Source organism: Castor canadensis, chromosome 1, assembly GCF_047511655.1.
Source record: "Castor canadensis chromosome 1, mCasCan1.hap1v2, whole genome shotgun sequence".
NCBI classification, from domain to species: Eukaryota; Metazoa; Chordata; class Mammalia; order Rodentia; family Castoridae; genus Castor; species Castor canadensis.
In genome coordinates, this window is record NC_133386.1 from 156,516,455 (window position 1) to 156,640,510 (window position 124,056).

The 124,056-nt window shown below is 37.6% G+C and overlaps 3 protein-coding genes across 7 annotated transcripts; 1 reads left to right on the forward strand and 2 right to left on the reverse strand.

The window, feature by feature from the left end:
* Nucleotides 1-11,865: 11,865 nt before the first annotated feature.
* Nucleotides 11,866-48,177, reverse strand: Tsg101 (tumor susceptibility 101). The gene is made up of 10 exons (XM_020180181.2): nucleotides 47,997-48,177; nucleotides 41,978-42,062; nucleotides 38,608-38,673; nucleotides 36,628-36,791; nucleotides 28,560-28,686; nucleotides 24,826-24,892; nucleotides 22,274-22,365; nucleotides 15,426-15,628; nucleotides 13,865-14,104; nucleotides 11,866-12,205 (listed from the first exon to the last, which is right to left on the reverse strand). The coding sequence occupies exons 1-10, from the start codon at nucleotides 48,036-48,038 to the stop codon at nucleotides 12,116-12,118; spliced, it is 1,176 nt and encodes a 391-aa protein (XP_020035770.1). The 5' UTR covers nucleotides 48,039-48,177; the 3' UTR covers nucleotides 11,866-12,115.
* A 1,380-nt stretch (nucleotides 48,178-49,557) lies between these two features.
* Uevld (UEV and lactate/malate dehyrogenase domains) lies at nucleotides 49,558-115,131 on the reverse strand. 5 transcript variants are annotated; one of them, XM_074042759.1, is made up of 13 exons: nucleotides 114,982-115,131; nucleotides 106,570-106,654; nucleotides 95,558-95,623; nucleotides 86,634-86,797; nucleotides 81,638-81,773; nucleotides 80,812-80,930; nucleotides 77,283-77,385; nucleotides 66,266-66,375; nucleotides 65,448-65,592; nucleotides 64,898-65,071; nucleotides 55,426-55,489; nucleotides 53,453-53,576; nucleotides 49,558-52,571 (listed from the first exon to the last, which is right to left on the reverse strand). In XM_074042759.1, the coding sequence occupies exons 1-13, from the start codon at nucleotides 115,021-115,023 to the stop codon at nucleotides 52,404-52,406; spliced, it is 1,500 nt and encodes a 499-aa protein (XP_073898860.1). In that variant the 5' UTR covers nucleotides 115,024-115,131; the 3' UTR covers nucleotides 49,558-52,403. The 5 variants fall into 5 exon arrangements, 3 of the variants coding, with proteins under 3 accessions (XP_073898860.1, XP_020035771.1, XP_073898869.1); XM_020180182.2 differs by lacking the exon at nucleotides 66,266-66,375 and having other exon boundaries at nucleotides 65,448-65,618; XM_074042768.1 differs by lacking the exon at nucleotides 64,898-65,071.
* A 4,934-nt stretch (nucleotides 115,132-120,065) lies between these two features.
* On the forward strand, nucleotides 120,066-121,008 carry Misfa (mitochondrial sheath formation associated). Its single transcript, XM_074042784.1, has 3 exons — nucleotides 120,066-120,134; nucleotides 120,686-120,774; nucleotides 121,002-121,008. Exons 1-3 carry the CDS (start codon nucleotides 120,066-120,068, stop codon nucleotides 121,006-121,008), a joined length of 165 nt encoding a protein of 54 aa, XP_073898885.1.
* Nucleotides 121,009-124,056: the final 3,048 nt, after the last annotated feature.

Sequence of the window (124,056 nt, forward strand, 5' to 3'; positions counted from 1 at the left end):
AAATTCCATTGTGTATAAATAACACATTTTCTTAATACATTCATCAGTAGTGGAGCATCTTGGCTGTTTCCATAACTTGGCTATTGTGAATAGTGCTGCAATAAACATGGGAGTGCAGGTGCCTCTGGAGTAACCTGAGTTGCATTCCTTTGGGTATATCCCTAGGAGTGGGATTGCTGGATCAGATGGCAGGTCTATGTTTAGTTTTTTAAGAAGCCTCCGTATTGTTTTCCAGAGTGGTTGCACTAGCTTGCATTCCTACCAGCAGTGTATGAGGGTTCCTTTTTCCCCACCTTCTTGCCAACACCTGGTGGTGGTGTTTTTGATGATAGCTATTTTTACAGGGCTGAGGTGGAATCTTAGTGTGGTTTTGATTTGCATTTCCTTTTTTGGCAGAGATGGTGAGAATTTTTTCATGTGTTTTTTGGCCATTTGAATTTCTTCTTTTGAGAAAGCTCTGTTTAATTCACTTTCCCATTTCTTTATTGATTTTGGGAGAGTTTAGTTTTTTGAGTTCCCTGTATATTCTGTTTATCAGTCCTTTGTCTGATGTGTAGCTGGCAAATATTTTCTCCCACTCTGTGGGTGATCTCTTTAGTTTAGAGACCATTTCTTTTGTTGTGCAGAAGCTTTTTAATTTTACGTAGTCCCATTTGTCCATTCTTTCTCTTAGTTGCTGAGCTGCTGGGATTCTATTGAGGAAGTAATTGCCTGTACCTATTACTTCCAGAGTATTCCCTGCTCTTTCCTGTACTAACTTCAGAGTTTCAGGTCTGATATTAAGGTCCTTGATCCATTTTGAGTTGATACTAGTACGGGGTGATAAACATGGATTTGCAGGTAGATAACCACTTTTCCCAGCAACATTTGTTGAAGAGGCTGTCTTTTCTCCATTGTATGTTTTTGGCACCTTTGTCAAAAATAAGGTGGGCATAGCTTATTCTTATCCAGGTCCTCTGTTCTGTTCCACTGGCCTTCATGTCTGTTTTTGTGCGAGTACCATGCTGTTTTTATTGCTATTGCTTTGTAATATAGTTTGAAGTCAGGTATTGTGATATCTTCAGCATTGCTCTTTTTACTGAGTATTGCCTTGGCTATTTGCGGTCTCTTGTGTTTCCAAATGAACTTTAGGGTAGATTTTTCAATCTCTGTGATGAATGTCATTGGGATTTTGATGGGAATTGCATTAAACATGTAGGTTGCTTTTGGTAGTATAGCCATTTTTACTATGTTGATTCTACCAATCCATGAGCATGGGAGATCTCTCCACTTTCTATAGTCTTCCTCAATCTCTTTCTTCAGAAGTGTATAGTTTTCCTTGTAGAGGTCTTTCACATCTTTTATTAGGTTTACACCTAGGTATTTGTTTTTTTTTTGAGGCTATTGTAAATGGAATTGTTTTCATATATTCTTTTTCACTTTGCTCATTGTTAGTGTATAGAAATGCTAATGATTTTTCTATGTTGATTTTATATCCTGCAACCTTGCTGTAGCTATTGATGATGTCTAGAAGCTTCTGAGTAGAGTTTTTTGGGTCTTTAAGGTATAGGATCATGTCATCTGCAAATAGGGATATTTTGACAGTTTCTCCACCTATTTGTATTCCTTTTATTCCTTCTTGCCTAATTGCTCTGGCGAGGAATTCCAGGACTATGTTGAATATGAGTGGGGATAGTGGGCACCCTTGTCTCATTCCTGATTTTAGGGTAAATGGTTTCAGTTTTTCTCCATTAAGTGTGATGTTGGCTATAGGTTTGTCATATATAGCCTTTACAATGTTGAGGTATGTTCCTTCTATTCCTAGTTTTCTTAGAGCTTTTATCATGAAGTGGTATGGGATCTTACTGAAGGATTTTTCTGCATCTATTGAGATGATCAAGTGGTTTTTGTCTTTGCTGCTATTAATGTGCTGTATTACATTTATAGATTTGTGTATGTTGAACCACCCCTGCATCCCTGGGATGAAGCCAACTTGGTTGTGGTGAATAATCTTTCTGATATGTTGTTGGATTTGGTTTGCCATTATTTTGAGGATTTTTGTATTGATGTTCAGTAAGATTAGCCTGTATGTAGTACTGCTTTTTGGAGGTGTCTTTGTCTGGTTTTGGGATGAGTGTAATACTGGGTTCATAAAATGAGTTAGGCAGTGTTCCTTCCCTTTTTATTTCGTGGAACAGTTTAAGGAGGGTTGGTATCAGTTCTTCTTTAAAGGTCTGATAGAATTCAGCAGAGAATCCATCAGGTCCTGGACTTTTCTTTTTGGGGAGACTCTTGATTGCTGCTTCAATTTCATTTTGTGTTATAGATCTATTCAGGTGATTAATATCCTCTTCGTTCAATTTTGGATGGTCATAAGTATCTAGAAATTTGTCCATTTCTTCAGGATTTTCAAATTTATTAGAATATAGGTTTTCAAAGAAGTCTCTGATGATTTCCTTTATTTCCGTGGTGTTTGTTGTTATCTCCCCTTTTGCATTTGTGATTTTACTGATTTGGGTTTTTTTCTTTCCTCATTTTAGTCAGGTTTTCCAGGGGTCTGTCAATCTTCTTTATTTTTTACAAAGAACCAGCTTTTTGTTTTGTTGATTCTTTCTGTGGTTTTTGTTTGTTTCTGTTTCATTAATTTTGGCCCTTACTTTTTATTATTTTTCTCCTTCTGCTTGTTTTGGGATTTGCCTGTTCTTGTTGTTCTAGGAGTTTGAGATGTAGCATTAGGTCATTCATTTGAGATAGTTCTGTCTTTTTAATATATACACTCATGGCTATAAACTTCCCTCTTAGGACTGCCTTTGCTTTGTCCCATAGGTTCCGGTAGGTCGTGTTTTCATTTTCATTAACTTCCAGGAATCTTTTAATTCCTTCTTTTATTTCATCAATTACCCATTGATCATTGAGCAATGTGTTGTTCAGTTTACAATTGTTTGCATGTTTTCTACTGTTGTTTTTGTTGTTGAGCTCTAGTTTTAATAAATTGTGATCAGATAGAATGCATGGTATTATTTTTGTTTTCTTATATTTGCTAAGGCTTGCTTTGTGCCCTAAGATATGATCAGTTTTGGAGAAGGTTCCATGGGCTGCTGAGAAGAATGTATATTATGCAGAAGTTGGATGAAATATTCTGTAGACATCAGCTAGGTTCATTTGTTCTAAGGTATATTTTAGGTCTAGGATTTCTTTATTGATTTTTTGTTTGGATGATCTATCTATTGGTGATAGGGTTGTATTAAAGTCTCCCATGACCACTGTGTTGGAGTTAATATATGCTTTTAGGTCCCCGAGTATGTTTGATGAAATTAGGTGTACTGACATTGGGTGCATATAGGTTAATAATTGTTTCCTTTTAGGTCTATTTCACCTTTTATTTGTATGGAGTGTCCTTCTTTATCTCGTTTGAACAATGTAACTTTGAAACCTACTTTGTCTAAGTATTGTCACTCCTGCCTGTTTTCAGGGGCCATTGGCTTGGTAAATCTTCTTTAAGCCTTTTACCTTAAGCCAATACTTATTTCTGTCAATTAGATGGGTCTCCTGTAAACAACAAATTGTTTGATCTTCCTTTTTAATCCATTTTGCCAAACGGTATCTTTTGATGGGGGAGTTAAGTCCGTTAACTTTCAGTGTTAGTATTGATTGTGTGCAGCTGAATCAATGTTACTCTCTGATTCCTTGTCTTTTCATCTCCTGTGGTTTGCTACTGCCTTTCCTCTCGTGGTTTTTGCTTTCATTTTGTGTGCAGAATTCCTTGAAGAATCTTTTGTAGTGGTGGCTTGGTGGTCATATATTGTTTTAGTTTCTGCTTATCACAGAAGACTTTTATTGCTCCATCTATTTTGAATGATAGTTTTGCTGGGTAGAGTATCTTAGGGTTGAAGTTATTTTCATTCAGTGCCCAGTATACCTCATTCCATGCCCTTGTTGCTTTTAAGGTTTCTGTTGAGAAATCTGCTGTGATTTTGATGGATTTACCTTTGTATGTTATTTGTTTTTTTTCTCTTACAGACTTCAGTATTCTCTATTCTCTGTGCTTGTTTTAATGATAATATGTCATGGGGTAGTTCTATTTTCATTAAGTCTGTTTGTCCTGGGGGCTTCCTTTACCTGAATGGGCATAGCTTTCTCTAGGTTTGGGAAATTTTGTTATTATTTTTTTGAATATATTACAACTCCCTTTTGTTTACCCATGATTCTCAGGTTTGGTCTTTTGATGAAGTCAGTGAGTTCTTGCATATTCCTTTCACAGGTCTTGAGTTGTTTGACTAACAGTTCTTCAGAGTTTTCCTTAATTTTTATTTTATCTTCATGTTCTGAGATTCTGTCTTCTGCTTGTTCTAGTCTGCTGGAGTGGCCTTCCACTGTGTTTTGTATTTTTGTTTCATTCTTTTTTTTGAGGTTTTCCATATCATGGGTCACTTCCTCTTTAATATTGTCAATTTTCATCTTTAATTTATTTACCTATTTATAGTGTTCTCTGTTTCACTTTGGTGTTTATTTAGGACTCCTGTGAGCTCATTTATTTGTTTCTGTGTCTTCTCATGTTGTTTTGTCTTGAATTTCTTTTCTGACTCTTGTATGTTTGGTTGACCATGTCTAGTAACATCTCCATGAAATTCTGTGATTACTTGCACGATTTCTTCTTTGAGGATGTTCTTTTAGGCCTCATTGGGTTTCTTTGCATCATTTATCTTTGTTTTGTTGGATTCTGGAACTGGGTATCTGTTTTTTTCATTTCTCTCTGAATCCTGTATTAAATTATTTTTGGAAGAGAATGGTTTCCATCCCTTTTTCGTCTTCCCGTCAGTCCACTTGGTACTGTGTAACTATGTTCTTGATAGGCTGTTGGTGGTTTCAGTCACCTGTTTTCTTTTTCTTGGTTAAACTTTGTTTTGTGGGTGTGTTGGGTTTTTAGCTTAGTATATGTATGCTGTTTCTGTCCTTGGTCTGGGTTGTAATTTAGTATTAACTAACTCACAATAGTAAAACTAACAAAACAAAACAGGAAAAAACAAAGAAATCAATAGGGAGAGATGAACAAACAAACAAACACACACACAAAAAAATCTCCAGGTTCAGGAACAATAGAATTTCTTAGTTTGGTGTTACTCCTTCAGCATCCAGTCCTAGTGTTGGTATTTAAGCAGAGGCTCTGTCTTAGTCTTGCCAGGTGGTTGGGGAGTCTCGCCAGTTTTTTTTTTTTTTTTCCCTGTCTTTCAGTGGCAGCTGCTTAGTCAGCTCCTCCCTCAGTGAGGTTTGGCAGTTTAAGTTTGCATGTTGTCCTCAGGTTCTGGAGATGAGCTCTGTAGCCCACCAGCCATCCTGCTTTGGAGTTGGATTTCCACTGTGTTGGTTTACTGGGGGTTTGTTTCTTTGCCTTGCCCCCTTTCTCTGGGGCAAGGTGAGTGATCCATCAGCCAGCCCCTGTTGTCAGTGTGTTATGATGGTTTGCTGATTGTTTTTCAATTTTGCAGTGTTGTTTGACTTTGGGTGTTGCTCACTGGCTCGGTAGATGAGCTTTGTGGACTGCTACCTGCCCTGTTTCAGGCAGTGGCTTATCACTGGCCCACTGTAGGCCCTTCTGAGTTCTTGTTCTTTTTGCTAGGCTTTCTCCTCAGACTTCTTCCATTGCTTTTTGTTGTTGTTGTTTTGGGGATCTGAGGGCTCCAACAAGCTCCAACAAGCAGGAAGTATAGTGCATTGCCTGAAATGGCATGGCTAACATTTACCTCAAAGTCATCCCCCAACAATTCTTTCCCATTGCGGCCTTTGCTTCTTTCTGCTCTGATTCTGGTGCTCTAAAAATCTTCTAAGTGAAGTATTTCTTGTCCTCTTCCTCATCCATCACAAGCAAAGCCATTTCAACCTTTTGTCTTTCAATTTCAGTTTTTTCTCCTGGATATGTCTGTATTTTGCAGATATCATTAATGTTTTTCTTTCTTCTCTAATCATTGTTCCCAAGGGATCAGTTTATCCTTTCCTTCCTATTTATTTTTAGCCATCTCCACACTTTCCTTAACACCTGGAACCCCCTTAATCTTCATTTCATTAATTTCTCTGCCTTTCTTTTTCTTGAATAATCTGCAAGAGCTGCCTGTAATTAGCAGTTAATCTTCTGATTTTTGTTTTCCCATCTTCTTCTACATTACCCCATCATCACTTGTAGCTTCTTTTCTATGTCTTCTTCATTGTTACTAGAGGAAGTTATGTAGTTTGAAGATGCATGTCCAGAGTTCTTTCTTTTAAAGCTCTGGTGAGCACTGTGGTTCTTTTGTGACCAGTCTCATGCCAGATGATCTCCAACGTTGCTGTTAAAATTGCAGCTGATGTGAAATATTTTGGTTTATAGGCTGTTAAAACCACTACTGAGGCTATATCCTTGACTCATCATCAAAAGTAGTATCATCTGGTATGTACCTTACATCTGTTATTCTTAACAACTTATATCTATGAAAGAACATCTCCCTCCTGAATAGCTGGGATCACAGATGTGAGCCACTGTGTAAAATCTAAAACTTTTTGAGCATCATGTTGGTGCTTTTCAGATTTTATTTTTTTGCATTGGGGGCACTCAGCCTATATTAATTTCCCTTCCAGCACTGCATATGCTACATCCCATAAATTGTGATGTCCTGTGTTCTATAGCTATACTACCTTTGGTTGAAAGTATTGTGGAGGTTTTTTTATATTCTTGCTGATTACAGTGATATGTCACTTAATGATGGGATATGCTTTAAGAAATGCATTGTTAGATGATTTCATCATTGTGCAAACATCAAAGGTATACTCACATCTTAAAGCCAAACTTTAAGATGGCTCCCACATCACAAGGTTTATAATCTATGTTATGGGATCACTGTTGTATATGGTGGTTTGATTGAAACATTGACATGTGCACATTATTCTATTTATTTGGCAGCAATAAAACAGAGTTAAGACAGTTTTCATTGCCAAATGCATTATATCTCTTTATCTTACAGGCACTGAAATTAAATTTTGTTTTATTCAGTTTTTTTGGGGGGTGGGGGGCTCAAACCCAGGACCTTCAGTGTGCAAAACATGTGCTGTAACCAATGAGTTACATCAGCAGCTCTCAGGCATGTTTGTATGTGTTAAATTACTTTTTAGTTGCTACCTTTTACCTGTGCTATTTGTTTATTCTCAACTTGAATTATTGTCTGATATCACTTCTTTTCAGCTTAAAGAATTTCCTTTAGTATTTCTTTAAGACAGGTCTAATGCTAGCAATAAACTCTTTTAGACTATATTTTGTGTTCAATTTTGAAATATAGAGTTGCTGGATGGAGGACTGTTGGTTGAGGTTTTCAACCAGCACTTTTAATATAACCCAGCTGTCTTTCGGCCTCCATTTTGTTTCAGATTAGCTGTATGTAGCAAGTATTTTTTCTGTTTCCTATAATTTCTCTTTGGATTTTAACAGTTTGACTATGATATATGTTAATTTTAGTCTATCCTGTTGGAGTTCACTGAGTTCCTGGATGTATAGATTAATATTTTTCATATTTGGGAAGTTTCAGCCATTACTTCAGAAAATTTTCTCTCTCCTCTCCTGGTTCTACCACAATGCATATTTCAGGGTGCTTAATGGTGAGGATTTTTTCTTCCATTTTTATTAGGATATATTCATTGCACAGGGGAGATTCATTGCAACAATTCTGAAAAGCCTTACATTGTACATTGGTTACATTGCTCCTACCATCTCCCCCTCCCAACTCTCATCCCTGCCCCCTTAAAGCAATTGCAGGAGGTTTCATTGTTCTATTACATATAGGTATATGAAGCCTATCAACTACATTCCCTCACCTTCATCTCCTCCATTCACCCCCTCCCACACAAGTACCCCTCACTGTATCTATTTTACAGTCCTTTCATTAATTCCAAGTCATTGTTCAAAAGGGTTTCAAAGTATCCCTGCTGTGAAGGCTTTTTGTTTTTAATTTCAGTAGCTTATAGATTATAAATAAATTTTATTGTCATCTTGAAATAAAGATTTCTATTTTTGATTCCCCATGCCTGCCCCCCTCCCCCTTCCCCGGTCCTACTGCATTATCTAGGAAGATCTCCAGTACAATGTTAAACAGAAACAGTGATGGTTGATGATCTTTGCATTTCTAGGGTAAAGCCTGTGTGGCCACAAAGTGTTTTTAATACTTGTAGGTCTATTAAGTAAGCAACATCAAGTTTATTATTTCATGCAATCTTTGCTCAGTTTTGGTATTACCAAAATCTTTTTCCTGTTTTCTGTAACAGGTTGCATTAGGTAAGAATTCGTTCCTAAGAAGTCCTGATAAAACTTGTCTATAAGACAATTTGAAGTAGTGAGTAGATGATTAATGTGTCTGTTTAGTCAAATTTTCCATTTTTCTTTGGTCATTCCAGAAGCTTAAGAAGCTGTTTTGTCAAGACTTCTAAATTCACTGCCATGTGTTTTGTGATTTTAAAACTTCTACTCTTTTCATGGCTGTCTCATTTCCTGTTGAGATATTGCCCTTTCCCCCTTACTTTTGCTAGATTTTTATTACTCTCCTTCCTAAAGGATGGCTAGTTTATTGATGCCATTTTAAAATTTTTACTGCTTTCTGTTCATGATTGACTTAAAAATTTTTTCTTCTTGTAAAAATACATGAAAAGAATAAAGATTTACTACATATTTCCACTTCATTTTTTAAAAACATTGTTCTATGGTACCTTCATCATTCAGTTCTAAACATTCTGCAATTTCTAATTTTATCTTCCCTTGAGCTCAGCTTTGCACCATTTAAAAGTAGCTTACTGTGATTGATTTTCTCATAACTGGTATCAGAAAGATGTGGGTTGACATCAATTCCATAAAACTTGTTAAGGCTGAGTTTGTGACCCAGCTAATACCTAGTGTTTGTGATAGTGTTCTTTATGTATCTGAGGAATAATGAACTTTACTGGGCATTGTGATCTTTCCATATGTGGTTGATTTACTTATTAATTTTACTTAGTTTTATGAAATGATTACTAATTAAATATTTCTGATTTCAGTTTCTGGTAAAGGCACATTAAAATTACCTACTATGCTTATGAATTAAAACCATCCTACAATTCCCAAAATTTTCCTTAATATACTTTGAAGTTATATTATTAGGTAGTCTGAGTTCACAGTTGCTACATACTATTTTATGTATTTTTATTTAGTGTCTCAATTCCTATCATTGTGGAAAATTCTGTTTTATCATACTTTCTTTTGGATGATAGTTACTATTAAAAACTAACTTTCAGAAAAGAATTCTGATAATCTTTAAAATAATTTGCACAAACATTAGGCTGTATCTTCCTGTGCTTACTGAGATTAAGACCTGATTATATTTCCATGATAATTATTTGTTCCTCTCTATAACAAAGCTTTCGGTTCAAAATAGGATATTATCTGAGCAGCATTATTTTACAAGACTCAGTAAGTGTTCATTTATTCATGTTCTTCAAATTTTTCTATGGAGTGAATTTACTGAGTTTCGACATACCAAGTTATACAAGGTACAAGAAGAAAGGTTTTTCATAATTTCAGTTAGGTACTTATCATTGGAGTTGTGGTAGAACTGGAATTAGATACAGAATCATACCCCTCCTCCAATCAGATTTATCATTTTTATTTAGATAAACCTAAAATATGAGTCACTTTTTAGATTACAACTTTTTCTCACTTGAACTTTTTCTTCTCTGTGGGTCTCTTACATAGCCTGGAAATGAGTGCTTTTCCCCAAAACTGTGTTATTAGAAGTGGTTGTAATCTGGACTCTGCCTGTTTCTGTTACTTTATTGGGCAAAGGGTTGGAATTCACATTGAAAGCTGTCATGGAATGGTAAGTCTAAGCACCATTGAGCCCTGCACACCTCTGAAATATTTTAATCATACTGACCATATAGAGATTTAAACATAAAAACAGCTTCTTGTTGGGGAAAAAGTCTACTTTAAGCTCTTTCAGCACTTTTTTCAGTCCATTTATTTAATATAAAAGAATCCACCAGAAAGTCACAAATCCGAAAAATGTGAGATTACTATTAACCCTACATAGGAATGACTAAGATGGTTTTAATATAGAACTAAGTAACATGATGTAGTTTGTACTTAGCACACTCTAGTTTAGAAATGTCAGCACTGTAACTTAAGTAACATGAACTTTTCACATTAAGGGATGGGCATAACCAGGGAGTGAGGGAACAGGAGGTTGCTGTGGGGATGGCACCCCTTGGCTTCTGGCTCACAATCCTTGAATCTGTCTGGCCATAGTGATGAACTTAAAGAAGAAGAGTTAAAACTATTTATATTGACAATGCAGAACTGTAGTTTCTTCTTTGGACAACCTCTGCCAAGATGAATGGTAGATCCCCCATCTATGGAGATTTTGATTAAGAAGATCTGGGGTGGGCTCAGACATCTGAATTTTTTAATAGTTCTGTTGAAGATTCCTAATTGTGTGTGGTGATGGCACCAACCTGTAATCCCAACTACTTTGGAGCTGAGGCAGGATGACCACTTGAGTCAAGTTCAAGACCAGTAGATCTTTTCTCTCAAAAAAAAAAAAAAAATCCCTCCTGTGTTTTCTCATACATACAAGAAGGGAATTTTTTGTCCTTTCTTGTCTCCTGTGGAGTGGGATAATATTGCTGGTATCCCACTGAAGACTGCAGACCCAGATACGGGAAGTGATTGATAAAGAGTCTGAGCAATGGGAAAATGTCCTCAAAAAAAGTTATTTATAGGTAATGCTACACATTTTCCATACCTTGCAAGTTACTTATGACACTGAATTCTGCTGAGACATGCCATTAGTCCCTCAAGTACGTGTTGTGTTTCCTACACTTTATTTACAGCACTTCTACTGTGTGTGATCATAATCACCAGATAAGTACTTAAACAGTCAAGAACTAATTATTTTGCTATTATTGAGCTCAACCTAGTGTCTAGAACATTGTAGGGATTCACCTGTTAACTGATAACATATAATTTTTTAGACAGTTGTCATATAATCTTCACTGTCAGGATGGAACTGATTTTGTGTTAATCACTGAACTTACCTTCATAATCCTACTGTTTACCTTAAATACCCACTACAAGGAATTTCTAGGAGCAGTTATCAATGACAGCATTTCAGTTTGTGTCACTATCAGATACATTGCTACAAAATGGTGTTCTGCATATATTTCTTCCAAATTCTTGTTCATGATTTTTCAATGCAAAAATAATGTAAATTTTTCTAAGATTTTAAGTTTCAAAGAAAATATTTGAACTGTATAAACTCTTCAGTGATGTCTAAGTTGATCATTCTTCTCTTGGGAGAGGTATAGAGTGAGATATCTGCCCTCCTGAATACTTAAAAAAAAAAATCAAGAATACAGGCAAGGCTTTAATGGAAACTTCAAACTTGAGGATGACGACACAGAATCACCTTTTTGTTTTTTAGATAGAGTATCGTAGGCCAGCTTTCCCTAAGCCTGCCTCAAACCTGATCCCCCTACCTCTGACTCCTGAGTAACTGGGATTACAGATGTGTATCACCACATCCAATCTGCTTATTTCTTCTTGATGCAAACAGTTTTGATTCAATAGGGTCTAGAAAGGAAACATCTAGCAGAGATTGGTGGCAGGGTACCACCAAAGACCTTTCACAGCAAAGTCACTCAGATCCCTCAATTTCCAATATTTCAACATTTAGATTTCCATGTGGTATGTCCTGTATTAAATAAAATTCTCATTTTTTCTAGAATAATATTAAGTTGGAACTTCACATGGATATTATCTTTAGCTTGCTAAATGAAAAGCCAGGCTTTTCATTATTAAAGTTTCATGTGTCTTTCCTTAAGAAGTCCACTAAAGAAGAGAAAAATTATGCAACAAATTTTATTTAGCATAGTCAGTCCCAACATTCAGCACAAAAAGTTTACAGAGGATAGAAAGTGCATTAATAAAAGCCAGTCTTTACCCAAAGGAAACAGAAAATATATTATTGATTCAAAATATTTTACAATTGAATGATAAACTGCAATAACTTATTCTGGGCACCTAATGATAAGAGAAAGGAAGAGAAGAAAAGAATGTTTTAAGAAGAGGTCAATCTCCAGCTGATACCAGCAGTCAGTAGAGGTCACTAAGACCGGCAGTCTTTCTTGCTTTTTGCATTAGTGCCCTCAGCTGGAACTGTTTCCGCGACAGTAGACGTACATGCTGGGAGTGGGGGAAAGTATCAGTAGTTTAGAATGGATGAAGCATCAAACAACTTATAACCTAGAAGGGAATCCTGAACACATTACCCACATCAATCCTTGGAACTATTACCTCATTACATGTGGCCTTTTTTTTTTTTGGTGGGACTAGGATTTGAACTCAGGTCTTCACACTTGCAAAGCATATACTCTACTGCTTGAGCCATACCTCTAGTACTTATTTTTTTGCTAAGGTTATTTTGGAGATGGGGTCTTGGGGCCTGGGCTGTCCTCAAATCATAATCCTCCTGATCTCAGCCTCACAAGTAGCTGGGTTTACAGGTGTGAGCTGCTGCCACATGACTTTTTTTTTTTTTTTTGACTCCACTGCATTGATGCTGGCAGACTATGTTAGGGCAAGTTGTCTTTGAGCCTTTGAAGTCTTAAAGGGAAAGCACCACTTTGCAGGATCTGGCTCCAGATTCTGAGCTACAGCTTTTTTGTTTTGTTTTGTGGTGCTTCTGATGAACTCTGGGTCTTGTGCATGTTAGGTTAAGTGCTGTACCACTGAACTGTCTAATAAACTATACCTCCAACTCTGAACTACATCTTGAGACAACCAAGATGTCAGGGAAACCTGTACTGTGATTCTAATAAAAGTTACTAAATTGTTCTCCCTTGGCTAACATGGGGAAAAGCAGGGACTACTAACACAGAGCTAGCTTTTCCCCCTAGTCCAATGCCTAGTGAATAGCAACTTCTCTTGCCTCTCCATGTGCATCTTTCCCTGTCTATGCCACTCAAGCAGGAGACAGTGTATACAAAGGGACTCTTCTCTTGGATCTGTGATTTATAACCAGCCATCCATGTGCATATCAGATTAGAGGCACAAGGTTTGGCCACTTACCCACAGTGAGACAGACAGTACAAGCAAGATCAGTAAGTGACCTCACCCGCCTCACGTGTACACTGAGACACTAGCAGCAACCAGATCAAATATCCCAAGGGTTAGCTATTATTCCTAAGACTATATTATGTTCACCAGGAGCCAACAGCAGTAACCAAATTTGGTTTACTAGATTTTCATGCATGTACAACAGCATTAAGCTGAGACAACCTTCATTCAAAGGACAGCCCAGTACTGGAGGGTGTGGCTCAAGAGCACTTGTCTAGTACATGCAAGGCTCTAGGTTCAATCATCAGTACCAAAAAAAAAAAAAAAAAAGCAGCAGCTAGCCCACTTCCTTGGAGAGCTATGTGATTTTGGAAAAATGGTCTAAAATTATGCAACTCTAAAAATATTAACAGATAAAAAATGGGAGTAGGCACTCAGTGATCTCAATTTAATTGTATGATCTGAAAGAATTTAAAAAAATCTGCTGTGCCTCCAGATCATCCAGCCAGGCACAGTAGTATGACAGAGTTAGAGTCATCTCAATTCTGCCTGGCAGGTGGGAAAATGCAGCACTAGTCCACTTTTCTTCCCTTATTCAGACTGATCCACAGATCCTCAGCACTCTAGGTAAGAAGACTACTCATGGCCATATATCTCACTTGCTGTCTTTTGGGAAAATAATCTTAACCCATCTAAGACAGAAACTCTCTTGGTTTGTGGTTTTCAAGGCCAATAACCCACAGCCCAAGCTTCAAAATCCTGGAAAGCAGAATGAGGAAGACATACCTTCAGGAAGACATCCAGGTCTATCACTCCTCGCCTCAAGGCTTCTCCCAAGTAAAAGATAGTGTCTTCAATAGCATTTTCCTCTGCATACAGATTTAGGATCTGTTTATATAATGGGGCTGTGGGAATGATAACTTCATCAATATCATTGTTTTCAGATTGATTTTCCATTTTCTCCAGAGCAGAACTTAGTTCTTCATCCTTCTTTTTCAAAAGTTCTATGTTTTTATCAACTTCAGCCTGAAAACAGAATAGTGCATGCATGATGAAGTTATATTCATTTGTACATAATTAACTGCTTGTCAGACATCTCCTACTCAACGTCACAGGAAGATCCTGACTAATAAACAGTATTTAAAAAACTCGGGATGAGATTAATGCTTCCGTTAACACATCAGTCAAAGGCAGAGGAAAAGGTGTGTTCTAAGATGCTGAGGGCAACAGGAAAGAGCCTGAACAGTGACAAACTAGGCATGCTAAGATGCGTGCATTCCAATACCAAGTTCCTTTACACAGAAAATCATAAAAGAGGTTTTCTTCCAAGTGGGCATCTACCACAGAAAAGTAACGTCTATGCAGAGGATTCAATGTACAAAGCCTGAACACTTCCTCTGGGTTTCAAGGTATTGTAAGTGGTGGTTGTAGGCTCTAAATTATATTGGTTATCACTTTCTGGAACTCCTGAAAGTAGCTGACTACTGTGACACTTTATACATACACTAGAGCCATTTCCAAACTAATGTGTAAGAATCACTTTCTCCAAACCCTTCAAACTTTGATAGCTCTACTCTATTATCAAAACTGAACATTTCCTGGACTAAATCCCTTGTGGTTATGAAAAACGAAGCATTAACTGGTGCTCAATTATTCTTGTGCCTTTCATCATCATCACTAAATACAGTCACAGATCTGATAAACACAGAACTCTCCACAGCATAAACATGAGAAAGCCTAAAGTGCTAACGGGTACTCACACTATGTGTATAGAAAGCTCTTAAGGCAACCCTAAATATCTCTAGATTATTGTGATGAATTCGCTAAAGATACTTTTTTTAAATGTCTCAAACATTTGGAATAGAACCAATCAGGGCCTGCAGATCTTCATTGTGACTTAGAACTCTAAAATTCAGCTTTCCTGGCAACATCAAGTACTCAAAAGAGTCATCCTTTGGGTCAAATGTTATCTTCTAGGGCACAGGAGCAAGCAGAATGCTCTAAATATCATTTACCTCCCAAAGACCAAATACCAGACATGGGCTCCATTTTTAACAAAGCAATATACGACACATACACACACACATATACAATACTATTTAATTCCTTCATTCAGACAAGGTCCTGCTATACAGCTTAGATTGACCTCAAACTTGAGAACCTCCTGCCTCCATTTCCCAAATATGAGGACTGCAGGCATGTCTACCCGGCTTTAAGAAGCTATATTCAGATGTCTGAAGACACCTATAATTTTATGGACATTTACTATACACACATCCAAGATACAACCAGAATGGTTTGTCATGGCTACAATCCAGAAAGTGTAAGTCTTCGATGAATTACTTACTACTTCTTGATCTAAACGGGTGACCATCTCTTCCAGTTTTTGGTGACCTTTTTTCAGGTCTTCCTCTGTTCGTTTCAAGGCATTGAGCTCTGCCTGGGCACGATCCATCTCCTCCTTCATCCGCCATCTCAGTTTGTCACTGACTGCTGAGATGAGAGAGGCTCGGATAGTATCCTCGCTGATTGTGCCATCCCTGCTGGGACCTGGAGGATGAAGCAAAAAATATTTGCTCATTTTTCAAGCTCTTTGTATTCTAAATATGGGCTACAGAGTGAGACTGTCTCAAAAAATTCTGATGGGAGAGAACAGATGCTTTATATTATGTTCTATTCTGCAATCTAAATACTAAACTTATGAGTAGCAAACTGTTGCTGAATGATTTCCTGAAAAAACCAGAATGAGTTATCTTCTGGGGGTCCCACATAAAAGCAATCTCAATACCCCAGAATCTTAGAAGTCCTTAAGATGTGTTTTTGGAATCTTCCTTTCTTTTACCTTCTACTGGAACACAGAAGACACTTACTCAAATTGTTCATAAACAAATAAAAATTCTAAATACAAAGTAATATTGATTAGTATGAGGCCTAATCAACATCTCTACAATCTGAAAATCAGAAAACTCAAATTCATCTTTTTTTTTTTTTTTTTTTTAGGTGGTACTGGGGTTTGAACTTGGCTTCATGCTTTCTAGACAGACATTCTACTGCTTGAATGAAAAACTGACCTTTGAAAACTCTGTTGCTTTGGGAGGGTATGACTGGAAAGGGTGATGAAAAGTGAGTAATATAGCAAAATATTTAACAGTGGATTTCAACAATATCACTGCTTCACTCTATTCAAATAATTCGGCCTGAACACACACTACAATTTAGTGTGTTGCCTCTTCAGGAGTCAAACTCTGTAAAGATACTGTTTTTATCTCCAAGAGGACATCTAAATTGTTAATCAGGGAATATTATGACATTTCAGTCTCTGACTTGCCATTTTTGGCAGGGAGGTAAAAATTCATTTATAATCTTGGTTTCCCAAAACAAATCCAAAAAGATAAGAAAAATGACAGAGATAATGCAAACACTGTATCTTTTAACAACCTTTTTTTTTTTTTTTTCCTGTTTTGGTGTTAATGGGGGTTAAACTCAGAGCCTTGCCATGAGTAGTCATGCCCCTAGCTCTTTTTGCTTTAGTTATTTTTGGGACAGGGTGTCAAGCTCTGCCTAGATGAATGTGGACCGCAATCCTCCTTACGCCTGTTGTGTAGCTGGGATTACAAACGTGAGCCACCCACACCTGGCACTCACTCACTCTTGACACACAAACCAGAGCTGAGGTGCTAATCTACAGTCTACTGGGGGACCACACCCCAAAACCCTCAGAATAGGAATGCTCCATAATTCCTGTTTTGTATGGAAGGTGGCCCAACCATACTTAGACAAGCATATACTCTCCTTTGTTTCTGGGTAGGCACTCAGGGCCTGTGTGCAGGCCCTCTACCCCACAGCCCTTTTTACTTCAGTTGTGTTTTAGACAGGGTCTTCGATTTTTGCCTAGAGCCAGTTTTGGACTACAGTCTTCCTGCCTACGCCTCCCACACAGCTGAAAGGACAAGTGTTGTGCCATGCTGAGCTTATTGGTTGATACGGGGCCTAACTTTTTGCTTGGGTTGGCCTTGAACTGTGACCCTCCAGATCTCTGCCTCCCAAGCAGCTGGGATTATAAGTGTGAGTCACGGTGCCTGGCCTTTTTTTTGGGGGGGGGTAACTAGGAATCGAGCCTGAGCCTAATACATGCTAGGTACCCTGCTTTTCCATGTATGTTTCCTTTTCATCTTAAAATTACAGCGTATCAGGCAGGAAGCTTTTGACAGATCATCTTCTTTACAAAAAGCCTGAGATACTGTTGGATAGTCTTAAAAGTTCAAACAAAATAAAGTATTTTACAGGTTAGTTCTGTGTAGTAAAGAATTAACTTTATGCAGTCGGACACAGTGGCTTACGACCAGTTACTCAGGAGGTGGAGATTAGAAGGGTTGAGGTTTGAGGTCAGCCTGGCAAAAAGTTAACCAGATCCCCATCTCAACAAATATGTCAACAAGTAAGCTGGATATAGGGGTGAACAGCTGTAATACCAGCTACTCAGGAGACATATGTAGGAGGATGGCTGTGTGAAGGCAGGTCTGGGCAAAAGTGAGACCCTATCTGAAAACAACCTATAAGTAAAAAGGGCTAGATGTGTGGTTCAAGTGGTAGAGCACTTGCTTAGCAAGTGTAAGGCTATGAATTCAAACCCCAGACTGCCAATTAAAAAAAAAAAGAAGCTCTTGGGGAAGGCTGTAAATCCTTAAATGTCCTACTTGATATGTCTTTGTTTACTTGGGGGCCCTGGGCCACACCACATAGTCTAAACAACTGATTTGTGGTAGGGGACTTTAGGCTGGAAACTAAAGGCCAGTCACATGGGCACTTAAGCATGTGCCAAGCCCCAATAGACCTCTGGACACCAAGTCCCAGGTAAGCTTCCACAGTTGGTGATTCAGTCACATGCTGCTGCTGGGAAAGGTCAGCACCGTCCATGACTCCACTGAAGAAGACAACCAGAAGCCAAGTTCAGCCTGGAACTTTCTGGATTGCCCCACACATCTCTTTCCTCAGCTGATTTTAGTCTTTTTTTTTTTTTTGCTGTAGGAAGCTGTAACTTGGTGTAAACAGCTTTCAGTGTTGGTCTTAGAAACTCTTGAACTTGAAACTGGTGTCAGAAGTGAGGATGGTTTTGAGTTTTTTTTTTTTGTGGTCATGGGGTTTAAACCCAGGGCCTTGGTGCTTGCCAGGCAGTTGCTCTACCACTTAAGCCATACCTTCAGTCCTGGACTTCCAAAGTTACTTAATCAAGAATTTGTCACTCATGCCTGGCACAGAAGTGCACACCTGCAATCCAAGCACTCAGGAGGCTAGGGCACAAGGATCAAGAGTTCTATGCCACCTTGGGCTACATATTGGGTTCCAGACTAGCCTGGGATACACAGTGAGACCCTTTTTTTTTTTTTTTAAAGCTATTGATGCTAAATTTTCCTAAATCCCTAGTAATTCACATTTAAGATTTATATAGTTCCTCTTTAAAAAACATACTAATGATATTCTTCACAGAAGTAGAAAAGCAATCCTAAAATTCATAGGAGAGCACGAAAGACCCTGAGTCAGAACAATTCCAAAGGGGAAAATGCCAGAGGTATCACAATACCTGATTCCAAATTATATTATACAGCCATAGTAACAAAACAGCACGGCACTGGCATGTAGACAAATGGAACAGAATACAGAACCCAGAAATAAACCCAAGCATCTATAGCCACCTGACTGTCAACAAAGGTGCTAAAAACATACGTTGGAAAAAGGCAGTCTCTTTAACAACTGGTGCTAGGAAAACTGGATACCTAGAAGACTGAAACTAGACCTCCCTCTCTCACCCTGCATAAAAATCAACTCAAAATGGATTGAAGGCCTTAATGCAAGACCTGAAACTGAAATTACTATAAGAAAACACTTCAAGATCTAGGCACAGGCAATGACTTTCTGTCACTGACAGACTCAATAGCTCAGGAAATAATTCTAAGAACTGACAAATGGGATTGCATCAAATTAAAAAGCTTCAGCTCAGCAAAGAAAACAATTACCAAAGTAAACAGACAGCCTACAGGATGGGAGAAAATTTTTGCAAGCTATTCATCCAACAGTGGATTAATAACCAGAATACATAAAGAACTTAAAACACCAGATGAACAAGTAATTCAATTAATAAACAGGCAAATTGAGCAGAAACTTCAAAAGAAATACAAATGGCCACTACAGACATGAAAAATGTTCAATATCTTTATCCTTCAGTAAAATGAAAATCAGTATTACATTGAGATTCCATCTCTCCTTCTCCCCAGTCAGAATGGCTATAATGAGAAAACAAAAAAGAATAAATGCTGGTAAGGATGAGGGGTGGGAATAGGCAAAGCTCATACACTGTTGGTGGGAATGTAAATTAGTGCAGCCACTGTGGAAATCAGTGTGGAAATCAAAAATCTAAAACCAGAACTGCCACACGATCCTGCTACATCACTCCTGGGTACATACACCCACAGGCACACAAGTCAGCATACAATAGAGACACCTGCGCTCCATGTTTATCACAACACTATTCACAACAGCCACAGAGGTGCCTGCCAATGGATGAATGGATAAAGAAAATATGGAATATATGTACCATGGAGTATTATTCAGCCACAAAGAATAAAATCACACCACCTGCAGGAAAATGGATGAGGTGGAGATCATCACATTAAGCAAAATAAGCCAAACACAGGTAGACAAATATCACGTTTTCTCTCATATGTGAAACTAGGGGGAAAAAATATAAAGAAGGGGCATTACCAGGGGAGAGGAAGCAGACCTCGGGGAGGAGAAATAGCTGGGGGCCTTGGGGGTGAATATGATCTAAGTATGTTACAGACACATGCAAGAAAATGTCAATGAAGCTCACTATTTTGTACAATTAATACATGCTAATAAAAAATAGATACATTAAGGCAAATACTTACAGCACCAAATAAGTCCTTCCCAAGACTCTGGCCAAAGCCATTAACACTCAAAATGGGAATCAAGCTGAGGCTGCAAACTGCCTGGCCTGTAAAGGTTACAGTTCACCTGAGGTGGCTACAAATGCCAGGATCATACCGAATCAATTCCTGTCACACATGGACCTCACTGTAAAGTGTACTTAAGCTTACTTGAAGTCCAGTTACTTTCATAAAAGACAAATTGTAATCCAAATCTGAAATATACAAGTTAAAACTGCCAACTCATGAATTTTTAAAAGTCAAAAATATAAAAAACCCCATTAAAGTTTAAAATTCAGTGGGCTGTTTGCCACTTTAGAAACTTTATGTAAACAAAAAATATTTGATGGAAGATTCTCATATACTTCTTAGTCACTTTTCAAACAAAAATTTTTCAAATGTCTTAAGAGAAATTCTAGTATTCTCCATACTTGTAACAAGCGCTGGATTAAGAAGTTTGTGATAAACTGTCATACCTCATGTCCCCACATATTGACCTTTACCCAAGTAGAGTCAGGTTTCAGAAGTGCCCGTCTATAATTCCAAAGGAGCATTTAAAATGGTAACACAGACTTTGAGAAGAAAAACACTCAATAAAATTTCATTTAAATCTCAGGTAGCAGCCTATCACCAAACTGTTAGGCTATAAGATGTAATTTTGGGGCCTGGCATGGTAGTTCACCCCTGTAATATCGGCTACTTGGGAGGTGGAGATCAGGATTGTGAAGTCTGGAAAAAAAGTGAGGCTGAGGCAGGCTAGGAGTAGGAAAAGTTTGGGGCTCATGGAGGTTGACCAGGGATGGCCCAGACCTCCCACACCTGGCGGGAAACCAGCCATGCCCCTCCCCACGCACTGATTACTGGATGGGAATCTCTTGGGTCTGCCCTTCCCATATGTTAGTGTAGGTTTTAAAAGCACCTCAAAATGAAAAGTAGAAAAAGGCTGGGGGCATGGAACCAGTGGTATAGCGCCTGCTTAGCAAGCTTGACGCCCTCAGTTCAAAATCCAGTACTTCCAAAAAGATTAAAATAATAATTTTTTTTAGTACCAGGAAAGCAACACTGTACCAAACAGACCTGATAATTCAATGAAGAATTCAGACTAAGATCTTTAAAGTACACCAGTACACACTGCCTGATCTAAAGCCATACATCTAAACACGTAATCAGTTTTATCTTATCTCCTAGCAGTGCTTAGAGAAGATCACTACTTCTGAAGGAATAGTGCAGGGAAACTGGAATTGAGAGGAAGATTTTGGGGAAGGAGGCTGGGGGGTAGTACTGGGGTTTGAACTTAGGGCCTTGAGCTTACTAGGCAGGAACTCTACCAGTGGAGCTATGCCCCCAGCCCTTTTTGCTTGGGCCAGACTCATAAGGTGATCCTCCTATGTATGCCTCCTGCATGGCTGGGATTATAGTGTACACCACCACACCCAGCTTGTTTGCTAAGATGGGGTCTTGCTAACTTTTTGCAGGGTGCAATGATCTTCCCAATCTTTACCTCCTGAGTAGGTGGGATTACAGATTTAAGTCCCTTTACCGAGGGGAAGGTTGTTAAAGGTTATTTTAGGGTATGTTTTTGTGTGAGATGCAAGCAATCCAGCACAGAACAAAAACTGCTAATGAGGGGAAAATTGCTAAAGTGACAGACACCCTGAGCAAGTGAGAAGAGGTTAAGATTTAGTGGAGAAAAAGGTTTAGACAGAAGCAAAGATAACTGAGCTAGGATAACAGGGAAAGAAAAATGTGGAGGTGGTACATATAGGGGTGATAGTTTGCAGAAGTTCTCTTAGCACATTAGTTTTCTCAGGTGAAGAAAATATTTCAGGCAACTTAACATGCAAACAAAAAAGCAAACACTACTGGTCTGCAATAAATGTCTTATTTGAGTCGTTCCTATTAACCCATGTTAATATGGGAATGTACTAAAGATGCTCCTCTGCCTCTACATCTAACTAGGCATCGGCTAAAAGTTCAACATGTGTAAGGCTCACCAATAAAATCTGTGACAAACAGGAAAGTGAGGAAAATTCATCAATTACATTTTTATGCTCTGGTAGAAGGCTCATTTCTATGATGATAAATCACTTACTTCAAGTTTTAGATTAAAGGACACTGACTATTAAAGATTTTCTCCTAAGAAAAGAAAGAATATTCTAAAATTTTACATGTAAAAGCTCAATGTACTTTTCACAGCAGGAGACCCTGACCTTACTTATGTGGGGCAATGAAAGTGTTCAAAAGCGCTTACCAACAGTGGTCACAGGAGGCTGGGAAGGGTACTGGGAACTTGTTGTAGCAGGGTATGGACCACCAGGTGGGTAAGGACAGCCTGGGTAACCACTAGAGAAAAGAACAAGAAACATTAAATGTTAAGATGACACAACACTAAAGTATTTTTAAGAACCTCATGCAGGAAGTTAAGCTTGACCTATCACCTTACTAGTTAATAAATTTAGTTTTAGATCTAAAATGAGTTTAGTTTTGAAGCTAAAGGTGTTTATTCAAGGATTCTATGGAAATTCCATCATATGACACTAGATTTAAGTGGTCACATGTTCTTGCTTAGCTCTGATATCTGAGGTTCACCTTCACAACAGCAAAACCAGAGTATTTCTAAGGGCAAAATCCAACAGTAACAGAAGCAACAAAACTTTTGAGAGAACTTTTCTGTTCTGACTTCCTAGCCTATAAAGAATTGACAATATTCAATCCAAAAATACTCCTCTTTAAATAGTTTGTAAAAAACATTTCTTCTGACTTTATGGATAGTCTGTGTCATCCATGTATTCATATCAAAGTCAGAAGGAACTTTCTGTAGAGATGTTCTCCTTAAATCTGGCCACAAACTATCATCTGAAAATAACATTTACAGTATTTCTGACAAATGCTCATCTTCCGCTATAACACCAGACATTGCTGTTACATAATTTTCAATTAAAGGTCCTAAACTTGCATTCTGGAAGAATACTTGAACATTTGAAGACTGCTGATATTCAAAATACTTGAAAAATAACATTCCTCCCTCAAGTCTTCTCTTCTTTAGGTTAAAGTCTTTTTTCTTCTTGTTTTAGCAGTCTAGGGTTTGAAATCAGGATCTCATCCTTTCTAGGCAGGTGATCTAGCACTTCAGCCATGCCTGCGGTCCTTTTGTACTTCAGTCTCGTTTTTGCCTGGGGATGGCCTCAGACTCTGATCTTGCAAAATAGTCCAACTTTAGCAACAATACTTGTATTTACTGTTTGAGTCACTGATTTATTCTCTTTAGGACAAAAGGAGAAAAGAATGGTTCTGACACTCTTCTGCCAAGAGCTTTTTATATACAGGAAAATACAGGTGACAATAGAAATGTAACTGCATTGGTAACTCACTAGCAGAGCATGTTATGCTTTAAAGGTTGTATTTCACAGGGGAGAAGCAAGCATTAAATATTTGAAAAATAGCTGCCTCAAAGAGGGATTTCTTACAAATAATTTCTTACAAATAATCTCACAGGATTTTACCTAAGACAGCAATAAGATTTACATTTTTGTCAGTATTTTCAGTTTTATTTACAAGTTTCTTTTAAGTCGCTTTATTGTTCAGGAGTCCATTTCCTTATTATACTTTCAACAACTGTTTCCTCTAGGTCCAAAGTTCCTTTTGTATTACCATCTGCTTACTGTAAACACCTGTAATTTTAAGTCTTCAAACAGGATTCCATTTACACAACTTAATCAGAAAATACAGGGCTTTGAGAAGTCTAAAACTTATAACTTGTACATATATCACTATCATAGGAATTTTTCCCTTTTGTCCCTGGTAAGTGTTCTTCTAGTCTCTGCTTATGTATTTAAAGTAACAGAATGCTTATTACAAAATGCCCCCAAAATTAAGAAAGGCCCAAAAATGATCAAAGTTTGCTGACTTCAACTTTCAAGATCCTGTATGTATGTATGTACATGTATCTCTACACATAGATATGTATCTATGAGAGGTGTTCAGGAAATCTAGCTATATTTGTCTATGAAGATTATGTTTGGTTATATAAAACTAGGGATAGTGCTTACATTTTATTGTTAATTATTAGAATAGCTGAAAATCTCATCTAGGCATCAGAATGTGCCAGTCTTGCATTTTAAATTACGAAGATCACCTTTGGCAAATACTCCTAGATTAAAACTATAACAAGAACACATTTAAAACACATGGTAATAATTACTTCTCTTTGACTTTCTCCAGTGTCACCTATAGATTATTTCACTATTAATTCAATTTACCCATGTTATGTTATTACCAAATAGATAATAAAGGTTAATAAATACAATCTATATACTAAATGAAATTATTACGGGACATGTCTGGCCCCATCAGATGTATCATTAATTGATTCTCTGTAAGGAATAGAAAAGCTTTCCTTTTTCTTTAAAAAGGGAGGAGGTATTACATACTAAAATATTTTTCTCCTTGGCTGAATTCACTATAACCAGCATTTCACTAACCTTCAACTAACTACACTGGATATGCAAAGTTCTTTAAAGGAATTAGCAAGGATTTCAAAGTCTAAAATCAATCAAGATAATTGTCAGTACTAACCTACCACTTTCCTTTCCATAAATAAAATGCAGTTGCATTTCTCCATAATAGAAAAAATTCCTTCCAAACTATGTACACATTCTGTAAAATCCTATCAATAAATAAAGCTTTATCTTCCACTGAATTTCAATTATATTTATTTAATGCCCTAATTAGTAACCATTATTCTGATTCAAAATCAAATGCAAAAAATTTGATACAATTATTCAAAAGATAAATTTTCAGTACCTGGGATTGGGAGGGTATCCAGATGGGTACGCAGAGATTCCACTTGGCATGCCTGGGATGTAGGAGGCTAAACACAATGTTTAACATTTTAAGATAATATGCAACAGGCAATTATGAAGGCTACTGAGTAAGGTAGGTATCACTGTCAAACCACAGCAAAATGTCACAAAGAGGATTCAAATCCCAGCCTCAAAACAAAACAAACATCTGGATATTAGTTCTTTATTTCAGGCAGGTAATATTTTGAAATCAAGTAATTCTCAAATCATTAGACATGAGTTACAACACTCATGAAAGCCTCAACAAGAAATAACTGGCAAACAGGTCAACCTGGTCAGCTCCATAAGCTCTCAAGTCTAAAACTTGAGACAAGAGGTGGTTCAATCTGTAAGTTAGAAAAAGGTGATTTTGGCCCCATTTAGTCCAAGATCAGCTTCTTAGAAAGTGACCTCTATTGTATCTTAAAAATAATTTTGTTATTTTTTTAAGACTGTTGCCCGATTAGCACAGCTGGTTTTGTTGGCTTGTTTGAGAAGTTTGAAAGATTTCAAATTACTATGAGAAGTGCTACACAGAACTTACATTCATATTCCTCTAGCCAGGTTAAAAATGAAACAAAAGTTTGAAAGTACTAGGGAAAAAAAGGTTAAAATCCAGCAATCTTAAAGAATGTGTTATACATTCTTCAATGAGGGCACTAGTGTCACAGAACTAAGATAGTGCCAAGAGGCTAACAGGAAAAAAAGAAGATATTTTGCTTTTAGCTGGAAAAGGTGTGTTCCCAGAATCAATTTTTCCTCAGTAAAACCTTTTTCATTGAAGGCAGTGGTGAATTAACCCTTAAGTAAATAAATAAATAGTTTAGTGCCTTCTATGTGATAGGAATGAGGGATCTGATGAAGGGAGGGGAGGGAAGTGGGAAGGGGAAGAAGAAGTGAAAGGAAAAGAGAAGAAGGTGAATTCCTGGTGTTAAGTTGCTTACATTCTAGTTGAGGTGATTAAACTAGTCAAAAGTAATAAAGAGTGATCATGTTCTGTGTATATGTTAAATATGATGACAGGAGAAGTACAAAGTGCTGTATATGGGATCATCTAGATAAGAGTGCTAATCCAAACCTAGGAGATGGGGTAAACAAAAGTGATGTAGTAGAGAAATGATACATAAAGCTTGAGGTGGAGAAACATGGCGCCTTCAAAGAACCAACTTCAAGAGCACAGAATGCAAGTGGGAGGGAGAAGTATAGCAGGCTCCTAGCAAGGGCCTTCCAATCCTTTACCAGAATTGCTGAACATACATCTCCAAGTACCAGTGTTCACAGTCTTCTTGTTAGGATCTATAAGTAAACTTCTACTGTCAAAAGTAAATTTTTTAAAGTATAATGAAATAAGAATGATGTTCAATATTTTACAAAGGGAAAAGAATTTCTCAAGTGTCCCAATTGTTAGATTCCATAAGAATATTTTTTCTTTCCAGGCATAAAGCACAGTTGACTTTTATGAACATCCATGTGACAAGGGCAATATTAAGCATTTGGAACACACATAGTCAATTACCCCCTACTCTTATGTTAGTTTTTCTCTCATCTATACAAACCACCATCTCATAATGAGCAATTTCTTCATAATTATAAGCAATTTTCCTTTTCTAAAATTCTAGAAAGCTAATAATTTCACCAAAGCCTTCAAGTTACAATTTTTGGGAAACAATGAATATCATTTAGATCCAAGCAGCAAGAAAGCAGATAGTAAGGCAAAGTTATTTTAGAGCCACAATAAAATGGGACATCAGTCTACATGGGGTAATTGTGAGGATTAAATGAAAGTGATGTATGAAGGACTTAGCTATGACTCAACTGCCACAATAAATGTGGATTACTACTGTTGCCAAAAAATGAGGTTTAACTATAATGCTGTTTTACAGGTTTTGGTGCTATATGCCTAACTATAATGCTGTTTTTAATGTGACTAACTCATAGCAGCTCAAAAGTCATCTTAAGAGATTTTAAAATGTTCTAAGCAATGATAATAATAAATGTATAATTTCTCAGCTATAAGATAATATTTACTTAAATATGTTTACAAATTTCTTGGCTATTCCTTGTTATATGTGTGTGGAGGGATAGAATTCAGACCTTTATTTCTTTATAGTCAAAAATAAATATTTATTTATGTAATTATGTATACACATAAGTATGTATGTATACATATATTACATAAATGTATAAAAACTTCATTAAAGATGGAATGGATGGAGAATAAATTGGTCTCTTTTAGTAGTTTACTTAAATTAGCTCTAGAGTGTTTAATAGCTTACAGTGAGTACCAAACTGAACAGCAGCAGTGACCAGAGCGTGGTTTCTTTCTAGAATATTGCATTTCTATGGTCAATGAAAACTGAAATAAATTTATCAAAAAGAAAGTGTTGCTTATGATGGGCGCATGGGTCACACCTGTAATCCTAGCTACTCAGGAGGCAGAAATCAGGAGGATCGCAGTTTGAAGCCAGTCAGGGCAAACAGTTCATGAAACCCTATCTCAAAAATACCCAGCACAAAAAGGGCTGATGGAATGGCACAAGGTGTAGGCCTTGAGTTCAAGCCCTGGTACTGCAAAAAGAAAAAAAAAGTGTTGCTTAGAAGACTAAATTTCTGAAAAGCTTACCTTTGTAACTTAAGTGGTAACTGCCTATGTCATCTGAGCAAATAAACAAGAATGATGAGAATGGGAAATATTTGGTATTTCAAACTCAAATAAGCAATATTCTCTACTTATGGGTACTATTTCCATTCTGCTCCTCAAGAAAGAATGTGTTAAAAAGGAAGAGGATGATTTTCAGCAGGAGAAAAATGAAAGCTCACATAATTTATGTAAAAATAACTAAGGCCAGGGGTGATGGCACATGCCTATAATACCAGTACATGAGAGGCAGAGGTAGGAGGATTGGGAGTTTAAGGCCAGCCTGGGCTACATTGTTAAGACTCTTGTCTCAAAAACCAAAATGACAAAAAAAGATAAATAAGCTTGGTTAATTTACTCATAAGTAAAATTTACCAGAAAAATCATAGCTCAAAACACAAAGAAATCAATACAAATTTAGTAAAGTCAAAACAAGTAAGTACAATCAATTCCCAATTTTTCAGGGTGGTTTTATAAACTAACAGTAAGAATTACTTACATAAATAGGTAACAGGGATAGTATATAACAATCAGAGAAGAACTGGTACATTTCCATGCACCCACCCTTCCACACAAGGTAAAAGCATGAACTGACTGTACTAAAGAGAAGAAAGCTGAGAGCTAGATGTCCAACTGTGCATACCCAGAATAGCTGAATGTGAATGACTTAGTCCACCTTACAATTAATTTTTATCTGATCCTGAAGCTACAAAGAGAAAAGAGAGGTCAGACTACCTTTCAAGTTATACTGCTTCCCAGTTGCTCAAACAAGGCTATTCTATGATATGCATAATTTAAAAAATTCTAGCTCTAGTCCAGCATTTTCTCCTCCATTTTGGAATTTAGTACATCCACACTTAGATTTCTACCCACAAATGGAATCCCCAATGGCAGTCTTTGGTAGGAATCTGTACATACAAATGTGGGGCCTCAGAATACCTCCAAAAGTTCCACTAACTTGACAAGCTAAAAGCAAAGTGAAGTTATTAAAATATTTTATAAATCTTTGTTTTATTTTGTTTATGTAAGTTTAAAAATCAAATTTTAATTCTACTTACTATTTGGTGGCCCTGTTGCTTGGTATGGTGGATATGATGCTGAAATAGTAGGACGAGAGAAGACTGGAGGTTCCTCACCAAATACCACAATCATGACCTGAATAAGTCCCAACAAATCTGACTGCGGCTAAAAAGAGAACAAATTAATGTCAGTGACGGTCACTTTTCAGCAAAAAAAGAGAAGTTTGGCTATTTCCCAACTCAGTTTGACAATTTTGTTTAAGACTCCAACAAAAAAATTCCATTTAATTAATCAATTTAACAAAAATGTTTTAAAATCACTTTTTGTGTATTTGTGACAGGGCTCTTGCTTCATGTATATAAAAATACAAAAAACACTAGCCAAAGCAGTATTTTCAAAGTTAAGATAGTATTCTTCTTCATCTGATTCCAAGAGCTAACCAAAGCTTTTATCGTCAATGGGCAATTCAAATATACTGGGGCAAACTCAGGAATGAATATAAGCAGTAGTCACAATATCATTCAAAGCCAATAAAGGATAGCAATGTTACCTTGGAAACACTTTTTTTTTCAGACAAGGTCTTACTATGTAGCCCAGACTGGTCTTGAACTTGCAATCCTCCTACCTTAGCCTCCAAAGTGCTAGAATGGAATTATAGGCATGAGTCATTATGCCTAACTGAAACACATTTTTAAAAATTTTTATTAAAGGTAGTATTATGAAATCTGAATTACATATACACTCTAGCTTAAAACTTACTGTACTGGGCCAAGTGCCAGTGGCTTACAACTGTGATCCTAGCTAAACAGGAGGCAAAGCTCAGGAGGTTCGAGGTTCAAAGCCAGCTTGGACAAATAGTTTGAGAGACCTTCTCTTAAAAATACTCAACCCAAAGAAGGGCTTGGCAGTGTGGCTGAAGTGGTAAAGTGCCTGCCTAGTAAGCATGAGGCCCTGTATTCAAACCCAATACCATAAAAAAAAAAAAATTACTGGACTATAGCACAAAACAGAAATTGTTAAAAGGATCTTTCTTTCCAGTAAAGGTTGCAGAGAGAGTGGTTGTTTTCCATAAGGGTGACTAAGATTTTTCTTCAAATATTTACTGACCACTAATTTAAGACAAACTATGTCAGGCAAAGTTGTTCAAACTGGCTTATTTGATGGTTCTACTTTTACTCTTTAATCTATTTTTGCCCATTTCTCATTTCATATAGTTCTTCCATGATCTCATCAGTTTTTGAAGTTAATCATCTTAGTCAGCTAACCACCTCTGTAACTTTATTTTTTACTTCTCCTCATAAAAGAACCTTTCCAAAGAACCAAACTCATCTCATTTGTTTGATTCTGACCCACCTTCTGGATGATGACAATAACAATTCCCAAAGCTTTCCTGTTAAAACTTGCTGATTCCCACTATTCTAACACCCTTTTTTGTGTCTGTCTGAATGAATATGCTGAGACTGAGGATAAACTCGTGCAGTATCTGTGCAGCACTCAAGGGTGTGCACTAGGGAAAGCAGGTGGTATGAGGTATAGCCATTGATACCACACGTGCCTATTTCTTTTCCCTTTTTGGAGGGTGCGGGGACAGGGGATACATCGGGTCTAACTATGTAGCCCAGGCTGGTGGAATTCACTATATATCCCAGGTTGGTCTTGAATGTATGATCCTCCTACCTCTACCTCCCAAAACTGGATTATAGGCATATGTCACCATGCCTGGTTTTTCCAATTTTTTAATTCAACAGAACTCTCAATATAACATTGTATGCACATATAAATAAAAGAAAAAAAACTAAAGAAAAAACTCTCAATATAAATCCTAGCCTTATGCAAGCTTTTTAAAAATGAGATATAATTCACATACCATACAATTTAGTCTTTTAGAGCATGCAGCTCAGTGCTTTCATTTTGCTCATAAAGCTGTGCAACCATCACCACCACTGAAGCACAGAACATTTTCATCATCCCAAAAATAAACCCTGTAATCATAAGCAGTCATTTCTTATTTTCCTCTCTCTACAGCCCTTGGCCACCACCAATCTTTTTGTCTCTACAGATTTGCCTCTTCTAGATGTTTCATTGGATGATTCTGGATGAATCATACAGTAAATCACCTTTTTGTATCTGGCTTCTTTTACTTAGCATAGTATTTTCAGTGTTCATCCATATTATAGTATGACTCAGTTCTCCATTCATGCATTCTTATAATCACAGCTTTGTCTAGTTTTAATTATCATACCATTCCTTTCACATTAAATTCTCTAAAAGAAGGTAAATAAACCCAATCTTTAATATCTACATGTAGGCCTATTATAAAGCAACAGGTTATAAAATTCAAACTAATTCTAAATAACTTACTAAGTGGATACAGAATATGAAAAAACATAGCAAGAATATTATAGCAATTTATTTTAACTTAAACACCTAAGGAGCAATTAATAAAAGGACAATAGCATTATAAAATTTCTTTCTCATTAAAAAATCCCATAAGCTAAAAGAACAAAATTTCTCTCTATTCTGTTTTAACTTGTTTCCATTTCCAGTAAGCAATTAAAAAAAGTAATATTTTACATCTTAAGCAGTATATGATATTTAGGATTTGGACTAAAAAACAATTTAACTAGTAAGATCAAGATGAATGACAGCAGTCATAGTTTATGTTCTGACTCATGTGAGACTATTATGAGGCTTCCATTTTACTTACTTGTTATGATTGACACAGTTTTCTGCAATAGTTCATGCTCCTCCCTCCTTTCATACCAGAGAATTGTTGCTTAGAGTAAGCTGACTACACTTTCCAGTCCTACTTGCAAGTAGTATTTACCAAAAGGATATAGCAGAAGTGATTTAACTTCTAAGGGCTTAACTTCTAAGACAGGTGGATACAAAAGGATACATTTTTCTTTTGAGTGGTACTGGGGTTTGAACTCAGGGCCTCAAGCTTGCTAGGTAGGCACTCTAATAAATGAGCCACTCCGCCAGCCCAAGGATACGTTCTTTACTACTCCCTCTTTGCTCTTCCTGTATGCAGAGGACTCTAGAGTCTTGAGAGATGATAGCATCACAAATTGGAAAGAGCCTGAGTCCCTGAAGCATTAAGTGGAGAAAAGCTGCCTGCCAACGAAGGTACATACCCAGTGGACTATGATGTAGGCAAGAAATTCCTGCGATGTTAAACCTCTAATATTTTGAGATAGGGATTACTAATTAGGTTGCTAACTAATATATGTATCTACGAGGATCCTCCATGGTTTCACCTCCTCTATTATACCAAAGTTAGCGTAATTTCTTACCAGATTTGTGAAATACTTCATACATACAAAAAATGCATACGTATTACATATGTAAAGTTACATATGTAACTTTAATGAGTAAGTACCTGTGTAGCCATTGTCTAAGTTAAGAAACAGAAGACTGAACTGGGGGTGTAGCTCAAGTGACAGACTAGGCTTTCAGTTTAATCCTCAGTATCACCACCCCACACACACAAAAGAAAAATAAAAGATTATCAATAATAAGCTCCTCCTGTTTCCATTCCTTACTAAATTCTTCTCTATCTACCCTACAGGTAAGCACTTCTCTGACTTACTGGACATTCTTTTGCATTACTTTAAGTACATCGCTACGATTTCCTAAACTATGTAAGACTTAATTTTACCTGTTCTTTTCATAAGAATTAAATAAAGGTATATATTCTACTGAGACTTGGTTTTTTATAAGATTCATTCCTGTTAAAGAGCATACATGTAGTTAATTCATTTTCACTACTTATAATGTTAAACTGAATGAATACATTATTACTTCACTTATTCCTTTTTTTTTTGCGGTACTGGGATTTGAACTCAGGGCCTACACCTTGAGCCACTCCACCAGCCCTATTTTTGTGAAGGGTTTTTCGAGACAGGGTCTTGTGAACTATTTGCTCAGGCTGGCTTTGAACCGCGATCCTCCTGGTCTCTGCCTCCTGAGTACTAGGATTACAGGCATGAGCACCACCAACACCAGCTTCCTCATTGTTGATAGTCACTTGATTTATATCTAATCTCGACTACTAATGACACTGGTATCAATATCCATACTTATTAACCAGTACTTGGTTGTAAGGATTACTTTTGTGCAGTGTTCTCAACTGAGGATAGCATATTTGCCTTCCAGGAGATATTTTTAAATGTTGGGAAGATGAGTGTGGTGGCACACACCTGTAAACACAGCTACTTGGGAGGCAGAGATGGGAGGATTGAGAGTTTGAGGACAGATCAGGCAAATGTAGTAAGACCTTATCTGAAAAAAAACTAAAAAGGGCTGGGGGTATAACATGCATGAGGCTCTGGGTTCAATCCCCAGTACTGCAAAAAGAAAATATCTGGAGATATTTTTGGTTGTTGTGACTGAATGTTTATGCTACCAGCAGCATGTGGGCAAAGGCCACAGATCCTAAATAGTGAACAGGATAGCCTTCCCATAACAATGAATTATCCAACCCACAACATCAATATTGCTGAGGTTAGGAAACCCTCATGTTTATACAAAGCAGCGGAACTGCTACGTGTGTGTACTTACAACTTCACTGAGTAATGCGAGACTGGTTTTCAGAGTTTTGCCAAATTTACTGCCACCAGCAGTGTTTATAAGTTCCCTTTACTTCACATACTTACCTACCCTTGGTCCTATCAACTGCTGGTACAAATCTGATGGGTATGTAGCAGTACCTTATTATACTTTAAATTTACATTTCTCCAACTACTATACAAGGTTAAACACCTTTTCATGTTTACTGCCCATAAGCATTTCTCTTTTGTGAAGTGCTAGTTCACAAAGTCTTTCCTAAACTTTTCTATAGGTTTCTTTCTCTTAACAATTCACGAGTTATTTATATATTCTGGATATTACTATGTGGGCTATAAGCATTACAAATATATCCTTCCAATGTGTGGTTAGTCTTTTAACACTTTTTAACATATCATTTATGAATAGTTCTTAATTAGTATAAACTCAAGGTAAATATTAGTCTTGTCTTTTATATAATATACTGTGGCTGTCTTTTTTTTTTTTTCTTTAATTGTGATAGGGGTACATTGTGGCATTTACAAAAGTTCTTACAATATATCAAATATATCATACTTGAATTCACCCCTCTATCATTCTCCTTTATCCCCTCTCCCCATTCCTGGAGCAGTTTCAACAGGTCTCATTTTTCCATTACATACATGTGCACACAGAATTTGTACCATATTCGCCAACCTACTCCCTTCCCCCACACACCCTGGTGCCCCCCAGACAGGATCTCAGGATCTGTTCCATCCTTCTGCTCTCCAATTTTATAAAAGAAAAGAAAAATGACATTCTTGTTTGTTTAAGATAGCTCTACAGGGAGTTTCCTTATTACATTTCCATGTATATATGTATTATAACCTGAATTGGTTCATCTCCTCTATTTTTCTCTTTCTATCATAGTCCCCCTTTTTATGGTGATTTCAGCAGATTTAAAAATTCTATATTCATTCTTGTATAGGAAGTACCTCAACCATAATCACCTTCTTAATTTCCTTTTATCTCCCTCTCTTGGAGTGACCTCCCCTTAGCATGACCTGTTTTTCATAATATTATTTGTATTAGGCCTGTATTCCACATATGAGAGAAAACATGCAGACTTTGGTTTTCTGAATCTGGCTAACTTCACTTATGATAATGTTCTACAATTTCATCCATTTCATTCTTCTTTGTGGGTGAATAAAATTCCATTGTATATTAATACCACATTTTCTTAATCCATTCACCAGTTGTGGGGCATCTTAGCTGTTTCCATAGCTTAGCTATTGTGAATAATGCTGCAATAAATGACTGTGCAGGTGCATGGCTGTCTTGTTAAAAAGAAAATCTTCTACCAGGTGCCAATGGCTCACACCTGTAATGCTGGCTACTTGAGAAGCTGAGATCAGGAGAATTGAAGTTCGAGGCTAGCCCAGGCAAAGAGTTCCTGAGGTGAATAGTTCCTGAGACCCCATCTCCAAAATAACCATATCAAAATGGACTAGTGTGACTCAAAGGGTAGAGTACCTGCTTTGCAAGTGCAAAGCCCAGAGTTCAAACCCAGCCCTACCAAAAGAAAATCCTGCAAAATCATAAACAGTCTTCTATATTATCTCTTAAAAGACTTATCCTTTTACCTTTCAATCTACCTAAAATCAAACTGTCCGAGCAGGAATCAAACTGTCCCAACTCCATTATTGAAAAGTTCATTCTGTCCTCACTGATCTACTGTAGTAAGTGTTCACATACAGTGAATTCTTTTGTAGGTTCTTTATTGTGTTCTAGCTATCCATTTGTTTATTCTTGTCACAATTCCATACCACATTAAATTACTAGTTTTCTACTATTTTTTTAATCTATAGGGCATCTTCTTAGATAATACTTTGGCTAATCTCAATTTTTTACATTTCCATATAAACTTTAGTTTTATCTCAGAAGTTCTTAAAATCAACAATTGTAGAGAACCTACTTTTTTTTTTTTTTGGGTGGTACTGGGTTTTGAACTCAGGGCCTTGTGTTTCCTAGGTAGGTGCTCTACACTTGGGCTGTAGCCACACCTTCAGCCCAAGAACCAACATTTTAATAATACTGAGTCTTCCAATCTATGAGTAAGGATCTCTCTCCTTTGATGTCTTTAAAGTTTAAAATCTTCTCCATGAAAGACTTATACATTTTTTGTTAGTTCTACTACATCAATAACATTAAAAATATTTATCTACCAGTTTACTAATCTTCTATTCTACTAAGCCCATCTATTGAGTCCTTAATTTCTATCATTCTGTTTTCAGTTCTACAACTTCCACTTGGTTCCTTTTTAATACAATTCTCTATCTTGTAATCTATTTTCTAGAACATAATCATTTCCTAATCTGTCTGATAAGCGGGTTATCTGAGAGCAGGACCATGTCCTCTTTCTATTACCTTTATTCCTTCCTGGTTCTTTTTCTTTTAGTACTTGATAATTTAAAACCAAATGCTGGGCATTGTTCATCAAAAATTACTGAGGGTGTGTACATTATCTTCTTCCAGCAAGACTTCACCCTATCCTGAAGCAGTAAGGATACAGTAAGGATCACTTTAATAAAATTAGGGACTGAGCTGGTTCAAGGCTGATCTCTCTGTCTCAAGATATGTTTCTTCGGTGGAGTCAACTAAGAGCCTACTTGTACCCCTTCTTCTTCTTTTAATCTTGATAAGGTTCTGAACTTAACTTTCTATTCAACCTGAGACTGATGAAAAGCTATTTTTCAAAGGCCTTCTGCTTAGCTTTTTAGCATCATCTTTGAAGCTTAGGAATTCATCATCTTTCTTTAAAGGGGGAAAACTCAGAGAATCTGACTTACTTCTTTTTGGCTTCCTTTTCTTCCAAATCTTGGATCCCATTTCCTGGCTGCTCTTAAAAAAGTTGCTGCTGAACAGCAACTTTGATCTTTTCAGCCATTCTAGGTTGCTTGAAACTCTACAGGCTTCTCTGCCTTTTAGCTAAGGTTTTCTGCCTAGATTCTCAACCTCTCACTCTGTACAAGAATAAGTAAATATCATTACTGGGAAAGTTACTGGCAAAATGCTGGCTCTTCTCTTTATAGTTCCCTTCTCTATAGAATCTTGCCCCTTCAAGACTTAATTACCTGAACAGCTTTCCAAAGACTTCCAACAGATGTGTTTCGTCTGGCTTTTCTACTTAATTTTGATAGGAACACTGGTTGGCTAGTTAGTTATACCACTGGATGTAGAAACAGTTGTTAACTACCATCCTTGACAGGAATGCTCTGAATAATGAAATTTGACTTCCACAAATATAAATGAATTTTCTACAGTATACACCCTGTCTATTTTTACAAGTTCGAGTCAAACAAATAAAATAGCGAATAAGAGTATTTTGTAAACTATAAAACTTTAAATATTTAAAAGACATCTTTCTTTTAAATAGACTTTTCTAATTATCTAGTTCAATGATTATCTGAAGTGATCTATCTACCCTGTAAACTATTTTGAGTACTAACAGAAAGCAGATGGCCGGGTTAAAAAAAATAAATAAATAAAACTAGTTCACCAAACCCTATTAATACTTACATGTTTCCATTCATGTAGATAAGGAAGATATATTTTTCCATTTGCATCAACATGTTTTCCTGTTTTAATAGTCATTGAACTAGTAGGCTTAACAAAACAGATAGGGGGATTATAAGGGTATGTGTCCAGGAGCCATAGGCATATTGGGATATTATATGTATTACCTGAGAGAGAAAGAAAAACTTCAGTTATTCTATTTTTATTATTTTTCAATAGTTTGGTGCAAGGTAGAGAAGAATAATACACATACACACAAACAAAAATTTTGTTTGCAAGTTCTATTTGAGATCAATTTCTCAAATTTTCAATTTGTGAAATACACCAGCAGGATGAAGACACTAAACCAATCATTACTCTTGCCATTGTGTGCCTGTTCCTGTAAAACATTCTTCACGAATTATCTTTTGACCCAACCTATTCTTTACTACTTGACTTATGTCATTTCTGTTATTAAGGCTTGCTAGGAAGGAAAATGGAAGAACATTGTTTCAGAGTGATACAGTAAGACAGACTTGAAATTCCCTTGCTGAAATCCAATTAGAAAACAATCTAACCATCAAATAAATAATTATTATTTCCACCATCCAGAATTCTCTGCTTTGTGAAAATGAAGAATTCTCCAGAATAACTTAAGATGCGTACACTATGCCCATGAAGAACAGTAAAGGAAACAGAGGGTTAGTAATCCCGCCCCCCCACCCCCATATCTATCTCCCTTATCAGAATTTATTTCCTGAGGACAATGGCAAAGTTAGTAATCTTGAATTTCACTCAGTCTTTCCTAAGCTTATCATACTTGCTTTGTACAATGCTGATGGTCAATTAAGTGTTTTGTTTTTGTTTTTTTCCTGTCTGGACTTTGCATCATGTTATAAATGACAGGCCCAAATGCCATTACCTCTGTGATCTTATCATGTGGCCTTGTTTTCTTTTGTAATCTCATAGCACCTTTACATTTTATCACACTATAGTAATTACAGAATAGTATAAATATCTATTTATTCTATTTCCCCTATTAGTGTCAATTGTTCCAGAAAAGTTATAACCTTTATTCACCTTTGTATCCATAGTCCCTAACCCTATTGCTTTATGCATAACAGGTACGATGTGAAATCAATGAGTAAGTTACAGGGACATAGCTTTTAGCTAGTCATAAGAAATAATTAATAAACAGGGCTGTCCAAAAATAGCTCAAATAAAGCTGAACAGTCTCTTTGTGAAGCTCCCTTCACTGTAAGTATTCCAGCAGAGGGTGGCTGACTGGCTATCAGAGACTAATTATCTATCCACCATCAGCATTATTATCAACAGCACAACCATAAATAATAACTACTTTTTATTGTCTGCTCATTATATAGCAGGTTCCACTTCAAGTCTTTTACATACATTATCTCAATGAATTTTCAGTTCCCCTGAGTTAGATATTATTATCCAAATGCTATAGAGGCTCATGGTTATAAAACTGATAGATTATACACATTGAGAACTCAAACCTAACAACTCTGTTTAGACTTACAAGCCTCTGTTTTACCCACTGTACCATATAACTTCCCATGGTTGGAAAAATCTGAACAGTATGAGAGGTTGAACCAGCAGGCAACTAAGATCTCACTCTGGTATTAAGATTCTCTGATTCTATGAAACAATATTATTAGGCACTTATTTGTTAACGCATCTTGGTAAAGAAAGTTAGTTTTTTGTTTTTGCTTTTTCTTTGTGGGGTACTAGGGACTGAACTTGGGGCCTTGCACGTTGGGCAAGGATTCTACCACTTGAGTTAAATCTCTAGTCCAGGAAGCTTTTAAACAACTGAAAATGTGAGGTGTTGCTGCCAAATGAAGTTGAATTAGGAAAGATCTTAAAATCTCTGTATTATCATGCAAGCCTTGAGAAAATGAGTTCCATTTACTTGTAACTATTTGACAAGGTATTTATTATGTCATCAAATACATCTATATTGGAAACAGATAAGATATTTACCTCTGTAAGACACAGGAATTGTTCCAGTGAGGTTCATTAGTTCTCTAGAACTGCCATCATTAAAAACTGAAAGTTAAAAAGAAAGATTTAATCAGGAGCAGTTTTATATATACACTCATATAAGTCATTCTTGCAGAAACATTGGTTAAATTCATTACAATCCTTGAAAGGGGCTAACATGTTAGTGTATTCCGCTCTCTATTTAGTAACAAAGAATCCTTTGTTGACTCATTCAATGGATCAGCTTTTCACTGAGTAAAGAAAAAATGCTTTGGATCTTGTAAAAATGCATGAGAGTGCAACAGTTCCAGTAAATAAAAGCTTTTGGTCTCCAACTAATATGATTCTAAAACTACTTAAAAATCACTTTTAGGGCTGAGGGTGTAGTTCACTGGCAGAAAACCTGCCTAGCATCCACAAGACCCTGGGTTCAATCACCATCAACCCTACAAAAACAAACAAACCAGTATCAAATAATACCATACTAAATGTTAACCTAGTATCATTGTATTTTAGAAATCTCCAGTTATTTATCCCAATTTACTGTCATTCTCAATCTCAATGTAGTATTAAAGATAAAAAAAAGAGCTTCCACCATTAAATATAGACATCTGCTTTCAATGTGTATTTCTTTTTATTGGTGGTAATCAGAGTTTGAACTCAGGATCTTGTGCTTGGTAGACAGGTGCTCTACCAGTCGAGCCACATCTCCAGCCTTTTTTGCTGTAGCTATTTTTCAGGTTAAGAGTCTCTCATGTTTTGCCCAGGCCAGCCTAGATGCTTCTGTATATATAACTGGAATGACAGGTGCATGTCACCATGCCAAATTTTTTGTTAAGATGGGGTTTTAGTAACTTTGCTTGGGCTGACCTCAAACCTTGATCCTCCAGATGTCCACCTGCTGAGTAGCTAGGATTATAGGCTTGAGCCACAGTGCCCAGCCCAATGTGTATTTCTCATACCATACACCTTTTCTATCTTTCATTGATTATGGTATATAAGTTGTTTCATGAACTATTATTTGAAACAATGGTTTGTAACATAAACTGTGTCAAATAAGGAAAAGGCTATGGTATGGTTTGAATCTGAAATGTCCTCAGAAGACCCATGTGTTAAGGTTTGTTGCACATGAAATGTCCTCTGAAGGCCCATGTGTTAAGGTTTGTTGCTAGCTGATAGGCTTTAAAGAAATGATTGGATCACGGGAGCTCTACCTCATCAGTGGATTAATCCATTGACAGATTCATAATTTGACGGCATTATTAGGAGATGGTATAGGCTAGAAGGTAGGGGTTAGTTGTGCCCCAGAAAGGTGTATCTTGCCCCTAGCCTCTTCTCTTCTCTTTCTCTCTGCTTCCTGTCTACCAGGAAGTGAGCAACATTCTTCTGCGATGCCCTTCTGCTATGATGTTCTGCCTCACCATTGGCCCATGGTTGTGGCATCAAGAGACCACACATTGAAAACTCTGAAACTGTGAGACAAAATAATCCTTTCCCTCCTTTAAGTTCATTTTCTCAGATATTTTGTCACAATATCGAAAAGCTAACACAGGCTTAACGAACAGTACCAAACACACAAAACTACGCTATTGATATCAGTTTTTTTTCTTAACTTCTTTTTGACAACTATAAACCATGTTATAATTTATTCTGATTTTGTACATTTAAAAATAAATACATCTTATTCAAATTTAGGGCTCTAATTACACCAAAAGTATTTTGATACCAATATTCTAGATTTAGACCAGCCACATGAAACTATACAAGATTTGTCCGATAATGTTGGAAACTTTATCAGTTGTATCAACATATTTATTCCTTTATCATGCAGTAAAAACTATACACTTAGGGTAAAGTTCTAGCCTCAATCATTTTTCTTCCTACTAAAGCCATTTTAGAACTTTATTTTGATGATATGAGGGTTTTTACATAGTCAATACCATAGTATGGAATGTAGATAGAAATAAGGTAGGTTGAAATGAGGGGCATCTTGTTCTAGGTTTGGGAGAGGACTTTATGGCTCTGTTATACAGGAAATGCAGAACTAATTGTCTCCTTGTTGCTTCCTACCTCTCTTCACCAGGACCTAAAGCTTCAAAGCCTTAGGCATAAATGGAATTCAAACTCTCAGTTCCCTGCCTCCAGTACCAAGGGTGTCATAATGGAAAGGAGGCAGCATGGGTCTTCTCAGCTCTGGGTATTTTTAAGGAGACCAGGTTAGAGAGACTGTGTTAGGATTCAGTGGGGACAGAAAAGACTGATATTTAATACAAAGAAAAATTCCAGGTACTGTTATCGCTTAAATCCCAATTTAATTTTGTCTCAATATAAAGAAATTGCCACTTACCTACTCTACAAAATTAAGAGCATATTAAAAATGCTTTCCAGGCTGGGGAAGTGGCTCAAGTGGTAGAGCACCTGCCTAGCAAGTGTGAGGCCCTGAGTTCAAACCCCAGTACCATATGTAATATATGTATACACACACACACATATAAAAATGCTTTCCACATTATAAAATGTAAGGGACAATCCAGAGTATAGTTTTGCAAAATATATTCCTGAGAATAATATACAAATACTATGGGGAAGGGGAGTTTAAGCATCAGTAGTAAGTATCTCTAGGATATACTGTAAAATATTTTCTCTCTCTCTGCTTAGTGATGTACTACACATTTGCATATTAAAGGTTCTGAGAAATCTTTCTGCAATGAAACTTTTTTAAGGTGGTAAGAATAGACTACACTTGATCTTAGCTAAAAGGTCAAGAAGCAATGAAAATTAAAAAAAAAAAAATTTAAGAGACAAGGTCTCACTATGTTACTCAGGCTGGACTGAATAGCTGGGCTCAAATGATTCTCCTCCGACTCAGTCTCCTGAGTAGCTAGACTACACCCACACATCTCTTGACTAAAACCCACTTAAGTTTGTTTAATTAAACAAAATTTGTGTAACTGCTCAAACTAACCACAGAATTCTGCCTTTAACAGCCTGTCCCCAATAACATTCTTCACAATTAGGTATCAATAAACTTTGAGAAACAAGGGACTAAACTATCTTTAGAATTTCCTCCTACAGATGTGCAGCATACACAAGGCCCTCAACTTGATCCCCAACACTATGAAACAAACAAAAAAATCTCTCGTCAGCTCAAATTTGCATAGATGTATGTGAGAGTAACTTAGAAAAGCTAAACAAATACAAGATGTTATTAGATCTTATAATTTCTTATTATCTGACACTTTTATTAGTTAGAGGTTCAACCCTACAACTGAAAACCCAACAAACTTAAAAGGAAATGAGAAAACTACAATCATAAATAAAAAGAATAAACTCAAAGCACAGTAATAAGTACTTTATTACATGAACTCACCATATGAATCCAATACAGGTTTGAGATCTTTGTATAGAGTTATAACGTTGACAGTTTCACGTACAGTTAAGTCTCTGTATTTATACTGAAAAGCAAAAATCACAAAAGAATTTAATTGAAAACCAATGCTCATTATTTTACTGCTACATGACTTTTCTTTTTTTCTGGGATTTTATTAGCATACATTTATAATACAAGGGGATTCCACTGTGATATTTCCATAGATGCATATAGTGCACTTTGAACAAGTTCACCCCCTCTAGTAGATTCCCTTAATCCCTCTTGAACCTCTAACTCACCCCAATTCTCAAACAGTATTTGGTGGGTTTCATTATTCTATTTTCATATATATGTGTAAAGTATTTTGATTTAGATTACTTTTCTTAAAATCTTGTATCCTTCATAACATTCTTCTTAAAAGCATAATAATTATCACTAATCATTTAGTAATCATTAAAGCGTGAAAGGACCTCAATCTTTAATTTCTCTTCTGTCACCCAACTGAACCCTTTAAAGAAACCATTCACCTCCATTTTAACTCTTCTATACAACTTAAAAGATCCCACCAAATCATTTTTTGTTTTTTTGAGACAGGGTCACACTATATCCTCTCACCTCAGCCTCTGGAGTAGTTGGAGAATTGCAGGCTTGAACCACAGTGCCCAGTTCCAAATCAAATCTTAATCATTCTCAAAGACCAAATTTACATACCTCTTTGCCTCTCTTAATGAGTCCTTTTCCACATTTCTGTAATTATTCCCCCTTTTCCTTCAAGCTGCTATCATACATACTTTGCAATGTGTCATTTTCTATTGTGTTTTCCACTTTACCTTGTTCCATTCCACTCCAGAAGAACTAGCAACCTAGCTTAGGCACCCCTGGCAAGAGATAAGAAAATTCACAGGAGACTCCTCTCATCTGATCACAATCCACTACCGCTCACTGGTCAAAAAGCTCCATCTACCCACATAAAGCTTATAAGTAGCTTTTAGCTTCTTTCTTAAAAAGAAGCAGTAAGCTATTCCAATAAGAAGATTCAATAAACAAGTCAAAGACTAAACCAAACAGAAAACAAGGTATAAGTAACAGAAGTAATGTAAGAAGAAAACTTCAAGAGAATTAGTAACTAATCAGGGCAGGGCATGGCTCAAGTCGTAGAGTGCAACTCCCCTCCCCCTCAAAAAAAGCGGAGCTCCAATACCACCAGCAAAACAAAAAAAAGTAAATAATAATAAATGATATTGTATCAATGAAACAACACTCAAGCAGGAGGCTGAGGCAGGAGGATCTCTAGTTAGAAGCCAGCCTGGATACATACACAGTAAAATCCTCTTTAAAAAACAAAAACAAAAAAAAATGCAAGCAAGTCAGGACTCTTGGATATAAAAAACACAGCAGCAAAATAGGATTAGAATATAAAGTCAAAGAAACTGCACAAAGACAAGCACAAAAGAGACAACAGTGAAACAAGGGACAAAATTGAAGAAAACTTAAGGAATAAATGCAGGTCTACTCAAAGGCATTTCCTGTCCTCTTCCGTCTTGTAGCACCGATTTTTCCAGGTTATGTGATCAAACATATTACCATACAAACATGTTCTTGTATTTTCCACCTTCTTCATATAAACCCATCCCTAAACTCCACTGACCCTCTAACTGCTACATTTCTTTCAGGTTCCCCCCACCTTTTTCGTTTTTTTTTTTTTTTTTTTTTGCTTTTAACGTAGTCTAGGCTGCCTCACGCTAAAATAATAAGGATCCAAATTAAGTTCATGCATTGCACCTTGTTAAAAGTATCTTTTATGTCTCTTTTAATGTACAGATTCTCTTCATTTCTCTCCCCCCACCCCAATCTCCTCTCTTTTTTTCTTTTTCTTTTTTTTTGAGACTGGTCTCACTATATACCCCAGGCTGGCCTTGAACTTGAGATCTTTCTGCTTCAGCCTTCTAAGTGCTGGAATTACAGGAATGTACCACCTCACCCAGCTCCCTTTCTCTTTTTCACAGCTTCACTGATATATCAATTCACATTATGATTTAATTCACATATTTAAAGTGTACATTTAGTAGTTTTTTAGTATATTCAGTTATATAACTACCACTACAATTTTAGAACATTTTCATTATCCTCAAAAGAAAAGAATATCCTTAAATGATAACCTTCCATTCCCTACCCCTTTCACCCTAGGGAACCACTAAGCTACTGTCTCTATGGATTTGCCTATTCTGGAGATTTCAAACAAAGTGAATCATATATGGTCTTTTATGACAACTTTCTTTCCACATTTTCAAGGTTCATCCGTATGGAGCATATATTGGTTTCTTGCTCAATAATATTCATTATATAGATACACCACATTTAATTTATCAACTGTTCAGTTGATAAGCAGTCAACTGATGGGCTTATCTTTTTTCCCCCTTGGAATGTATTTGAAAAATAATTTATTCATTTGTCCTACAGGGGCTCCCATGGTTTAGAATTTACTAATAGTATTCCCTTGGTATATTTTAACATCTGGAACTTAAAATCTTCTTCAAGAGTTTTATTTTTTTGCTTTTCTTTCCCTTTCTCTTTTGCAAGAGAATTTCATAAATGGTGTTTCACCATCAGGAAGCACATCATATCTTGTGTGCCCTATGATGTTAGCAACCACTGATGCTCAGTGCCTAGGCCCATTCTCTTTGAACCCATTCCAACTCTGGACATTTAATAGCTGTGGAGATAGTGAAAAGTGATCAGGGGCTGGGAGCATAGCAAATGATAGAGAGCCTACAGAGCAAGTGTGAGGCCCTGAGTCCAAACCCTAGTACCATCAAAAAAAAAAAAAAAATTCTAGTTTGACCTAGGTGCTGGTAGTTCACACCTATAATCCTAACTACTTGGGAGACTGCTGGGGCAAATACGTCATAAGAACCCCATCTCAAAAATAACCAGAGCAAAATGGACTAGAAGTATCACTCAAGCAGTAGAGTGCCTGCTTTACAAAGGTGAAGCCGAGTTCAGATCCATCTGACAAAAAAAAAAAAAAAAAAAATCCAGTCCTCTTCCTTGAACTCCAGTATAGTATCTTTTGCTTTCCAGTTTGTTATCCATGCTGAACCTCAGTCTGAAACTATTAAGTGGAAAATCCCAGAAATAAACAATAAGTTTTAATTTGCATGCAGTTCTGAGGAATATGATACCGTGATGAAATCTCATGCTGTCCCACCCAGGAAGTGAACCATTCCTTTGCCCAGCATATCCACTCTGATTATGCTACCCTGCCTGACAGTGACTTAAGAGGTGTAAGATAGCATGTCCTAGGGCTTGTGTTCAAGAGCTCTTTTATTAATTAATAATGATCCCAAAGTGCAAGAGTACTGATACCAGCAATTTTACAAGAGCATATTGTTATCACTGTTCTATTTTATTATGAGTCATTATTACTAATCTCTTACTGTGTTTAATTTATAAATTAAACTTTATCATAGGTATTGCATGTACAGGAAAAAACATAGTATATATATGGTTCAGTATCATCCAGTTTCAGAAATTTACTGTGGGTCTTGGATTCCTGTGGACAAAGGAGAGTACTAAATATCCAACTGCCAGTGTGACATCTGCACTTTGATATCTAATGAATATCAAACTGAACATGACTAAACTGAACTCCTATCTTCTCCCCAAATTTACTTTTCCTACATCTATACCATTCCAACTATTCAGGCCCAAAACCATGAAGCTACCCTTAATGCCTCTTTCTCACAGCCAAAGCAAATCTATCAAAAAATCCTGCTAGATTTACCTTATGAAGGTAAAGCTTCCTCTCACTATCTCCAGTTACCTTCAATCCTGGTCTAAGCAACCAGCATCTCTCACCTATATTATTTCAACAGTTTCCACTCTTTTCCTCTACAGTCAGCATTCAACACAGATATGGTACTGTTAAAAGTAACAACAGATCAATGGCTTCTCATCGTAATCCACCTAAATGCCAAAGTCCTTACACTGGCCTGAAAGCCTCTCCAAAACGTCCCACACCCCTTGATGCCCAGTGTCTAAACCCACACCACTACTTCCCCCCTTGCTCACCTTAGCCCAGGCATGGTACCCTTCCTTGTTCCTCTACAATGCAGGGCAAACTTCTGTCTCAAAGCCTTTGCACTCACTTGTTTTTCCTTCTTCTTGGAATGTTCTTACCCCAGTTTGTTTCCTTATCTCTTTCAGGTCTCTACTCAAATAGTTTTTCTCTTGGAAAGGTCTTCCTTTACTCTCTCTTGTAAAATTGCAACCCATCCTATTTTCTTCCTATTTCTCTTTCCTACCTTACTTTCTCTAAAGCACCTAGCACTTTTCCAACATACTATTTAATGTACTTTATGAGTTACTGACTTTGATGTGAATTTAAATACCAGATGGGTATGTTGTCTTGTTCCGATTGTTCACTATTGTATTCCTAGAATCTACTCCAGATGAAGTAATTGCAATCTTTAATGTATCTGCTTTCTTCTACCCATTTAGTAGCAACACGATCTCTAGAAATGTTGTGGATATACTATGACAGAATGTAAGTGATTTATGTATGAACAATCTAAAGTAGAAAGTTATTTGTGTAAAGCAAGATGGACTAACACTACAAATATATCTGTTAATGGATAAAATTATGAAGGATGTTAACTAAAAGTTATGTTTAAGTTGGAAGCTAAAATAATGCTCAAAAGAAAAATGATCTATAATATTTTTCAAAACCAATATATACATATGTATGTATATGGGCAGGGCCCACAGTATCTTGATGGGTGTGGAGATTCCACAGATAATGAGTAAATGGGCCATGACAGGTTCTGCTAGAGAAAGCTTAGGAGGCTTAATTAGGGAATTAAAAAATAAAGCAGTACTAGAATATAAATATTACAACACAGACCTTTACCTGGGCCATAATCTAAGTTTTCCCCAAATTTCCCCTATAATTAAGGATAACTACTTTACCAAAAAAAGTAAAGAATCCTAGAAGATATGGTTAGACAACCAAGAGAAAGAGGTAATCTGGTCCTCAATCAAGGACTACAGGAATGATTTTACTGGAAAAAGACTGCTAAAAAGTTTTTGAGTTGAAAACCACTTAAACCAACACTTTCTACCATTCCTGCTTTTACAAAAGTATCCAAAGCTAACCCGTTAAACTGGAGAAGTCAACTCTCAACCACTTTACATATATTTCCAATTAGCTTTGTTAAATTATAGAAGACATTCCACTCTGGTGTCTGGTGCTATACGTGAAGTAACTATTAAATCCCGGCTTTAAAATACAAAACATCAAATTGCATTTTTAAAAATGAAAAAAAAACAAAACAAAACAAAAAATCCTACAGCAGTCGAGCTGTGAGGGTTATTAAGCGTAGTAAGCAGCACACAGTTAACAGCAACTACTCTTGGTAACCCCTGGACCAGTAGTGGCATTCCACTCATTTCACCAGGGTTGGGGAGGGTGCACGCATTCCAGCTCTCCTGGACGTTTTTATTAGCAGAGCCAATTCCATCCAGTCACTGGCCTCCCGCGAGCCGGGGCTGAGCTATGTGCAGAATACAAATCTGAAAAGGCTACGGTCCCTGAGGGCCAGCGAGGCAAGGGCGAAGACCGGCGGATCCCTAGACTGGGACAGGAGTGGATGGCTGCCTCCGAACAGACTGGAGTACGATCACCTCTTTTTGTTCGTGAAATTTAAGACGGAAACTCTACTGCCCCACAGAAAGCTCCAAACTCTCCCGAAGAGAGACGGGCGAGCGGCAGGTGGCAGGCGGCCTCGGCTCCGCGCCTTTGTTGACGGTTGCCGCCTCTCCCGCCCCACGTCCCCAGCCAGGAGACCAGGAATTCCGACGCGACAGGCGCCTGAGGGTGGGCTGGGGGACACGAAGGCGGCGATGTACCGCACTGGGGCTTCCGGCCCGCCCGGCAGGCTCGCGGGGCTGGGCTCGTCCCGGTCAGGCGCGTTAGGGAGTAGTGGGCGCGTGCGAGGCGACAAGCGCGTCGCGGTCTCACCTTGGACACCATTTTCTTCAGCTGGCTTTCTGACACTGCCATGACCGCCGCCTCGAGACTCCCGTCCCCGCAGGCAGAGGGTCAGCGGCTGCGGGGCCGTCCCAGACAATCACACACCAAGCAACCAGTCCCCCTCCTCCCAAAACAGGAAGTCAGCGCCATCGTCGCGCCTCCGCTTCCCTTACGTCACTTCCGGGACCGCTGTCCTACGCAAGAGGGTGGGTATTGTAGCTAAGGGTCCACCCGCTGCCGCTGTACGCAACTCGGCAGACTGGATCGGTTCCCAAAGATAAGGCCAGGCCTGTTCCAAGGGTCAAAACTGAGTCGGGAAGATATTGGCAGGTGTTCCATATTCACCCTTAGACCTAGGAAGCGGGTGCAGGAAGGGCAAGAAGGCTATAGGGTTTTATCCTTAATTCCTCAAGTGTGAGGGCACCTTAGTGGTTAACTAGGGCTGTCACTGACTTGCCCTGGTGAGAACAGTAGGCAGGTGCACTTCATCTCGTGCTTAAGTTCTTCCCAACTCTTAAAATGAGTTGCACTAGATGATGCCCAAGGTTTCTCTGCATTACCAAGTGTGGGGGGTTTTGTTGTTTTTCTTTTAAAACTTAAGTCCTTTATCCTATGTTTGCAAAGGGTAGATCTTTTTTCAGGAAGCCAAACAGTAGCTTCTTCCCCAGGTTACCTTTCCCTAAGTCAAAACTTTTGTGTGCCCAAACATAAATAATACATTATAAATAATTCTACATTGCCTTACTTTCATTGCCTTGTACAGTGCAAGAGTAGGCACTCAGTTGAATTCCTACTTCAAATAAAAGCTCGGCTATGGTGATTTATATTAGTCATCATTCGTCATCACCAGTTTTTATAAGCACACTGCCATTCAAAGTATCTTAAAGCTTAAGTTTGATGATGTGAAGTACGATGGATTTGAGTGATTTTATATATCACTAATGAGCAAGCCTGTGGCATTGATTCTGAGTTGGCATCTAAGTGAAGGTTACATACACCAAGGAGCCTTACTGAAAGCATGTGGAAGTATCATAAATTATTGTCAACACACACAGGCTATCCCAATAGGTATTATTCTTAGATAATCATGTTAGCTCTACTCAACCCAAAAGATGTCTGTCCTATTGCACCTGCAGTTTTATGTTGCTTAAAAGCATGGCTTTCAAAATGCTGTTAGAACCACAGCTTACTTAATACTTTCAACTAGAGCAACTCTGTTTCTGTAGATTAGAGAAATGCTAAGTAATATTTTGTTTTAGAAGTTTTCTTAGCTAGGCATGGTGGCATTAGTTCTGTAATCCCAGAACTGGAGAGGTTGAGGCAAGAGATCACAACTTTAAGGCCAGCCTGAACTTCACAGTGAGATTCTCCAAAAACAATTTTTTTCTTGTTAAAAATAACTTTTTAAAATTTGAAAACAATAGATAAAATCCAATCTCTTCATTTTGCAGATCACTTCAAATAAATGTCCTGGATGCTGCAATGGATTATATGAAAAAAGTTCCTTAATTTGAATTAACTTCATTTCACTTAATAAGTAAGGCATTACTTGGTGATTTTAAAATCAAAGTTTATTCATCATTCTTGATATTTAAGGAAACAATGTAAATTGGAAATAAAAACTCTTATCTTCTACAGTATCAAAAAAAACTTTTAATCCAAGACCCACTAAAAATCATAACAAGAAGCATTGCCTGATTTTGGAAAAATGAAATGTGATTGTTAAATTATCACCAAATCATACCATTTCCTGATATAACATAGAACTTACAACATAATTACAAATACTTAGCATTCAAAGAACTATCTGATATAGAGAATTACTTCTATACTGTGGCCTTTTGGAGGGTGAGAACTGTAATTCATTCCCAAATATTCAGAGTCTAACAATAACTGGAATAACAGTAGCTGCTAGAAATATTTATTATACTGACATACTCCTTTTATAATTAATGTAGTGAATTCTTGGCAATTCATCTATACTATATTATATAATATTTTTCAAATAGATAATTGTTCAAGAGCATATTAGAAATTAGATTTTAGGAATTATCAAATTTCTAATTATTTATTATAAAAGGTTAGCTTAAAAATCAACAAGAAATGGTTATTTCCCTTTTACATTTCTATTTCATACAAATAAACAGTAAGAATTATACCAAAATAATCTACATAGAACTAATGCTTATCTCCTTAAATACCCAAGATTTTTTGTTTGTCTGTTTTTGTGATGCTGGTATCAAACCCAGGTATGTCAAGCAAATGCTCTACCACTAAGTTATACTCGCAACCCAAATGTCTGAGGCTTTATCCAGTTAAATCAGGTGGGAATATTTCCAAGTATATCAAATACTTTTCTTCTTTCTTAAACATGGGATACTAGATTTTACGTTTTTGGCAGTACTCAGGTTTGAACTCAGGGTCTATACCTTGAGCCACTCTACCAGCCCTTTTTGTGATGGATTTTTTTCAAGATAGCATCTGTCTTGCAAACTATTTTCCCAGGCTGGCTTTGAACCACAATCCTCCTGATCTCTGCCTCCTGAGTAGCTAGGATTCCAAGCATGAGCCACTGGCTCTCCTCTTATTTTACCTTTCTTAATGTCTAAAGTTCATCATTATCACTATCCACTATTATACTAAGTGAGCTTTAGATTATTTCCTCTCTACCTGGGATATGTATACCCCTGTGAACCATCTGGCCCCTACCTCCCTGACCAGATTTGGGTTCAGCTATTATATGCTTTTAAAACACTAGGTAGGTGGCCGGGGGGAGGGAGATGCAGGGAGTGATCTAACCAATGTACAATGTAAGACTATTCAGAACTGTCACTACAAATCCTCCCCCCCTTATAATGAATAAAAATGAAAAAGAAAACTTTGGGGGCTTCTTCATAGTACTTATTACACTTGCAACTACACATTTGTTATGAGAGTTGATTACTGTGTTTCTTATTCTAGATTTTCTTTTTCCATATAGAGTGTAAGAACCAGAGGGCTTGTACCTAATCCAGGCATTTTCACTATTAGTGACTGGTGTATAAAAGATTCCTAATAAATGCTAGCTGGATGATTAAATAAATAAATACCTACCTCAGTGCATAGACCCTCTGCTATTTGCTGAGTACATCTGGGAAGCCAGGAAATCAATCTTTCTGATAATGAAAGTAATCCTTTCATAGTATTCAAAACTCCAACTTTAGGGTCTTATAGTAACTATTTTGGCTATTAGGCCTTTTTCTCCTTTTGGTACCTATAAAAAGTAGAGGTTGTATGAATCTATAACTCCCTTAAAGGCCCTGAGAGCTTGGACACTCAATCTCCTCCTCTATAAAATGATGGTAATAGTCCCTTCCCTCTGTGGGTTATTGTGAGGATTCAATAAAATAATGAATTGCTCACCACACTGCCTGGCATATGAAAGTGTTGATGTTAGCTGTTACTATTAGGTGTGTGTCACGACAGTAATAACATGCTATCTTTCACATATGGAAACATTGCTATTGACCCACCACTCGAGCACACATACTCTGAATCATTTCTTCTGCAGTTATTGAAGAATTTGCTCAGAACCATCAGTCCATTTAACTTCTCCCTTAAGACCAATTTTTTTTAATGAAAGCCTCATATTTCAGCCTAATTAGCTGCTTAGCTGTTACTATAATTTATGTCCACTAAAATACATATTTCTCTATGTTTCTAGGAATATCATAATGAATTTATCACATGGAGATCTTACATAGCCTAGGAAGAAGTTACAGAAAATTTCAGAAAGGAAACTCCACTGAAATTTTAATTATATATAATTTTTCTTTATCTATTAAAAATTTTCACTTTTCCTTTTTCTATTTTAAAGTAAATATGAAATTATTTTCTAGATTGTGGTAGCTAATGAATTTGAAGAAGGAAAATAAAATGATTTGCCATTACTACTTTTGCAAAAGAAATATTAATACACTGTGAATTTTCTGAATGTATACCTAGCACAGATTTTTTAGGAAAGGCCATTCTGGCCCTTCGACTTATCATGTTTATTATAAATGTCAAAGAATAATCCTTTAAAATTATTTTTTCAGGAGATTTCCAAAGTGCTAATGTGCTTTGAGTTTAGGATATACAATTTAAAATGATTTACAGTACAGATGAATGTTTATCCTTTCTGTGAGCTTAAAGAACAGTGTAGCTATCTATGTCAAGAATCCCAAGAAAATTAAGATTTTATTTCCTTCTTAATCTAACTCCTTATGGATTCAAATTACAAGGCTACCTAAGAAACCATCTACCTTAACCAAAAGTTTGTAAGGGTAAGTAGTAAGATAAAGAAGTTCGCAAACCTATCTATAGTTGACAAAATTAAACAACCTTTTTCACCTTTCAGGTAACTACATTTGAGAATCAAAGTTTTAACTGCTGTTGGAGACCATGAATTGAGGATGCACTGCTTTGTAGTTTCTCGGTCACTGTGCTTTCTCTCACTGTGACTTTGATGACTTCAGCTACCCCAGTGGCTCCAAGGATGCAAGGCAAACTTAAAAACACTTCGCTATTTATATCATAATATCCCTGAAGTGAAAAAAAAAAAGGGATTATAGTAGAAATAAATCACTGCAAAAAGTATTATCATAATAATGCAGGCTTTCTTTCCACCTCTAATACAAAGTGATACAAGTTTAAGTTAAACTTAAATTTTCTTTCTTTCTTCCTTTTTTTTTTTTTTTTTGACAGGGTCTTGTGATGTAGGCTCAGGCTAGCCTTGAACTCAAGATTATCCTGACTTAGCCTCCCAGAGCTAAAATCACAGTCATGCATCTTCATGCCTGGCTTTGTTTACTTATTTTCTAAACTCAAAGTTATTGCTTCAGAAAAAATTTGAGATGGGAAGAATTGGTTAAAGATACCCCCTTTGTAGGGCAGTAAGCTAGCTACCTGCAATATGGGTACCATGCTGAGGGCTAAGATAAAAGATGGACAGAGTGAATTTCTTGGGGAAGGGCAAAGTATGGGTTTGAGGCAAAGTTTTCCTTTCCATGTTGTGTTTCCCTCCTGGTATTTTAAGTCTTCAAGAAAATCTGACTAAGCATTTGTCAGATGCTTAGGTGTCCTTTGTGGAAGTTATGCTCTGGGTAACAAACCACTGGAGAAATAAACTACTGGGCCAGCTTAGATGAGCTAGCACATCAGTCTAGGGTGACTTAGTTGGCTGAGGTGATAAAAGATAACCAAAAGAAGCTCACAGAATATATAAACACTTCTTGGTGAGACTCAAAAATTACATAAGAGTGAGAAGGCAGCCAAGTAGAAGTCCAGAATTCCCACAGGTAAACAGCATAAGGCTTAGACTAAAAGGTAGTGATGCCAAAGACAACTGAGTTAAGAGTGTGAGCAGCAGTTTTGCTGGTATTATATTATTAATATGAAAGTTTTAAATTCAAAATAACTGTTACCTTTGCTAAAACGGACACAGAATGTACTTTCTTTTTATTGTTTACAATACTGTCAACCAGGTCAGCCACTGATAGTCCGACAGACCAGGATCTTTGACCTTTTACTCGTAACAGTTCCATGGCTCTAGGTTACAAAAAAATATGATCTCAGAAAATGCACAGAATATGCACCATTTAGTTTTACACTGTTTAATAGTAGATATTATTATGACACAAATAAAAATTATACAGCAATTATTAGGGAGGCTTACATGTATCTATTGATTTAAGCTTTTCTTAAAATATCAGATATGCAGTTCACAGAGAGAAAATATAAATGCCTGAATAACAGATGTTCACTGCCCTAAATATTTAACAATGTGAATTAAAACAATAAATACCAGGTTAACCTATCCGCATTGGCAAAGATTAAAAAGACTGGTAACTAATTCGGGGAAGCTATAAATAGGCATTCTTATAACTGATGTTTAGAGTATAAAGTGATCTAATCTTTTAAGATTTAGCAACACTTGATCTAGAAATTCCTCTTTTAGGAATTTATCCCACAACAACATGCTTGAACGTGCAAAAGTATACATATAAGTATTTGGAAAAAAACTCATCAAAAGGAGACTGGTCACATAAATCACTGCCAAATAAGGTAGATTTACATGTACAACATGGAAAGATGTCCAAGTTTTATCATTAAGGAAGCAAACTGCAAGACAGTATCAACAGCATAAATTTATTATTAAAATAATAATATTATAATAATGATATATTTGAAAAACAAATTGAATGACATGTGGATATTAAACTTAACAGTGGATGTCTCTAGAAGATGGAATTACCCCAGCTTTTTACTCTCTATAATATCTGCAGTACTTGAAGTTTATAATAAGCATTCTTTTTGTAAAAGTAGTACAAATTAAACAATCATTTACATTTATTCATTTTTAAAACTACCAGGAATATAGCTCAGTAATAAAGCACATGCTTAACATGCTTAAGGTCCTGGGTTTAATTCCCAAAATATGAAATCAAAACAAAAACCTACAAATACAAGATTATTTAAGATTGGAATAAATTATACACATACTATTATTCTTTTTTGGGGAGGGCAGTACTGGAGTTTGAACTCAGGGCCTCACACTTGATAGGCAGGTGCTCTACCAGTTGAGCCACTGCACCAGCCATGGTTTTTTTGGGGGGGTTGGGTATTTTCAAGAGAGGGTTGGTCTCATGATCTGTTTGCCAGGGTTGGCTTCAAATCTGGATCCTGCTGATCTCTGCCTCATGAGTAGCTAGGATAACAGGTGTGAGCCACCAGCACCTGGCCATACTACTCTTCTTAATAAGAAAGAGAACATTTTTTCCAGCTGTTATATTCTAAAAACCATAAGCTGAAGGATTAAAAAACTGAAATTCACCATCACTCAAGCCTTCAGGTAAGTCTGTGATAATGTGATGGTGAAACAATAAATGGCATGAAAATATATAGCATTTAAAGTCCAACCCATGGAGCACACAGAACCCTGAAAGATCCCCAAATAAAGACAAAAGATACACGAATCTGTGCATTACACTTTTCTCCCCCTTGAACATATAAGGCTTATTCATATTAGACTGATTTCCAAATGTACTCATGTGTAATTAATATGTATTTCTAAGCGGTATGTACAAATTCTCTTCTATATTAAAATTTTAATATCCTCAGATGATTAGATATAAGAGAAGTAAATCACTGTCTACAAATAAGGACAGTGTTATACCCTTTACATGTCAACTGTGTTGCCTGGAAAAGTTTGCAAAGCACTCTTAGATCTACAATGAAATAAGAAATCAGACAAAACAACACTGTTCCCTTATATGTTTGGATTTGCCCACACTAGCTAGTTTTGTTTACAGAAACTTGAGAAGTGCATGCTCTGTAAACCCTGTTAGCTATGAAGTACATGATTTTCAGTTGGATATGTGAAAATTTGCATTATTACCTGTTGGACAGCTGTACCTGAGGGCTAGGATTCATTACTTCTTCTTGGCCACCCCATGTGGGCACTAAAAATTAAATGAAGAATTAATTATATTTTGCCAATGATTGTCTTAGGATTGAAACAATAAATGGTCTTTTGCAGTCTAGGGTAATCTTTAATCTGAATTAATCTTTTTATGGAAGATTTCTTTCTTTCTAGCAACAGTTATTTTTTCATTGATGGCACTATATTTATTGTACCAACTGTGTGGGATGAAAAAAATTTGAACTACAATCTCCCAAAAAAAAAAAACAAAAAGATCTCTAAAGTCTACTTGCAGCCTACTAACCTGTTCTCATCTAGAAGAGTTCTACAAGGGCTGTTTTACTGTTCAAAGAATAGTAAAAGGGAGAGTTGTTTCCTCAGCAGGCTTCCAAATGCTGCAAGCACTTGGCATTTGTTCTGCTGGGAACTGCTCTGAAAATAATTTCTTTCACCAGGTGAAGCCTTACCAATGAAAGCTGGTAACCTTTCATTTTGGGATAGAATTTTCCCAATGTTAGAGAGGAAGATTCCTGTTTTTTAAGAGCACCTTCTGCATTACCCATGTCTTCTCATTACAAAATTTATAAAACAATAAAAAATTCAAAGCTGTGTACATAAACTGGACTTTTTTTTTAGGGGAGGATGCTGGGGACTGAACCCAGGAACCTTGTCCGTGCTAATAAGTGTACACTCTACCACTGAGCTGAAACTGCAGCTCCCACATTTTGAAACCACTGCAATATTCACTTGGTTCATATCTGTGTAAAGATATTCTTTGGTACATTCTATCTGTATTTGGGTAAATACAAAAATAAAGTAAAACAAAAATACATTTGGCCATATAAAAATATCGTATGTTTAAGATACAAATATTCTAAACTGCATTCAAAATTAGGCCATATAGTGTCAGCAATAAAGGACACTATATGTATTCAGATGCCTCACTTCCTCAAATTGATTTTAAGGTTCCATGGTGCAGGGACCATTGGGTCTTTTGTGTTCTCTTCACATATTTTTTTGTTTGGTTTTGGTTTTCTGAGACAGGATCTTAATATGTAGGCTAGGAAACTCACAAGACTTGAGCCCAGTGGTTTTTAGTTAGTTTGTTTGTTTGTTTTGTTTTGTTTAGGGCTATTTAGGATCTTTGATACGCTAGGCAAGAATTCTATCACTGAGCTACATCCCCAACTTTTGGACGTATTCTTTACTATGGTGTTTGGCAGACAGAAGATAATATGAAACCTCACACACTATTAATATTTGTATTTGGTAAGGAAGAGAAAAACATGGAAAAGTTTTAAAAGTTTATATTGTTTTGCTGTGCTGGAGATGGAACCTAGAGCCTAGTTCATGCTAAGCAAGTACTCCACTACTAAACTACCCAAAAAACATTTTTATGCAAGTGGGAAATAAAGCAAACCCAAGAATTGTTATATGAAAAAAATTCTTAACTTGTCCATATGTATTTATAATGAATTTATAATGAATACATATGGACAAGTTAAGGAATTTTTTTCAATGTTTTATTTTGAAGGGTTAAACATGGGACCAGGCATGGTGGCACATTCCTGTACTCCATCTACCCAGGAGACAGCAAAACCCTATCTAGAAAAAGCTGGGCACAGTGCCCCACACCTGTGGGCCCCAGCTAGTTAGGAGGTGGAGGCAGGAGGATAGCAGACTGAGGGCAGCCTGAGGAAAAACAGAAGATCCTATCGGAAAAATACTCTAGAAGCAAAAGGACTGGGAACATGGTTCAAATGGAACAGCACTTTCTTAGCAAACATGAAAAAAAAAAGTCATTAAAAATAAAGAGGAAGAAGGATTATACATGGATTATTTTCTTGAAATTTTTGTATGTTATTAGTACACTGGTAAATTACAAATTAGGAGGTGGTGAATGTCTGCTAAACTGAAATACAGCATTCCAGATCTTGGGAAGATGATTAAAAGTAGCAAGGCTGGCATTAAAAAAGACTCAGAAAGGTTATTAAAAAAAATCTGAAAATGATCAGTACTGCTGTCATTATACACATAGATCCATAGACAAGATGGATAGATGATAGATTGTCACATTCTTTATCTTTCCTCTCTAATGTTCTGACTCATAAGAGTCATGAGCAAAGAAGGTTCAGAGAGGGAAAAATTCAAATTTCCTTGTGACATATTCTTTAGAATTTTCAAATGAGTTTGGATGGACTTAATATTCATTTTTTTTGTTTTGTTGCCCAGCCTTTAAAATTTCACAAATCCATTCTAGTTTAACTACTTATTTCAAATATTGTATCTAATCAGTCTATAGCTTCTGTTCCAACCAAGAACAGGCCCTAAGAATTTGACTGAAAAATGCCCATAGGATAGCTTTTACCATTACATACACCTACCTTGTACTGAATGCAGATGATCTAACATTCTGTTCTAAAACAGCACTACAGCTACCTGCAGTTTGTTATGACTGCAATATCACAGCTGAAAATAGCAGCTTCACAGTATATGTTCTGCTAATGGTCTAATTTGATGTTAAGTAAATGAATCATCTTTGGTTGTAACAAGGTGCTGTCAGGATCATTCATTCATTCCAAAATATACTTACTGAAACCTTCTAAGCTCAAGTAAATTAGGGTCTGGTTGGGTAAACACAGTATAATAATTTAACAGACACAATGATAACACAGTGTAATAATGGTTATAACTCTTGTATGAACTTACTTAACCTTGAGTGCTTTCTGGAAGAGCTGGCACTCAAGTCCAGTCCTGAAGGGTAAGCAGGAATTAGCCAGGTGTATGGAAAAAAAAAGCAGCAAGTGCAAAGGCAAGGAAGTGTAAAAGTGTATGAACCAGTCAGAAATTGTAAGCTGACCATCTGACTGGCACAGAATGCCTGGCAGGATGGCAGAAGATGAAACTGAAGGAAGCAGGAAATAGATCCTAAAGGTTTTATTTGCCATGAGATTCCTCCTGAAGGCTGTAGCTGTCATTTATTTGTCTCTGAAAAGAGAATAATTTTACTTACACAACTTTTATTCTTGTAACTGTTTCCAAATCCTAATGTTGCTTTATTTCAAAGGATTGTTTTATATGTCCTTTTACCATTTTTCTATTCATCACCCTTTTGCAATCCTACAACAACAACTACTATTTGCTGAGTATTTATTCTGTGCCAGACTTCGTACTAAATGTTTTAAATAAAATTATCTAAGTGACAGCAAAAGAAGAGCACAACTTTAGAGCCAGACTTGGGTTCAAATCTCAGTCCTTCCCTTTTTCGATATGAAAAAGTAAATTATTTATCCTCATTGATCCTTAAGTTTCCTCATCTATAAATTTATAAATCTACTCCTCCTTCATAGTTTATTAGTAAAATGAAATATAAGACCTGCACATGAAGCATTTAAATATACATAGTGGGCCCTTAATAAAAATAGTAATAGTTAATAATTATTAATTACCTCACATCATTACTATGATGGTATCTCTTACACAAAACTATAACCAGTTGGTGTGTACACATGACACCAGCAGAGGGAGCCTCTAATCCATTTCTGGTTTCAGGGCCAAGGTAAGTATACTTGTCTATGGATATATCAACTGTCTCTGAAGCAAGTGTAGAAAATAAGACAAAAAGTGCTCTGAGGGCTGGTGGTGTAGCTCAGTGGTAGAGTGCTTGCCTATGGACTCGGGAGAAGTACACAGGTAGCTTCAGCAGTACTGGTAATGTTCTTGACAGAGGGTAAATTCATACGTGCTTGCTTTATTATGCCTTAATACTTGCATACGTATTTTATGTGTTAACTATTTCATAACACTCTATTTAGGTAATCCCAATTCTCATACAACTGCATCCCCTTATTTCTGTCCCCATTTGAGAGCTCAAGACAGAATTACCATATCCCTTCCTTGTGCTTTCATTTTCTCTCATAGCAAATCAATCTGCCCTCCAGACATTTCCCGTATTAAACTCCAAGTTTCCTAAAGACAGCATCAGGTGTGTACATATCTACATAGTTCCAGCAGCAGTCAGCATAGTGCCTTAGGCAAAGCAAGTGCCCAGTAAAACTTTCTGAAAACACATTCGTATACTTGGGATCAAGTAATTTAATCAAACATGAACTGCTTTTTGGCAGGTTTAAAATTGTTCCTCTCTGAAGAGCTCACGAATATATTCTATTGTTCTTTTTCCTTCATCAAAATATACAAGGCAAGGGCAAAGGAAAATATTTATCAAGTCACACCACCCTTTATTTCCTTTGTATGATTTGAGAAATGAATAGAACAATATTTTGAAATGTTCTTATTCATTCAATATTTATTGCATATCAAAAATTATAACATATTAGGGGGACTAGTTAAATAAATGATATATACTGTGGTTTAAGAATCAAATGAAAGTTATATATGTTATTATGTAATTATTTCCAGGTAATACCAATAAGTAAATGCACAAAGTGGTGAATGTCATCAGATGTATTTCACATATATACTTGGTTATACCCAGAGTATTTCTGGAAAATTATACAAGAAACTAGAGAGAGAAACCACAAGTCTGGTATAAAAGAGAGACTCATTTTTTTCACTGTATATCTTATTGTGCCATTTCATTGTTTTTCAAGGTGAATGTACAACTTTTCCAAGTAAAAGAACAGCTTAATAATGTACCTTCAATAAGGAGAAGGTACACACACAAAAATCAGACTGGATAGAGACAAAGAGCAGTACCAAAACAATAATATCATGAAACAATATATGGATAATTACCATATAAACTACAATAGTTTTTAACACAAAGGAGTGAAGAAGTCACTCCTTTCCAATCACTGATGTGATAGAAAAACTTTTATATTATAAGAGGCTTGACTTTGATATTGAAGGATGAGGTTTGATTGTTCTGGCAGAGACAGGGAAGGTTTATAGAGGAGGCAGCAAATGTAGTAGATAAAGGACTAGTAGCTGAAGTAAAACTGTGAGGTAGGCCTGGCAGTCAGAAGACCTGGATTCTAGGTCTTGACCCTAAAAGCTGTAGGTTCCTAGGCACTCCTATCCCTGCATCCATTGCAGGATTCCTAAAACAAAATGAAACATCATCTTTTGGGTATTTTTTGGCTCTAACGCCATAATTATTTGGAAAGAAAGATAAGGGCTATATTTTGAGGCTCCCTGAATGCCAAGCAAAGGAAATCAATGTTTTGGTCAGAAGAAAATGTTAAATGTTTCTGAAAAGAGTATGTTTTAGGAAGATTGAATTAATATGTGAGAATATACAGTAAGCACTATGCAAGTTTTGGCTAATATCACATCACTTACAGGGTAGACTAGAAGGAAGGAGCAAACCAACTAGGAGATTTACAAAATAGCCAGCAAGCAAGAGATCAACATGGCCCAGAACTGCAAGGATAGCAGTGAGTAAGTTCAGGTTCTTGGGTTGGTTTGAATCCCTAGACATTCATTACTCTAACATATCTACTCCAAGTTCTTGCTACCTTTTCCTAGGAGCCTATTGATTATAGTGCTTAGTTTCAGGGAGAATTGGAGCCTGAAAAATATTTCTGTTCAATCACACCATCAGGTTTTCAAAGGGTTTATTCTACAGCCTGATTCATTCTAACACTGAACTTTCTAGGTAATCAGTACAGATTTATAGAGATTTAAAATACTACTATATCTTATTGTAATTTTTTCTTTAAAATTATATAAATACTATATATCCATGACAAAAAATTAGATAACATAGAAGTACAAAATATTATAAGTTACCTCTAACCTAGGTTTCACCTCTGTCAATATTTGGTTTTGATGGCATTAAAGCATATGCAAAGTTTTATATTCCAAGAAAACAGTTTTGAGAAGGTGATGTGTTTTATGGTACTACATTGTTCAACATCATTTTTTTTTCTTTTTTTTTTTTTTTTGAGATAAGATCTCCTTATGAAGCCCAGGCTGGCCTTAACCTGCCTCAGCCTCCCCAAAGGCCAGGATTACTGGTATGTGCCACCCATGCCTGGCTATTTAATTTTTAACATACATGGTCTTTCTCTAGTTCTCCAATTAAATTATCACCTCACAGGCAGAGAGGTTATTTTCTACATCATACTCTACCCACAGCACCTCATTGCTGAATAAAGTAATAATAATGAACTTCAAATGAAGACATTTCATTCTCATGGTTTCCCTGTGCCTGAGAATCACTTTTTAATTCATTGGTCAGATATTCACGATTCCTCCAAAATGTGATTTCAGGGCTGGGAGAATAGCTCAAGTTGTAGAGTGCTTGCCTAGCAAACATGAGGCCCCTGGGTTCAATCCCCAGTAAGGGGCAGAGGGATGGGAAGTAGTAACAACTAGTCCAGATTTTTTTTTTTTTTTATCCCATAAACATGCCATTCCTAACTCTGTGCCTTTGCCAGTTTCTGATTTCCTATTCCTGGAATGTCTTTCCCACTCTTTATTATCTATTCAAATCTTAATCATTCTTCCAAAGTCCAATTCAATGATGGCCTTTATAGGTTATTTTTTGTAGTGATTTCAACCCATGTCAAATATTTATTCACTTATAAGTGTCTAAGCACTGAAATTGATAATATTCATTATGGCACTTAATCATACAATATCCTACATTGTAGCTAACACTGTTAGCTAAAATACCTGATAAATATTTTCTTGTCTCTAAAATAAAACATGATGAAGGAAAAGACTATGATCTAAATTGAGAAAGAATATAGGAAAACAATTCCATTTACAATAGCCTCAAAAAAAATCAAATATTAGTGGTAAACTAAAAAAAGGATGTGAATGACCTCTACAAGGAGAACTACAAACCCTTGAAGAAAGAGATAGAGGAAGACTACAGAAGGTGAAAAGATCTTCTGTGCTCATGGATTGGTAGAATCAACATAGTAAAAATGGCTATACTACCAAAAGCAGTCTACGTGTTTTAATGCAATTCCCACCAAAATCCAAAATGACATTCATCACAGAGATTGAAAAATCTACCCTAAATTTCATTTGGAAACACAAGAGACCACTAATAGCCAAGGCAATACTCAGCAAAAAGAGCAATGCTGGAGGTGTCACAATACCTGACTTCAATCTATATTACAAAGCAATAGCAATAAAAACAGCACGGCACTGGCACAAAAACAGATATGAAGACCAGTGGAACAGAATAGAGGACCCAGATATGAATACACACAGCTATGCCCATCTGATTTTCTGACAAAGTTATCAAAAACAAAATAGACAGCCTCTTCAACAAATGTTGCTGGGAAAAGTGGTTATCTGCCTGCAGAAAACTGAAATTAGATCCATGTTTATCACCCTGTACTAATATCAACTCAAAATGGATCAAGGACCTTAATATCAGACCTGAAACTCTGAAGCTAGTACAGAAAAGAGTAGGGAATACTCTGGAAGCAATAGATATAGGCAAGGACTTCCATAATAGAACCCCAGCAGCTCAGTAACTAAAAGAAAGGATGGACAAATGGGACTACGTGAAATTAAAAAGCTTCTGCACAACAAAAGAAATGGTCTCTAAGCTAAAGAGACCACCCACAAAGTGGGAGAAAATATTCACTGGCTATACATCAGACAAAGGACTGATAACCAGAATATACAGGGAGCTCAAGAAACTCAACTCCCCCAAAATCAATGAACCAATAAAGAAATGAGCAACCGAACTAAACAGAACTTTTTCAAAAGAAGAAATCCAAATGGCCAAAAAACACATGAAAAAATGCTCATCATCTCTGGCCATAAAGGAAATGCAAATCAAAACACACTAAGATTCCACCTCATCCCTGTTAGAACAGCTATCATCAAAAACACCACCAACAACAGGTGCTGGCAAGGATGTAGGAAAAAAGGAACCCTCATACACTGCTGGTGGGAATGCAAGCTAGTGCAACCACTCTGGAAAACAATTTGGAGGCTTCTTAAAAATCTAAACATAGACCTGCCATATGATCCAGCAATCCCACTCCTAGGGATATACCCAAAGTTATGCAACTCAGGTTACTCCAGAGGCACCTGCACACCCATGTTTATTGCAGTGCTATTCACAATAGCCATGTATGGAAACAGCCAAGATGCCCTACTACTGACAAATGGATTAAGAAAATGTGGTATTCATACACAATGGAATTTTACTCGGTCATGATGAAGAATGAAATCTTGTCATTTCCAAGTAAATGGATGGAACTGGAGAACATCATCTTAAGTGAAGTTACCCAGGCTCAGAAGGCCAAAAATCATACGTTCTCCCTCATATGCAGACTTTAGACCTAAAACAAATGCAGTAATATTATTGGACATGGGTCACATGCTAAGGGGAGAATACATACAGGAGGAATAGGGAAAGTTAGGAAACCCAAAACTTGAAAGTGTTTAATATGCCCACTCTAGAGGCTAATTAGCATTGATGTGCTAATATGGTAACCTTAAAACAAGAGGTCACTATGGGAAGGTGACTGGGAAGTAATGAAGAGGTCTGGTAGAGATCAATCAATTTGGGTTGTAATACACATGTGTGGAAGCAATGCTAGGAATCCCTCTGTATAGATATCCCAATCTCAAACTAGCAAAAATGCTATGTCTTTGTTATTATTGCTTATGTCTTCTCTTCAACAAAATTGGAGAACAGGGCAGAACAGGTTCTGCTTGGAAGCGAAAGGGTGGGGGAGGAGAAGGAGGGGGAATGTAGCAGGGAGAGAAATGGCCCAAACAATGTATGCACATATGAATAAATGAATAAAGCCAAAAAAGACTGTTCTATGACTCCTTTTATATCACACTAATATTTCAAACAGTAGTGATTAAATACCCATATAGTTATTTAAATGAACCGGCACTGTTATCACCTGACCAACCTGGCTTTATAACATGAAATAATAAAGAAGTAAAAGAAGAGATTCTCAAGTCAAACAGGGAAAGCTTTCCTTTGAGATAAGAAAGGGGCTTTCCCATAAAGGGAACTGAAACAATATTTTCTGTTGGAAGAGAGCAAAGGCTGATTTAAAAAAAAAAAAAAAAAAAAAGGACAAAAATTCTTTTTAAAAGGGTAAGAAAAAGAAAAAGATAGGAGGCATGCATTTAGGAGAAAGACTAAACTTAGAAAGGGAAGCAAGTTGGAGAGAGAAACAAATAATGGAAAGAGTTTTGTAAGTGTTTTAGGTGTATTTTAATATTTAATGAAAAATTAAACTTTCAAATTAATTCTAAATTCTGAAATTGAATACAAAATATAAAACCTGACTAGAGGTTTGGCCTCATCTTAAACTTAAAGAGAAATAACTATAATGAGAGAAAGCCCACTGCACAGGGTCTACATCAGGCCTTTTACGCAGATGACGTTCAATCATGAAACACAAGCTCCATGATTCTAAAGTCCCTGCATATATCTGAATGCCATGACCCTGTGATTTACCAGTTCAACTAACAGAAGTGTCCTTCTTACCTTTGTCTTCTCCCTGCTCACCAATAACCCATACTTCTTTGCCTGCAGGCTGTGCCTTTAAAACATTGGTAATAATATACTGCAATCTCTGTGAATCCAAATTGCATCCAATTCCAATCACTTGATTTGCAGGAAATTTACTCAGTTTCCACGTCACATAGGTCATGATTTCCACTAAACATTGTGTGTAAGGTGAAAACAAAGATTTTTTAAAAATATACTTCTAGCCTAGCTCACAAATAAGATAATAATAAAGTATATAACAGTTTCTATATACTTTTGGTAGGTCCTAAATGTTTAACCATTTCTCACTGAGGAAGGTATGGTTAACAACTGGAATACCACATTTCATATAAGTTATAATGTAGTTAATGACAATCGTAAGAAGCAACTGGTTGATAGAATATGGAAATACTATATTATTCACTGTAAGAAAAAATTTATTGAATATCCATCTCTTTATAATCTAAAATTTCATGGCTTTTTTTCTGTAATGGCAATTCTACTGATACAGTGAACCACCAAATTAATTTAAAATAAAGCATTTTACCTGGTTGAGATGCAACAAGCAGGACACCATGTTGACTATAATGTCCCAGAGCTGGGACAAGGGCTCTGAATAAGTCCACATTGCTCTGCACCACATCAAGGTATGACTCAGAACTACCCAGAGAGTTGACGGTGAAGATCACCACCTTGGAATGAGCAGAGGCAGACAAATCTAATGAATAAAAAGAAACAGTTTGAGCTCAAGACATAGGCTTTAATTCAGTTCTAGTTCATGATTAAAAAAAAAAGTTTTCCTTTTTCCTACACATAGCTTGCCTCTAAATCAATTACAAAAAATGCTGAAAGTTAAAAGTCAGAGTGTATCCAGGACCATGTGTACACTTGTATAATCCTAGCACTAGGGGATCAACAAGTTCAGGGCCAGCTTGGGCATATAGCAAGACTGTATCACACATACACAAAAAAATTGTATTCCACGAGGAGAAAATAGCAATAAAGATAAACAACAATAAATTTTAGGATCCAAAACCTATATACAAGGACTGAGTTTTCTATGTAATGCCAATTTTTAAGGGAAAATAAATAATAGGCTACAGGCAAAGTGAACCTATAGTCAATTATATCACCAGCTTCTAGATTGTGAACTCAGAAGTCCTAGAATTCCTTGAAAGTGATTCAGAGGCAAACTGGGAGGAGTGAGAATAAAACTAGGGAGGCAGCTGGTAAGGACAGCTCCAGGCCACTTACATTGGCCTCTCCAAGCAGAATAGTGGTGCTGCTTTTATTTTTTTATTTATTATGGACTCTACTCCAAGTGAAAAAAACACACCTTGTTTGAAAATCTCTAAATTAAAATACCTTACAGCCGAGGCTTGGCCTTGAACTTGTAATCCTTCTGTCTTGGCTCATTTTTAACTGACTTAACACTGGGTAAAAGAAACTTGGATAACAACTCCTTTCAATGGGACCTATAGGTAAGCAAATGTTATGGCTTAGGAAAAGCTGGTCTATGGAATCCCCTCCTCTGATCTCAAGCACAAGTATGCTATTTTATAACTATATTACTCTTTACCATACCATGTATTTTGTAATAAATACTTGTCAAAACAGTGACCAGATGTAATGTTATCAGGATCAGAAACAGAAACATAAGTCTAGTTAACTTATGAGTTGAGTCAACATTCATAAATGATTATTAGCATCCCAGTAGGACACAGAGTAGATTCCAAGGTTTATATTTTTAATTAAGCCTCTAAGGCTATCTTTCTAAACTATTTCCATAGAAACACTTATGCAATATATCGACTGGGAAATGCATTATCCAATGTTAGTTCATTTTCTGACATAGTTATGGCAATGGTAGATCTAGATTTTAATTACAGTTCTCCATGAGTCCTCTTAAATAATTCCTGTGTTCTAGTGATCAGGGTAGATACCTGTTGATGAGTCAAAAACCTCAAGAACTGGAAGGAATACAGTTAACACCTCCATGTCATTTACTATGTGTCAGGTACTGTCTTAAGAGATTTCCAAAGTACTCAATCTTATCTACAACACAGAATGGGCAATATAACTCTCATTTTCTGAAGCACAGAAAAGTAACTTGCTCAAAATCATAGAGCTGGTTAGTAGAAGAGCCAGAATTCAAGCCCAGGCAGTCCTGGCTTCAGATGCTATTAAGCACTTTGCTATATTTAGAAATTCAGTCATACACGCTCATAAAGATGAGAAAACTGGTACCTGGAGAGATTAGATGACTTGTCCATATTATCAAAAATCAGTGAACATTTCAACTTATAACTTTACAATTGGCCTCAACCTATCTTTCCAGAATTATTTTTCTTTTCCTTCTTTAGCTTCCTCTATTTTGAATGATAGAAATGCCCTCATCCTTACAGTTGATTTAAGAGTGAACAATTTTAGGGGTGTAATATGATTTCAAAAGTACAAGAAAGGCTTCCTATTCCATAAGATTTTCCCATCAAGTTCCCAAGCCTTTTAATCTCTGAATTTAGAAGGCAGGATTATCTGATACTCTCTTATATAAACCTTTGGCTCAAGCTGGTTATATATTCATTCCCCAAAATACTTCTCATTTTCCTAATACTGGCTTTTCCACAAATTCTTTCCAACTGGAATATTTCTCACTGTATTTACCACGTTTCATAAACACCTGTGTAACAACTACATCAAACATACTATGAACTCTGTGAGAGCAGTTGTTCTCTGTCTTTTCTTCCCATCTCTCAGACCTAGTCCCTTAGTAACTGGTAACCTTTCCCTCACCTCTGCTAGTACAAACTTCCCCAATCCTGGAAGACCTGGCATCTATTTTAATCTTACTCAGCCTAAAGTCTTGATCAATCCCCTGCAACAATTCTTACGTATTAGGTTGGATGCTTACTTAAGAAGCATAATAAAAATGCAGATTATCTCATGTTCTGAAGATATCATTTAAATAGATAAGGGAAAATAACTCCCAGGAATGCAACCTCCCAGATGGGCCTGATGCACAACCAGGTTTTGACAAACTGTCCCACAGGTAACTAAGTTCTTTGCACTTGGAAGGCACACAAAATTTTTATCAGATTCTTCAAGTCTTCCCTTAGACCTTAGAAGTTGATGATTTAATAACGGAAAGAAGATTATACAGTTATAAAAGGAATTAGGAAGAACTTGTGTAAACCTGTGATATAAATTACAAGGTTAAAGATAATAATAAAATTTTACTTTGACAAAAATTAATTCAATAAACCTTACTAGGTTCTGCCATGTCACAGGTAATTATGCTAAACTCTAAGTACACAAAAGTGAGTAAGATATTGTCTTTCGTTAACCTATACACAGCATAAGATAGTACAAAGGGTTAGAACTGAGGACTTCAGAATGAGGCTGCCTAGCTCAAATCCAAACTTTACCACTACTTACTAACACAGTGATGAGCTTCCTCCTGTGCCAAGGGCTCAATCAACATCTGTAGTACCAGAACACAAGCCTCTTACTTCTTTCCCATTTCTATATGTACCCCACAGTAAAATTATATCCTTCCTGCTGAGCACTGGTTCCCAAAGTCTATACTCTAGACAAGTGCTGGTCACAGTTATACCAAGTGATTGTCAAAACCACTCTCAAATAGGTCAATAGACCCAATAAATGATATTCCATACTCAGCTGAAATCTGTTCACAGATTATAAAGGTGATGTAATGAATAAAAGATGACTTTACTTTAAAACATTACTCATTTATTTTATATAAAACCATGAAAAACCAGGCAACTCTGCATTAAATAATTATGGCTAAATACTGTAGAGACCTGTTGAAGTATTCATTAGTGTATCAGTCTAAATATACTAAAAACAGTACATTATTTTCATGTCTCTGGTATATTGTTAAACTGTTCTAACCATATTAAAAATGATCAAATATGCTCTTCTCAAATTATTTTTAATATAACTCAAAATTTTAGAAATGTATGTTCTCTCATATGATATAACTCCTAATTTAGAAAATTGTGCTAAGATGATAACTATTTAAAAATCTTCCCATGTTGGTGGGATGGAACCCACAAAGAACAAATTCACAGTAGCTTTAGGCATGTTATTTCATTCAATGAATAGAAGGGATACTTTTTTCTGGTGAAATGGACAGATCTTCAAAATGTTACACAAGAACACTCATTTTTTAAAATAAGGTAGGAAACCACTGCTCAGTGCCAGTGGATGCCTTTAATCATTAATACCCAGTGAGCTGAGTTTTGGGATTCTATAAAGAATGCCATGAGTTTCTAAGATTTACCATATTTGAGAAACCAAGCCATGAACTAGGTATGTTATTTATCTTATCTTTAGAAAGGATTTTCTGATAAAATTTCACAATAAGGGAAAAAATGACACGAGCTGCAGGCACAATACAAAGACCATCAAGAGTACTCAGAGGGGACTACTGGTTTCTGAGTCCCACTTCTCAATTCTCTCCCAGAAGCTGTTGCTTTTGCTTTTCAATAAACTTTGCTGTCTCCCTTAAAAAAAAACAAAAAAACAGTACTGAGAGATCTGGCAAAGAGCTTACTCTGGCAGGTTTCCTAGAGAGAAGGTAACTCAAGCTATAAAAATTAAGAAGGGCAACTAGGAAGGACATACAGAAGGCTGATGAGAGAGAACCTGGAGTGAGTGGAAAGGAGGAAGGCAGATGACAAAAAGCTTAAATCAGTGATTCTCAATGTCAGTAAGGTGAATTTCAAACTTATAAATTTGCAATCCAGAGCTGGCAGAGTGACTCAAGTGGTAGAGTGCCTGTCTAGCAAATGGGAAGTCCTGAGTTCAAGCCTCAGTACCGCAAAAATATAAATTTGTAACCCATATTATGAGAAATACATTTTATATCATGATCTTCATGTATAATATATGTATAGGTATAAAGATAAACAAAAACAAAAACATCATAAAAATACCTTTACTACATATGCTTTGATGTTTTCTGTTCTACTCTAGCTCATGTTTATAAAATGCTATTTATAATCTGCTAGGCTGATTTGACAATCTACTCACAATGAATAGTTCAAGGAGTCTAAGAGCTACCTAAGAGTCTTGTTTAAAATGTTGATTCCCACGTTCCACCTCTGGAAATTCAGGTTCCACCAACAGAAGGCAAAAGCTAAGGATCTGTAGTTTTGATCACCTCAGGTGATTCCAACATAAGTAATCAACCCATAAACCATGGTTTTTGTTTGTTGTTTGTTTTTGGACATACTGGGGTTTGAACTCAGGGTCTCACACTTGCTAGGGAGGTTATTTACCACTTGGGCCATGCCCCAGTCCTTTTTGGCTTTAGTTATTTTTCAGATACCAAGGGTCAGCCTCAGACTGAGATCCTCCTACCAATGCCTCCCACATGGCTGGGATTACAGATGTGTACCAACACACATCTGGCTTGTTTGTTGAGATGGGGGGTCTCATTATCTTTTTGCCTGGGCTGGCCTGGAACTGCAATCCTATCTTCACCTCCTATAACTTTTTTTTTTGACTGGGATTTGAACTTCAGGTGCTTTACCACTTGAGCCAAATTTCCAGTCCTCCCTCCCGAGTAGCTAGGATAACAGGCATAAGCCATGCCCAGTCCCCATAAACCATGTTTTAAGAACTGAACAAATTTTACTGTGCTCTAATATGATGACTTACTTTTTGCTCTATGATTATTTTTCCATGCAAACACAAATATATCTGAACACACATTTCCATTTGCATACGTACAGATTATTTCTGGAGTAAATCATAAGAAATTATAGATGGGTGTGTGAAACTCCAGCTTACCCTTTTACTAATTTCATAATGTAAGCCACAATCTCTCTATGTCTTAATTCCACACCCCTCCCCCTCCCCCCACGGTACCAGGGTTTGAACTCAGGGTTTCAAGCTTGCTGGGCAGGAGCTCTCTACTTGAGCCACACCTCCAGTCCTCTAAGTCTTAATTCTTTCATCTTTAAAATGGAGTAGAAGTAATGGAAAGTAAACATATGTAAAGCATGTAGAATATGTTACTGAGTCCCTTAAAAAAAAGGGGGTGGATAGCAATTATTAATAAAGGATAAGAGATAAATATCACATGTCTTCTGCCAGGAAATGACATGATCAAAATAGTATCACAGACCAATTACTCCATTAGCTATGTTTAAAACAGAACCAAAGAGAAAACAAGAGAAAGGAAATAGGAAACTTTATACACTATTGGAGAGAGTATGAATTGGGGTTAATACTATCAAATTTCAAAACACATACTGTTTGATCCAGTAATTCTACCTACTCTGCCAGCCATACTTTGAAAAGCCTCAAGGATGTTTGCAATACAATGTTCTCCACCTAATTATTTGTAAACATAAACAAACCCCCAAATTACCTAAAAGTCTGAATACCAGTCTGGTTAAATGACATATAGTCATCCATATGATGGAATATTACAAAAAATGTTCAAAGAAATAGAGTTATTCACATCTATATGTGTTGTTAATAGTTTTTCAAAAGTATACCATTAATTTCTTAATAAACTAAACACCATTGCCACATGATCTAGCAATTCTATTTCTGAGTACATGACCCCAAAATTGAAACAGGTATTTAAAAAAAATAGTGTACATGAACATTCATAGAAGTACTATTCACAACAGAAAAAATGTACAACCCAAATGTCCTTCCAGAGATAAATGGATAAATAAAACATGTCTAGTCAAATCATGGAACATTATTCAGCCATGAGAAGGAATGAGGTACTGACCCATACTGTAGTATAGATGTACCTTGAAGTGAAATAAGCCAGATACAAAAGGTCACATATTATATGATTCTATTTATAGTAAGTTCCTGAAGTCATTGGTTCTGCATCCAACCAATCAGATTAAAAATACTTAAGAAAAAAAACTCACCATGCCATCAAAAGAAGGGAAAAATTATTCAAAAAATTGTACAGAACATGCACAGACCTTTTTCCCTTGTCATTATTCAATGACAATATAGTAGAAAAATTATTTATATTGTATTAGGCACTGTTATTTAGTTATTTAGAGATGATTTAAAGTATACAAGAGGATGTGAATAGGTTATATGCAAACACTGCCATTTTATATAAGGGATATGAATATGTGCAGATTTTGTTATCTGTGGGTGCCTGGAACCAATACCCCATAGATACTGAGGGATGACTATGTATAAAATATCAGAACAGGCAAAGCCATAGGGACAGAAAGCAGATTAGTGGTTGGGGGTTAAAGAAGGGAAAATAGGGAGTGATTGCTTAATGTGTACTACAGCTTTCTTTTGGCATGATGAAATGTTCAGGAAATTAGTGGTGATGATTGCACAACATTGTGAATATGCCAAATATACATTCTGAATTTGTATTAAAAGTTACTAATATTCTGGAGGTATCACAATACCCAACTTCAAACTATACTACAGAGCCATAACAATAAAAATAGCATGGTACTGGCACAAAAACAGACAGGAAGACCAATGGATCAGAATAGAAGACTCAGACATAAACCCACATATCTACAGCCAAGTGATCTTCAACAAAGGAGCCCAAAACACACACTGGAGAAAAGACAGCCTCGTCAACAAATGTTGCTGGGAAAACTGTATATCTACATGTAGAAGACTAAAACTAGATTCCTGTCTTTCATCCTGTACCAAAATCAACTCAAAATGGATCAAAGGCATTGATATAAGGCCTGAAACTTTGAAACAACTCCAGGAAGTCATAGGAAATACACTGGAACAAACAGGTACAGGAAATGACTTCCTAAGTAGAACTCAAAAGGCTCAGCATCTAAGAGAAAGAATGAACAAATGCGACTGCATCAAACTAAAGAGCTCTGCACAGCAAAGAAAGCGTTCACCAGACTCAAGAGACAGCCAACAGAATGGGAGAAAAACTTTGCCAGCTACTCATCTGGTAAGGGACTAGTATCCAGAATCTACAGTGAACTCAAAAAACTCAACCCCCAAAGAATCAACACCCCAATGAAGAAATGGGCACTAAATTAAACAGGGAATTCTCAAAGAACGAAGTACAAATGGCCAGTAAATACATAAAGTAGTGTTCAACTTCCCTGGTTGTAAAAGAGATGCAAATCAAAACTACATTTCATCTCACCCCAGTTCGAATGGCTATATTCAAGAGCAATAACTGAAGAGGGCTCTGTTTCTCATGCTCCCTCCCTTACTAGAGCGAGGTTTTCTCTCCCACTCTTTGGATATTACTGGACCTAACTGGGCTTAACTGGGGGCGACTGGAGATTTTAGAAAGACACAGGATAGACAGACAGACAGAAAGTTGGGGTCAGGTGTGTTGTATGCTTGGTTGGAGACACCCAACCCTTATTGCTTCTTTTTTCTATCTTGATTCTTTAAGGCCTTACTCCTTGCAGTTCTTTAAAACCTTGCTTCAAAAGTCTTCATTAAAACCTCTTTCCTTAGGCTCACACTGTCTCATGTTTGCTCTCAGCTTATCTTTAACTTAATTGCTCTTAAAGTCTTTTGCCCCCAGGCTTGCACTGCCCCATCTCTCTTTAGCTCTCTCAAAGCCTCAGTTCTCAAACTTGCAAACCAATAGCCCCACCTAAAAACTGCATGTGCATAACTCTTAAGGTCTTGGTCCTTACTGAGACTTGCACTGTGCACTGTCCCATGTTCTCTTTGACTTTTCTTTAGCTTTAGCTTTCCTATGGACTATGTATGAAGTTCTTTCTCAGCTTTGCTTTCTGAAGCCTATGCTAAAGTTCTCAGTGCAGACTTTCTATCAACCCCTCTTTAGCATTTTTTTCCTTCAACAATTTGTTTTGCTTCAGCCATTTTTCCCTTCAACAATTCTTTTCCCTTCCAAAAGCTTCCCACACCAAAAGTCCCCTAGTAAAAGCTTCTTCCAAATATTCAAAGGCAAAAAGCACCCCAAAGCAAACAGTCCAAAAGCCCAAAGTAAAGCCCCAAAAGGCAAAAGCCCCTCTTCCTCCTTCAGGGGTCTTCTATAGCAGCAAACAGGTTGAAGCCACTGGGAAGGGTGTGATATTGCAACAGGAGAAACCTGCATTCTGGGTTCTTTGAACATAACTGTTCTGCCTTTCCCTGTTTCGTGGCCAGGGGCTATGCCTATCTTGGCCTACAGGTAAAAGCAATTAACTGCATCTCGCCTTGCCTGTGTCCAGTTCTCATAGGCTTTAATCCGCTCCCCACAAATAACAACAACAAATGCTGGCGAGGATGCAATGAAACAGGAACCCTTATACACTGTTGGTGAGAATGCAAATTAGTACAACCACTATGGAAAGCAGTATGGAGATTTCTCAAAAAGTTAAAGATTCAACTGCCACATAATCCAGTGATACTGCTCCTGGGCATCTACCTAAAGGAACATAATTCAGGATAAAACAGAGACACCTGTACACCAATGTTCATTGCAGCACTATTCACAATTGCCAAGCTCTGGAAACAACTCAGATACCCTATAACTAATAAATGGACCAAGAAAATATGGTATATATACACAATGGAGTTTTACTCAGCCATAAGGAATAATGACATGTGGTTTAAAGGTAAATGGAGACAATTGGAGGACATCATGTTAAGTGAAGCCAGATTTGAAAAATGGATGAGAGGTAAAGGTTAAGGGAGAGTAATGGAAGGGGTTGAATGGACCAAAATAAAAGTATACCCTACTGTGGGGATACATTGGGAAACCCCTGTGAACATCAACTTAAATATTAGTAATAAAAGACAGGACTGTAAAACAGGTACAGTGTGTGGGGATGGGTACTAATGAGAGGAAGGAGGGTGAATGAAGGCAATTAAGGTGAGGGTGTATGATTGATGGGTTTAATATAGTTACATGAAATAGAACAAAGAAACTTCTTGAAATTGCTTTAAGTGGGGCAGGGAGAGGGTTGACGGGGAGATGATGGGGGTGATGTAACTAATGCACAATATACGCCTAATTGGAATTGTCACTATGAATCCCTCCCCGTATAATGAATGTATCATAATAAAAAAAATTTATAAAATAAATAAGTTACTGATAGTAGTGTTACTGTATTTTAGCACAATAAAAACGGGATTTAAATACATAATATTTAATATATAAATATATTTACCATTACATGCAACAAACAAGTGCAGCCAGATTCTCCATCCTGACTCTTGAAGCAATTACTCATAACAGTTCCTTAGTATTTTTCCAGATTTAGTCCATGCATACGCCAGCATAACTATGTATATATATGTATATGTATGTGTATTTGCATGATCATATGTACATCCCTCCCCAAAATGATATAGTAGCTATTTTTAAAAATCCAAACAAAGCAAAATACAACTCTAGGGTAATCACTCAGTTGCAATCATCTATCATATCATATCATGATGGGGTGTTACGAAAATTTCCAAATAAGCTTTACTTCCCCAAATTATTAATGTACTTCTTCATGTAATACACTTAAACCATTATATTTAAAATTACTTCATGTAGTAGTAAATAAACTGTCATCAGAAATGTACATCCAAGGGCTGGCAGAGTGGCTCAAGTAGTAGAGCACATGCTTAACAAGTATGAAGCCTCAGTTCAAACCCCAGCACACTGCCAAAAAAAAAAAAAAGAAAAAGAAATGTACAACCAAAATTAAGAACAATATGAAAGCTGCCCCAAGATGATGCATACTTATTCAACATTCACCAGATAATTACTAAGTCCCTCGTTGGTGGCATGTACCACCCATTCTAAAAGTACCATTCTTTTAATTATTTGATAATTTCAACAGTTATTGACAGTTAACACATAGACACACAGGAAAAAAACAATCTCCTTAGGTCTTAAATGGCTTCACAACCTCTCGGGTCAGTGCACCAAACAATCACCTAAAGTGATGTGGAATAGTAAAAAGGTCCCTGAAGAAATTCAGGACCTGCAAATGACAAGCACAAGAGAGCATCAGCTCCCTAAGGAAGCCTCTACATGAGGCCTACAAAAGGATCATTAAAGCAACTACAACACTCTTTCAGAGAAGGAAATGAACTAATTGTCTCCTAGAGGAAGCCAAAGTTTTATTAATTGGTGGCATTCAAATTTTATAAAAGATAGGTATAATTTTAACTTTTCTGCCCACTATTCTTAGTACATTCAGGCTTGTAAGACTATGTGTTTGTATATATTATTTGGAAAACATGGTCAAGGAATACAGGGGAATTAAGGAAAGACAAAGGAAACCCAAAAAAGTATAGCATGTACAACGTGATCTAACCGATAAACTAGTAGAAGTGTTTTAGAAAGTATGCATTGTTCAACAACCTCCTGATTTTAAGGAAACATGTTTTGTTCAATGGCTTCCTGGGGTTTTTGGTGATGGTAGTTTTCGTTTGTTTGTTTGTGGTGCTGAGGTTCAAGACCAAGGGCTTTGGCCCCAGGAGTCAAACATTCTACATCCCCAAACCCTTGCTTTTGTTTTGTTCATGTATCCCTAGTAAAATATTTTCAAGCCTGCATCTCCAAATATGGTTGTTTATCTACATAAATATATCTGTATAATATGCTATATGTTATAAAATAGATGCAATCTTTTAGAAACTAAAAGGAGATAGAAGCCTGAGGTAGTAGCACACGCCTATAGTCCCAGCTACTTGGGATGAGGCAGGAGGGTTGTTTGAGCCCAGGAACTTGAGGCCAGCCTGGCAACACAGCAAGATCCCATCTCACACACACCAGAAAAACGAAGAAAAAATAATATTTTTCTTTCTTCTAAGGGGTGGAAGCATCTAAGACAGGATCTTAATATATAGCCCAGACTGGCCTCAAACTTGAAATCCATTTGCCTCAACCTTTGCAGTGCTGGGATTAAAGGTGTGCACCATCACACCTGGCCTTTCTTTTTTTTTCTTTTTGTGGGGTTAGGGATAAAACCCAGGGCCTTATGCATGCACTTATGCACTACATAAGCACTTTACCACTGAGCTCCCCTAGAGTAACTTTTTTAGCATTTTAAATTTAATTATTGGTATAAAAATCCTTTTTCTTATTAAAATTTATTTTTAACACTATGTTTTCAGTGAAAGCAATAGGAATTGAATGTTTTTTCTTAATTTTGGTTTAGCACTATGCTATATACCAAGAGGTAGGTATTTTTAGTACCACTCTACAGATTAGAAAGCTAAACTTTAAGAAATTATATAGCCTGACAAATGTCAGAGCTAAAAAGTCTGAACTAGGTGATCTTTGAGCTGTTTTTTCAGTATTAAATTTCTAGGGCTCAATCTCTAGCACACCAAAAAAAAAAAAAAAAGAAAAATCTAGGATTCACTATAAGACCAAGAAAGATAAATGCTTTAGGCAGAATAACCAAACCTTTGCTGATCTCCACATTAGGTAGGTTGAAGATGTCAAGGTCCATTGTTCCTCCTTTTGTCCCTTCTGAGAGGTCTAAAAGGACCAGCTTGTCTGCAATGCCCTGTTTGGCACAATTAGAAAAGAACAGCATGACATTGGGCATGGCCAGTTACTTGATTTAAATTCATTAAGAAATGAGGGCTAACCTGGGAGCCAGCGGTGTATGTCTGTAAGCCTAACTACAGGGGGGAGGCAGAGATCGGGAGGATCAAGGTTTAAGGCCAGCCTGGGAAAACAACTTGCTAAGACCCTATCTCAAAAATATCCAACACAAAAAAGGGCTGGTGGAGAAGTTCAAGAGGTAGAGCACCTGCCCAGCAAGGCTGAGGCCCTGAGTTCAAACCCCAGTACCACCGGAAAAAAAATAAAAAGTATTAATGGTGAGCTATCTTTTTTTTTTTTTCCATTATTGTATTATTGTTGTACTGGGGGTACACTGTGACATTAACAAAAGGTCTTACAATATATCATAGTTGAATTCATTCCCTCCATCATTCTCCTTTATCCTCCCTCCCCCCAAAAGTGAGCAATCTTATGAAGCAATAAATAAAAGTGACAATAGCAATAAAAGTGACATGCAAGCAAGAAATTATTTTAATTTGAATAATGTGATCCCATTAGGCTTGACTACTGAAAACCAGGGTCTCAGAGGCCTTAACTCAGAAGCCACAGATGGAAGGTTTCCTTTGATGGAATGAGTGACAGAAATGACTTGGTGCACTCAGTAAGTTTGCTATTGTTCCTGAGCTTTTGTTTTCATTTTGATGTCATAATGTCCATTCTGAAACAGTTTATAATGATTTGGGGGTCTATTTTAGCACCTTATTCCTAGCCTGAAAGTCAAAACTAATGCCAGCTTTCTTTTTTAAAACTGGGTAATGACCATAAGTCTAAAGTCAAATTCTATTATCATGCAGTACCCTCTCCACAGATCTCATGGAAAATATGCCACTTGCCTATTTATGGCTCCCTGGGTAGCATATAGGCTGACTTGTAAATTTGAAAACAGCATTGAAATGCCTTAAAGTTTGTGGAAGGTCTTTCTAAGGTACCCAGAGCTCTTCCAGACTATCAAGCATAAAGACTAATTGTAAAGAAAACAACTCCCCTATACTAGCTGTTAGTTATATAACTCTGGCAAGTCACTGAAAGTCTTACTTCATGTAGTTGTGAGATTAATTATATGACACAGAGCCAGCTTATAGTAGTTCTCTCTAAATTGTAGCTATGAATTTTATTATTGTTAGCCACACTCACAAGGGAAATGCAAAGAAAAGTATGAGTTTCTACTTTCATTTATTAGATACACAAAGATCTAAAGGTCTAAAAACACTGGTTGTGGGAAAACAGGTATTCTCATACACCATAGGTGTGAGAATAAACTGATATAAGGGATGATCTGACCATTTCTATCAAAATTTTAAAACATTTTAAAATCTAAATTCAGTAACTCCTTTAACCCATTAATCTCATTTACAAAAATTACCCTATAAGCTTGTAAGTACATGTGAAAAAAATCACATGGTGTTTATATGAAGGTATTCATAGAAATAACCAAAATATTCATCACAAACAATAACCAGGAAGCAGTGTAATGTGGTGGTTTAGAGAAAAGCTTCTCACACTTTAATGGCTCAGTCACTGCGGGTTTTGTTAAAATGCAGATTTAGAAGTAGGATTACACATTTCTAAGGAAATTTTAGATGACAATGTTGCTGGTCTGGAAGCCATACTTTGCCAGTAAAGATCTAAAATACAAAGCACCAAGCCCTGAGTTCAAACCCCAGTCCCACCAAAAAAAAGGAAAAAAGATCTAGAATACAGGCTCTGATAAACAGATTACCTGTCTTCAAATCCTGGCTCCATTTATTAACAGTGTCACTTTGGGTAAACTGGGCAACCTCCCTGTGCCTTGGTTTCTTCATTGTAAAATAGTAAGCACAATTGGGGATGCTGTACAAATGAGTGAAGTGATGCCTGGCATGTAATAAGCATTTAATATAAAGATCTGTTACTGCTAGACTACCACTACTGGACTGCTTACTAGTGTTGCAATATTTGAATATTGTACCTTGTATCAAAACAATATTTAAAAATAAAAATGGAAAAAAGTATCAACCCAGATCGGCACACAGGCAAATAATGACAGTGAGACTCTTCTAGCAGTTAAAAAAATATGGCTTTAGGGTACTAACCTGTGTTTACCAAGGGGAGGGGTGGGAGAAAAAATAATCACAAATCAAATTAATAAAACTTAGTACTGTTACAGTATGTCAAAAACCAGGTTGATTGATATACATTATCTTTAGTTGCATAAATTAGTCCTGCCTTTCTGAAGAGCCAATTAGCAATATGTAATGAGTGCCATAAAACAATTCACTGCTGTAACTCATTGGCACTATTTTTGAGATGATGCACTCCCAAAATGAAGTAATTCATATGGAAAAATAAACAATTTATAAAGCAATGTTTACAGAAGTACTTTATTTAATAACAAAGCAGCAAATACAACTCAAATCTCAATTGAGAGGTAGCAGGGTACACAGATAGAGGGTGAGAAAATGAAACAAAACTATTCCCAAAGGTTAGCATATACTGTCCTTAACAGTCAACTTTAAAATTTTTCTAGCTCCTTGGATATTATTTAATCATTTTCTGAAGTAGAATTTACCTCCATACATGGATATCTTAAATGGAAAGGGAAAAATTTAGATGTCAAACAATCAAATTTTGATGGGAAAAGAAAACCCAGTGTCAGCCACCAAAAAAACATATAGGACAACAGTTATTCTATTCTAGGCTCTATCTCTCAAATGACACAAGACATGCTGTTACCATGATACTGGACCCTGGAGGGAGGCAGGCAAGGCTTTTATCTCTCTGGAATGGGATTTAAGCCTTTATGTAAACAATTTATACAGAAAAGAAGACTGACAAAAAATAAAAAAGTCATAAACTAATGTAAAATATTAACTCAGAAAGTATGATCCTAAAAGAAAATAATTACATAACGCAATCCTTTAAAAAAAAAAAAACCTGCTAATTTTGGAAAGAGCTAAATTAAGTATTATATTAGGTTTTTTTTTCTTTTTTTTTTATTTCCTTTATTCATATGTGCATACAATGATTGGGTCGTTACTCCCCCCTTCCCTACATTAGAGTTTAATTAAACCATTACGATTCAGAAATCACACAAAAACTTGTAACAAAGTCAGATGAATGTCAAGTTGAAGCTTCCTTCTCCTCGATTAGAATGAGCCCATTGTTCAAATCACTTTTTCAAAAACCTAATTCCATGACTAGCTACTAATTAAGAGGTAACAACACTGATGAGAATGTTCAGCTTTCTTTTTTGGTCAACTTACTAAATATATTTTAAGGCAAAACGAAGTTTATTTACATGATAAAATGAAGCCATTATTTTTTGATGTTAAACATAAACTACCTGAAAGTCTACATGTGTTTCTAACCACTGTGATTTACATACCTTTGCTGAGATTGCTAATGTGCAGGCGATACCCAACTCTCCACCTCCAACCACAGTAATTTTATTGACTCTCTTATGCTCATGATTTGTTGAACTCTTTGAATGTATATCAGAGACACCTATAAAGAAAAGGGGATTATTCTGAGAATTTTAAAATATTAAAAAATCTTTTTGGCATACTTTAAAAATATATACCAAAGTTCAGTAACTCAGAAAACATTATGCTAGTCCATAACAGACATTTAAAAAGTACTTGAACAAACGCATGCAAGAATAATGAGTCTTATATTAAGTGTTTTACTAAATAGAGGCTATCTTTTTAAAAAGAGTTTTTCCAAACATTTAAAATAAAAGACTAAAAAAAAAAAAAAAAAAGATTTCCATAATTCTGAAAAAAATTCTGATTCTTATTGCTCTGGTCTACAATACAAAAAAAAGTTCAACTTCCTACTGAAACGTTCCAACCAGGAGTATCTGGCTTTATTCTTGGTAAGAAACACTGAGAATTATACATCTTCTGAATAAGCCAAAAAGCTACAGACACATGTAACGGAAAAAGGCTGGGATTATTAACATATATCAAGTGGTTTTGCACAAAATAAGAATTATTTGTCTGTGACAATAAGAAAATTTTTTACGTTTTAAACTTTTCATTGAAATTGTATAGCGATACCTTAGGACCAATATATAGGGATCTGTATTAAACACAGAAATGTGCATATACATGTGTATTTTTATAGAAATCAAGTAGCAGAGAGTAAAGAATATTAGTGAGAAATTCTAAGTTCACAATTTTTAAGGCAACCTGACTGACAAAAGTACAAACCTTCAGTGATTTTTGCAATATAGGCCAGCAAGTCTACCTGCCGGGCTTCATCAGATGATGATACAGAATACAGGGGAAGCTCCTCTTGAAATTTGGCAATCATTTCTTTAATTAATCCAACAATGACAGATTTAGGCTGCAAATACCAAGAGAAAAGTCACACAAAAATTCTGCTACAGAAAACTATCTCTTTAACCCATATATTGTCACAGCAAAAATGTCCAGTTGATCCTTGAACAATGCAGCTGAAATCTGATTAGCTTTTGGCTCCCCAAAATCTCACTAACAGCCTGTTCTTCACTGGAAGCCTTACCAATAACATAAGTGGTTGATTTACACATACTCTGTATGTCACATGTAAAATACAGTGAGAAATACATGAGAACCATGAAAGATCAGTTTTTACGTAATGTCCAATTTACTGGCAAGATGAACTGAGATTAATGTCACAGTGTTTTAAACAGGTATTCAGATCACAACAAGAGGTAATTAACCTTACACTACTACATACTCTATGTAGTACAATTAACTTTATGCAGTTATGATTTAATATTATACCTTTGTTTACGTTGTTGTTAAATGCAAACGGCACGATATCTGGTCTTTAAGTGTTTGTATAGGTAAGGGTCTTTTTTAGTGCTTTTTTATTTTATACTGGTTTTTGTTTGTTTCTTGGTTTTTTGTTTGGCTTTGAGACAAGGTTTTGCTTTGTAACCCAGGCTGGCCTGGAATTTACAGGATAGCCCAGGTTGGCCTCAAATTTTCTATATTCCTTTAATCCTGCTGGGATTACAGGTGTGCACTACCGCAGCTGGCTTCATAAATTTAATAAACTTTTTATAATAGATTTGTGTATATTCTATGGTAGTAAATGTTAAAATAGATTATCCTTGTATATTTTATGTATTTAAGATACACCAAACTACTCTGAATTTGATATTTCTAGTCAATGTGGTTCATTTGCAAGTTTTTCAAATTGTTGCAAACTAAAAAAAATTAAAAATAAATCCACCTATAAATGTACCCATGCAGTTCAAAACTGTGTTGTTCAAGGGTTAACTGTATTCAATCATATTCTCATTTTTCCAAAACTACTATACAAGTTATGTGATACTTTTAACTATTCCAACACTTTTAATTGAAAAAGAAAATCAAATTTTATTGTCATACAGTATCCTCCCCAGAGAATTCATGGGAAATATGACACATGCCCATAAAATAAAAGGCAAAAATACTAACCAACATCTCCCCAAAGCAGGAAAATAGCATGAATACACTTAGGAGCATAATATGTAGGTTTAGAAACTTTCGTTGTTTAAATTTTTTATTTTTAAGCAATTTCAGACTCATAGAAAAATTTCAAAAATAGCACATACACTTTTCACCCAGATCAATCAAGTGCCAGCATTTTACCACATATGCTCTCTTAGTCTCCTCTGAAACATGTGATGAGAGAAAATCGCAGACATGACGCCCCTTATCCCTAAAACCTTTACTGTGTATTTCCTAAAAGGAAAAAAAAAGATCCTTCTACAACCCTGGAGAAATTCACTTAATCTTTCTGTGCTTCAGTGGCATCAGTAACACAAGTGAATAGCAAGTCCCAAATGGTTGTTACAATCTAAACGAGCTAATGCATGGCAAATAGAAGCTGTGAAAGTAAAATGCATGTTTATTACTATTGTTATGATAAATATTTAATAGTATGCTCATTTTAAAAGTGCTTAATTTCTCAGAGTCTGGGTTTCACTATTTATAAGTTAAGAAAATGCCAGTAGGGTCAAAAACACAAATATCACTGGGTGCCTGTGTCTCATACCTGCAATCCTACTCAGGAGGCAGAAATCAGTAGGATCACAGTTCAAAGCCAGCCTGGACAAACAGTTCTAGACCCTATCTTGAAAACATCCATTACTAAAAAGGGTTGGTGGAGTGGCTCAAGCAGTAAGAGCTCCTGCCTAGCAAGTCTGAGGCCCTGAGTTCAAACCCCAGTGCTGTAAAAAAATAAAGAAAGAAAAAGAAAAAGAAAACACAAATACTTTCAGGGACCAAGCAGATAACATGCAATGTGTGAAGTGTGAATCCACCAAGTATAAGAAAATCTGGACAGATGGTTATTGTGGCAAACTGGAGAAGTAATGCTTCAGGAATTAAAATCATATTCAGAACAAAACAAAAAAGCAAAACAAAGCCACTGTGCTCCTCAAACAAAATTCTATAAGTCTAATGTAGCCCTCTGAATCTCTTCAGGAACATGTCTGCAATCCCTGGTCTAGATGACTTCTATATTTCTTCTATCTCCAAAATTCTACACAATTATAGTGCCAACTGCATGTGGAACTCAAAGGCACTATAGCACTTTTAAATAGGGCAATTTAAATAATATCTTTTAAGACTTGTTTTAGCTTACAATAAAGAGGCTCAGAAAAGTAAAATGAATCAATATTGTCTAAACTAAATTGAGTACAATGTCAACTAAATTACAGGACTATCACAGAGTATGTAGTTAGTAAACAAAAAAAACTATGAAAAGAGATGTCAAAGAAAAACAGAGAGAAGAAACAGGATACAGGAATTCTTGCAATAGGGCACAGATGTCAAAATATGGCGGGGGGGTGAGGGGGTTATTTTGTTTTGTTAGAAGTACCTGGGTTTGAACTCAGGGTCTTGCACTTGACAGGCAGGTGTTGTACCACTTGAGTCATGCCCAGAATCCTCAAAATATAGTTTGAGGATAGTTGGAAAAACAAACTAAAAGCAAAAGGAAATGTGAGCAAGGCTCCTAGTACTGCAAATACACACACACAAAGGAATAACAATGGATGAGGAGATAGACAATTCAAAAAGGAAGAAACATGAAAAAAATATTTCAATTTCTCAAATAACCAAGTAATTAAAAACTAAGATTAAGATGCCATTTTGTCCTTATAATTGACAAGTTTTTATTTTTCATCACATTTAACTGGTAATTCTTATTTAAATCATCAGGTAATGCAAATAAAAAAATTTCATAAAGAAGTCAACTCCACAATGGACAATTTGGTGTGTGTTCTTTCTCTATTTCTTTTTCCTTCCTTTTAAAGGTTTTCTATGTGAAAATCATAGAAAACCATAAAAACAAAGTAAAATGTGCCCATCTTTTTACAACATGACTATTGAATAAGAAGTGATAACCCTAATACCACCTTTTTCTCCAAGTTCACTCAACTCTTAACATATCTATGTCCTTCAGTTCTATAACTTCCTAGGTACATGTAAGTTTATTATAAATCATCCTTTTATAAAATATTTAATTACAAAATGAGAACATACTGTACATCTGTCTAAGTTAATGTATAGAGATGAGCAGAGGTTTGTTTTGTGTTAATAATAATAACTCTATTAGAGAAAGGGTACTGTAAAATTGGTGTCCTCCTATACCGACTGCTAGTGACAGCAGAAATACAACATTTTGTTTGCCTTTTTGGAGACTTATTTGGTAATCTACAAGAAATCCTTAAAATATTTAAAAATGTTTGATCCAATAATTCTATTCCTAGGGATTAACATTAGGAAATTATTATGAAAAAAAGTTTTGTTTTTTGTTTGTTGTGGTGTTAAGGATTGAACCCAAGGCTCTGTGCACACTGGGTAAGTGCTGTACCAAGAAATTATTAAAGATACATCAGATATATACCTTTATATTTAACAACGATCAGGTTCATGTCTGTAATTCTAGCTACTAGCTACTTGGGAGGCTGAGATCAGGAAGACCGTGGCTCAAGGCCAGCCTGGGCAAATAGTTCACAAGACCCCATCTCCAAAATAACCAGAGCAAAATGGACTGGAGGTGTGGCTCAGGTGTTAGAGTGCCTGCTTTGTAAGCACAAATCCTTGAGTTCAAACCCTAGTTCCACAAAAAAAAAAAAAAAAAAATTACAATAGGGTAATTGAGAAATATATTGTGTAATATCATTATGGTGAGTCATGAGGGAACCATTAAAAACCATGCATTTTGGAAATAGTTTAACATGAGGGAAATGCTCAATATAATTTAGATGAAATAGAACATAAATTTGCATAATAGGAGGACCTGTAAAACAGCTAAGCTACAAATATATATATCAATGAGGATGAATTTTATAAACTTAATGCTCAGGCTGGAGGTATAAAATCAGTGGTAAAGTGTTTCCCCAAGACTTTGATCCCTGGCCTATAAATCAAGGCAGTAGTTCGTGGTTCCAGCAACTTGGGGGGCAGAGATCTAAAGATAGTGTTTAAGGCCAGCCTGAACAAAAAAGCTCGTTAAGACCCCATCTCAACAGAAAAAAGCTGGGTCTGGTAATGCATGCCTGTCTTCCCTGCTACAAAGAGGAGGATCATGGTCCAGGTCGGCCTGGGCAAAAAGTGGGAACCTATCTCCAAAATAACCAGATTAAAAAGGGTGGAGGCGTGGCTGAAGAAGAGCACTTGCCTAGCAAGCATGAACCCTGAGTTTAAACCCTAGTACCACCAATAAAACAACAAAAGACATAATGCTCAGTTAAAACTCAGCACGTAACAGATTACATATTTCAATTTACATCATAATTCAATTTACATCAAGGCCAAAAACAGGCAAAGCTACAAATATGTACATGTTATATATAAATACATATACATGTATACACATATTTATTTGTGTGTACATATAAAATACAAGCATCTATTACAGGGAGGAACTGGGAAATCAAGCCCTAGTGTCTTGCTAGTAGCTTTTCATGTGCTTTCTCAAGTGGCAAGCAGTTATAAAAAGACAAGGAACAAACACCAGCTGGCTCCCAGACCAGGAGACAGAAGCTTTGTACAGGCTGTTGTCATGAGGGCTCTGGGACTTGAATCACCCTAGAGAGCTGAATTGCAAATTACTTCTAAAGATAACATGAAGACTGTAATTGAAAGATAATGCAGTATGCTTATACTTTGTACCATCAGAATCAAACAGAAACTTTTTGAAGAAAATGCAGGCTGATCTTACATGGCTCCAGTTCTGGAGATAGGGCAAATATATCCTGCCTTGAGCATCAACATGTTTTCCAACTGAGATTCCCATATTTGCAGTTGGCTTCAAGAAGCAAATGGGGGGAGCAAAAGGGTGAGAATCCAAAATCCAGAAACGAACTGGTATGTTATACGTATTACCTATTTGAGACAAAATAAACACAGCTTCAAACAATAATTAAGCATACACATTACATTTATGATATACCAAGGTGGCACTTTAAGATATGAGTAGCTGGGTGTGGTGGTACATGCCTGTAATTCCAGCTACTCAGGAAGCTGAGGTAGGAGGATCCGATGTTTGAGGCCAAACAACAGCAGGACCCTGACTCAAAATAAAATGAAAAAGGGCTGGGGATATAGTTCAATTGTAGAGCATTTGCCTAGCATGCAAGAGGCTCTGGCTTTTATCCCTAATCCTGAAAAGAAAAGGAAGAGGAGGGGAGGGGAGGGAAGAGAAGGGGAGGAAAGAAGGAAAGGAGGAAGGGAGGGAGGGAGGAAAGAAAGTAGTCAAGTTTACATATAAAGGATTGAAGTAAATCAAGGTCTGTTTCTCCCATTTTATCCACATTGGAAATATATTCTTTACAATACCAGTATAACATGTGAGGAAATTAATTAAGACAATGACCAGCTCATACAATTCATTCCAATAAATAGTCACAGGATCCACTGTGCCATTAGCATGGGATACATCTTTTCTATGTAATTTTCTTTGTCCAAACCAAGCAGAGATATTGTACCTTCCTTGAAAAGTAGTGGGTATCTCTATTTTTATATACACTGAAATTATTTACTTACCAGCCTGCTTTCCTATTATACTGTAAACTTCTGGAAAAGATTATTTCTGATTCACTTATATATCCCAGCACCAAGTATAATGCTTAACATACTAGCTGCATAGTAAGTTTTTTTAGCATGGGTATACATGCCTGCTATCCCAGCACTTGGGAGGATGAGGCCCAAGGATCACAAATTCAGCCAGCCTGGGCTACATATTAAGTTTGAGGCCAACCCAGACTATATAGCAATACCCTGTCTCTAAAAAGCAAAACAAAAAGTTTCTTAGCTGGGTGTGGTGGTACCCATCTGTAATCTCAGCACTTGGGATGAGGAAGCAGAAGGATCAGAGTTCAAGTTCAAGGCCAGCCTGAGCTACCATGAAACACTGTCACTAAAAAAACAAAAAGTTTCTTAAGGGCGTGAGGATATAAGGAGTGTAAATATGGTGGAAATATTGTGTACATGTGTATTTATATAGAAAAATGAGCCCTGCTGAAACTATTCCAGGAATGGGGGAAGAAGGGATAAAGGTAAATGATGGAGGGGGTGAATTCAACTATGATATACTGGAAGAACTTTTGTAAATGTCACAATGTACCCCCAGTAAGTAACAAAATTTTAAAAATCAACCCCTCAAAAAAGTTTCTTAAGTAAATAAGAATGTACAAAACAAATGAAAAATGAATGAATGAACCAAATGGAGTTTGATACTTGCCTCAAGAGCTGAATAAGTAAGATAGTATAACACATGAGCTGATTAGATACATAGAACTTAGAGGTGAAAATAAACTTAAGTCACCTTGCCCAGTGATTCTTAAATTTTAGTGTACACAAGAATTACCCAAAGAAAATGAAAAAATATGCAAATTCATGGAATTTATCTTCAGAGATTGAGATTTTAGTAGATATGGACAGAGCTCAAAAATCTGCATTTTAAACACCCCCCCACACACACACACCCATACACTGCACAAGATTATGATGCAATAATCTGTGCATCTTTTGGAAACACTGAAAGAAACACCACCTTTTGGAAGCACTCCAGTATTGTTTACAGAACAGGAAGTAGGCTCTGTAAGTGATAACTACAACAAGATCAAGAAATGACTTAATAGGTCTGGGAGTGTAACTCAGTGGGAGAGCACTTAGCTACCATGCATTAAATCTCCAGCTGGAATAAAATAAACTATTTAAGGACAGTTTATTGAGCATATGCTCTTCCAGTTTTAACCATACAGGTCATGCCTACCAAGAGTAAAAATCTCTGACTACCTTGGTTATCAGGAAGCCCAAAGGCAAACTCACTTAAACTTACACTAGAAAATTATCCTAACTGTTCTATCTCTTAATATGTATTCCTATCTCATAGTCTTAGTGAATATGTCTTTTGATTTACTTAAGAACATACTGCTCAGGACAAGAATTCTTAGTTCCACACGCTACTAAGCTATAGGACTTTAAGCAAGTTACTTAACTTCTCTGTGTCCCAATTCCTTCTTCTATAAAATGAGGATAATAGTAGTGCCTATCTCATAGAATTGTTGTGATGAAATGAGTTAATGTATGTTTACATGACACAGTAAATACCGAGACTGGATAACAGAGGGAAGGTAGCATGAGAATGAAAGCAAGTTAAAACCAAGGGAATAGAAAAGAATTCAAAGTGAACCAAGAACCAGGAGCTAAGAATAAGCTGTTGATAGGTCACTTGAAGGTTCTCACTCCCCATTACCATCTAGTAGCAAACCATGCTATTAACCTCGCACTGATGATTTGTCCAGACTCTGGATAAGCACATTCTGGGTAAATATCTCAAGAAAAACATCTGAGCTGGGCACCAGTGGTTCATTCCTGTAATCCCAGCTACTTGGGAGACTGAGATTGGGAGGAACTTGGTTTGAGACCAGCCCAGGCAAGTAGTTCACAAGACCTCATCTGCAAAATAACCAGAGCAAAATGGGCTGGAGGTGTGCTCAAGTGGTAGAGCAACTGCTTTGCAAGCACAAAACCATGAATGAGTTCAAACCCCAGTCCCACCAAAAAAAAAAAAAAAGAGAGAAAAAAGAAAAACATCTGGCAATACTCATCCTTGGACTAAAATGAGACCTCGTTAAAGGAAAATAAGTATCTCCTAATGATAGCTTTTTCTGTCTTATCGTCTAAAAAATATAATTAAAAAAAAAAAAGTACCTGGCAGATCCAAACACCTATCTTAATAAGGAGAGTTGGTCTGGGGGAATCTAAAACTTACCAGCTTCAAAACATAAAATATGTATGAGAAAAGGTTATTGAGATTATAAGATTAAAAATACAAATAAAAATCAACATTAATTTTCTCAGTATTCACCATTTTCCCAATTAAGAAGAATATATGAAGAGTCAGGCATGGTGGCTCATACCTGCAATCTCAGCTACTCAGGAGGCAGAGATTGGGAGGATTTCGGTTGAAGACTAGCCTAGACAAAAAAAATTAGCAAGATTCCATCTCAACAAACAAGCCAGGCATGGTGGTTCATATCTATGATTCCACTATGTGGAAGGCATAGGTAATATGAGGCTATCGCAAGCAAAAAGTAAGAGACCCTATCTAAAAAATGAGTCAAAATGCAGAAAGGAGTGGGGGCTGGCTCAAATGGTAAAGCGCTTGCCCAGCAAGCACAAGGCCCTAAATTCAAACCCAAATACTGCCAAAAGCATACAAGAATAATGTATGATAAAGTTTCTCTGACCTTGCCCCAGATAAATGATGCTCCCAGGACTCAAAAATGCTTGGCAGAGCAAGTTGTTTGACCAAAAGAGTGCCAAATAAAAGTTACAAAAAACAGACACTCCTGTCACAAGTCCCTTTAATTAGTAAGATTACCTGAGAACTCATGTCTCCATGCTTGAGTGATAAGATCAAACTTTACAACAGCAAAATGACTTCAATAGCACCAGGTGCAGGCATAAAGAGCATGACTATCTGGAGGAAAGCTGAAGTTAAACTCCTTCCCACACATGAGCTAGTATAGAAAGCCCCAAGGAAAAGGCCACAAATTGTGTACCACCTGCATACAAGCTCTCGTGTGCTTACTCTGCATTAGGTAACTAATAAAATCTTTGCCCCTTCCTACTTTGTGAATTATTTCTAAATTCTTCTCATGAAATGGGACTCAATACCAGTCCTCCAGGTAAGGGAACAGGGTGACAAGTCGAGGATCTGATTCAGATCCTCCTTCATCTAAGGTATCCCATTTCCAAATGGTGTCCCATTTTGGAAATAGGCCAGATAAAAACAATAAATAATTCTCTTTTTCACTACTATCTTTTTCTCACTAAGGAAATCTTCCTTCCACTGAATGTTACTGTTTCCATCTTTCTTCCTCCCCAGTAAGCACACTGATACACAGTCATATCTACACATTAGAAACACTGAAGGAACTTTGAAAACACTTGAAATTTGGCCAATCCCCAGTGCTTCTGATTTAATAGGCAACAATTTTTGGGTTTTTCTGGTGCTAAGGATTGGACATACAGCCTTGCACATGCTAGGTAATTTACTCTCTTACTAAGATACATCCCCATCCCCAAACAACATTTTTTAATGGCTTCCCATTTAATGCTAATGTACAACCAGGATTAAAAATTAGCATATTATAGGAATACCTGGGATTCTATTGGTTTGATATTGGCCTTTCTCAGAACCATACACCTTTAATTTTTATTTACATATTTACAATATGGGCTTCAGCATACCCATATCTATTAGTCCACAGATAACCCTATGATTGGGCTGGAGGCATGGCTAAACTGGTAGAACACCTGCTTATCAAGTACCAAGGCCCTGAGTACCACCAAAAATATTTTTTTAAATAATACTATGATTATAGAGTCATGTAATTATAGCACCATAAAATGACCAACAGGTACCAAAACACATCATTACATTCTTCCAGAAGTTACTATCTAATGGTGATATACTCTAGACCAGGGTTTTCCAACAATTAGTCATAATAAATGGTCAGGAAATAACCTGGATAGGCTAAAAACAGTATTTTACATGAAATTGAATAGAAAACAGAATATATGACAGGTAGTAAGATATTTCAGTTATATATACACACACATATATGCTAGCTAGCTATATAAAAATCTTATTATAGGTCATACTCAAAGCATTTGAAGGCCACTGTTGGTGAAAAAGAAATGTTTATGTTTCTAAATATAGCTAGAGTGGTAGCCCAAACCTTGATGAAGACACTTTCTGTATTAATTACTGCACATTAAAGGAAAGAAATGTCTACTAAGTTATCCCCCTGGTTGATTAAGAACTTACTACCAAGTCAGACATTGTGACACATGTATAGTCCAAGCTATAGCTGAGGACTGAGACAGAAGGATCACTGGAGCTCATGAGTTTGAGACTAGCCTGGGCAACAATACAGTGAGACTCCATCTCAAAAAAAAAAAATGATTTTTTAATGTTCATTGATGAGCTATGGAGGCATAGCTCAAGTAGTAGAGCACTTGCTTAGCAAGTACAAAGTCCTGAGATCAATTCCTCTCCACCTCAATAAAATGTTCATTAAAAAAGTAAAAGAAGGCCAGGTGCCAGTGGCTCACAACTGTAATCCTAGATACTCAGGAGGCAGAGATAGGGATGACTACAATTCCAGGCCAGCCTGGGCAAAAAAAGTTCAGAAGACCCCATCTCAATCAATAGCTGGGTACGATGGCATGTGCCTATCATCCCAGCTACACAGGAGGCTGAGATTAGGAAGACTGTGGTTCCAGGCCATCCAGGGCAAAAAAGTTCAGAAGACCCCATCTAACAGAAAAAGCTGGACATAGTGGTATGCATCTGTTATCCCAGCTACTATGGGAAGCATAAATAGGACTGCAGTCCAGCAAAAAGGGAGACCCCCACCTCCAAATTAACTGAGCAAAAGGGGCTAGAGGTGTGGCTCAAGCACTAGCGTACCTGAGTAGCAAGTGCAAAGCCCTGAGTTCCAACCACAGTAACATCAAGAAGATAAAAAAGAGTAAAAGAGGGCTGGGGGCATGGCTCAAGCGCTGGGGCACCTACCTAGCAAGCACAAGGCCCTGAGTTCAAACTCTAGCACCATGAAAGAAAAAATAATAACAGTACTCTGCTGCCTCCACCAATGCCCCTCAGTAGCATTCATGCACCTTGACAGCCCGTGTCTGGAAAGCACCTGGTGACCCTGATGTTTTCTACCCTCATCTTCCTTCTTTCCTGTCAGCGAATGCCCTTCCTGCTTGGATTTTAGCAATTCAGCACCTATAGAGTCCTCAAGTTTAAAGTCATTCTATAATAAGATTATAATCTAAATTAGATAAATTATTAATAAAGTTTAGATGGGCAAAAAAATTTTTTTGGATACTGGGGCTTGAACTCAGGGCCTTCACCTTGAGCCACTCCACCAGCCTATATGTGTGAAGGGTTTTTTGAGATAGGGTCTTATAAACTATTTGCCCAGGCTGGCTTTGAACCTCAATCCTCCTGTTCTTTGCCTCCTAAGTAGCTAGGATTACAGGGATGAGCAACCAGTGCCCAGCTGGATGGGTACAATTTTATCAAGATGATACATATCACTAAAGAATGAGAGTATGAGGAAAAAGTGTTATCATGACCTTAACACAATCTTGGAGGGACAATAAGAAATAATTCAGAAAATTTCTACAGGAAATTGTTTCAATTTCTAATTGCTTAAAAATTTTTGTAGCATGTATTTTTATATTAATAAATATTTTTAAAAAGCCAATGTAATTTAGTATTTACTATGGGTCAGGCACTAAGGCAAGAGCTTTACTCACTATAATTCATTTAATCCTCACAACACTATGAGATAGGCTCTATTACTGGCCTACTTTACAGATGAGAAACATAATACACCAGCAGGAAATAACTAATGTGCATTTCACACTGAGTTGACAAAAATGTAGTTAAAAGCAATGGAAAAAATAAAAGTGTACTGAAAAAAAGAAAGACATTTCACGTAGCATTACTACTTTAGGAAGACTGGGCATAACAGGGAGAGTGCCAATGAAGGGCATGTCACTGACGGTGTTAAGATAACCCTTTCTTGGGGCTGGCAGAGTGCTTGCCTAGCATTTGAGAGGCCCTAGATTTGATCCTCAGCACTAAAAAGAAGAAGAAGAGAGAGAAAAAAAACATTTATATTCTCATGTTACCTCCCCATACTCTAGAAACTGAATTTATAAGCGTCTCTGGTAATATGAAACTACCTTTGAAACCATTAGGGTAGGTAAGAATTACCTTTTTCTCTCAGAATGAATTATCTTAATCAATTTCTTTCCACTGCCTTCTCCTTTTTCTCTTTCCTATTCCCTTCCTTTCTTCCTAAAATGTAATCAAGGTAAATGCAAGTAATAAGGAATTGATCTGAGTGAAATTCTCTAGGCAGTCAGAAAATGTGCTGAGAGCTTGACAAGAGAGAAACAAGGAAGGAAAGGAAAAATCAGCTCTATGCCTGTTCTGCCTCCCTCCCTGTGCAAGCTCTGCACAGAGCCTCTGGCTAGTGCTCTGTCTCCAATCACATTCCTCTGCATAAAAACAAATTTATTCCTATATATTTCTTGAATGCCTCCCAGTGCTGAAGGAGGTGTCGTGATGGGACATACAAAGAGTCAGAGACCAAACAAAACCTGACTTACAATAAGTCATCACCTGGGAGAGGAGAAAATAAGGAGGGTTTGTGATGGTCTAGGAACTACCATAAACAAATACCTACTATAAGCTAGGCATGGCTGCACTTATCTGTAATCCCAGCAACTCGAGGAGTGGAAGCAGGAGGATCAAGTGTTCAAGGCCAGACTGAGCAAAGTTAGTGTGAGGTCCTTATCAGAAAAACTAAACACAAATAAAAGCTGGGGAAATAGCTTAAGTTGTAGAGCTGGGCCATAGGTTTGATCCTCACTACCACAAAAGAAAAAAAAATGAAAAACCGACTTTGAAAGAAGTCTCTCAAAATGCTGGTTTCTTTTAGGCAACATATAACCACTGTACCATGCTGAACACTTTCTGAAAGACAGCAAGCACCACTGTCCTCTCTGTTTGGTTTCCAGATTCTTCTCAGCCCTTTTTTCAGTGTACTGCTTCTTTCAAATGACCAGTAAGCTTATTTTTTCTTAAGCTTTTCCTTCAGTAACTAAACTAAATCAATCAATAAAACTTACTGAGAATTTCTAGTAAGTATAGCACTGTATTAGTGATTTTTGAATGTTATCCTTCCTATGATTACTTTCATTTTAAAAGAATGAAATTTTTCTTTTTGAGACAGGCTCTCGGCATGTAGCTCAGATTGGCTTTAAATCTGTGATTCTACTGCTTCAGCATCTGGAGTGCTGGGATTACAGGCATCACACCAGGCCAAGAATGAACTGTTAATAGTGGCATTTGGACACTACTTCAGAGAAGTGTTTTGGAACAAAAGTTTCAAATCATACTGAAAGGGGAACACAGGAATAAGTAAGTCTAGACAAATGAGAAGAATTAAGTAGAGGGGAAATTAGTGATTTTTTTCTTCCTTTCTGAACAAATTCTTAGCTATTTTAACCTATCAGGTCACCCTAAAATGTTTAATGACCCCTGTGTTTCAAAATTTTAGTTTGAAGTTTTATACCAACACTAGCTGTGTGGTCTTGACCAGGCTAAGATGCAGTTTCTTCAATGGAACACAAATAGTGCTACATCACGTAGAAGGAGATGGTGAGGAACAAAACACAGATGTAATGAAGAAAAAGGTGGGATCTCTGCTACAGAAAGTACAGATAACTCTCCCCAAAGGCAAGTCTGTGTCTGCATGCTCTTCTCTCTACCTCAGATACTCCCAAAGTAGTGGGCACACAGTTGATGATATGTATTTGTTGAATTGAATTTAATTTTGATGTTAATTTAGGTCTTTTTTAACTTACACAGAATGCTACCAGATCCAGTAAGGTCCTGAACAGATTGTGTGCATGTGTGTGAGAGAGACAGAGAGAGAAAGAGAAAGAGAGAGAACTTTGAGAATGTCATGGCATAAACAAATATACATTCTTATTAAATGAACTACTCTTAAAGGAAACTCCCATTTTCTCCATTCCCATACTTACCCTGATACATCACAGGAATAGTGCCAGTAAAATTCAGCAGGTCTTTCTGGGAACTATCTTTAAAAACTGTAAAGAAGAGAAAGTCCCAAAAATGTCATCAGAAGTAGAAAGAACACTATTAAAAGTGTGTAAGTGCACATATGTATACACAAGCACATATCCCACAATTTCAAAATACCAGGATCAAGACATATGTCAACAAGGGAAAATTACTAGATGTTGTTTACTTAGAAAGCAGTAAAAATAGTTAAAAGAACAGAGAATTTTGATTCTGAAATCCCAAGTTCTTGGCCCACTCTCCCCTCTTAAGAAGAATGTAACTTGTCTAGTGTGGATGCTGAGATGGAAAAAATGTGACTTTCAGAATAAGAAGATAGTATATAGTGTGGGGACAGTATTAAATAATTGTCATATGTAGCAAATCAGTTATAATCAGCTTTATAATTGAAGAAAAATGTTAGCATTGTTTTTTAAAACAACTCTTTAGAAAGATCAGAAATTATCTCCCTTGATTTCTTTACTCCATCATTTTCAATCTTTTTTCAAAATTTACATCCTTGAGATTTCACCTTTCCCATCAATAATTAGACCCAGACTGGTGGAGAGCTAATGCCCTAATCCTAGAACTGAATACAGGAAACACTGCTCTGGTTTCACACAATAAACTGCCTTGGAACGTAGTCTGTTTAATACCTCAGTAACTATCCTATTAGGGCAGAAGAAAATTTTCTACATAGATTTTGATGACCTGTTAGAATGGGGAAAGAGGAAACTAGGCTGTCCTACTCTGTTCAGGCTGTTATAATGAAGTACCATAAACTGGGTGGCTTACAAGCACCACAAACTCATTTCTCACAGTTCCAGGGGCTGGGAAATCCAAGATCAAGGTGCTGGCAGATTTAGTATCTGGGGAAGGCCTGCTTCATAATTCGTAGACTGCCATCTTTATGCTGTGTCCTCACATGGTGAAAGAGGTAAGAGTCTTTCTCAGACTTTTTCTACAAGGGCACTAGTCCCATTCATGAGGGCTTTGCCAAAGAGCCTCCAAAAAAGCCCCACCTCCTAATGTCATCATCTGTGAATGAGGACTTCATCATACAATTTGGGGCAGGGGCGGAGTGTGGTGACACGAACATTCTTACCATAGCACAGGCTGACATAGAACCCAAGGCCAAGAATGCACCTAAGTACAAACATTTACCCTGAACTACATGAGTGAAAGTAACACTAGGTGAAGCAACTACTCAAGGCAAAAATGAAAACAGAAAGGAGTGAAGATTACTACTCAGGACAGAGAATAACCTAGAAATGTGCTGGACACTCTAAGTGTGAACATGTATCCTCTAAAGTAGGAACTAAGGATGCAGCTCAGTGGTAGAGTGTATATCAGTATGTATGAGGCCTTGGGTTTGATCCCTAGTGCCACAAAAAAAAAAATACAAGTGATTATGATGCATGGCTATCATTTTCTCTGACAATAAAATGAACACTGACAACATTAATCCTATAATTCAAAAGTTTAATGGTACCAGAGCTTTCTGTAGATAGAGAGATATTTTAAAAAGAATTAAGAATTAATTTGGTACAACAAAGCATCATGTCTATATGATGAAGAAAAACATTTTATGAAAATAAGCCATCTTCAAGCAGAGTGCAAGACAGACATACTTCAACTCTATTCCTTACTAGATGTATAATTTATTTTACTTATTTATTCATTTTTAATTTCTAATTTATTTTTTGAGACAGGGTTTTGAAGGGCAGACTGCAGGAGGTCCCAAAAGGTGATAATTAACCAAGGAGATACTTTTCCTTCCCAGGAAACATCTGTTTGCACCTGAGAGACATCTCCGCCCTCAGGCAATACAAAAAAAGGCCATAAAAACCTATTTCCAACCTGACCCAGAGGACCACCAGTTTCCAGGTCCTACTGCATGACCCTATACAGCCTTTTTTTTCTCTCCTCTACAAATAAAATCTTTCTGACCTCTGCTTCTGGAGTCTACCTCTGCTTTCAATCTCAGAGCAGACCAAGAACCCTCAACACCTGAAAATTCCTGCATGTCATCTGCGTATCATCTGGCGACCATGAAGAGACACTTCTTCACCTGAGGTTGGTAGAGGTTGCGCCAAACTGGAAGGGACTACCCAGAAGTGGCTGTGATAGTCCAGCACTACAATGGAGTCTGTCCTCCCACAGAGCCCCCACAATGACTTAGCTATGGTGGATCTCTCAGGCCAACACTCTCTCTCTCTCTTCTCTGTCTCTCTGTCTCTCTCTCTCTCTCTCTCTCTCTCTCTTTTGCTAAGGAGAGTTTCTCCCTTGGAAACCTGGGAAAAAGCTCCAAACCCTCTACAGCTGTTAAGGCAGGGAACCTGAGAAATCAGGGACTGCCTAATGCTTCAGTGCACCAAGGCTTTTCTTCCTCTCAACTCTCGGCTCCCTCCCTCCTTAAACTCTCTCCCTTTCAGATCTGACCAGCTAAGGAGGAGGTCTGAAAACAGCCGGTGAAAAGGAAAGTTTGTCTTCAAGCTGTAAGAGTGCTCTGGCCAGTGGCAACTCTCTGGTGAGACCCGAAGTCTGAAGATGCAACTTAATAACCCACCCTGAGGCTCCAAAGGTGGCTAAGTATGGGAACCCCACCCCCAGCCATGACCACAGCAGACAGACAATCAGATCCCTACACTTTCTTCTCAGTTCCTGTGGCCTCAGAATGGAGATCACCCCTTGCAGGATCGACCCGGACAGCAGTGATGACTAATAATCCCTCATGCGTTGAGTCTGGAAACTCTTCTTTCCCACAACCCTCAGCTTCTCCTTCTTCTTTTCCAAGTAGATCAGGATGAGTGGCTACCCTCTTTGTCCTAAACAGCAGTGGATTTCCTTCTTCAACTGAGTCTGGGAGAGATCCCTACATCCCCTGTTCAAAACCTAATCCTTAAGACTATGTCCTCAAGAGCTCCTGTGTCTCTTGCAGCTCTCATTTCAGTTCAGTACACCAAAAGTGCTACTCTCTAACTTGGGCTTAACTGTCTTTGTTAGGCATCTGGCTGATATGGTTAAGCAGGTTCCTGTAATCTGCCCTCAGGGGAAAAACAAAAGAGTTAAGAGGATAGAGACCTCAACCCCTCTTCTCCATTTTTGTCCCTTACCGCAGCAACAACAACAACAACAAATGCTTTCAGACACTCCCTCTCTTTTCATAGAAAATATATGTCTCACAGGATATACAGGGGGACAAAAGTCTACCTCATCAAAAGTCCCTGTCCATGCCTCCACAGGGATCCTCCCTCTGGCCATGCAAGCCCTCCTGGTTACTTTAGAGCCCCTCATTGATAAGAGTTCTTATTACATTACAAGCCTTCAGCTGGTAGAGGACAACCAGGCACCTGGGTCGCAAGGCAAATAGGCAAAGCAAGACAAACAGGCAAAAAAATTCATCAGGGTCATTCTGGCCAGGTGGCTGCAGCCAGATGTACCTACATGTCTTCCCCATGACCCTAGCCACAGGTGGCAGTGGCAGGAGAGGATGGGAGAGAGGGATATCCTCTCCCATCTAGAGGATCTCCTCACCTGGGGACACCTAGGTAAAAGGAGAAAACCCCTGATCAATTTTCCCTTGCTTTCCTTTTTAGATTGGGAATCAAGCTTCTAGGATCCCAGAAGGATCCCCTCTCGCCTGCTTACTAAAACACTGGAACAACCTTGTTCCAGAAAGTCTTCAACAAAAGTGACTCAAGTTTTACTGCACCCAGGTCTGGCCACAGTATCCTCTGGGAGATGGGGAAAAAATGGCCAGAAGGAGGGAGCATTAATTATAATACCATTCTTCAACTAGATATGTTCTGTTAAAAAGGAGGGAAAGTGGACTAAAGTCCCATATATTCAATTTTTCTTTTTCCTAAGAGACCACCCAAAATGGCTGAGCAAATGCAGGCTAGATACCCAGTCCATGGTGACCCTTTACAAAAAGCCCCAAAACTCCCTTGAGGAACCAGAACCAAAAAAACCATCAAATGCCCAAGGGCCCGCAACAATGTCAAAGGCGGCCTCCCCTGCGGCAGAAATCAAATCTCCAGGGGAGCCACAGGATATATCCCACCCTGAGGAGATTGGTTGATGCCCCCTTACCCAGCTACCTCACACCTCCAACACAGTCCCACAGGACTTTACCCCATCCACTTAATTCCTGGAAGGGACAGGCCTCACTTCCCTGGAGAAACAGCAAGTACTAGATTAGGCAACTGCAGCCAGGGATGATTATCACTTAGATAAATGTGGCCCTACAGGCCTATCTCAGACTGGGCCCTTAGAGGAGGAAGACAGAGGCACTGGATACCTAAAAGGGAATCCCGATTCCCAATTCCCACAGGAGATCAGGCAGTACCTAGGTATGACCCTAAGTGGGACCCTGAAAATAACAAGGATGAATGGACCTGTAACCACTTCATCCACTGCATTCTTGAGGGTCTAAGGAGAGCCAAGACAAAACCCCTAAATTACTCCCAAGTCACGGCTGTACAACAAGGACCCTTAGAAACCCCAGTAGCTTTTCTACAGAGACTTAAGGATGCTTTACAAAAGCATACCAACATTGTACCAGAGTCACAGGAGGAGGAGATCATCCTAAAAGATAAATTTCTAACACAGTCAGCCCCAGATATTTGTAGAAAGCTTCAGAAACCAGTGGCTGAAGGGAGAAGAGATCTAGACCAATTGGTCTGTGTAGTCACATCTGTATACTATAATAGGGACTTAGAAAAATAAAAGAAGGACCTGGAGAGGGAAAAGAGAAAGGATAACAGCAGGAGACCCTGATCACAGCACTCAGAAAGGTTCCCCCAGGGCAGAGTCCAAATCCAAGGACTTGTTTTCAATGTGGACAGACAGGCCATTTTAGGAGGGAGTGCCCGCAGATGAAGCCACCTCCAGGACCCTGCCCCATTTGCTGGGAAAATCATTGGAAGGCACACTGTCCTCAGTTCCCTTAGGCCTCCCACCCAATGACAGGTGCCAGGGCTTTCCATTCAGGCTCCTGTGATCACCATAAAAGCAGAGGAACCCAGGTGATACTATTGAAAAACACAAGGTCAACAGCCTCCTTATCGATACTGGAGCCAGCATTTCTGCTATTCCTTTCTCACCCGGACTCAAGTACTCCAAAAAAATTACTGTCCTGGGCATATCAGGCCAGCCCCTAGAGCATTATTTCACTCAGCCTCTGGCCTGCTCCTGGGGAGATTTCCACTTGTCACTCCTTTTTAATTGTCCCAGAAACCCCTACTCCTCTGCTAGATAGAAGGGCGAGACCGTCTATCTAAATTGGGGGTACAGCTCCTTTTACCCCCAGGAGAGTACTTTTGCTTGCCACTGACAGAAGAACAAGTAGACCCCACAGTGTGGACGGATGAACATACCATGGGACAGGCACAAACAGCGGTCCCAGTTCTAATTCATCTCTAGGACCCTTCTAGGTTTCCCCACCAAAAACAATATCCTTTAAGACCAGAAATTAAGGAGGGACTAATTCCCACAATCAAATACTTAAAGGGACAGGGACTACTAATAGAATGCTCCAGCCCATATAATACTCCTTAATAGAAATATGCAGGCAAAAGTGCCTCCACTTTGGGCCCGGCTGGTCTCCATTCTGATCTCCATTGTGCCCCCTTCATTAATGATAAAACCACCCTTCTTCTCCTGGAAAACACACCTTAATGAAAACAACTGTCAGTTGTCAGTTGTCAGTTCTCAGAAGATATGCACCAGAGACCCCTTGCTCAATTGAGAACTTTCCGCCCCAACGACCTCAGTAAATTTTTCACATCACCCACTTCCTCATTCTCTCATACAAGGTATACATAAAAACCTCCCTGCCTCAGAGTCAGCTGCTGCACCACTCTCATGGGCAGCCTGGCAGTTTGAGCCTGTGATTAAACTTTGCTTGCTGGACATGAAATTCTGTCATGAGCTTTCTTTTGCAAGTGGCGTTTCCCTAACACTCCTTGGTGTCAGGAAGGGACCTAATAAATGGAGGCTAGTCCAAGATCTCTGCCTTATCAGTGAAGCAGTACTGCCTCTCCCATAGATCCAAATCCCCATATGCTTTTAGCCCAAATGCCCCAAGGTACTGCATACTACTCTGTCCTGGTCTTAAAGAACACCTTCTTTTGCATTCTCTTACACCCTAAAAGTCAACCTATCTTTGCCTTTGAGGACCCCACATGAAAGGCTGGACAGATCACCTGGACTGTCCTCCCCCAGAGATTCAGAGACAACCCCCATCTCTTTGGGTTGGTTCTAACTCAAAACTTGGCAGAGTGGCAATATCTACAAGCTACTCTACTACAGTATGTAGATGACCTCCTCCTCTGTGGACTGATTGAGCCTGTCATCTCGTAAGCCACTGAATCCTTACTAAACTTCCTAGCAGAAGTTTAGTAAGTTTTTCTTTAGAGAAGTTTCTCTAAAGAAAAGGCCCAATTGTGTCTGTCAGTCTAGGGTTATATATTTAGGTCTTGTCCTGGAGAAAGAAATGAGGGCTCTAGGAAAAGATAGAATCTGTCCGATCCTGATGTTTCCTCTACATAAGACTCTAAAACAATTGAGGGCCTTTTTGGGAATGACTGGATACTGTAGAATTTGGATCCCAGGATATGCAGACCTAGCCAAACTCTTATATCAGATCCTTAAGGAAGCACAGAAGGATCCCCAGCCTTTTATTAAATGGGATGACAAGTCAAAAAATGCATTCCACCAGTTAAGAAAGGCCCTTATGACAGCTCCCATCCTGGGTTTCCCAGTACAAGACAAGTTTCAATTATATGTCTATGAAAAGGGAGGATTTGCCCTGGGAGTGGTGACTCAGCTTCAGAGCATCACTCCCCAGTCAGAGGGCTACTTAAGTAAAGAATTGTATCAGGTAGCCAAGGGATGGCCAGGATGTCTTTAAGCAGTTACTACAGTTAGCCTTCTAGTGCCTGAAGCTCAAAAACTGGTCCTAAACCAGCCCCTAATGGTTTACACCCCACATGATCTAGGGGAAATTTTATTTATTTATTTATTTTTTTACATTTAATTTTATTTTTTTATTTATTTTTTTTCCAATTTTTATTTTATTGTTTTATTTTTTAAATGTATTTTTTTTTCATTTTTCTTTTATTATTCATATGTACATACAAGGCTTGGTTCATTTCTCCCCCCTGCCCCCACCCCCTCCCTTACCACCCACTCCACCCCCTCCCGCTCCCCCCCCTCAATACCCAGCAGAAACTATTTTCCCCTTATCTCTAATTTTGTTGTAGAGACAGTATAAGCATTAATAGGAAGGAACAAGGGGTTTTGCTGGTTGAGATAAGGATAGCTATACAGGGCATTGACTCACATTGATTTCCTGTGCGTGGGTGTTACCTTCTAGGTTAATTCTTTTTGATCTAACCTTTTCTCTAGTACCTGTTCCCCTTTTCCTATTGGCCTCAGTTGCTTTTAAGGTATCTGCTTTAGTTTCTCTGCATTAAGGGCAACAAATGCTAGCTAATTTTTTAGGTGTCTTACCTATCCTCACCCCTCCCTTGTGTGCTCTCGCTTTTATCATGTGATCTAGGGGAAATTTTAAACTCAAAAGAGAGGTTACTCTAATAGTTTTAGGGATAAAAGCATTGATTGCAGCACTAGCTGGAATAAGCTGTGGGTGATTGCCAGTCATGTAACTGCAAAAAACTTGACCAAAGTAGTACAGGGCACCTCACACCAGGAAGACCTTGCCAAGGTCTTTGCCATCCCTTGCCTGTATGGTCATGGACAACTGCCTAGCCCTAGATTTTCTTTTGGCTAAACAAGGAGGGGTATGTGCCATCGCCAATACTTCCTGTTGCACATATATAAACACTTCAGGCATTGTAGAGAAACGTGCAGACTACATTCTCCAACAGGTTAAGTGGCTCTGAAAACAGTCCCTCAAAACTCAAATATCCACACAGGTAGAGGACCAAATAAAATCCTGGCTCCCCTCCAGGACATGGTTCCTACCCTTTCTGGGGCCTATAGTTGCCATTATTCTCTTACTTGGGTTTGGGCCTTGCATTTTAAACTTACTTGTCAAGATTGTTTCCTCTTGCCTAGAATCCATCAAACTACAGATACCCCTGATAGAGATGGAAATGACCTATGATCACCTATGATCCCTAAATCCCTCTCGTGGTCAAACCTGATGCTGCGGGCCCCTTCATCGCCCCCTGTCAGCAGGAAGCAGTCACTGAATAGACTTCATTGTCCCTATCCCTAACAGCAGTTAGTGCAATCATTGAGAAGGGGGGACTTGAAGGGCAGACTGCAGGAGGTCCCAAAAGGTGATAAATAGCCAAGGAGACACTTCTTCCCAGGAAACATCTGTTTGCACCTGAGAGACATCTCCGCCCTCAGGCAATACAAAAAAAGGCTTTAAAACCCAACTTGACCCAGGGGACCACTGGTTTTCTGGGTCCCACTGCATACCCCCATGCAGTCTTTCTCTTTTCTTCTCTACAAATAAAATCTTACTGACCTCTCTGCTACTGGAATCCACCTCTGCTTTCAATCTCACAGTGGACTAAGCACCCCAACATCTGAAAACATCTGCATATCAGATTCACTAGATAGCCCAGGTTGGCCTGGAACTCATATGAAGTCCACGCTGTCCTCAAACTAATGATAATACTGCCTGTCTCCCAAATGCTGGGATTACAGGCATGTAATACCATGCTCAGCTGCTGTGTAATCTTTAGTGAGTTATTGAAAATATCTGAGCCTCAGTTTATCTGAAAAATGAAGATGATAATATCTCACAACTTTAGTTGTAACAAAAATGTAAGATAATGTAGATGAAACATTTGGGAGCATATCTAACATTCAATAAATACCAGCTATCATATACTTCATTCTAAGCATTTTTGCAGCACAAAATAAACAAGTACTAATCAAGACAGGTCAGGGCCTGTGAATTTAACTCAGTGGTAGACCACTTGCCAGCATGCATAAGGGCCTGGATTCTATCCCCAACAAAAAAGGGAGGGTGGCAGACACAAATAAATCAGAATCTAATTAATTTCTTCCCCATATACAATTGGCTATTTCTCAGTAACTCCTCAGGATGTTTAATACATAAATGTGAATTAGATACAATTCCTTAACTCAAACTAATTCAAACTTAAAACATACTTCTATAGATCGGGGGTGTCTATCAGAAGCTGAGGTTCTGATGCTGGATAGAAGGCCACGCTATTGCTGGAGGACTCTCAAGAGCCCAGCCCTATTTATTCACGGTAGACGTGGAAGCCTCAGGCCCGAGTTTTTGAAGCAGGTCACCCCTTCCAATCCAGTCAAAAACAACTGTAACAGAGCCCTGCCAGTGTGCAGGCCAAAGATTTCAACTAAACTAGGACATACTCTGCAAAAAGTATATACAGAGGGCTGGCTCCCATCTCTGAACTGTACCTTCTGCAAGGGGGATGGGCAGCCTGTTGGAGGCTGCTGGAATTGGGGGGGGGGGGTGCCTCCAAAGTCTGGTTGCTCCACATGGACAGATGGGAAAGCTGCACTCACTACTTAGCCAAGTAAAATCTCAGAAGGAGAGAGGAAAAGGGTTCTTATTCTGTTGAGTCCTGTGTCCTCAAAGTCTTCATGACAACCGCAGACATGCAAAGCTCTGCAACTCTCCAAGGTTCCTTTCCTGGTGCCCTAGCTCAGTCCCACTCCAGAGCCTTGCCAAGTTACTCTCAACACCTCCAAAATAAAAAATTTAAAAAACAAACAAAAAAAACATATTTAGGTAGAAAAAAGAAGTTTTTCCAAACTGCATCTTGACTTCTTTGTGGGTCTTGAAATCAATTTAGGAAGTCTTAAACCAGTTTATTTTTAAATGAGATGAAACAACAAAGAAAATACCAGAATTGACAAGTGTTTTAGTTATGTGTTTATAAGATTATGATGTAAAATATTGCTTTGAACAGTGGGTTGTGGTAAAAAAGTTTTTTTGAAAGATAACAAAGTAAAATCTTAGATAATCCAGATCCTCTCTATTAAGTGAATTAATTTTGTTATTAGTAATTTAGAATTTTTACAGGTGTCAGTAGCTCACGCCTATAACCCTAGCTACTCAAGAGGCAGAGATCAGGAGGATCGCAGTTTGAAGCCAGCTGGAGCAAATAGTTCTGTGAGACCCTATCTCAAAAAACCCTTCAAAAAAATAGGGCCTATTTATTATTAATAGGGCTGGTGGAGTGGCTCAAGGTGAAGGCCCTGAGTTCAAGCCCAGCACAGCAAATAATAATAGTTATCATATTTAGAATCAGGTAGTAGGCAGAATAAGGGCCCTCCAAGATGCCCATATCCCAATGCTTGAGATCTGTGAATATATTATCTGACTTGGCAAAGGGACTTTTCAGATGTGATTCAAATAAGGACTCTTGAGATGGGAAAATTACCCAGTATTCTTGGGGTAGGTCTAATCTAATCACACAGGTCCTTATAAGCAGAGAACTTTCCCATCTGTAGTAGAGGGAGATTTGAATACAGAATAATGGTTACAGGTGTGCAAAGCTGCTGGTTTTAAAAATGAAGAAAGGAGACCAAGAGTCAAGGAATTGTGGAAGACCTCCAGAAATTAAAAAGGCAAGGAAAAAGATTCTCCCCAAGAGCCTCCAGTAAGGAACAAAGACCTGCTGACAGCTTGATTTTTAGCTCAAACATCTAAGCTTTCACAACTTGTGCTAGACTTTTAGACTACAGAACTGTAAGATAGCAAATTTATGTTTTTTAAACCACTAAATTTATGTAATTTGTTCCAATAGCAATAAAAAGCTAACATAAAATATACTGCACTGTATTAACTTAAATTTCTTCATAAACCAAAAGTCTGATGTTTTTAAACATCAGAGATAAAAGAGAAATGAGAAACAATGTTTTCGTAGCTTTCTATGGCCAAATAATTAATGACTCAAATAATGCAGCAAAGATTAGATGTTATTATTCTTACCATAGGTGTCCATGGAGTATCTGAAATGTGGGAAAAACATATTTACATTCTTCAGTTCTTCCACAGTTAGATCCCTGAACTTGTACTGAAAAAAGAAAAAAGAGCAAGGGATAAAACCAAAGCTATAAACAACAAAACAATTACAGTAACATTTACTAAACATTTACTGTGTAGTAGACCCTAGAACTTTATAAGCATGAAGAGTATTTGATTTAATCTTTTTTTTCCCCCTGTGGTACTAGAGTTTGAACTCAAGGCTTACACCTGGAGCCACTCCACCAGTCTTTTTTGTGAAGAGTTTTTCGAGATAGGATCGCACAAACTACTTGCCCCGGCTGGCTTTGAACTGTGATCCTCCCGATCTCTACTCCTGAGTAGCTAGGATTATAGTCAGAAGCCACTGGCACCCCAGCAAAATCTTTTAAACTCTGACCCTAACAGATAAGTAGGGCTTACAGCTGCTCTGTTTTACAGAAGAAGAAAATGAAATCAAGAATCCATGTAATTTGCTGAGTCAAGAGCAAGTAAAGTAGTTAAGCCTGAGCTCAAATTCAGGACCTGGCCTTTAACTGCTAAATCAAACTGCCTGAAGGCTTAAGAGACAGGACAGGATGTATCACTACTCTCACCACTATTCAAAATCCAATTATTTTTTCTGAATGTCTCATTCACTTGAGGCACCTTGACTTTTCCAACCCAACCTTCTGGTCTTGCATCCTGGGTTTCAAAGGGAAAACAAAAACATACAGTTTGTATAAGGAGCATTCATCCATATGTTCTCCCAGAAATACTACCATGGTTCTTTGAACTTATTTGCAAAGAGAAGTAATACCCACGCTATAGACTTGTGATGAGGATTAATGAAAGGAAAAAATAAAGTCTATTAATATTCTGGAAACAGAATAAAATACTTAGAAATAAATTCAACTGCAGGGTACAAAACTGAGACTGAAAACTAGAAAAAAAATAGCCCTAAATAAATAGAAAGACATCTTAGACCTGAATTTTGTCAAGATGCCAATATTCCCCAAAAGATTCAACACAATCCCTATCAAAACCTCAGTTGGCTTTTTAAAATAAAAATTTGCAAATTGGGCTGGGGATGTAGCCCAGTGCTAGAGTGCTTGCCTAGCATGCACAATGCCCAGGGTTCAAACCCTAGTACCAACACCCTCCTCCAGAAAAACTGCAAACTGATTCTGAAATTCATATGGAAATTTAAAGGACCCAGAAAAGCCAAAGCAATCTTGAAAAAGAACAAAAAGGTTGGAGGATTCACAGAAGACAGGTCATAATCAAAATGAGATATGGAAAAATCAGAACCCCTATATGCATATAATACCACTGCTAGTGGTAAAATGGTGCTGCTGCTTTGGAAAAGTCTTGCCATTCTTTTGTTTGTTTTATGCAGTTTGAACTCAGGGCCTTGCACTTGCGAGGCTTGCTGCACAGGTGCTCTACCACTTGAGACACTCCACCAGCCCTGTTTCTTGTGTTGACTCTCTTCCAAGATAGGGTCTCACGAACTATTTGCCAGGGGCTGATATCGAACTGTGATCATCCTGATCTCTGCTTCCTGAGCAGCTAGCATTACAGGCCATCAGCGCCCAGCGGAGTTCTTTAAAAGATTAAACAGAGTTACCAAAAGACCCAGCAATTCCATTCCTAGGTATATACCCAAGAAAAATGAAATCATACATCCATGTAGAACCTTTTATTTATATAACTGCTCACAGCAGCATTATTCATGACAGCCAATCATAATCCAAATGTCCATCATTTGATGAATTTACCCTACTAAGATGTGTCATAGCCATAAGGTAGGATATTCAGCCATTTAAAGGAACAAAGTACTAATCCATGCTATAGTGTAAATGAACTTTGAAAATACTATGCTAAGGGACACAAAAGGTCAAACACTATATGATTCCATATATATGAAATATTCAGAACAGGCATATCCACAGAAAGTAGGTTAGTGGGTATCTAGAATTTGGGGAGATTGGGAAAAAATGGGGTTGACTGCCAATAGGTCATTTTATTGCTTTCTGAGCCTTAAATTTTTCCTCTGGGGGTGGGGAAGATATAGCTCAACTGCCTACAACAGGTTATGTATGAGGATCTCATGATTAACATATGTAAAAAGGTATTTTAAAAAAGCAGAATATGTATAGAATATGAAGAACAGGCAGGAAATGATGAATGGACATAAAGCATATCTGAATTACAGAAAGGCTTTCTGAAGAAGCTAAGTCTACAATTCAGCAAAGAGTATAGAATGATGTAGAAAATTAGAGGGAAGAGGGACTGTCATTCTATGATGAAGAATCTGACAGAAGAAAAAGCCTGAGATTATAAACAACCTGAGGATCGGAATCATCTTTTACTCATCAGTGTATCCCACTACAGCACTTAGCAAAAGTTACGCCTTTGCTGAAGTATGTCCTTTGGGTGGGAGTTAGCAAGCAGACATATGTATATGAATAGAGTAGATACAGAAAGCAATTATGGTCCATAACACTGAGCATCAAAATTAAGAATTGATCACTATTAAATACAGCAAACTAATGGATGAGTTTCAGATTCATTGTCTGTGATTCAGTTTAAACAAAATTGAATGAAGTCATCCCAACTCCAAATGCTACAAAAATGTACTAAAGGCTGCACTGTTGTCACCTGGAAGATACATATTAACAAAACAAATTTTTTCTTTTTTTCCCCCCAATTATAAGCTATATACTATGTGCTTAACATCCCCAGAGAATGTTATTGAGCTGCAAAGGGCTATATTAAAATTGACTTAATTGTAAAACTGCTTTAAAAGTTTGTCAGAAGACAGCAAAACCAGTTTCTTAGGGCTTGAAAACCCAAATGTTACAAATATTTGGTTTGTAACACATTTAAAAAGACCTATTTTTATCTGTTGTAGTAAAAATTTTATTATTTTCATTATATATGAAACAGTATCTTCTTAGTGTGATAGTAAGACATAGATAGACACCATTCTCCACGGTCTTCCAACACCAAGAATTCTTCAGTAACATTATCTTAGGAGATGTGCCTGAGACAGTGTCATGTACCTAAAGGGTACCTGGCTAAGGTACCCTTGACCTGGTTAAGGAGGAAAACTGGCCTGAGATTCTAAAACTGAAGCAATTATACTGTTGTTTAAAAAAATCAGTAAAGGGGCAGGGGAGCAGTTCAGTGGTACAGCATGCATGAGGCCTAGGGTTCAATCCTCAGAATCAGGGGAAACCAGTAAGAATGGAAAACTGAGAAGTTTTGTTTTGTTTTGCTTTGCGGTGCTGGAGCTTCAACTCAGGGCCTACACCTTAAGCCACTCCACCAGCCCTTTTTTGTGTTGGATTTTTTTTCTAGATAGGGTCTCAAAATCTTTTGCCTGGGCTGGCTTCAAACCATGATCCTCCTGATCTCTGCTTCCTGACTAGCTAGGATTACAGGCATAGGCCACAGGTGCCTGGCTGAGAAGTTTAATAAAATTTTAACTTTACTGTGCTACAATATATTTACTCAAGAGACTGATGTGTATGATCATCAAGGTTACTCTCCTATGACACTGCTCAAATGTAGGACACACTGAGAAATGCTTTGTAGCATCATTTCATAAAATAAAATTTTAGCAGGAAGTAGTGTTTTAGATCAAGTCCAATCTTATCATTTTTATGAGTGAGCAAATCTAGGTTATTTGATAATGATTTATATATATTATATGCAATCATTATAATTTTGAATAATAATAAACACTGGTAAACCAACTTATCCACTTAAACTAAATAAAAAACAGCACTATCTAACAAAGCTTTCTGCCATGATATGAATTATCTACATGTACACTATCCAATACAATAGCCACAAATACATGCAGCTATTAAGAATTCAGTTGTGGCTAGCAGGACTGAGAATATTGAGTGTTTTTTTTTTTTTTCTGGTGGGGCTTAGGTTTGAACTCAGGGCTTTGTGTTTGGAAAGTAGGCACTCTAGAGTTTGAACCATGCCTCCATTCCATTTTTGCTATGGTTATTTTGGAGATGGGGGGTCTCATGAACAGTTTGCCTGAGGCCTGGAACCATGATCCTTCCAATCTCAGTCTCCCAAATAAATAGCTAGGATTATAGACGTGAGCCACCAGTGTCTGGCAAGACTCTCAACTTTAAATTTAATCTAGGTTTGGTTAAATAGCCACATGTGGCCATACTGGCAGCACAGATCTAGAATTTTTCCAGTAACATCTCCCTGAGGACTCCTATGGTCTCCTGTTAAGCTGCCTCCTCTGAATTGTGTTATCCATTCCTTTACTTTTTCCCTCCAAAGTTTTATCATGTATGTGTGTATGTGTATTCCTAAACAACATACTGTTTATATGTTGTTTAAGTTTTCCTTGTTTATCAAAATATAATTTTGTATATAACCTCCAATTTTTTCAGTTTCTAAGATTCATTTTATTGATGCACGCTATATATGCATGCTATAGATGAATCAGTACATGTAAGGTTCATTCATTTTTCACTACAATATAAGTGTTTTCTATTGTGTGAATACAACAAATTATTCTGTCTCCTATCAACATTTGGGTTGTTTCTAATTTTTAGTTATAATTCTACAATAAACATTCTAGCATGAGGGTTTGATGGTACATGCATATAATCCAAGCACGTGGGAAGCAGAGGCAGAGGGACCACAAGTTTGAAACCAGCCTTGGCTACATAGTAAGACTCTGTCTCAAAAATAAATAAATAAAAATAAAACATTCTTGCACGTCTCCTACTATGAATTCTCTACATCTATCTCTAGATGTAGAAGGGAGGACATAAATTGATGAAATAAAGTCAAACTTTCCCAAAAATGAATAAATGACCCTCTAGCCACAAGCACTGTTTAAAATTCCCATGAATTTCAAATCATTTGAAATTATGTCAATCTAATGAGATGAAAATGGTGTTTACTATGGTCTTAATTTTCTCTCTAGGATTACAAATGAATTAAGCAAATTTTGTTTCCTTTTTTTTAATGCTTACATTTTGCCCAATGTTCTATTTACTGGTTTTAATACTGATTTTTTGTCAGTTATGATGTTGCAGATATTTTGTCTAAGTTTGTATATTTCCTCTACACTCTCTTCACAGTGTCTTATGTAAAAGTTCTTAATTTTAATATAGTCAAATTAGTCAGCTCTCCATTTGTGTCGTTTAAAAATGTTTGCGTAGTCTGAGTCCATAAAGATTCTTTCCTACATTTATCTCTGTAGGTTTTGTTTATTTTGTGCGTGTGTGTATATATGTGTGTGGTACTGAGGTTTGAACTCAGGACCTCACACTTGCTAACAGGCACTCTACCACTTGAGCCATTACACCAGCCCTGTTTTGTGTTGGGTATTTTCGAGATAGGATCTCCAGAACTATTTGCCTGGGACAGGCTTTGACCTGCAGTCCTCTAGATCTCTGCCTCCTAATTAGCTAGGATTACAGGTTTTTCTTTTCTTCTTTTTTTTAATCAGTCTTAGTTTAGAACAAATCTCTCAGGTTTTACAGTTGTCTTTTGCATTTAGGTCTATAATCCACTGGGAAATTTTGTTTGGTAAGGACACAATTTCATTTTTTTCCCCATATAATCATTTGACTCTGAATTCTCCTTCCTTCAGTTATGTCATGCCTCTTACTCTGTATTTCAAATATGTGAATATGATTTTAAGCCTTTTAGTCTGTTTCATGGGTTAGTATATCAGTCCTATGCCAAGTATAGATATTTAGACAGTAAATCTTTTGTCTTTGTGGGGAAGGGGAATGGGTCTTGAACTCATTGCTTTGCCCTTGTAAAGCAGGTGCTCTACCACATGAGTCACACCTCCAGTCCATTTTACTCAGGTTATTTTGGAGATGGGGCTCTCTCGAACTATTTGCCTGGCTGGCCTCAAAACTCAATCCTTCCAATCTCAGCCTCCTAAGGAGCCATAATTACAAGTATGAGCCACCAAAGCCTGGCTTAAGACACTGAATCTTTTTTTTTTCCCTTTTTCTTTTATTATTCATATGTGCATACAAGGCTTGGTTCATTTCTCCTCCCTGCCCCTACCCCCTCCCTTACCACCCACTCTGCCCCCTCCCTCCCCCCCCCAATACCCAGCAGAAACTATTTTGCCCTTATTTCTAATTCTGTTGTAGAGAGAGTATAAGCAATAATAGGAAGGAACAAGGGTTTTTGCTGGTTGAGATAAGGATAGCTATACAGGGCATTGACTCACATTGATTTCCTGTGCGTGGGTATTACCTTCTAGGTTAATTCTTTTTGATCTCACCTTTTCTCTAGTACCTGTTCCCCTTTTCCTATTGGCCTCAGTTGCTTTTAAGATATCTGCTTTAGTTTCTCTGTGTTGAGGGCAACAAATGCTAGCTAATTTTTTAGGTGTCTTACCTAAAGACACTGAATCTTAATTACTATAGTACTGACATTTGGTAGAACAAGTCCCTGTACCTATTTTTCTTCTGTAAGAATATCAAGATTATTCTTAGTCTTCTGCAGAATCAACTTAAAAAGTTCCCAAATAACCAATTAGAATTTTTACTAGAATTGCATTGACTCTATATATCGATTTGGGGAGAACTTTCACATGAAGTTGGGATACCTATCCATTTAGGTTTTCTTTTATTTGTGTTTCTTAGGATTCTTCAGTTTCCATACAGTTGCTTGGTTTTTGCTGGGTTTTTTTCCTCCTTTTAGGCAATACTTGGGTTTGAACTCAGGTCTTGCACTTGCTAGGGAAGCGCTCTACCACTTGAGCCACACGTCCACTCGAGTCGCTTGGTTTTTCATGTTCTGTCCACAGATTTTTCTACACTAAAATTTCTAGATATTAAGTTATTGTATTATTTGCCTAGTGCAGAGGCTAGGAATCTCAGAAATATTTGCTATACTGATTGGTTTCCTTAATTTATACAAATTTATACTAAGAACCTGTAGGAGTCTGGGGATGTAGCTCAGTGGTACAAAACGTGCTTAGAAGGCCCTGAGTTCACTTCTAGCAGCAAAAAACAACCACCTAAAAATCTACCTAAGGGCCAGACTCCATGCTACTCACTGAAATTCCTCTATTCTATTTCCCTTCACTCCAGTTCCACTTAAGCTTTAAGGAATCTTTCAACTGGACAACCATCATGTGCCCCACAGTAAAACTTGACAGACTGGGTCCTTTAATTTCATCTTCTTTGAAGAGAAGAAGGTTAGTAATCCCGAGCATAATACTTCTCTTCCTGCAAGATCTACACCTGTCACCATAGATAAAATTATTGCAATCAACTACAGAAACAATTTTAATTTGGGGGGCTTTCAAACCTCCCACAGGTGTAAAAACTGTCCCAACAAAGAGACAGAGATGTCCAACAAAGATAGCATAAATGCATGGTTTCCGCACAGGGAAATCTTAAGAAACATTAAGAATCACTTAAGGAAGCCGCCTGAGGTTCATGCCTGTAACGCTAGCTACTTGGGAAGCTAAGACCGGGAGAATAACGGTTCGCGGCCAGCATAGGCAAGTAGTTCTGCAGACCCTCACCTCCAAAATAACCAGAGTAAAAATGGACTGGAGGTATGGCTTAAAGCGCCTGCTTTGCAAGTTGTGAGGCCCTGAGTTTGAATCCCATTTCCACCAAAAAAAAAATCACTTAAGGAGGAAACTCATGAAAAGGAGGATTTCTGCAGACTGCACACTGGTGGGGATCAGGGATTCTGGACTGGGTGTTCCGTTGCAGGTGCGTTCTGTCTTCTGACCTTGGAAACACACGAGTGGGGCCCCAGAAATGTAGGTCAGCCTTCTGGGTCAGTCCTCTCATTCTTCAACTTTTCAACATTGAGAGGCTCTGGCTTCCTTAGTACCACGTGGTCGGGCACAATGCTAGAAGGGAATGCAAAAGCAAGTGCACATTCTCTACCACCAAAAGCACTCACAGGCGGACTGGGGCGTGGGGTCAGGGGTACAGCGCCGGCCTAGCAAGCGCCAGGCCCCGAGTTCAAACACCAGCACCGCCAAAAGATTTCGCATTCGGAGTAAAGTTGGTAAAAACTGTGACACCGATTATCTCTAAAGAGAGTCATTCACTCCTCCAAGGAGTCTCAGAGTCGGGTCTTCCAAGGAATGAGGCAAAGCAATCTTCTCAAAAGAGAGAGGTGTGGTCACAGGGTCAGCAGGTGCGGAGGGTTGTCTAAGACCAGGGCAGAGGTGGCATCCGGGACGTGGGAGCCGCGGGCTGAGCCCGCGCCCGGCTTCTGCGGGCGGAGAGGGGAGGTGGCCTCCGAACCCTCGGCCTCCCTGGGCCGCCGCTCCGCGGGCTTCGGATCAACCGGCCACCGCTCCAAGCGGTGACACACCCCTCCCTCCCGACCCTTGACCCCTGACCCCACCTTGCCAAGCAGCCGTCTCACATCCTCACAGTCGAACTCCATCTCCAGCCAAGTTCCTGAGCCAGTTGCCCCGACCCAGCCCCTGAACCTTCTTCGGTACGCGCTCCGGGACGGACACCGCGAAGGACCAAACTACCTGCGCCTTAAAGCCCCGCCCCTTCCAGTCCTGAAATTCCAGCCGGAACTGGAGCCCCGCCCACAGGCAGGCCACGCCTCTCGCGAGAACTCGCTATGGCAGCGGCTGCAGCGTGGGTGCTGGAGATCCACCAACCACAAACCCAGAAGGCTATGAAGGCAGAGATAGGAAGGACCTCCGAGGAGCAGAGTATGGGGATAGATAAAGACCGAAAAATTGTAGTTGGCTTTGGGGAGGAGGTAATGGCAGTTCAAAGGCAAAATTTCAAGGTGTCAAAATGGAAAACAGAGTCATTGTTATAGGAAACTCCAACGGGACTCGAGGAAGCAACACTTTATTGTGCCGGCTTGTAAGGCTGAGATCCTAGAACAAAGGAGTCTCACCTTATATATCCTTGCAAGCAGGTTACAGAAGAAAAAGGCAAGGTTTAATTCATATGTGGTTACATGTAACTGTATTGGCTACTTCACCCCCAGTACTACGTGACCTTCACATTTTAGATTTTTAAGTTTTATTTCACTGCTGTCCCATCCCTTCCCCCCTGCTACTTTATCAGAACACAGGCCTGTCTGTTTCTTTTCTGGCCCTCCTTCCTGCTAAATCAGGAGGAGCGTTGTCAGATAACAGGGAAAGACCATAGTATGAAGGTGATGCCAATGGAAGAGGAGGCCTTTTTTTTTTTTTAAGGCGGGTCCTCATAACACTGTTGGTGGTTGATTGGGCTGGTGCATTGGCTCATGTCTGTAATTCCAGCTCCTATGGAAGCAGAAGCAAAAAAGGACTGAGAATGTAGCTGAAGTGGTATATTGCCTGCCTAGTAAGTGCTAGACTTTGAGTTCAAACCCCAGTATCACCAAAAATAAATAAATATCTTTGTTAGTGACAAAGTTTTCTCTCTCACTTTGTTAGTGAGAGAGAAAACAAAACAAAACAGACTTTCAGGGGAAAGTTTTGGAAATTATAGAGGAAGAAGATTTGTGGATAAGGTCATCTGGAGAAGGAAGGTGAACAAGAGATGGCGGATACAACTGGCTGTTGTTTGGTCTCCTTCGCTTGTAGAGCTACTTGCCTGCTCTGTTTCCCTGGGTTGAGGCACTGGGACTAAAAAATTGCAAGAGCTGGATATAATTGTCAAGCGGTTGGTCAGTCAAGAGGGTGATTGTATTTATAAAACAAAGAAAAGGCAGGGATGCTGTGACTCAATTGGAAGAAAAAATTCTAGAAGGAGCATTTATTCATTAAAGAAAATTGTTTAGCATCTACTATTTGCTAGCTGTTTTTCTAGGTCTGATGACACAATAGTGTACAAAATGGACAAAAATAACTGCTGTTGTCCTTACTGTCATTCTTTTATTAAAAGAGGGAGATCAAAATAAATATATTAATTAGGACTGGTGAGTGGCTAAAGTAGCAGAGCACCTGCCTAGCATGCATGAGGTCCTGCTGTCTGTATGCTATTCCTCCAATATGTAATGCTTTCTACCCCTTCCTCTTGCTCCTAGTTAATAACTTTTTTAAACTTTCCCAGTCCAAATTACTAGGTACTTTCTGTCTGTTGACAGGACCTTGACTAATTCATTAGGAAAAGATGAAATAAGCTATAGAATATTATGCAGGAATTTAAAAAGAATAAATTAGACTTCAGCTTCTGCTGGTGAAGAATGAACTTTTATAGAAAGTACCTTATCTCCATGAGCAAACAGAAAATAGCACAAAGTATATGAAGTAATTGTTTTCAGATGTTGTACAACAGGCAGCATAAGAATTGTGAACAGCTGGGCACAGATGGCTTATGCCTGTAATCCTAGCTACTCAGGAGCCAGAGATCAGGAGGATCACAGTTCAAGGTCAGCCCCGTGCAAATAGTTTGAGAGACCCTAGCTCAAAAAAAAAAAAAAAGAAAAGAGTGGGGCTGGTAGTGTGGCTCAAGGTGTTAGGCCCTTAGTTCAAACCCCAGGAATGCAAAAGAGAGAGAGAGAGAGAGTTGTGAATGTTGGGAGAAAAGAAACAGATTAAATGAGTCCTAGATTTGTCCCAGCTTGGAGGAAGTTTTCAGACTACATCACAGAGAAGGGTCATCCAAACTGAGAGTCCTGCTGAGTTGAAGAGAAAGATAGTACAGTACGAAGGAAGCCAGAGTGCCAGGAATTTGCTTCAGAGGGAAGAACTTTACAGAGAAAGAACTAAGAAGAGGAAGCTTCACAGAGAAAGAACTCAGATCTTCCTAGGGTTCTCAGGAGTCTTTTACTGTGTTCCATTTGTAAATACATGGGATAAAACTCCATGATGCCTGGGAAAGAACTGTCCAAGGTAGTAGACCATATACTTGTTCAAGCTCCTGTAGCCCTGGGATATTCCCCAGATTGGAATATCTATTATAATAGACATTAGAGAAAGTGTTCAGAGGGTCATAGCCCATTAGTGGAGGTGATTAACCCAATAATACTACTTCTCTAGGCCTACCATAACAAAGCTTAAAATAAGTCTCAGAAGAATTAAATGGATCCCAAGTAGCTTAACAGCATTTTAGGACAAAATCCAACACTCTTGTAAGGAATATGACAAAAATCCAGCATTCAACATTGTAAAATTCACCATGTTCAACATCCACTTAAAAGTTATTAGACATTTAAAGAAGTGGGAAATATCACCTATGACAAAGAGAAAAATCAACAATCAAAACACCTAGAAATTACAAAGATGATGGATTTGCAGACAAGGTCCTTAAAATGTTTACTATAAGTCTTATTAATTGCTCAGAGATGTAAATAAAACCTGAACATAATCCAGAGAAACATGAAAGTTGTAATTTAAAAACCTACAAATTGAGCTTCTAGAGATGAAAAATATAACATCAGATGGAAAACCCATTAATCTTCAGGGATTAACAGAAGATTAGACACTGTAGGGGAAAAGATAAGTGAATTTGAAGACAACAATGGAAACTATCTAAAAGTATAAAGAAAAAAAGACAATATACAGGACATCAGCAAGCTATGGGATGTTCTAACATACATACAAGGAAGTTCTTAGAAGGGGAGACAGAAAAAAATTGAAAAAATAATAGCTAAACATTGTCTCCAATTTGATGAAAACTATAAACTCACAAATCCAAGAAACTCACTGAACCTCAGATATAGGAAACATGCAAAAAATTTCACTAAGACACATAAAAATCAAACTTCTGAAAACTACTGATAAAGAGAACATCTGACATTTACCAAATGTTCTGGGTATCTACCCTAGCCAAATTAAAAGTTATGTTCACATTACACAATTATTTATAACACCCCTTCATCATAGTTCCAAACTGGAAACAATGTAAATATTCTTTGACCGGTAAACTGACATGTCCATACAATGAACTACTATTCAGTAAAACAGAACAAACTACTGTACAACAACATGGATGAACTGCAAGAATATTATACTGAGTGGAAGAAGCTTATGGTCCTATTTACATGAAATTCTAGAAAATACAAAAGCACATCAGTAGTTTCCAGGAGCCAAGGACATGAGGGGCTCCTCTAAAGAGCATAAAGCAATATTGTGAGATGATCAAAAATGTTTCCATCCTGATTGTGGTTGTGGTTACAAGATTGATACATTTTTCCAAAACTCATCAAACTGTACACTAAGAATGAGTGAATTTTATCATATGTAAATTGTCCCTCAATAAAGCTTATTATTAAAAGCAAAAAAAGAATGCGTAGGGTATTTTAAATCAATTAACTCCAATGTTCATGATGTACTGTTATAGGAGAAAATCAATTTGCATAGAAGCATGTGTATTATTATCACCTTTAATAAAACAATACTGGGGGAAAGCCCCTCTTTGTCCCTCTGTATGTGTATTGATGTTTGCAAACTCAAGAAGCAATCCTTGGCTGAAGGATACATACCAGGCTGATAACATTGGTTACATTATGGGGTTGAGAACTGAGGGGAGAATGCTAAGCTTTTCTTATACGTCTTTGGATGGTTTCTTGTTTTACAGTAAGCACTATTTTCATAGTCAAAAATAATGAAACTAAAGGATATACATAAATAATATAGAGGGAGGTGTATGTTGTAGGGAGAACTCTGGGGGAGGGAGCTGTCCACCAGTCATTGTACAGAGGTCAAAGAGAACAAAATGTGGTTGTTAGAATTGACAAAAAAAACCAAAAATGTTTATGACTTCTGAAAGCATTTAAGTAGTGGGGTGGGGCTAGAAATCTAAAAGAAATCAGAAATCAGAAAGAACCACACCACCAACTGGAGATTTTTTTGAGGAAAGAATGGTGATACTTGTAGATTTTTTTGACAAGAAAAGAAAACCAATGAAGAGGAACTGACCGAAGGTGTGAAGATTTTGGGTATCGAATAGTGCTAAGAAAGCCTTCAAGATGGAGGTGTTGTAGGAACAGAAATAAATGTACATTTCCCTAGAACTCAATGTGTTTCATTCACAGGTGTCATAGACCTGGCAATAAACCTTTCCAAATCTGTGTTTCTAATCATAAAAACAAAACTTCCTAACAGGTAGCTGTGCCCCAAGCCTTGGCCTAATTGGAGCATCAGCAATGTGCCCTAGTGCAAGTCACGTAGGTTCTCTAAGCTTAGTTTTCTTACTGGTAAAATGGGGCTAATAATGGTACGCCACCTCACCTCCTACTGTTGCTATATGATAATGTGTACACAGAGATTTGGTTGCTGCTCTGCTACTGGTCTGGGGACAGTGTCTCTGGTGAGTTGAGAGTCTACACCGTATACCCAATGATGTCACAATGCCCTGCTAGACTCCAACTTCTCCATTACAGAGTTGTGGATCCTTTGGGGCCAAGGAATGGAACTGACATGTGAGACCTCTATCAACTGAATATTTCATGAACACACTCTTTTGTCAAGATCTTGGTGAAGTCTCTCATTGTGCAAGTGTGTCTTGGAAATTATTTTACTTTTGATCATGATCGTGCTTGGCTGGATGCTTTTTGTTGGACTTGCATGTTACATGGGCACATTTCCAGAACTAATGGTAAGTAATGGCCTTGTATTTAAACCCCTGAAGGTCAGTATAGTAAGTCAGGTTCAGTTCTAGCTCTACCTCACCCTCCCATGTGGGATTTGACCAAATAAAGGTTGGGACATGCTTCTCTTTAAGTTTTCAACTCTCTCTCTCTCTCCCTCTCTGTCATTTCTCTATGTATCTATCTCGATCTCTCTCATCTCTCTGTCTCCACTCCCTTGGATACAGAACTTCACTTGTTTTAAGGCAATATAGAATTTACAAGGGATCTGCTGGAAACAGTGGTTGGCTTCTGAGTTTCAAGCCAGTCAAGGAGTTGCTATTAGGAAGGGGAGTCAGAGGGCTGGTAGAGTGGCTCAAGCAGTAGAGTGCCTGCCTAGCAAGCATGAGGCCCTGTGTTCAAACCCCACAACTACCAAAAAAAAAAAAAACATACAAAGGGGAATTGGGACTGGGGGCACCTTTCAGCAACCCTTTTGGTTACCCAACAGAGGCACTGACTCTGTGGGGCCAACAAACAAGTGGAACCATCCCTACCTTTAATTTTCTTTCTGATTCAGCCTCCAACTCTAAAGTGGAAAGAGAGGTGGCCTGTTAAGGAGAGCAAGGCACGACGGAGGAGCCACGCTTTGGAGAAAGAGCTTTTGCGGTGAGTAGGTAATCAAGTCTATTGGGCTAGGTTCTCATTTCACAAATATCTAGTAACAGGTTTTTTGGTTTTTTTTTTTTTTTGCTCTAGTTATTTTTTGGATAGGATTGGCTGTTTTGCCTCAGTTGGCCTTGGACCATGATCCTCTTGCTTGTGCCTCCCTTATAGCTGTGATTACTGGCCTATGTCCTAACATGGACTAATATTTTTTATGCCCCCTTTGGCAGATTTTGAAACAGGAATTAACATGCAATTGAGTTCAAGTCCTCATTTTGAAACTTACTAGATGATCTTCGGAAAGTTTAACTTTTCTGAACCTCAGTTTCTCATCTGTGCAGTGGGAGATCGCTCAGTATCTTACTATTTTGCAAAGATTACATTTAGAAATTTATGTAGGGTATTTAATGCAAAGCTTAACAATTAGTATTTAGTAAACTACTAATAACTAAGCAAAATAATGAATCTATCAACAAAGATCTGCTGGTGACAGTGGCCTCAAGTATTTACCAAATGCTATACAACTGGTTCATTGGTGAAAGTGTGACGCAAACACAGAATCCTGGACTTGATATCCTCTCACACGCATTCCACTGGAACAGCCTGCCTACAGGAAACAATGGCAGTATTCCTTTCAGGAAACCATCTGGGTTTCTTGCATCCCAACCATTTCATTCAGACCTATTTTTGTTTTCAGAGCAGTATATTCATTGTTAGAGAAACTTCACTGTTGGTAGGTAGTCTTAATAATATACTGTTCACAGGTGCAGAAGGGTTTGGGGGAAGCTACTTCAGAAGGTAGGGGTATCAAGCCCCAATCCGAGGTATATTATGAGCTGGACATGATGATCTTTTTTTTTTCTCCATCTACCCTATGATTTCTGTGAGCATTGGCCCAAGCAGACATTTGTGAGTATGGAGATAGGGATGGAAGAACTGGACACTTAGTTAGCTGTCCACTGCTACATTGTATGATCCTGACTATAAACCATTTAAATTATTCTGTCTCAGTTTCTCCAGCTGTGAAATGAGCATAATAAGCAGTCCATCTTCAGGAAATACATTGTAATATTTACATGTGCTTACAATATATCTTAGATTTACTCCCTCCATCATTTTCCCTTTTCCCTCTTCCCCCCCTTCTTAGAACAATTTCAACAGGTTTCATTCTTGTTTTCATACAAGGATATAAAATACCATATTCACCCTTGTTCACCCTTCTCCCTTCTCCCTTCTCACTGGTACCCACCCCCAGAAAAGACCTGTTTTACCCTCCTGTTTTTTTTTTTAAGTGCAATCAATAATCCAAGGGGGTTCAGGCTTGTATATATCATTCTTTAATAATGATCTTGTTTTTTTGCATTTGATAATTTAAAGCCAATAGTTGAACATTTTGACATGTGATGAATTATTAAGGATGTGATTCAACTAGGTCCTAAATAGTCACTAGAGGACAGAGCCCTTTTAATACAATTTCTTTAGCACTAACACACCTGGCACTCTGGCCAACTATCCCATTACTGCTTACTCTGAGACCCCAATGTCACAGGTCAATGTCACAATTGGTATCTGAGCCTGCCCCCATGGAGAGCCATTTTAGTTCAGACTAGACCAGGAAGACTGTCAGGAACTGCCATGCTGGGCCTCCCACCATCTGGGCTTGCATGAAGATAGCCCAGTTCTCAGGACTCAGGGCATAGACAACCACATCTTCCAGAACTACAGGACTCAGGGCATAGAATACTACAACTTCCAGAATCACTCACTTCCCTCTGCACATACCACCAGCTGAGTAAGAAGTCCTACAATGATCGTTGTCTTATGGATGGTTCTCATTGCAGGAACGATGTGGAAGGGATTTAAATATCCCCCAGGAGGGGTAAGTGTACTTTTCTATTCCTACTTTGAAACATATTCCCCTAGACTGGCAAACTAAGCACGAAAATCCAACTCTAGCAACTTTACAAATACCCTTCTGTATTTAAAAAAGTTATTGTAGCTTACCTACTTCTATTATTATTCACACTCAGAATTAGGAGAGTTCCCACTTTCATTTGCTCCTTTACTAGTATTTTATTTTTAGTTAAGTTCTTCAGCTGGAGGTAAACAATATTTCTGACCCAGTCAAAGCTTTATGACTTGGGTAGTCTCTGTTCTACTTATAGGACATTTTTAAATGGTTAACCTTTCATACCATTTCCCAAATCAGCCCACTTCAGCAACCCGAACACTTTCTTAACAGTTGTCAGTAAAAGGGTTCTGGTGGTAGATATCTTTTTTCCTCTGTACTTCTTGTCAGCTTCCATACTGCTGAGTGCCCCCAAACAGCTGGCATCAGAGGAATTAGGTGAAACAGAATTGGATTCAGCTGCTCCTGCCAGCCCTTGACAAGAAGAGCAATTGCCTTATCCCCACACCCTTATCAACCACTAGGTCCACCTGACATATTTTTTTCCCCCCAGACTCCCGTGGAAATAAGCAAGGACGATCCTGGTGAAGTAATGCAGCTCTGAAGGTCACCTAACTGTACAGTTCCTGTTGTTGGTTTCACATAAAGAAATTGCACATTATTTTGTCATATTTTATGCAGTTACCACAATTTTAAAGATGAACAAAGATTGATATTCTGTTAGTTCCTAATGAGACAACAGAGGGTGAGAAGCTAGTTGAGATAAATCCTTTCTGTTGTGTAGTCTCTTAAGGCTGGGATTTAATTCTCAGACACCTAGTTTTTTGTCCCCTAACCTGTATTCTTAAGGAAGGAATAGTACTTTAGACCTATTTCCCAAGTAATACCCTTCTCTTGAGTTGTGTAAAAGTGTTACAGAAAGGGCTCGAGGTTGCAGCAACTTTAAGCCTCTTCTTTGGAGATATTTTCTCTGTAGCCTTTTCACAGCTATTACTAAGAACTTAAAGCTTGTGCCATGTGCAGAAAGATCCTCATTTTAATACTGAAGCTAGATTCTAAAGCATACATTACTTTATTCTTTACAATAACCTCCTGAAGCTGAATGTTAGTCACTTTTTACAAAGTGGCATAAACAAGGTTAGGAAGCTTAAGTACCTTGCCAAATACACAGCGCTGGGTCAGTCAAGATTAAAATCCAGGCCTTTCCCAATGCATGCCTTTCTTTGTGCCAAGGCAAGAACTGGGATATCTAGGATCTTGCTATCTAAATATCTCCCTTACCTGAAAACTGAAGTTGCCCAATGATTCTCTTGCAGTGAGTTATAAAACCAGGGATGGAAACCTAAGACCTATGCAATTAAAAACTCAGGTGTCTG

Excerpts from the sequence above, each read along its gene's own strand:
- Tsg101 (XM_020180181.2), bottom strand. The coding sequence starts at position 48,038 with ATGGCAGTGTCAGAAAGCCAGCTGAAGAAAATGGTGTCCAAG. Across the intron at positions 36,792-38,607 it reads AATTCCTGTGTCTTACAGAG|GTAATACATATAATATCCCA; the intron begins GTAAATATCTTA and ends TTTCTCTCTCAG. Across the intron at positions 22,366-24,825 it reads GGATACCCTCCCAATCCCAG|TGGTTACCCAGGCTGTCCTT; the intron begins GTACTGAAAATT and ends TCTTTTCTCTAG.
- Uevld (XM_074042759.1), bottom strand. The coding sequence starts at position 115,023 with ATGGAGTTCGACTGTGAGGATGTGAGACGGCTGCTTGGCAAG. Across the intron at positions 86,798-95,557 it reads TATTCCTGTGATGTATCAGG|GTAATACGTATAACATACCA; the intron begins GTAAGTATGGGA and ends TGTCTCAAATAG. Across the intron at positions 77,386-80,811 it reads CATTAGCAATCTCAGCAAAG|GGCATTGCAGACAAGCTGGT; the intron begins GTATGTAAATCA and ends TGTGCCAAACAG.
- Misfa (XM_074042784.1), top strand. The coding sequence starts at position 120,066 with ATGATCGTGCTTGGCTGGATGCTTTTTGTTGGACTTGCATGTTACATG. Across the intron at positions 120,135-120,685 it reads GCACATTTCCAGAACTAATG|CCTCCAACTCTAAAGTGGAA; the intron begins GTAAGTAATGGC and ends TTTCTGATTCAG.